Genomic DNA, 119,245 nt, shown 5'->3' on the forward strand with positions numbered 1-119,245 from the left:
TAGGCTTGGAGTCAAAAGGTACCACAGTATAGTTTAAGACTAATGACAAAAAAGTATAATTACTAAACATCTTTTCCCATGAACAAGAGGATTGCTGCTGGCTTACATGGCCCCCTTTGCTTGGAAGCTGGAATAAGGTGTGTCCTGAGATGCAACCCTACCAAGGCGCATACCTTGACCAGCTGAGCAGAGGCTAGATTCCAGCCTCCACTACCCGCCTCCTAAACAGCTGCCTTTGTGCAGTGCACAAACTGTAACTAACCATGGTAACCCTGCCTTTATATAAATGTATCGATGTATTAAATATAAACCAGGGATGCAACACTGCCAGAAGTCTTATTTGAAATAGTATCATTTAATACTGTCACCCAGAGAAGGGTAATTTAATGCTGATATATAGACTAGATTATAGCAGATTAGATAAATATACATAATTCTACTATCTTCTAGAAAAATGATTGTGGCACTGGCAAATCAAATGGAAAAAGTTAATAAGCAGATCTGAGGATCACCTAAAAATGGCTAGTTCCTTATTTAGATTCAGTACAACCTATGTTTATTAAATAATTGCTAGCAGAACAAACATCTACCCCAAAATGAAACTAGGAAACCATATATTAACTTGAATAGTTTATCAGTTGGTCACATTGATATATGACTCAGAAACATTAAAAGTATGGTAAGGCTTGACAGTAAACAATGCCCGGTCAGTACATTAAACAGAAATTGATGACAGATTCATGTATTAATGGGTATTAAACAATTTAGCGCTACAAAGAAGAGCCAAAAAGAAACAAGGGCTAATTGTAGAAAGGACTTTGAATTTTTCCTTTTGGGGAAAAACAAGCATGCATGACAACGACATAGCTTATTAGTTCCTTTGCAACTACTATGACACATTTTATATGGCATGAGAAAAACTGGTCTAAAGAGCTCAACTTTCTGGAAGTCAACTCAAAAGATGAATGCAACTAGCATTTTTTGACTTTACAGTATGGAACAGAATTTCTTTTATAACAAACAAAATCATGTAATTTTCCCAAAGGTTTAGGCACTTTGCAGCAGACTGTTCCCAGTCTAGTAAAACTATGAGGAAATAATTTTATAGTGTATTCAGACACAAATCTTATGATTACATCCAACACAAAGAAGTGAGAGATGTCTCAAATGTATAAAATATTTCATTCTGACAAATACACACCAAATCACCATGCAGAGAAGGGCAGTAAGAAGTACTTTGGGATTTCCACTATGGAGCTCATTTGCTAAAGATCTCCCAGAACCAGAGAGGGAACCTTTGAGGCTTTGCAGGTCGTCTTCTTTTTGTATGTTTAAACAATACTGTTAGAATGTATAGAAAAATCATTCTTACTTTGCAGCCCATACAACTGAAGACTGGATTTGGCCTCTGGGCTATAGTTTTACCTACACCTGGTTACATGGGTAACTAAAATATTGTTTCACAGTGACCTGTGACCTTATTTAATCAAGTGTTCAAACCTTTTGACAACTTCCCAAATCAAATTCTAAATGAAGTCTTTTTTTACTTCTGACTTGAGATTTCCTGGAGGGTCCCTGAAAAATCTCAAAAGATTTGTTCTTTTACCTTGTACAAACAACAATGTTGAACTAATTCAATTTGATATGTGAACTTGCATAGCAAGCATTGTCAAATAAGAAGTGATGCTTAACCCTCCCTAGTTTATATTTGTATGGGTGTAAATTAATATAAATAGTTCAGAAACGGAATGAAATTTTAGAACCTTTTAGTTTCATAGCTGTCCATATTATTATACCCTGGCATAATGTGATCAGTCATAACTCCAGTTATCTTAAAATGCTGAATGTCACAGAAACAACTAAATTTCCTTGTCAATTGTGTTATAATGAACTCTCATCAGATCTTTAACCATGGTCATTTAAAGCCTTTTGTCATTCACAGATATTTTACTCTGATACTTTTCTGAAAACTCTTGTAAGCAGCTATAGGCTTCATCTTCAACAAAAAGGGACTGAGAGAATAGCAGGTACTCAGGGGTACAGGCTTCTGACATCATTGCTTACATAACTTTAAGATCACACCGCTAGACTAAGTAATGATTTCCAGAACTAATGGAGAAGCTCATGGGTTCATAAAACTACTAACCCAAAATTAAGACCTGGATTTATCACATGGAACTGAGTAGACCAATAAAGAATAATTGTTATTTCTTCTATGACTTTTGCTTGGAGTATTGCTGGCTGTTTAATGTCCTATTTTCCAGATTGAAGGAACACCTTTACTCTTAAGCTATCTATGACTTGCAGAATTTAGTAGATTATATCTTTGTAAACAAAAATGAAACATTTACCTTTTCTCCTTGCCCAATTCCTCCAAAATTTGGAAACTCTTATTGAATATTCTTATTTTTATGGCAATAGTTACTTGAATATGTTCAATAAGAATTTGTTCTCCTTGTAACAGGACAGAATTGGAAACACTGATTATATTACCAAGGCTTTGACTAGAATGTAATATTTGAGAAGATGTGCAGAGAGTTCTAAGGAACTAAGGTTGACTTAAAGGAGCCAGTGCTTACAAAGCTCTCCTGGAAAACTGGCCTGGCACCCTTACAGGGTTCCCAGCCTTACAGGTAAGGAAGGCCACTCCATGGCAGGCCCAGGAAGCTCAGAACATTGTGGGAACCCTGAGGAGGGATTCGTCTAAATCTGCAGGTGCTGCATGTGAAGTCTGATGGTGAGTTCTTGGCTTGGCTCCCCAGCCTCAAGGCTTTAAAAAGTACAGTCTGAGATTCCTAAATAAAAGTTCCAGCAAAACAAACTTTAAGAGGCCTACGTCATCAATTATTATTCTTGTATGTAAACAATCAGGCCAAGTATGATGAGACTAGACTTGTTTTGCAAACAAAAATAGTCTTACCCTGATTATCTTTGATAAAAATGAGGGTGATTATAAAGGGAAATTTTGTTTCAATAGAAAACTAGATTCTAGTCCTGTTCATACTCTTTGAGTTATTTACCTGTTTGTAAGTTGGATCTTGCCATCTTGTGCATTTTGTCAGTGATTAACATTTCCAGTTTTCTTCCACTCCTGACTTGGCATCACTAACAACTAAAACTGCCTTTTTCCTGAAGCCCTGCAAGCTGAAGCTGGACTACTTGTTATAACTGTAAAGGTTTTGTCACTGCCACAGTTCACACCACTCAAGAAGTTCACCAGAACATAGTTCTCTGAGCTCCAGGAAATAACCATGACTGTGAGGTGGTCACTACCGTCCTCATTCCACCATCTAAAGACACTTCAAGACCAACATCTAGAAATCCTTTTGACTGCCCCCTGGACTCAAAAATTGAGTTTATGATCTGCTCTAACTATTTATTTTTGTTTTCCCTTTTGTTTCTCTGTAAATCTATGTCTTTTCCTTTGCAGATCTCCAACTTCCCATCTTTTAACACAGATTGCTCCACAGCCACCAACTGTTAAACTTCTGATCTGTTAAACTTCTTGGGAGGTTTTAGACAGGGAAAGAAAAGGTGTGCAGAATACACCACTGTGGTACGAGAATTAGTTTGAGCTGAAGGCATGTGGGAATCAGCAATGCAGAAACAAGTCTTTTTTTCTGAAGTTCCTTTATCTGACTAAAAGTAGAATCTCCCAAAAGAACTCAACGGTCATAAATACTCTCCCCTGGGAGTTTCATACTACACCTGAACAGACATTGTCACAAAACTATCATGTCTCCTATCTATTCCCCTAAGGGCCCCTAATCTTTCCTAAATGTCATTTGTTTTCCTGTAAGTGCTCTTTCTCTCCCACCCCTTTCCTTATTAAGTCCCAAATTCTGTCTAGAGTCACATTTTCCCCTTAACTCCCGTGCAGGTATGTGAACAAGAATCTGCCTTTTCCCTTGCTAATCTGTCATTTGTCAGGCCCCCAACTACTGAATCTGAGGATAGGGGAGAGATTTTTCCTCTCCAATAGGAGAAACTAAGTCCAGTGGCATGCTCACATAAACCTCGGCAATAGTGGCAACTTATTCCCATCCAGCAACTACAGCTACACATTAAAATAAAAAAGTTTCCTTATTCTTGAAGGAAGTGCAACAATTTAAAAAACAGCACTGAATTTTTCCAGTCAGATAGGTATGGCCATTCTTTTTCTTTTTTTCCATTTTACAGTTCCCCCTGCCCCAGGTGTTTACTTTTAGCCAAATTTTGGTCATTATTTCCAAATGTTTACTACATAGTGAACAAGCTGTAATTTTAGACACTAAAAAACACGACAAAGTAATCAAATTAATTATATTATAGCACTGATATAAGATGTAAGACAGAGGTAGATCTGCAAATTGCCACATAGTTGCAAATTCCAATATAACTGGTTCTCCTTGAAACCTCAGTTTTACACAAATGTTTATCTAGTAGCACATCATAAATCATAGGGTTAAAAGAATTTCTTCTGTCATGAAAATGCAGAAAGAGCTAAAACTGTACACTTTTTTTTCAAGAGCAAAGTAATATGAAACACATAAAACTCATAAGAAAACCTTAAAGTAAATTATTAGACTTTTAGGGGCATTGGCTAAATTTGGAAGGTGTTTGTATTAAAATAGAACTTCGTTTTTGCAGGCATTTAAAGACTTTCATGTATTGTGTACCTGAAATTTTTGGTCTTTTAATTTTCTCTGACTCACACCTCCTCTTCTTAGTATAAGAAAAATCCTTTTAGAGTAGGGAAAGCCCAGATTAACAGTCCTGGAAATTTTGCACTAAGGTCAAACCATAATATTTCACTGAATTCTACTAAACCAAATACCACTGTTTTGGGTCCTCATTTGTAGATTATTCAAATGAATGTTTCTCCTGTTAATGATCAATTTATATAATATCACAAGGATGAAAGAGATCACTTCAGGTGGTGGCAATGTTTCATGAAAGTACCAAGGTGGGGAGGAGTGATCAATCTGATTAACACAACCACTTTTCACCTAATTTTTCCTTAAAAAAAAAATTAATTGCTTTCTATTTTCTGAAGTGAAAATGACAGCATAGGAAAAATATTAAAATGTGCAAGCAAACTGTCTCTTTCATATCTTCATAAAGTATTGTTTTCTAAAATATAATTTGCTATAGGGCTCACAGATGAGCATCTTTCACATCAGGTGATATGCAAAACCATTATTTGCTCAGCAAGAAACAGGTTTGTGTGTGAGTGTGTTTTGTACACTCTAGTTAACAGGAAGTCTTCCAAGAAAATAAAGGGAAGGGACAGGGGTAGTAATACAACCCTGTAATGCCCACCCAGAATCCTAGAAAGAAAAAACAAAGCCATTGACATAAAGATGATTTAGCATTACCCTGAAGGTCAGCAGTATTTCCAAAATACCACCTGTGGCACAGATACAAGGCCTTGAGTGTGCTAATACTTAGGTTGCTAAAAAGAGAGCCAGTGGGGCAAAAACTAATTTGGAAAATGAAAGAGACTGGATTTAGTCTCTGCCCTTTGCTCAACACTTGTAAAATGTTTCGTGTTGTCTGTTTTCACAATAGAAACAAGTCTTTGAAAAATTGGCCACAATGTTACAAGTCACCCACTGGTGTCCATGCTTCCCCAGGAAGGTGCTGGACAACTTTATTCAACAAGTGATGGCTGAACTGCTATTCAACAAACTGCTCTAAAGGGCTTTGCTCAGGGTGTGCTCTCTATGCCCTTACTGTGACTTTAGACTTTAACTGCAACACCTCTGTCTCCCAATGTTTAGCAGCATTACCATTAAGGAGTTGCCTCTGTTTCTATATATAGATTCTTTAAGCAGAAGTATATCTTGAAGGAAAAGTACAAAAGACAATGGTGTGAAACAAATGGAACTCATTAAAAAATGTAAGATTGCTGACAGCCTAGGTAGCTGCACATGAAATGTACCCAGAAGTCAGACTTTTGTGGTAAAAGAAATAACAGCCTTATGGGCTGTGTGTTGTAACTGTTCAGTCTCATGTTTTCCTAAGGCACGACCAAAGTTGTTTTTTACATTTATGTTTTAGCAAGTACTTTTCTAGCTGGAGGGTCATAAAAGTAGGTGGAAGTATCTGCCTAATGGCATGACAAGGAAGATAGCATTTGGACTAAAACTAAGGCCAGTAGGTGAAGAAAAAGAATAAAATTTGTACTGGTTTTAAATTTGTACTAAGGCTACTTACTGAGTATTGGAAAAATGACAGAAGTGTTTAATGCCTTTGCAAAATAAAAAGTGTCCTTTTGAAGCTGTAGCTCAGGATTTCATCTGGGATAATGTCACCTACCATGTGGTAAAAACAATCTGGATTTTATAATAATATATAAGCAAGAAAACGTCATAAAAATGCTAACTAGTGTAGAGCTACAAATGTGGTTGATATATGAATAAAGGGGTCAAATCCAGGTGTTATATTTGTGAAAAGTGATAAAATTTGTTAGAATTCAAATCTAAATTAGAACTAGCTGCCTTACAATGATATTTCACTGCCATTTTTCAGCACTTTGACTTTTGGGAGTTCTGTTACAAGTTCAAGTAAGTTAGAGCTGTTCTCAACCCTGAAATCTATTTCCTTCAAAAAAGGAAGGAGCAGGTATTCTAATAAGCTTTATGTAAATAGGATCCTGATCATTTCTCTGGGCATAACCATGGCCCCTCTGAAAACCAGAAAATGTTGCCTAATTTAAAAAGCCAGAGTATAATGACATTCATTGATAGCGTTACATAAGTTATGCTAGGAGGATGGAATATGGTAGCCAGACCACCAATGTTTGCCTCGCCATAAAAACAGTAGCAAACGTAAAGATCTGCAAAGATAAAAGGAAACAGAACAACCATCTTTAACTGTCTGGAGCTACAACATTCTACAGGTGTCCTCATAGCCTTCATGAAGGTTGCAAGATGACCGTCCCACACTGACTGGCTGTGGCCACACACAGACAAGCCAGAGCTGGGATGCGATTACCCGGTGGCAGGTCTGAGCTTGCTCATGACACTCTGACTAGCACAGAGGCAGACAGTGAACAACTACCAGAATCCCACTGATAGCTCTTTTCTTGTTGTTTTTTTGAAACCTTGGAAAACCATCCATGAGGTTACAAATATAAATCAAGGCTGACACAACTAAGTGCTGGCTCATAGCTGGCCATCTGGATATGGGGTTTTGCCAGCCTAGTTGTTTTCATTATTTAACCAAATACTAAAAAAACTATAATTCACATGCAACCCTTGCCAAAAAAAGAGGAAATGGTAAATCTCCTATGATAAGCACAAACTGCTAACCTGTTAAGAAAAGCAATTTTTCTAGAATTCAAGTATATATAGACATACCATGTCTGTTTCCTTTTAAACATCTTAGGGTGAGGAGAACAAATGAGATAACGACATAAGCTAAACATCCAACAAGCCCCACTCCTCATTCTCTGTGTGACTGGCAGCATTAGTAAGAAAGCCACTCCTTTGCTGCGATGGTCATGATATATTTGAACATGTAAATCTTTAAGGATTTCCCTATTCATTTGGCCGGGCCTATGGTAGGTGTTTTTTTTTGTTTTCTTGGTGGAATAATTCATCAGTGCTTCCTGAGAGGCTCAAACAGGATCACTGGCCAGATTCCGAAGAGAAACTGTTTGGAAACAAGTTGGAACAAAATGAAAGAAGATAAAAGTTTCCATATATATTGTCCCTGAAAAAAATGAGAAAGAACCCATGGGCTATGACTATAGTGCTTGGTAGGTTTGCTCGTGGTTGTCCTGGAGGTAGTACCAGAGCACAATATATTTTTTCCAGGCTTGCAACAGATCTCAGAAACTATGCTTACTTAATTTATTTAAATGTATTAAGCATCTACTTTGTCAAGCATGGAGCTGGGCATTAAAATCATCTCATATCCTTAAAACAACTCTGCAATGTAGCTATTAACAAGTCCATTTTATTGTTGAAGAAACTAAGGCTTAAAGAGAAGAGTCTTGCCTAAGGTCACAGAGCAGTAAGTGGAAGAATTAAGATTCAAGAGCATCTGGTTCCAAAACTTGTACTCATTCCATTACCTCTCCACCCCACCCCTTCCTCCATCCCATCTTTCCAATATCCCATCTCCCAACACACACACACACACACACACACACAGACACACACACACACACACACAGACACACACACACCCCCTTCTCCCTATGAAGTGGACTTACCTTTACTTTTGGCCTCCATCTCAGGTACAGTGTTCTTGTATATATACTGAAAGAAAAGGGGAGGGGAGAAAGCTCTTTAGACTGATTTTTAATCCATGCAAACTGGAGTAGTGACAAATTTAACATTAATGCCTATGTATATGTAAAGAATAAGCAACACTGGTATATCTTTTGTTCTTTTAGCAATGTTGGTTTTTTTTTGAGTGCCTACTCTGTGCAGAGCACTTGGCAAGATGCTAAGGGAGAGAGAAATGATCAACTCTCATACTGTGACCTCAGGATGTTTGCAGTTTAGTAGGGAGCATTTCATTCATGTTTTATAGGATTCATATCACAATTGCCAGTTTCATCTTTGAAGATATATGGTAGTAAGGGTTAAAGCAGAGTATTAGAATATTTTGAAAATGGTTATATGAGCTCTACAGATTATAATACAGGTATAAAACAAACAGGAAGGTAACAGAGCTTTTTTCATAGTATACTTTAAAATATACTATGAGTTCTAAAGTATACTTTAGACCTCTGAAGATATCAGAGTCTAAAATCAGTACATATAGCAAAGGTAAAGTTAACATAAAACTTTCCACAATATACAGCATACGAATTTTTGTATAGCACACTACTTAAATGTATTTGAATAGTAATATAGTATATCATGTGTGCATATGCAAAACATAACTTTATAGCGTGAAAATTTTTCTCTTTTAAACAAGAGAAAGAAAAGGTGATAGAGCATGTATAGTTGAATTTGTGTAATTTAATGTGGCTATAATGTCACTGTACCCCAAAAGAGAACTGTAAAGGGGAGTATCAAGTATTATGAAGAATACTCTACTGTCTTAAAATATAACCCCTCTGACAGTTTTTCAGATGTTAATCTCTAAAAGAAAGCTGCCACCTTTTCCCTTTTCTTTAGGCAAGAACTTGGACTGGGGTGGAGAAGCTCTGGATTCCAACCCTTGCTGTTACCTCCACCACTGCCAACTACTTAAGTACCTATACTAGTGGGGCAAGCACTGGACCCAGGGCTTTGCACACATTTCATTCTTTAAAAATATATATATATATATATATATTTTTTTTTTTAATCCTTGCCTGAGGATATTTTTTCATTGCTTTTCAGAGGCAGTGGAAGGGGGAGGGAGGGAAGGGGAGGGGAGGGGAGGGGAGGGGAGGGGAGGGGAGGGGAGGGGAGGGGAGGGGAGGGGGGAGGGGAGGGGGGAAAGAGAGAAAGAGAGAGAGAGAGAGAGAAAGAGAGATAGAAGCATCAATGTGAGAGAGGCACATTGACTGGTTGCCTCCCGAATACACCCTGACCTGTAACCGAGGTATGTGCCTTTAGCTGGAATCGAACCCTTCAGTTTGAGGGCCAATTCTCTAACCACTAAGCCAATCTGGCTAGGGCCACACATTTCATTCTTAAACAACCCTACTACATGGGCATTATTATTCCTGTTTTGCATATGAGAAACGGTCTCAGAAAGGTCAAATATTCCATTCAAGGTGACACAGCTAGTAAATGCTAGAAACAGGACTTGAATTCAAGTTCTGTATAACCATTAGCCAACATATTATACTCTAACTGCCAAGTGACCTTGAGCAAATCACTTCTCTCTGGGCTGCAGTTTGCTTCACCATCAAATGAAGAAGTTATATTAGATGATTTCCAAGGTTTCCTAGATTGGTTTGGGAAACAGAAAAACTCTGGGCTCAAATCCAGGCAATCACACTAAAGATCATGTATGAGGTACTTGACTTTTCTGAGCTTCTCTTTCCTCAAGGATAAAACAATACCTGCCTTATAGGACTATCATATAGGAGGTAATACATATCAAGTGCCTAGCCCAGATGAGGTTATGAGCTTAAAATTAAAACTTTTTATTGTAGAAAATTTCAAACATAAACAAAAGTACCTATCACATAAAGTTGTTAAAAAATCTTCTTCTCATATTTGTAGCATCTGTAATAATGTTTCCTTTTACACTCCTGATACTGATTATTTATGGTTTTCCTCTTTTCTTCTTGTTGAATTTTACCAGATATATCAGTTATTAAGTTATAGTATCTCAGCTCCAAATCCACCCCTCTATATTCTGTTTGTGATGCAGGAGCTGACACTACAAACCACACTTCTGTATTGACAAATGCTCCCAGATACTCTGCTAATAGAGGACATTTAAGAGTCACTGCAAAGCTGGAGGAGAAAGAAGGGAGTTCTTCCTGTTTTATTTTCATGAGGGGCTGTTGGCTTGTGGTTCCTGTTAACAGCATCCCAACAACACTTTCTCCCTGTGGCAGCAGCACTGTGTTCCTGGAGCAGTAGTACCCTTCTTCAGAGGCCTGGGTTTCAGCCCAATGGGGGTCTCTCCTCTGAGCTCAGACACCAACACCAGCTGAGCAGTGCCTCCTCTTCAGACTTGAATTTGGAGACTCTAAATTCTTCAGTACTCCTCCCCTCAAGAGATAGAATCTACATCCCTTCTATTTAGATCTGTGACTCTGACCAATAGAGTATGGTGGAAGTGACGCCATGTGAACTGAGACTGGGTTAGGAAAGGCCCTGTTACTTTTGCCTGGTTCTCTTGAGATGTTCCCTCTGGGAAAAGCCATCTGCCAGCTATGAAGGCTGATTACATTGAGGATGAAGTGACCATGCGTAGGCAGCTCTAGTTTACAGCCACAGCTCCTAGATGACAGCCAGTATCAAATGACAACCCATGTAAGTGAGCCATCTTGTACATCTATTCCAGCTGGAGCCTTCAGATGACTGCACCCAGAACTGACATCTGACACCAGCCCTATGAGACTCCATGTGGGGACTGCCTAGTTGAGCCCTTCCAAATTCAAGACCTACACAAATGTGAGCAAAATAAACTGGTTTATTTTAAACTAGTAAATCTGTAGTTGTTGTGTAACATTAGTAAGTGAAATATGCTGCCTCCCCCTCCCTACTTCTTTTTCTAGAACTCCAATTAAACATGTCAGACACTCACTTTATCTTCCATTTCTCTTCACCTCAATTCCATATTTTTTGTCTCTGCTGCATTTAAGTAACTTTTTCCTGATCTATTTTCTACTTCATTGATTCTCTCTTCAATTGAGTTTAATCTGTTATTAGTCCTGTACACTGAGTTTAGCATTTTGGTTACTACAGTTTTCATTTCTAGAGATTCTATTTGGTTCTTTAAAAAATTTGTTTGAAGAGTTTCTTTTTCTTTGAACTTGTTAAATTTATTTCTTCAAGCATAGAAACTGACATTATTTTAATAATCCCTGATAATTCTAATATGTGATATTTTTACAGGTCTCTTTTTGAAAAAAAATTTTTAATCCTTACCCAAGGATATGTTTATTGATTTTATTGATTTTAGAGAGGGAAAAGAAGAGAGACAGAGAGATAGACAGACAGACAGACATTGATATGAAAGAGAACTGGAAACCTAGGTATGTGCCCTGACCCAGAATCAAACTTGCAACCTTTCGGTGCATGGGACAACACACCCAACCAACGGAGCCACATTGGCCAGGGATCCTTGGGATTTCTGGGCAGTGTTAAGGTGCTAGGTTTTTCATTCTTGGGTTCACTTTATAGTTATTCTTGTTTTCCCTTTTCTATCATGTCAATTTCCCCAAGCATTTTCTCCCATATCCCTTCCCTTTTAAATTAGATATTTCTCATAAGATATGGGCTGAGAATTCAAATAACCAATGTAGTAAGAAGTCACAAAAAGTAAATTAAATATACTTAGAGCCAGAGTTTAAAGAGCTCTTCCATGATTAAGCTCTTCGCAGCATGAATTGAGGATTCCTGTTTAGTTGTACAGAATTTTTTTTAAATATACATATAATTCTCAGGTAGTTATATTTTAGATAATTCAGGTTGCCTAAACAAGTTGGTTTCCAGATAAGTGAGATGCAAATGTTACTTTGAAAAGGTATTCTAAAAATTTCACTTAAGTAAATTTTCACATTGGTGAAAGAAAAAAAATTTTCCCTTTCTACAAATATTTCAGCTCTCTTAATTCTTGAGAAGAATTTAAAATTAAACATAGCCTGATCCCCTAATACAGAGCTCGATATGTACACATTCATTCATTAAATCATTTAACAATATATAATGAGTGCTTACTATGTAACAGGCATCATTCTACCCTTTTGGGAGAGTTGCAGTGAATAAGATAAAGTCCCAGCTGCTCTAAAAAAACCTTACAGTCTAGTTGGGGGAGGTAAACAAATAAATGTATAACTAGTTATAAATGCTTTGAAGAAAAATATGACCTGATGCAGGGAGAGAATGATTTGGAAGTATTATTTGGGTAGGGTGATTCGAGAGAATTCTGATTCCACTGTTCTGTTAATGGCTGACCTCCAATAGACTCTTTATTAGGCGAGCAGGGAAAGAAAAGTGGCAACCAATTTATTTTAGGGAAGGGGGCAAATTAAGCCAGGGACTTCAGATACTCACATTTTCCAGTCCCCTACTCAGGGGATCTGGGCACTTTTCTTCCTAAATTTATTCTTTGATGCTGATCAACAAAAAATGGAAATATTTACATTCTACTTGTACTAAAAAAAGTTTATATCCTACTTGCATCAAAATGTAGATCATGTGTCAGAGGTTAGTTAGTACAACTGTCTCACTTTAAGGCTGAGAAAACTGAGCTTCTGAGGGGAAGGGAATTGCTTAAGGTCACCCAGTAGCAGAGGCAAAGATGGAACATAAATTCCTGATTCTGTATCTGACATTTTATACTTAAACAACATCCTATTTGAAGAATACAGAAAAAAACAACATTGTAATACTAGATTTAAAAAGTCTATTTCCTACCTGAAAAGAATGTGAAGATAAGAACCAAGGCCAGTTAAAATATGCCACCATGCATGAAATTGTGTAGTAACACCTATAATAGGTGGTACCCTCTTTCGAAAGTTCCTGTGAGGAGAGGGGGTAAAAATCACCATGTTAATTTAAATAGATATATATTTAGCAACTAATGCTGACAGTCTTAGAGCACTTTGAAATGCCATTCTCAAATATAGCAGTTACTTAATTTCCTCAAGTCTGCTGTATTATTTTCCAAATTGTATTTTCAGGAATAGTATTCCTAGCAAAAGCTCCACGAAAAATGGCTCCGGTCAAAATAAATGTGGGAAACAGTACATAGTTTATTGCCCTCTTGGAGATCTGTGATGCATATTAACAGATTAAAAACTCTGAAGTCTTACCGTAATTAAAAGAGTTTACCTTCATTTATTTTTTTTTTCAGGTAACCTACCTACCCTTTATTTAGGTATTATCCTATTAATACCTTATGGAACAAATGTTTCCTGGAGAACACTTTGGGAAACACAGGTCTACTTAGCTATTCATGCACTTATGGAACTACATACATGCTTTTCCTATGCCCTGCATACAACCATTACCTTAAAAGTGCATCACACAGTCTATAAAGTTCTTTTGTATCTATTATTTCATTTCATAGGGAGTCTCTGAGGTGGGTATTATTAGCTTTGTTTTACAGATTAGGAAGCTAAAAATTCAGAGAGATTCCTCCGCTTTTTATTGAATTTATTGGGGTGACATTGGTCAATAAAATTATATAGGTTTCAGGTATACAATTTTATAATACATCATTTGTATACTGTATTCTGTGTTCACATCCCCAGTCAAGTCTCTTTCCATCAGAGAGATTAATTGAATTGTCCAAGTCACTCTGCTAGTGGAGCAGCCAAGTCTAAAATTCTAGATCTTTTGATTAAGTGTATACTATATTACTATTCTCATTTATTAGAGGGGGGAAAATCAACACAAAACATCAAATTATTTTTATAGATATCCCCATGAATTTTTGAGACAATTACCATCTAATTTTGAGACAATTGCCAGCTCCAGTGGGGTTTCTGATAGGTATTACCGATTCAGAGCCACTTGATTAGATTTTAGGTTTCTAAGTAAGGTGTGTTACTTGTTTGCTTATGCACATTAAAGTCTACACTTACTTAACTTTTTATTATGGAGAATTTCAAACATGCAAAAGTAGGCAAAATTATAATGTATCCATTACCCAGCTTCAATAATTATAATTTATGGTCAATCTTATATCATCTAAACTCTCATCCACTTCTCCCCACTATCCCTATTTAAATCCCAGATGTTATATCATTTTATCTCTAAATATTTCAGTATGTATCTCTTAAAGATTAAAACCTCTTTAAAACATAACCATAATATCATTTTTCACACCTAAAATATTGACAATAATCCTTTAATATAATCAAATATTCAATTACCAAAGTTCCAATCATCTCATAAACTTTTTTTTTTAAGGTTGGTTTGTTTGAATCAAAATCCAAAAAAGATCAACACATTGCACTTGGTAGATATGTCTCTTAAGTCTCTCTTAATCTATAGGGTGTCCCCCCAAAATGTATACACATACTTTGAATAATTATAAAGGCAGTGTTTATTAAAATACATTTCATTTTCAAAATTAAGCTATCAGCTGCTAAAGTGTTGTATACATTTTTTGGGATACCCTGTAGTTTCTTCTCCTTTTTTTCCTCCCCTCTGCAGAGACCAAGTCATTCATCCTGTAAATTTCCCACTGTCTAAATTTTGCTGATTGCCTCTCCGTGTTGCTGTTCAATATATTCCTCTGTCCTCCGTGTTTATGCAAAACTGTTAATTCACAGAATTTTGAATTGGAAGGACCCACTATTTTAATTTATTTAACACGTTCATTTTAATGAAAACTGAGGTCCAGAAAGATAGTGTTTTAGTAACAGACTAGGGTCCTGAGACCCAAGATTCAAACTCCAGTTAATACATAATTGCTTGCAAGATGAAACAAAAGGAACACTTGCCTTTCTTATAAAATAGCATTAATTATATGAGAGTACAAAATTATATACATGTATTTCATATCCTTATTTCAAAGCATTATTAAGTCTTCAGTAAAGCAAATTAGGCAGATTTCAAAGACCTAGTCAACATTTGATTAAAAATCCCTACAGATGTTACAAAATATTCTTAGGTCTAATTTTTTAGGTAATTTAAACAAGTCTACCCAGAATTTAACTTTATTGTATTGTACATATCTTTTTAATTTCAACAATGGCAAAAATTCCCTTCAGGGTACTAATAATTCTATATGCCTATGAAACTCTGAGTAATAGATTGCTTCCAAAAACATTTCTCAAAGACTGAAAATGTATCTTACCTCAGTGAATCACAGAAGATATTATCTATGTTCCATAATAAAAATCCTAGTAAAAATATACCCAAAGATGTATAACCCAGTCCTCTAAGCCATGGATAAACCCTGTGGAAAAATAAAAAAACACAATTAAATTTTGTCAAGTCATGTCATGATCAGAGCTTGAAGTCAACACTTTCCTGAGAAAGAAAGGTTTTTGTTAGTATTAAAAGCAAAACCTAATAAATGCTCTAATACATCTGCCTATTACAATTAGCCATTAAAAGGTACTGGGAGAGAACGTGCTTCTAAGGCTTGGCTAGGTATATCAAGAAGGCAACTCAAAAGCCCCCAGGCACTTCATCAGTCCCACAGAAGTGCAAGGGGAGTGGTAGAACAGAATTAACATTGAGTCACCTGCTCTGTATCAGACACTATAGTAAATTAGACACACACTACACACATACACACACACAAATAAAATCTTCAAATAAACCCATAAGCCCATGAAGCAGTTATTATCCTTTTTACTTCACTGATAAAAAAACTGAAGCTTGGTGAGTTACTCAAAATAATAGCAGCTTATATGTATATTTTAAAGCTGCAATGAGATTTCATTGACTTACATTAAAATGCATATATTTAAAGTGTACATTTGTCTCAATCTGGAAAGACCACCTTTCACACTTCAGTTCCTATCTGACTAAGTCACCTGATTTTGTAAAAAATCAGTTTTTTACTGGGAACAGGTGACAGATGGGTTTTTCATTTTCGGTGAAAGATTCAAGAATTTTACTTTGGTGGTGCTGAATAATGTGGCAGAATTTATGTGCAAATACAAACTATTATAAAACCCATTTTAACTGCATAGTTCTCTGTTTTTTGTTAGACGTTTGTTAGAGAACAGAGTGGTAGTTCAGATCTGGTCAAAGATTCCAGTCAGATATTTTCCTCCAGAAGTATTCCTTTCAAAAATGTCTTGCATGTGTTGTTCAAATTAGGTAGCATAAAGATAAAACTGAAATTTAATCGTACAGTATTGGACCCTCCTTCCTTTTTAAAGAGTACTTTTGAAGTATGCATCTTACTCCCCAGTATTGATTGCGTTCGTGCTATGTAAAAAGGGGAGGTGAGAGAGCACATGATCTAATGTTATATTGATGAGGTAATGTAATAGTGATTGTTCACTTAAGCATGTAATAAACACTACTCTATACTTCAACACTATCAATACTTCAGTAAAGCAAAAAAATAAAGTGTACATTTGATGAGTACATACATATATATCCATGAAACCAACACCACACTCAAGATAATAATGTCCATCACCTCCAAAAGTTTGCATTTTTTACAATGTTATATAAATGGAATACAGTATATCAGCTTTATTGTGATTTTTTTTCCATTTGGCATAATTATTTTGAAATTCATCCATGTAGTTATATGTATCAATACTTCAGTTCCTTTTATTACCAAGTAGTACCCCACTATACAGATATACCACAATTTATCTGTCCAAATACTGGTGGATATTTGCGTTGTTTCCAGTATTTGTTTGTTTTTTGCTATAACAAATAAAGCATCTACGACCAGTCATAAATAAGTCTTTTTATGGGCATATGCTTTCATTTCTCTTGGGTAAAAAGCTAGGAGAGGAATGGCTGGACTGCATGGCTGGTGACTGTTAAACTTTCTAAGACACTGCAGAGTATGAATGTTTTTTTTCTACATCCTCACCAACACTTGGTGTAACATCATCAGCCTTTTTAGTTGTTCTAGTGGGTATGTAGTGCTATCTCTGGAGGTTTTAATTTGCATTTCCTTAATGACTAATGTCATTGAGCATTCTTTCATGTGTTTATTTGCCATCCATATATCTTCTTTGATAGCTTGTTGAATCTTTGCCCATTTAAAAAATTGTTGTTTGCCTTATTATTGCACTGTAAGAGTTCTTTATATATTCTAAATGTAAATCTTGTTGGATATATATTTTGCATATATTTTCTCCAACTCTGTGACTTGCCTGTTATTTTGATGTTCAATTTATCAATTTTCATTAGTTTGCATTTTTGTGTGTCCTATTTAATAACTTTGCTTAACCAAGCCTGAAAAGATTTCTGCTGTTATAACTTCAACTTTTACATTTAAGAATATGATTCAGTTCTAGTAAATTTTTGTAATGGTGTGAGTTTAAGTTCATTTTTAAAATAAGAGAATCAAGCTGTTCTGCACAATTTGAAAAGATTATCTTTTCCCCATAGAATTACTTTAAATGCTTATTTAAAAAGCAGGTCATAATGGATGCATGGGTCTATTTTAGGATGGGTTTTTTGGATGTTCCATTGATCTATATTGCATTCTTAACAGCAATACCACATTGTCTTAATTAGTGTAGCACAGAGCAAAACAAGTAGGGTAAGTCCTCTAACTTGACTGTTCTTTTTTAAAAAAAGTGTTTTGGCTATTCTAGATCCTTTGCCTTCCCATGTAAATTTCAGAATCAGTTTCTCAATTTTTACTAAAAAGCTTGCAGACATTTTTTGATTGCACTGAACTTATAGATCAATTTGGGAAGAACTCACATCTTAATAATATTGAGTTTTCTATCCAAAAAATGATATATCTCTCCATTTCTTTAGGTCTTATTTCTCTCTCTCAAAAAACCAACCAAACAAAAAACCAACCAAACAAAATAAACCCCCATCATCATAATTTCCAATATACAGGTTTGCATATATTTGCTAAATTTAACCCCAAAACATTTTATATTTTTTTGATGCCATTGTAAATTGCACTTGAAAATTTCACTTTCCAACTGTTTGGTACTAGTAGATAAAAATATGATTTTTGAATATTGACTTGAATCTTGCGACCCTGCTGGATTTCACTTATTAATTCTAGTTTTTTGGTACATGTCTTGTGATATTTTCTGTACATGATCATGTCATTTGCAAATACTATGTTTGTATAGATCTTCCATCAGTATAATGTTGAATAGAAGTGGTGATAACATATATAGCCTTGTTTTAGTCTTTAAAAAAAAATTTAAAAAACGTTATCTTTATTGATTTCAGAGAGAGGAAGGGAGAGGGAGACACAGAGAAACATCAATGATGAGAGAGGGTGATTGATCGGATGCCATGCATATGTCCCCCGACTGGGGATCGAGCCTGCAACCCGGGCATGAGCCCTGACCGGGAACTCAACCTCGATTTCCTAGATCCTAGGTCGATGCTCAACCACTGAGCCACGCCTGAACAGGCTAAAAAAAATTTTTTTTAATCCTCATGCAAGGATATATTTTGAGAGAGAGAAGAAGGTAGAGAGAAATATTGATTGGTTGCCTCTTGTACGTGCCCTGACCAGGAATCGAACCTGCAACCCAGGTATGTGCCCCGATCAGGAATTGAACCCACAATCTTTTGGTGCACAACACTCCAACCAACTGAGCCACCTGGCCAGGGCTCCTTTTTTTAAAAGTTTATTGATTTTTAGAGACAGAGGGAGGGAAAGGGGAGAGAGAGAGAATTGAGCCTGCAACCCTGGCATGTGTCCTTGACTGGGAATCAAACCAGCAACCTCCTGGTACACGGGACAACACCCAACTAACTGAGCCACACCAGCCGGGGAAGGGCTCTTTTATTCTTGGTTTTAAAGAGAAAATTTTAAAACATTTCATGACTAAATGTGTTAGATGCTGTAGAGTTTACAGCTTAGGAAAGTTCTATTACTAGTTTGTAGTTTTATTTTGTTTAGTTTTAGATCATAAATAGCTGTTGAATTATATTAAATGGTTTCTCTAAGTCTATTGTTATGTAATTTTGCTTTTTTATTATTATGAATGACATGAATAGATTTTCTCAAATATTTTATTTTAATGATAAGTATTTGTATATAAATGAATGAAAAAGGTGATTAAAAATCATTAGGAAAGCACAAGCCTGATGATAAAGGTTCTCAGAGAAGGTGAGGGTAAGAGAATCATAATCTGTCTTGAATTTGTTTCAGGGAGTTTATCATAGCCCCATTTGGGGGAGGCAAGAATGAGTTCCAGGTAACATAAGGCCTAACACTGGGAAGGCACCTGGCAGGGTTACAGTGTAGACGAGTGCTGAGATGTGACAGGAGTATGATCAATAAGAGCTGGATACTATTTCTGCTTCTAAGCTTACTTACCAGGGCCAATCTTCAGCTCTCAGCAGTTCAAAGCAAAATTCTTCTGTGGGGTGAAATGCATGTCTGGTTATCCAGGTAGCAGGGTACACAGGAAAGAGTTAAGAACTTCATCAGCACACGGGCCATGCAAGCTAAGAATAGTCTTTCAGGCTGTTCAAATGACCTGTTCCAATTTTCTTCCTATAGATCTTTGCACTGAACATTCAGAATGCATAAGGTCACCCAACTTCCCTGATTTCAGTATAGTATTCACATGCTCAATTGTGCCTGGTAAAATCCAACCTAGAGACATTGTTCATCCTTTCCAGAGAATAAACCTCTAGACTTTTGCAGTTGCTCAGTGGTATTGAGTGGGCAAGGGGATCTAATAATTTAACAGTCTCTTAAAGCTTTTCTTTTAGATCCCTCCTGCATCTTCTTTTCCAAAATGCCTGTTGCTGTTAATGCCCAATACTTGAGAAAATTCTCTGATGAAACTGGAGGTTCTTGGCTTAGGAGTTGGCTTTCTTAGGTTAGTTAAGGCAGTTAGCAGTAATCCACCTATTTTCTAGTTTATGCCTTTATTGGTCCCATTCTTTATTTCTCTTTGGGTTTATTCTGTTGACCTACTTTCTAATTATTGAAGTTGGATGCTTGTATCATTATTCTTCAGTTTCTCTATTTCTAATGTAAACAACTAAGGCTATAAATTTCCCCCTAAGATCCACTTTAGCTACATCCTACTTTGATTTTGTAGTATTTTCATTATGGTTCCATTCTAAGCATTTCAATATTTCTATTATGATTTCTTTTTTAACTTGTATTTAAAGTGTGGTTTTAAATATATATGGGCCAAATATATGGGCTATTTTGACTAATCCTGTTTTAACTAACTGTACTATAGTTGAAGAACAAGTTATGAACGAGTTTGTTTAACCCTGTTTTAAAGCTAGTATTGGATACATTTAACAATCACTCCAGGTATGCTTGTGAAGACTGTGCATTCTTTACTTTTTGAGTGTATTAGATCATTATGTTATTGTGTTACTCAAATTTTACCTAAACTCTTGTTTATATTTTTTAGTCAATTACTGTGTTAAAATATCTCAGCATGATGTTTTTATCCATTTCTTTTTAAAATTCTGACAATTTTTGCTTTAAAATTTCCATACAAATTTAAGATTGCCATTTTTTCTAGTAAACAGAATCTTTTAATAATAATGTAATGAATACATTTGTTTTAAATAATGCCTTAAATATTGTTTGCCTTTTATTAAAATGGCTAGTCCTTTTAGTCAATATTTGCGTAGTATATATTTTTATATCCTTTTCTTTCAAAATTACTGCATATTTGTTTTAACTGTGTGTCTTATGAGCAGTATATATTGCTGAATATATTTTCCTGTTTGACAATCTTTATCTTTTAATTGCTTAGCTTTGTCCATTTACATTTACTGTGATTACTATTTTGAATTCTTTCTACTCCTTTATTTTCTCTTTATATTTGTCTTGACTTTTCTTTGCTTCTATTTTCCTCCTTCTTCTGATTTCTTTTGGATTAGTTTTCATAATCCCATTTAACTTCTTCATGTTTTTGAACGTTACTATAAAATCAATTACTGTTTTTAGTGGTTACCAAAAATGCACACATAAAATCTAAAATTAATCACTGTAGCACCCGCTCCCCAAATTAAAAAACACTCCTTAGAAACTATATAACTAAGATTATCCTCTTTGTATCTCATATGTCCACCATTTTCGTTCCATTTTTTAAAATCTTTCAAATTAGATATTACTTTAAACAGTCACAATATTTTGTTAAGATAGTCCAATAAGTTACTATTTTTTTCTTTCACTGTTCTTTCTTGTATCTCTGAGCTTTCTCAATTTTTGTCTTAAAATGTCTTTATTTTACATTTGTCCTTAAAAGATATTTGAGTATACAATTCTAAGTTGATGTTAATTTCTCTCAGCACTTTGAAGATAACAGTCTACTGTGTTTTGGTTTCCATTGTTGCTGTCGATAAGTTTGCAGTAGACTATTATTCCTTTGTTGGTAATATGTCTTTTATCTCTGCAGATTTTTAAGATCTTTGACTTTGGACTTCAGCAATTTTAGTATGTTTTTTCAGAATTCAACCGTAGATAATCTCTATTTAAAGCAGAAAAGAGTTTAGTGCTTTCAATTCCACAGAAATACTGAATGAGCAAGATTTAGGCTCTCCATGAATGATTTATGAACATGACCACAGAATTATTTTGCCAAGGAACTTTTTTCTTTTTCACGTTTAGGAAGCTGGAGAATTGAGAAGCCTCTGGACCAACCATTGCATTCAACATCATACCATTTTAGCTATAATTCACAACCAGGAAGCTGCTATCACACCTGTTTGTTCCACAGCAATAATATGTATACCCTATAACAGTAAGTGGATGCCTTACACACTACCACTTCTCTCCCTCAGCTTGAGTTGGTTCTGAATTCCAGTCTCATGTGAATACATGTAATTGGCAGAACTTGAATGTACCTGGAACCTTACCTGCAAAGGAAATATGGGAAATAAAGCTTTTAGCTTTTTAGCATCTACATTATAGGAAGGCGCACTTGAAGAGGTCTGGAATGATGCTGAGAGAGCTAATCTATCACATCCGCCATACCTGAGAAATGTTTCCTTTCATTTATCCTGCTTGGGAATTGTTTTTAAAGCTGAAAGTCATGCCTTTTATCAATTCTAGAAATTTCTCACCTATTATCTCTTTGAGTATCTTTTTCACCCCATTTTTGCTACTGTCTCCCTTTGGAACTGCAATTAGAGTTGTTTCTCTGTGAAGCTTTATGGTTTATTTCTTTATCTTTAGACTTGCCTTCCAATTTAAATAACTGTCTTTTCAACTCTGTCTAATCTACTTTTTTTTTGTCTAATCTACTTTTAATTTATCCATTAAGTTTTTTATTTCAATGATTTTTTTAAATGCAAGAAGTTCTTTAATTCTTTTTCAACTTCATTTTTGATAATCTACTGTTCCTTGGTCAACTTTTCATTTTATCTTTTATTTCATAAATATTTTTAAAATACTTATTTCTGTTTCAGCATCCAATTTGGGAGGTTTATTTCTGCTGTTTTCTGTTTTCTTCTGACTTTTGCTTATGGTAGCTTGTTTCCTCCTCTAGATTTGGAATTATTAATTGTGTGCACATGTTTGATCACCAATTTGTTAAAATCTTGAGAGGCATACATTAAGGGTACATTTCTTAGAAGATAATTTGCTCTTGCTTCTCTAAGATATGCTGGGACTCTATAAAAGCTGGATTAGTTTGAGGTTAATTTTACACTTTGAGGTTTCCTAGACAATGAGGGTTATATACATTTGAATCCCAAATCTGTGTGAATGCAGAATAGTGATTACAAATTTTCAGGATAGTCATTTTCCCTACCTAAAACTGAAGATGAAAAACAAGTTATTGAAGGGCAAATTTTTTTCTACCCAGCCTTTCACTAACAGTTTATCTCTTTGATGGTTCTGGCCTTATGTCTACATGTGTGTGGTGGTGGGGAAACAGTTCCAAGTGCCCATCTGAAACATGCCAAAAGCTTTGTCTTTCATCTCTCTTGAAGCTATACAAACCTAAGACTCTGATTTCCCGGTACCTGCAAATACCTTCAAGTTGATCATGATCTCAGAACTCATTTGTCAGTCTACTTTGAAGCCCCTTCTTTGGATCTGATGCTCTGGAATTTTCTTTACATTCTTTTGAGCTCAGCTATGAATTTAAAAGGACGTTTGGCCCTGCCGGGTGTGGCTCAGCAGTTGAGCACTGACCAAAGAACCAGGAGGTAGAGGTATTATTCCCCATGAGGGCACATGCCTGGGTTGCAGGCTCAATCCCCAGTAGGGGGTGTGCAGGAGGCAGATCAATGATGCCTCTCTCATCACTGATGTTTCTATCTCTCTCTCTCCCTCTCCCTTCCCCTCTCTGAAATCAAGAAAGATATATTAAAAAAAAAAAAAAAATGACGTTTGTTGTAATTTACCCAGAATTTCTAGATGTTTTGTTACAAGAGAGATTTTCAGATATTTTGTCAAACATTAAAAGAAACAAAAGTTTTAGAGATTCGATTTGACTTAAAAATCTTTACTAACAAACATTATTCTGAGTTCCAGGGGTTACCAAGATAATAAGACTTCAAGAAACTTATAATGTAGTTGGGCAGACAGATAAGTAAACAATGAACAGTACTAAATAAGATAATCACCAAATGTTGATATAAGAAATAAGCTGTGGCAAGGTAGGTAGAAAAAAGATGTTTTTATTTCATAGGACTTACACTGTTACATACTTTTTATAGGTCTGTCATTTGTGTTTCTAAAAGTATTGGTATCCTATCTACCAGACCTGATTTTAGGTAAGGACTGTTTTGTGGGGGTTTTTTGTTTTTGTTTTTGCTTCTTTACATTTCCCTAAAGTGCCTGGATTAAAAACAGAACAAACTGGGGATTTTTGCTTCTGGGAAGATGAAACAGGCATACTTTTCCCTATTCTTCCCACTAAGTACAATTTAAAAGCTCTGAACATTATATATAAACAAACATAAGGAGACCTTGAAAGATTAAGAGAAGAAAGCAGACTGGTTAGGGACTCTGGACCTTAGTAATGCTACAGTAATAAGTTCCATGTGTTTTCTTTTTGCCTCATTTTTCCAGACTTAGATCTGCAAAACCTAGGAACCCAGAACTGCCTCTAAGCACAGACAAAGAAAAATAGCCCAACTAAAAAGCCTGTTCTCTCTAGCCAAAGGACCAGGAAAGAGGCAGCCTAGCAAGAAATAAAAATTACATATTCGATAGCCAAACACCACAGAAAAAATGATGGTCGCACCCCCCCATCCATGCTGCACAGTCTGATTGGGAGCCTAGACTTCCCTCCTCATCAGACTGTAAGAAAGTACCCCAAGCTCCTTCCAGGCTAAGGGCAAGTAGGGAGGGGCTGGGACTTTCACCCCCATCCAACAGTAATGAGCTCCCTACTCCCTGCAGTGTTAGTGGAGACCACATGGGAAGCCTGGACTTCCATCCTCATGTGACAACAAAGTGTTCTTCTCTCTCCCTACCATGGTGTGTCAGAGTAGTATGTCAGAGGAGACGTATTGGAGAGTCAGAACTTTCACCACTGGCCAGAGAGATAAGGTCATATCACTGAGGTGTCAGTGGAGGTCACATGGTGAGAAATAATTAGGCACTTCTGCCCCTCTCAACCAGGGTGGAATCAGGAAGGCCTAGTAAAAAAAATGAGAATTCTACCCCAGCCCGGCAGTAATGAGGAGCTCTTTTCTCCACTGTGTGCCAAAAGAGGCCTAGGAGGAACCTAAACACCAACTACTATTTGCCAGTAATAAGGTGGCACTCAGGGACCTGTGGGACTAAAAATCTAACATTCATGTTATTGGTGTCCTGGAAGAAGAGGAGAAAGAGGATGGGGCTGAAAAAGTACTTGATGATATAACGGCAGAAAACTTTCAAATCTGTACCCCCACCTCCAAAAAAAAAAAAAAACTATTAAAGAACTATAAACCCACTGATTCAAGAAGCTGAGCCAACCTCAAACAAGTTAAACTCAAAGAAATCCACATCAAGACACATCACAGTCAAACTTCTGAAAACTAAAGACAAGGGAAAAATCTTGAAAGCAGTGAAAGAGAAAAAACACCTTACCTATACTATAGGGGAAAAACAATCTGAATGACAGGATTTCTTGTCAGAGAACTTGGGAGGCCAGAATGAAGTGGCACACCATTTTTCAAGCTCTGAAAAAAAGGAACTGTTAACCTAGAATACTGTATCCAGTGAAAATATCCTTTAGGAATAAAACAGAAACCAAGACAGTGTCAGATGAAGGAAAGCTAAGAGATTATGTCACCAACATATATACCCTAAAAGGATGGCTAAGGAAGTTTTCTAAACAGAAAGTAAATGAGAGAAAGAATTTTAGAATATTAAGAAAGAAGACAAATGAGAAGAGTAAAAATGTGGGTAAATATAATGCATTTTCCTTCTCCTTTGGAGTTTTAATATTGTTTTATGGTTGGGGCAAAAATCATAATACTGTCTGAAGTTATAAATGCATGTAGAGAAAATATTTAATATATTTTAAATGGGACAGGGAAAAGGCACTGTTATGGGTTGAATTGTTTCCCCTCAAAAAAGATATGTTGAAGTCCTAACACCAGTACCTCAGAATGTGACCTTACTTGGAAATAGAATCAATACAGATATAATTAGGATGAAGTTGTGCTGGAGTACAGTAGGCTCTTTATCCAATATGACTGATGTCCTTATAAAGACATGTGAAGACACAGAGACACAAAGAGAATACATGTCATGACAAAGGCAGAGACTGGAATTATGCAAGTAAAAAGCAAGGAATGCCAAAGATTGCCAGCAAACCATCAAAAGCTAGGAAGAGGTAAAGATGGATTCCCATACAGGTTTCAGAGGAAGCATAGCCCTACTGACAGCTTGATTTTTGACTACTAGCCTCCATGACTATATGATTTGTAGAGGAATTATACAGCTACAGCAAATAAGAGAGTGTGGCATTGGTGAAGAGATACACATAGATTAATGCAACAGGATTAAAAAACCCATAAATAGATCCACACAAATATACCCAAATAAATTGTAAGAAAGGTGTAAAAGCAATTCAGTAGATAAAGATAGCCTTTTCAACCAATGATCCTGGAGCAGTTGGGCATCCATAGGCAAAAAACAGACCTCAACCTAAGCCTCATATCTTAAACAAAAACTAACCCAAAATAAATAATGAACTTAAATGTGAAATGCAAAACTATACAAAACTTTTAGAAAAAAACATAGGAGAAAATCTAGGATTTGGCAAAAGCATGACCCATAAAAAAAATTGTTAAGCTGAACTTCATCAACATTTAAAACTTTTGCCTGACCGGGCGTGGCTCAGCGGTTGAGCGTCGACCTAGGATCCAGGCGATTGGGGTTCGATTCCCGGTCAGGGCACATGCCCGGGTTGCAGGCTTGGGCCGATCAATGACTCTCTCATCACTGATGTTTCTATCTCTTTCTCTCCCTCTCCTTTCCTCTCTCTGAAATCAATAAAGATATATTTAAAAAAAAAAAATTAAAAACTTTTGTTCTGTGAATGACCCTGTGAAGTGGATGAAAACACAAGGTACAGACTGGAAGAAAATATTTGTGAGCCACAGTTGGTTTTTTTTAAATCCTCACCTGAGAATATGTTTGTATTGATTTTTTTTTTTTAAGAGAGAGGAAGGCGGAGAGAGAGAGGGAGAGGAAGAGAGGGAGAGAGAAACTTTGGTCGGTTGCCTCCTGTACGTTCCCTGACTGGGAATCAAGCCCAAAATCTGGGTATGTGCTCTGACCAGGGACTCAACTCACAACCTTTTTTGGTACACAGGAAGACATTCCAAACGAGTGACCCGGCCAGGGCGTGAGCCACATATTTGACGAAGAATTAGTACCTAGAATATATAAAGAAAGCTCAAAACTGAACTGGAAAAAAAGGAGAAACAATCCCATTAAAAAATGGGTAAAGACTCGAACAGACATTTCACCAAAGAGGATATACAGATAGCAAATAAGCACATGGAAATGTATTCGATATAATTAGATATTAAGGAAATGAGAATTAAAACCACAATGAGATATCAGTACATACACCTATGAATAGCTGAAATAAAAAACAGTGACAATGCCAAATGTTTGCAAGGATGCAGAGAAACTGGGTCACTCATACACAACTAGTGGGAATGTAAAATGGTAGAGCCACTCTGGAAAACAGTTTGGCAGTTTTAGGAAAAACTAAACATAAAACTACAATATAACCTAACAACTCCAGTCTGGGCATTTATTCCAGAGAAATAAAAACTTATATTCACATAAAATCATGTAAACAAATATTCATAGCAGCTTTATTCATTATAGTAAAAAACTGGAAACAATCCAGGTGTCATTAAACAGGTGAATGGTTAAACTGTGGGATATCCCTATCGTGGAATACTGCTCAACAACAGAAAGGAATAAACTACTGACACACTCAACAACTTATATTAATCTCCAGTGAATTATGCTAAGTGCAAAAGGCCAATCCCAAAGGTTTCATACATTATATGATTCAATTTATATAACAAATATTCTTTGAATAAAAAAATTATAGAAATGAAGGACAGATTAGTGGTTGCCAGGGGTTAAGAATAGGGGGTAAAGGCACCAGTGGGAAGGAAGTAGATATGACTATAAAAGGTCAACATAGGGAGTGGTAACAGAACTGTTCAGTATCTTGACTCTATCAATGTCAAATCCTGGTTGTAATATTGTACTATAGTTTTGAAAAACATTACCATTGCAGGAAATTGATAAAGGGTACCAATTTCTTACAAATGCATGTACTTCTACAATTACCTCAAAATAAAATTTTAATTAAAAGAATAAAACTAAATCATACCATTTACTTATTGAGTCCCTACTGTATGGCCAGGCCCTATGTAAGGTACTCATATGAATATTTCTTATTTAATCTTCATAAACTCTATAAAGATTATAACTTTTCCTAAATATTTCTGGAACACTTGATTTTTGTGTGACATTAATAGCTTTCCTTAAAAGGTGTTTGAGAAACAAAAATTTTTTTTACTCTAGAATTTTTAAAAGCCTTTAATATACTTGTACATTATAAACAAAAAGAGGCCATAAGACATAGTTTTGCTCAAATTTCTTTAATTCTGGACCTCTTGTTTTCACATGATGCTAATGACTTGCTTAAAGGACTAGTATTCCTTGTGATTATACCATAATAAATGTTGGGTTATAGTTTTCAATGAACATCCCTGCTGGAATTGGGTTTTATGTGTTATTTCAATTTAGGCTATAGATTTACCATCTGAATGTACTCTAATCATAGTGTTCATGATCCAAACTACTTACCATGTAACAATATAAATAGATCGAAGTACTAATGTGAAGACCAACATTCCATACATGACCTAAATAAGAAAAGAAAAAATGATGTTAGTAAAATCATTATTTTTTGGCAAAGGAAGGACATTTTGCCTACAAAAATAGCCCTCTCAATTCAATGTAAACATTTATTATCCTTCATCACATTTTAAAAAATTTTTCAAAATATGTAATTATATAACTAAGAGTCACGCTAACCCTTGAGGAAAAATTCAGAGCCTTCTTGTAAATAACCAGTTATCAGAAATCCTATGTCAATTTTAGTTCTGTGGTTATGTGAAATTTTAAGTATCTGCTGAAACCTGAACAAATGCTGAAATTTTGCCTCACACTCCCTAGGTCCTTCCCTTCTCTTTAACTTTACTTTCAGCAACTTATTCTACTTTCCATTTTATAACAGTATAACTATGAACTCCTCTTTTAAACTCTCCTAAATGTTTCCGTATTCATATATGGGTCCTCTCACTGCATTCTTTCTCTCATTCCTAGTCTCCAAAGAAAGTGGTGCCCATTTCTTCTTGACTGAATTTAATCTAATTTGGGTTCTTTATTTTACAAATGTGCTTCCACATCTTCCTAGACTTGGCTCCATCAACTAACCTCTTTTTTTCCTATATGGGGCCCTGTGTAAGTACTACTAGCTAGAAAATTGAACCTAGTGGAAAAATTGAACTTTTAAAAGTGTGAATTATTAAATACAAAAAATTGCATAGGACATAAATGAATACTTAACTAATACTTACAAAGTCAACAGCTGGGAGAGTACCATTCATGGCAAGAAATGGATCCGGGTTAATACCTAGAAGTGCTGCATGTATCTCTTCCCAGTGCAACCCTCTTCCCTCCTCCTTAGAGGAAACCATTTTCCTGACTTTTATAATAAACATTTTCTTGCTTTTCTCTACATATTTACTAACTTAAACTTGTCTCCTAAATATGCAATCCTAAATATTTGGTTTTTGAATTTTAATAGAATTTGAATTTACAATAGAATAATATTGCATACATTTGTTTTTGTGTTGTCTTTTCAAATTCAGTTATGTTGTGTATGTAGCCTTAGTTCGTTCATTTTTTTATGTTATATACTATTTAATTGGATAAAAATGCCACAATTTACCCATTCTTGTGCTGATGAACATCTTCAGGTTATTTCCAATTTCACTGCTATGAACATTCTTCTTCACATATCCTAGTGCACATTTACACAAATTTACCTAGGGTATGTACTTAGGAATGCAATTGCTGGGTCAGAGGATATACATATTATCGAAATTACTAAAAAATGCTAAAATGTTTTCAAAAGTGGTTATACCAATTTTGACTCCAACCAATGTGTATGAGTGTTTCTTTTGTGCCACATAATCACCAACACATAGCAGTCAGGCTTCTAAGTTTCTGTTAATCTATGTGGTTTTTAATATGTATTTCCCTGATTATGGTTGAACATTGTATGTTATGTTTACTGGTTATTTGATGTCTATTTTTCAAACCTATTTTTACATTTGCTTGTCTGTCACTTTCTTATTTGTTCCTTTTTTAAGTTTAAAAACTTTTAAAATTGCCCTGGCCAGTGTGCCTCAGTTGGTTTCGCTATATGAGTCATCTCATATATGGAAAGGGATTTAGGCATTTGGAGTTTGTAATGGATTCACTCATTGTATTAACGACAATCAACTGTTCAAGAATAGTAAAGAAACTCTAACAGAAAAAGCAAAGGGATCTAGATTTTCTATTATCTGATTACTGCCTCACTATATAACCTTGAACAACTTCATTTATCTTGGCTTTGGATTCCCATTTGTAAAATGAAGGGACTTAACGAGGTGACAGTGGTTTCATCTTCCTATAATCATAGTCAAACGAGGATGTAAGAGGCACTTTATTTGGGGACTTAATATAAGTTATTCTTACATGATAAGGTTGGTGCTTCCTACATAATTAAATGCTAGCTTAAATACTAACAAGCTAAATGTAGATATTACATTTAGCAATATAACTATAAAACAATGACACAAGTCTCATAAAGCAATGAGGTCTATTGGTGGTAAAAATATAGTTTTTACAGATATTCAGAGCTGGTTTAAAATCCTAATTCATCCTACATAAAACTGCCAAAATTATCTGAAATAAATCTTACGTCATGCCTCTGTCAATGGCAAAAGCATAAGATCTAAGCCTTAGCCTGACATCCAGTGCTTCACAATTTGGTTCCAGTTTTCCTTTCTCTTCTCATGTTATGCAGGAGCTTGTATTTTAGCACAGGATTTTCCAAATAATATTACCCAGAATACTACTGTGCTGGGAGATGCTAAGAGATACTCTATGAGAAAGAATTCTACAGTCAAATAAATTGTGCTCAGATGTCATTTCCTGTGTGAAGCCTTCCTGAAATCCTTCTATAGATATTACTTAATCTCTTTTTATTCCCAAAGTACTTCACTTATTTTTGACTTTGGGTAGTTTTTAAAGTGGATAACTGAATTCTAGTTTACCTCAAGTAAAGCATAGCTATACTTAAATTTTACATATTTAATCTTAACTTTCTTTCTAGTAAGTTCATCATTGCACTAAAATCTAAACAGCATTTTTTCATTCTTTTAAAAAAATGTATTTTTCCAATAATAAATTAGATTCCAAAGTAATCTGCTACAGGGGCATCATCACATGGAAGACATATCAACTTTGAAATTAAAAAGACCTGGGTACAACATCTAGCTCTGCCGCTAACTAGATGAAAAGCATTGGGTAGCCCTGGCCAGTGTGGCTCAGTTGATTGAGCAAAGTCCACACACCAAAAGGTCGGTTTAAGCCCTAGCCGGTTTGGCTTGGTGGTTAGAGCACTGGCCTGCAGACTGAAGGGTCCCTGGTTTGATTCCAGCCAAGGGCACGTACTTCAGTTGCAGGCTTGATCCCTGCCTCACTGGGGCATGTGCAGGAGGCAACCAATCGATGTGTCTCTCTAACATCTGTTTCTCTCTCTCTCTCTCTCTCTCCCCCCCTCTTTGAAAAGCAATGGAAAAAATATCCTTGGGGAAAGGTTGGTTCGATTCCCAGCCAGGGCTATGGGGTATGCAGGTGGCAGCTGATCGATGTTTCTCTCTCGCATCAATGTTTCTCTCTCTTTCTCTCTCCCTCTCTCTCTAAAATCAATAAGAATATATTTTTTTAAAAAATTGGACAGATTACTTAACCTTTCTGACTCTTAGTTATCTCACCTACAAAATGAAGATGATAATTTCTATACAGGTTTGATTTTTTAAGATAATAGGTAAGTAAATCCATATAAACTATATGAAAGAATATACAATATTTAGCATGTAACAGATATTTAAAAATGTCAGCTTCTTTTCCAAGTGTGCTTACACAGTAGTTTCCTTACATCTCTAATTTGTAATGAAATGGCACAAATGGAACATAATAAAATTTAAACAAATCTGTTTAAGTTCCTGTCTAGAAACAATCTTGAGGAGACATCACTTTGGCAGGAAGATTTTAAGCAATAGTACTCTTTGAGACATTAGATGAAATGACATCTGAGATATTCAAGTATTGATTTGTTAATTAGCTGCTTAAAGAGGGTTCACTAACTTTTTATTTTCTGAAAATATATTTTTTTGTTGATATCAGAGAGGAAAGGAGAGGGAGAGAGAGATAGAAACATCAATGATGAGTCATCAATCAGCTGCTTCCTGCATGCCCCCTGCTGGGGATCAAGCCAGAAACCCAGGCGTGTGCCCTGACCAGGAACTGAACCTCAATCTCTTGAATCATAGGCTGATGCTCAACTGCTGAGCCACGCCAGCCAGGCATAACTTTTTAAATATTTTACTTCATATATGCTTTTTTTTGTTTCCTTATTTAAGATACATGAGTGTTTCTATTGAGTGTGGTGGCTATTCAAAGTGTATACTTTACACTTTGCAAGACTATCAAATTATATAGATAGTATTTGGCTCTCTTTTGAAGATGTTTGGATCACCTTATATTTAATATGGTAAAGCAGAACTGTTATCAGTAATTCCTCCCTCTGGGAAGCTAATCTAATTAGTAAGACAATCATCCTGGTTGTGGCAGATATTTTTAAAGTATTTATTGACTCCTTCCTTCTAACAGTATATCACTACTTACCTCTCTAGGCCCAACTCAAATATCTCCTTTCAGAAGCTTTCTGTTATTATCACAGGCAAAAATGTGTGTATCACCTTACATTTTAATATATACTTTTAGTATCAAACTGTACTGTGTTCACTGCCTTGTGTTTTTATTATATTAATTATTTTTATATTATTCTTGTGAACTAATAGTTATTTTTTTGAACATTTTACAGGTGAGGAAGTTGAAGAATAGTCATGGCAAGAAATTTGCCCATGGCAAACAAAGTGGCAAGAAGTCAAAGTGGTATAGAAATCAAGATTCCAAACTCTCAAGCCAGAGCTTCTTTAGATTGGACAACGTTGCTTTTCCCTCCTTTTCCATTATTTTTAAGATCTTAAATGTTGTTCTAAATCGTCACAAATTCCAAAACAATTTTCCACTTAAGAATTCCAAAATAACTTTTCTAAGTTTCTATACATAAGAACATCAGCAGTTAGAAGCCTGTGGGCTTAGCCACCAAGCAGCCTCTCCTCCTCCTGCCATCCCAGCCAAGCCAGGCACCACCATGAGGGTTTTGTACGTTCTGTTGCTACCTGTCTGCCTACTCTTCTCCCAGATGGCCCCAGGCATTGGCCTTCTTACGGGACTATGCCACAGGTATTCAGAATACCAATGTTCCAAAAAGGGAAGGACCTGCCACTTTTCCCTGTGCCCATTCCACACCAGGATTGAAGGCATCAGTTACAAAGGAAAGGCCAAGTGCTGCCTCTGAGCTGGGAGATGTAGGAGAAAGACACAGAAGCCATGTGAACTATTTGTAAGCATTGTTTTAATAAAAGACCTTAAAAAAAAAAAAGAACATCAACAGTTATACGAAAGAATGCAAGCAATACTCCGAACTTTGACAAATAGAAGAATCTCAGAAAAAGCAGTTTTCTTTTAAGAATGATATCCAGAAAATAAATATGGATAGATTTTTTTTAAAGCCATATATATAGATAGTTTCTCTTCTAATTACTTAGCAGATCAGCATAGGATATTCTAGATTAGATATTTGAGGCAAAGGCCTCTTTAAATAAAGCTTTACAACAGCAAGAAATACTATTGCATCACAATAGTGGGCCATTTTACCTACCTTGCTTTTTAAGACTAGAGTAAGTAATAATTTAGCTACATGGAATAGATGTACTTTGTAATCCTCTCGAGTCATCTAAGACAGACTGTGCCCTTCTCTACATAAGCACCACTTTTACATATTTATTACAAGACATATATACTACAAATATTTTTGTTACATGCCTATTTTCCTGACCAGTGAGCATCTTGAGATCAGCAGCCATACCTTATTTGCCTTGCTATATTAATATTAGTTAATGTTTACTGAGTGTTTACTATGTGCTAAAGGTTTTTTATATTCATATCTCATTTAATCCTCAGACAACTTTAGGAGATTATTATACCAATTTTAGGTAGTATAATAAGCTCTTCAAGAGCAGGGACCTCTTTATTTCATTTGCTAATATATCTCTTGTGCCTAGTACAAGGCCTGGCACTTAAAAAGCTCAAAGAAGTTAAGTAACTTGTCCAGGGTATACAGCTAGTAAGTGGAGAGACTTGATTAGAATCCAGGTCTGTCTGACTTTAGATCTTAAAGTCTTATTACTCTAATGTCTTTTTAATTACAACTTCCAGCTCAGAATTTGGTACTGAGAAGGTACACAGTGGACACCTGTTGAATTAATGAATATGTTCTACCTTCAGGTTGCTTATCCACTTCACCCTAGCATTCTCCTACTTCTTCACTTCTCTATTCTGATTTTTAATCTCTAAGCCTAGGATATAAGGCATAGCTATAAGCTTTAATTCTACCTCCCATCCTATCAGCAAACATTACCCTTCTACACAGAGAAGAAAATATTTATTACTGGAAAAACACATAGAAATTACAGCATGAGATATTATATGAATAGTTTGTTACTTTTCTTATATAAACAATGTCAAATAGGTCTAAAATGGAAAATTGATGGTCATAAACTTACAAAAATAAACCTCATTTTCCAAATTTTGTTTTTTTGTGGATTTTTCTCTTCTAAAGGCAAACAAAAACTATTTTTCATATAAACTTCATTTTTTACACTGTCAATAAATCTTTCTAAATAATGACATTGCTTCAAGCTATAATAAACAGGGAGGTGAGCTGAAGGTTGTCCTCTCCTGTAACATCCACTTTAGTATGTCTACTTTCAGCTGGTCTGTAGAAAAGCAAGGCACAATAATGTGGTTTTGGAATTTATTTTAAAAAACAGATTTCAGCCCTGGACAGGTAGCATAGTTGGTTCAAGTGTCGTTGTGATACGCCCAGGTTGCAGGTTTGATCTCTGGTCAGGCTACATATAAGAATCAACCAAGGAATGCATAAATAAGTGAAAAACAAACAATGTTTCTTTCTCTCTCTCCCCTTTCCTCTCTCTTAAAAATAAATAAATAATAAATAATAAATAATAAATAAATATATAAAGTCTGACATCTCTGTTTAAAATAAATAAAAAGTAAAATAACAGATTTCAGGTAGATGATTATTGTCTGGCTTCAGTTAAAAAAAGTTATAGGAATATTTACTTATTATTTAGGCACAAAATAATCTAAAACTACAAGGTCCCTGGCACTCCTGAAATGTGTACTTATTTATTTCTTTATTTTCATTTACTAGTTTGTTAAAACAGTGGTGACAGGAGACAAACAAATCTAGGTTATAATCCTGGCTTTGCCTCTTAATAACTGTGTAACCCTGGGGCAAATTACTTAATATTTCTGAGCTCATTTTCCTTATAACTCAGACAATAATCCCTAATTTGTGGGGCTGCTGGGAAGACTAGTCTGTGTAACAATGAGCATAGTGCCAGGCACATGGTAGCACTCAATAAACAATAGCTCTCTTTTGTTAGGGTCTGCTACTTTATTTCATTCTGGTTTCATTATGGGATGCACTTAAATCATTATTTCCTACAGCAAAGTTTCCTGTGTTTGCTTCCCTCAATTTAAGTAACACTCTACTTCAAAAATTTTATTAAAATATATATTAGGGGGAAAATATTCAAGGACTTTTCTATCTTTTCTAGAAAATGTTATAAAAAGACTTTATATATGTATGTGCATAAGGCTTCCTGTTTTTTTTCTACTTATAAGAGCAATGCTGCACTTGCATTACTGACTACCAACAGCCAGGTGTCCTGGGCATTGAATGTTCCAGGTAGAGTCCTGTTACCTACAGCTGGCTCCTGTAGGCACTTGAGTTCGCAACCTCTGTTTTCAACACTGAATTTTCTTAAGACATCTACCATTTCATTTTCAAAAGTTGTATCTACATATTATTTACCAGAAAAGGAAAACACAAGGCAGGCAAGTATTGTTAACCATTCAAATGTGTAATAATTTTTAAGAATTACCTGATGGAATACAGGCTCCTTTACCTTAAGGTAAACCTGCAAAATATTAAAACACATGTGAATGAAGTGCAGTAAGGAGGGAAAAAGAAAACCTATTCCAACAATTCTGCAAATCCCAACCTCTCCTGCTTCCCTAATTCTGCTACATAGATCTGACTCCAGTCATATAAAACCAATCAGATTCGGTGGCAACACCACAGGAGAGCTAGTACCTACAGCTGGGCCTTCCCCAGTGCTAGCTTTACCATGGTAAACTACATGTTTCAAAGTTGTTGTGGATGGCTCTGGCCTCTTGGCTTCGCATCAGCATCAAAGAGAGGCAAAGATACAGGGACACTCATGATGGCTAAAGAGGTTATTCCTGACAACCCTGTAGCAGATCTGTTCTATAGTAGAAAGAACACTGGCCTTAGAGTTAGAAACACAAGATAAATTTCAGACTCTGCCATTTACTTGCTACATGGTTTAAGCAAGTATTAGTGGCATCGCAACCAAAAGACCAATTTTTCCTTATCAGGATAAAGGGAATAATAGTGGTTAGAAATAAGAAACTAAAATATGTAAAAGTAGCCCAGCCAGTGTGGCTCAGTTGGTTGGGCCTCAGACCATGCACCGAAGGGTTGCCTGCAGGTTTGATCCCTGGTCAGAGTACATGCCTGGGTTGCGGGCTTGATCCCTCCTAGAGGGTATGAGGGAGGCAGCGGGTCAATGTCTCACTCTCACATCGATATTTCTCTCTCTTCCTCTTTCTCTAAATATCAATAAAAAATCTTTAAAAAAACACATAATAGTGTCTAGCATAACAGGTGCTCAGTAAGTGAAAATATTTAAAACAAATCTCTTGTGCCTCTGCTTCCCCAAACCTCTAACTCACTCACCTAGATGTGTTCCCAGTTAACACAAACCCTAGTTTTAGGCTCTAATGTCATGTGGGTGGTTAAGTTCAATGGCTACTCAAGATATAGCATGCATTTATTGCATTATAGGAGTACATCTTTAAAATGACATGGTAGAGAGAATCAAAATTCAAGTCAGAATCTTGAAATGACTCCCATCACTTACATGATAAAGTCCAAATTTCAAAGCCTTCCATGATCTCATTCCTGCTTTTCTGTTTGGCTTCACTACTCTCCTCTTGTCTTTTTCATTCTAGGCTCTAGAAAGTATGGTGCTTCCCCAAATGTGCTAATTTCATGCCTCTCTATCTTTAAACATGCTGCTCTTCACTTTGTTCAGAAATCCTCTCCTGCTGGCAAACACTCATCTTTCATGATTCAGTTCAAACTATACCTCTTTCTTGAAGCCTTTTCTGATCCTTTCTCTGTTCAGCAAAAGCAACCACTCACCTTCCTCTGTACCCTCACTGTCCATGTACACATAGTTCTATGCCTAAGGACAATGTAGTTGTCTATTTAGAAATGCTTCACCACACTCTTGTCCAAGGGCCTGGTGAACTCCTAATCATCAGTTAAGACCCAGCTTAAAATGCCTTCTCTGAGGAGCTTTCCTTGACCCACATCTAGCAATCCTCATTGATACTCCTTCATTTCATCATTGTATAACTAGTTTTTACCTCCATTATTGCAATTATCATCTTTTGAAGAATTCTGTTTACATGTTTGACTTCCCTATTAGAATGTACTCCTCAAGCAAAACAACTGCTTCTCAATCATCTTTATATTTTCTACTGCCTGATATGGAAGGTTTGCAATAAAAGTTTGTGAAATGGGTATCTCTTTATACAAAATGCAGTTCACTTGAGGTAAAAAAGCACTTGGGTAGGCTAAGAAGTAACCAGCTATCTCAACTTAGTAGGAAAAGGTTAAAAAATAGTCATATGAGACTCAATAGAGCAGAGTGAATCTCTCTTTTTTAACAAACAGAAGGCAATATATCCATCCATGAGAAAAAGTTCATTTTTCCCCCATTTCTACTAAATATGAGCATTTTGGTTTTTCCCTAGTTTTTTTTTTAAACCAGAGTTTTAAAAAGTTGTTTCAACGTTTTGTTGAGAAATAACACTTAAAAGAGAAACAAAGAAGCAGTATCTGTGAGTTTTCAGGCTGGCTCAGCCGTTGAGCATCAACCTAGGATCCAGGAGATCGAGGTTCAATTCTTGGTCCGGGCACATGCCCAGGTTGCGGGCTCGATACCCAGCCAGTTAGGGTTGTTCAGGAGGCAGTGAGGGTGATCAGTGACTCTCTCTCATCATTGATATTTCTATCTCTCTCTCTCCCTCTCCCTTTCTCTCTCTGAAATCAATAAAGATATATTTAAAAAAACAAAAAACATTTCAGTTTCAACAGCATGAAGCAAACACTGGAAGCAAAATGTGCCAAACTCCATAAATAGCTAGTTCACATGCTTAATCTGTTAGAAACAAAATGTGACTTACTGTGGTTACTATTAAACTGAATAGAACTAAGGTAAAAAGCAGATGGTAATTTACTGAGTTCTTGATCTTGAAACATTCAAACCTTAAAAAGAGAGAGAAAAAGAAAATTCCTTTAGAATATATAACTAGAAAAACAAATAGAATGCTGTTTGACCACTTACACACAATCCTCTGGATTTAGTGATGCCCATCATTTTTCTTCCCATCCATACTCTCAGCTTAGAGAACTTGTACTGTCTACAGCCTCCAACAGGTTGAGCGGAACAAGAGTAGGCACCTTACTTAAAATGGGCCAATGAGAGGCTCTCCCCTGGAAATTTGGTGTTTGGAAACTGGAGACTGAATCAATTAAGTGTGGAGAATCAAAGTATAAAGCCATATGGATTCCAGGTGTGATTCTGATAACAGGGTAGCCAAATTGAATGAACAAGTAGATGAATGAGCAGAGAAGTGGTCTGCAGGGAGGGGAAAATAAAGCAGACACACAGTCTTGAAACCATGTTGAGAGGAAGGAATGGAGAAAAGAGGGAGAGAGAGAGAGAGAAGCTGTCCTTTCAGTCGAATGAGGCTCTACCTCCTGATGTTGGGTTCCACATAATTTCAAGTCCTTACAATAAATAAATCTCTTAAATCAAGCTAGCTTGAGTAGGTTCCTACAGCTTTCAACTAATGATCCTGGACTAAGACACACTTATAGAAAATATCACTCTAGACGCGGAGCTGGGTGGGGTAGCGAGTGGGGGGCGGTAGTCGGGGTGGTGGGAAAAAGAGGAGGCGGCAGCGAATCCCTATAAATGGTGCCGAAGCAGGACCCGAAGCCTAAATTCCAAGAGGGTAAGCGAGTGCTGTGCTTCCATGGGCCTCTTCTTTATGAAGCAAAGTGTGTAAAGGTTGCCATAAAGGACAAACAAGTGAAATACTTTATACATTACAGTGGTTGGAATAAAAATTGGGATGAATGGGTTCCAGAGAGCAGAGTGCTCAAATACGTGGACACCAATCTGCAGAAACAGCGAGAACTTCAAAAAGCCAACCAAGAGCAGTATGCAGAGGGCAAGATGAGAGGGGCTGCCCCAGGAAAGAAGACATCTGGTCTGCAGCAGAAAAATGCTGAAGTGAAAACGAAAAGAACAAACAGAAAACGCCTGGAAATGGAGATGGTGGCAGCACCAGTGAGACACCTCAGCCTCCTCGCAAGAAAAGAGCTCGAGTAGATCCTACTGTTGAAAACGAGGAAACATTCATGAACAGAGTTGAAGTTAAAGTAAAGATTCCTGAAGAACTAAAACCATGGCCGGTTGATGACTGGGACTTAATTACCCACCAGAAACAGCTCTTTTATCTTCCTGCCAAGAAGAATTTGGATTCCATTGTGGAGGATTATGCAAATTATAAGAAATCACGAGGAAACACGGATAATAAGGAGCATGCTGTTAATGAAGTCGTGGCGGGGATAAAGGAATACTTCAATGTAATGTTGGGCACTCAGCTGCTCTACAAATTTGAGAGACCGCAGTATGCTGAAATACTCGCAGACCACCCTGATGCACCCATGTCCCATGTGTATGGAGCGCCACATCTACTGAGATTATTCGTTCGAATTGGAGTGATGCTGGCCTATACACCTCTGGATGAGAAGAGCCTTGCTTTGTTACTGAATTACCTTCATGATTTCCTGAAATACCTGGCAAAGAATTCTGGGATCTTGTTTAGCACCAGCGACTATGAAGTGGCTCCCCCCGCCCCAAGTACCACTGGAAAGCTGTGTGAGGCGCTTACTCAGCTTACGTTTGGATCTGTGACACGTTTCTGTTCTTAGTCCTTCTCTTGTACAAATGATGTACTTTGAAAATGTTAGTGTATAACAGAATCGATGTTTGTTTCTGTTTGATTTTAAACAGAAAAGAAAAGGGGTTACAGCTCCTTTTTCTTTCCCTTTTTTTCATTTCAAAGTTGCTACCAATGTATTGATGGACAACGGAGGGACATACTGTAGAGTGTTCTATTGCCTAGTTGACAAAGCTGCTTTTGAATGCTGGTGGTTCTACTCCTTTGACACTACGCACTTTTATAATATGTGTTAATGCTATATTACAAAATGCTCTGATTCCTAGTGCCAAAGGCTCAATTCAGTGTATATAACTGATCACACTCATCCATTTGTACTTTTTTTTTTTATTGGTGCTTACAGTAAAGAGCTTATCTTTTCCAAGTCATCCACATTGTTCCTTAGGCATTTTATCTTTGCTCAGATTGTTGAAGAGTGGTGGCTTGTTTATGGTTTTTGTATTTTTGTCTAATGCACGTTTTAACATGATAGACGCAAGGAATTGTTTTTCAGATCTTCAATAAATTTTTTTCTTTAAATTTAAAAAAAGAAAAAAAAAAGAAAGTATCACTCTATTTTAATCATCTCTTTACTTATCTGTCTCCCAACCAGACTGTGAATTCCTTGTGTGCAGGGATAAAATCTTTTTTCCCTATATCTAGTCACTAGGATAGTGTCTGACACAGAGGAAATATTTAGTAAGTAAGAAAATATAAACATATATCTGACCATCAGTTAAGTATCCAACCTCTGAACCTATGTTTTAATACAAGCAGCAGGAGAATTCTCTCAGTTTACTAATTAACTGGCTGTGGGAATTGGACCCAACTCCTATTTCCTTACTTGTAAAAAAAGGTGGTGGCACCGGTGATTTCTAAGATCTCTTTTATCTTTAAATTCTGGAACTTAATTACTTAGTAAAAAGAGCTCACCTGAAAGTATTTGTCTAGATCTGGGCAGCAAACTACAGCCCAAGGGCAATTTCTCAGACTAAGCCTGTTTTTTCGTAAATAAATTTTATGAAACACAGTCACACCTATTTGTTTACATATCTTACACGCTACAACAGCAAAGTTGAAGAGTTGCAACAGAGAATATAGGCACACAAAGCCAAAAACAATTACTATCTGGCCCTTTACAGAAAAAAATTTCAGAACTTTTTAAATATATATTTTTGAACTCTTCTGAATTTTATATATCTTTAGAAGACATTCTTGAGTTAGCAATAATCATACTGAAAAGAATCAGATAACCATCACATAAGGGGCTCAGAGACATCTTAAGTATTAGTACATTTAGAAGGTAAGGCTGAGACAGGCTAGTAAGTCAGGACAAGTGTAATTAGGGAAACTGAGACAGATAATTAAAGAGCAGTTTGCAGCGACCTTGAAAATCTAGATGCCAAGCAGTTCGCAGCCACCTACTAAATCCTATCTTCCCTAAACCAAGGACACTTAAGAGCAAATGGTTTGCACTTCTCCCCAACCAGAGGGAAAATAGCTTAAATTACCCTACTCGGGGAAACAGATAGCAGAAATCCAATTAGTGCCATTTGCCAACCACATCCAAGGACAGATAAAGAGAATAAATCTCATCTTGGTACAGCAGTATAAAGCTGATGAATATTCTATTGAGATCCTCCCCTAAACTCTCAAAAGAAGGTTCTCTGCCCCTTCTCTCCCCACAGGCATGCATATCCTAAACACTAAGGACCCCCAGGAGGCTTGCAACCATGGCAGCAATGGGCAGTAGCAGTTCATCTGGGGCAAATCCCTTGAACCTGCCCCCAATGCCCCTTTTTCTCTGACTTCTTAGTGAGCCAAACCAGACGAGCTTAGGCTCATTTCCCCAGCCCTTTCTTGTTTCACTGTCCTCAGCTTTAATAAACATCCTCTAAAATTCACAGGAACTTAAGTTGTGAAATTTTTCCTGCACAAAGTCAAAAACCCATGCACTACCCCTGGCCCTAGGCAGACCCTTTCTGGTAACAAGATTATTAAACTTGTAGTTCAATTTCCAACTCTGATACTAACTACATGACCTTAGGTAAGTCACCTAATCATAAGTTCTGCTTATATCTGTAGATGGAAAAGGGGTTCTACATTAAGTAACTTCCCAAGTGATTTGATGATAAATTCCTAAATGGTCAGGTCACGGTGGGAAGCAATGCCCCAGGCATATAACTTTTTAGTAAAAGGTTTATCTTTGCCTTAAGCAAGCCCTGTCTACTGTTTCTGTGCATCTAGTTAACACACCTTTGGAATAAGCCTAACCACCCTTAAGAGAGCACAAAATCTTAACTATCCTGTAATCCAATCCCTGCCTTGCTTTCTCCCACCTTCATGTAATCTTCCTTAGTTCCCTCCTTAATTCCAAATGCATAAAAGAAACTGCAAAAACTGTCATTCTCTAAAGCATTTGAGCTCTTGCTTCGAAGCAACTGTTGTCAGTTTTGGCTCAAACAAACTCTCATAAAAACTCTCTACAGGCTTGGATGTTTCTTATGTCAACATATCCTTAGACAAGTTACTAAGCCTCTCTGTACTTCACTCATCTATAATATGGGGACAATACGCATTTATCTTAGAGATGGCTTGGTATCTCTAGAACAATTATAAGTACAGAGTAGATAATTATTATTTTTATGGCATAATATATAAAATCTTTATCTAAACATGTATAACTCAAGGAAAGGCAAATTATGCAAGTTATATCAAATTTAAGTAAGAGTCTACCTAAGTTGGCTATAGGGTATTGATATCACAAAAGTTAATAAACATTATTATAACTTCCCAGAGATTGTACTCTACATTAAGGTCACAAATATTATAATCTTCTACATTATTACAATCTCTCAGTAATATTAACAGAATTGGTTATATAACTTCATTTGCTATGAGGCCAATATGAATTTTAAAATATATCAAATAACTAAATTTTAAAGTTAAATACTTACATGCAGTACACAAACATACAACAGCTGTAAATCATTGGGAGTTCATCCAATAGCTATAAGAAACAAAGACAGATAAGAGGATAGAGTTACAATTATTATGCAAATAAAACTTCATAATTAAAATGGTCACCTCATTATCTAATATTTTATTCTTTTATATATTTATTATCTAATTTACCCCGAGTGTGTTTATTTTAATTGTTTCTGAACAAACAAGCTCATCTATCCATCAACCTGTCCTAATGTACATATCTAAGTAGAATGCAGGACTCACTGGGCAGCTTGAATCATCTTGTATCACAAACTATAACATCATACTTCCAGAAAAGAATGATGTCCACCATCTAGAGGTCTGTGGGTTCTATCAGTATTTGCATTTCTGCTCTTTTCTATAGCACTTAAGATGGATAAAATGTCCACTAATATATATAAGAAGAGGTATTAATTGTCAGAGAAGTCATTTAGTTAAACTAAGCAACCTATGTCTCTGAAAAATATTATTATTAGCAATAATAATTATAGCTTAGTATTAAATTACAAGCAAGACACTAAGCTAAGTGTTATAGATAGGTTATTGCTAATCCTTAAATCAATCCTATGTGTGGAGAGTGCTATGAAGGGACAAAGCATAGATGTGGGAGGACTAGCCAAGAGGTTACAGCAGTCCAGGCTAAGGAAAGTTGCAACTTGGATTAGGGTAGCAGAATTGGGAACAGACTTGAGAAATGTTTAGGAAGTGAAATAAACAGGGATTTGTTATTGATTTGATAAAAAAGTGAGGGAGAAGAAACTGCTAAGAATGATTCCCCAGTGTTTGGCCTAAACACTTCAGATGATGGTAGTACAGTTTACTGAGATTGTGAAAACAGAAAATTAAAAGAACAATTTTCAACATATTGAGTTTGAGGTACCTGTGAGACAGCCAGGTGAAAATATCAATCAGGCAATGAGAAATACAAATCTGTAGCTGAAAAGAAAGGTCTAGACTCCAGATGTTGGCTACTTTTTATTTGTCTAAAGAACTAAATAAAACTGAGCATATGTTAAAAGAGCACAGATGTTAAAATCTGGGTGATACAAATAGAAGTCTTATTTCAAAACCATAACTAGCAAAATTATTACTGGTAAAAGGGCACAGAGTTCCAGAGTGGAGTGAGGTGTGGATCTGAAGATGAGTCTTGAGAGGTAGGAAGGGGCTAGATCACAAAGCCCATGGTTCAAATTTATGAGTTTGAACTATAAAAAGTGGTATGCTGGGAGAGCAGGGACAGCATTTTATGCATCTCATGCACTTGTACAAAGCTTAGCAAATATTGTTCAAAGAATGAAAACAATTAGTTTTGTTGTAGGAAGAGTACTTCTGTTCCAGTATGACAAATGGACAGGTGAGGCAGAAACACCCAAGGCAGCTTTGCCATCTATTGGCTCAGACAATTCTTCCCTATGCTGAGCAAAATGTCTCTTTATCTTTAATGTCCCTAGGACCACACAGAATAAACTAAGAGTCAACATGTCAACCCTTAAACACTGATTCATAAAACATTTATGGTGTCCTATGTGACAGCCCCATGATATAAATAGAGATGCACCAAGGTCAACCAGTGAGAGTCCCCCTTTTTTTTTTTTTTGAGAGTTCCTGCTCTTAGGTAACTCACATTCTGATAGAGAAATCAGACACATAAATATATTTATGAAACAACATTGATAAGAGCAGTAATAAGAGATTCGTAGAATGTCATGGAAGAACATATGAAGGGTACGTATCCTGCCCCAGGGCCATGGACTGCTTCCTGGAGGGGCTGCCAGCTTGCCTGAGACCTTAAAGAACAAACAGGAATTGTCCATGGGAGAGAGGGAAATATAACAGGGCCAGACATGAACAAATGCATAGACCAGAGAATCTGGTGTTTAGAACTGACTGTGGGTAACTGAGCATACCTTCTCTTCTTCTGGCTAAATATAGTCATGCACTACATAATGACATTTCATTCAATCATGGAAAAATATAGGACAGTGGACCCATAAGATTATAATAAAATATTAAAAATTCTTATCACTTAGTGATGTTGTGGCCAAAGTAATGTCTTAGCACACGCATTACTCACATGCTTGTGGTGATGCTGGTGTAAACAAACCTATTGCACTGCCAGCCATATAAAAGTATAACACATACAATTGCAGTAGTAGGCTATACCATCTAGGTTTATAGAAGTACACTCTATGATGTCTGCACAACAATGAAATTGTCTAACAACACATTTCTCAGAACATAGTCTGATGTTAAGCAGCGCATGACTGTATTCCCAGTTCCTTCCCCTTAGGCATCATAACTAGGTTTTTAGGTCACCATTCTGGTATCTTTCATTTGAACACATGCTAGGTTAGTCCTCAGAACTGAATGCAATATCCTTGTCGTGATCAGATCAACACATAGTAGGAAAGGGTCTCCCTTCTCTCACTCAGATGCCCAGTCTTGCGTAACATCTTGTCTCTGCACATTCATCCAGTTGTTTCTTCATATATATATGGGACAGATAAATAAATAAATAAAATGGGCTTCAGCAAAACTGAAAACTTTTTGCTTCATAGAATGCTATTAAGAAAATGAGCCCAGCCGGCATGGTTCAGAGGTTGAGCATTGACCTATGATCCAGGAGATCAAGGTCTGAATCCCGGTCAGGGCTCATGCCCAGGTTGCGAGCTCAATCCCCAGTCGGGAGCGTGCAGGAGGAAGCCAGTCAATGACTCTCTCTCATCATTCATGTTTCTATCTCTCCCTCTCCCTCTGCCTTCCTCTCTCTGAATCAATAAAAAATATTAAATAAAAAAAAAAGAAAAGAAAAAAACCCTGACAGAATGGAAGAAAGTATTCACAAACCATATATTTGATAAGAGTTTAGTATCCAGAACAGATAAAGACTCTTACAACTCAATGATAAAAAGGAAAATAACCCAATTTAAAAATGAGCAAAGGATCTGAACAGATATTTCTCTTAAGAAAATATACAGATGATCAATAAGTAAATGAAAAGATGCTTAATATCATTAGTCGTTAGGAAATGCAAACCAAAACCACAGTGAGATACCACTTCACACCCATGAGGATGGATATAATCAAAAGGACAGACAGTAAAAGTATTGGCAAGGATGTGAATAAATGGTTGGTGGGAATGTAAATGGTGCACCCACTTTGAAAAGCCATCTGGCAGCTCCTCAAAAGATTAAGCATAGTGTTACCATGTGACCGATCTAGCAATTCCACTGCTAAGTATACACACAGGAAAACTGAAAACATATATCCACAAAAACTTGTACATGAATGTTTATAGCAACATTATGCATGAAAGCTAAAAAATGAAAATAACCCAAGTGTCCATTAGTTGATAAATGGATATGGAAAATGTGGTATATCCAGACAATGGAATATTATTTGGCCTATCTAAAAGAAGATACACACAAAAGGCCACATATTGTATGATTCATTGTGATGAAATGTTCAAAATAGACAAATCCATGGTTGTCAGGGGACAGGTAGGTGGAGGGAGTAGTAAGGAGTGATTGCTAGTGGGATTTCTCTTTGGGGTGATAAAAATACCCTGAAATTAGATTCTGTTTGAATGTCTTTAACTTTTATAGATTCTTTCCAAGCTCTCTGTTGCCATAAATTATTTGCACTTCTTTAAAAACAGTTTTAGCTTAGCCTGTTTGACACAGCGGTTAGAGTTTTGGCCCATGGACTGAAAGGTCCCAGGTTCGATTCTGGCCAAGGACACGTACCTCAGTTGCAGGCTCAATTCCCAGCCCTGGTCAGGGCGCATGCAGGAGGCAACCAATGAATGTGTCTCTCTCACATCGATGTTTCTCTCTCCCCCATCCCTCCTCCACTCTCTCTGAAAAGCAATGGAAAAAATATCCTCGGGTGAGGAGTAAAAATAAATGAATGAATGAATGAATGAATGAATGAATGAATGAATGAATGAATGGTTTTAATATTATATCATATTTTCCCAGCCAGAAAGTGTAAGAAGTGTTTTCTAGGCTTGATTAGGTCAGACCAGTGTCTCATCTTTTGCATATTCTCCAAGTCAAGCATGGCATGCACAGCACACATGACACTTTCTTATAAATATGTGTTAAATATTAGAATGAATTCTAAGAACTAACTCTTATACATTTAATATAGCTATAATTAATAATTTATAGACTGTTGTAGATAAAGATCCTTCCAGAATTAACACTATCCAATACAGTAGCCACTAGCCTTGTGTGGCTACTGAGCACTCAAAATAAACCTAATTTAAGTGAAGAACTACTGCAAGTATGAAATATATGTATGATTTCAGGATATGAAGCATTTCATTAATACTATTTATACTATTAAATACTATTAAATACTGTAATTAATAATATTAATTACAGGTTGAAGTAATACTTTGGAAATATTGGGTTAAATAAAATATATTATTAAAATTTATTTCACCTATTTTTTAATGTGGTTTTTATTAATGTGGCTACTCAAAAATTTTAAATTACCTATGTAGTTCACATTATATTTCTACTGGACAGTGCTGTTCTAGAAGTTTCTAGGTTAGTGATAGAGAAAAGAGAGGTCAAAAGATTGAGGACTAGATATATGGCGTCCTTAGAGCAAGGGCAGTAAATAAAAAACCTTGCATAGCTCTAAAACCTTGTTAGCCAGAGGGACCAGACGATTCAAATGGACTCTGTTGAGAGGGAGACATGAGGGAATGCAGGCATATAAGAATAAAAATATATTATTTTGATGAACTGATTATGCCTTTTTAAGATGTCTCCATGGGACTCTACTTTTTTTTTCTTTCCCTTAATTCTCACCCGAGGACATTTTCCCCCCCATTTCCTTTCAGAGAGAGTGGAAGGGGGAGAGAGAGAGAAACATCGATATGAGAGACACAAATTGACTGGTTGCCTCCCGCACGCACTTCTACCGGGGCCAGGGATTGAGCCTGCAACCGAGGTACATGCCCTTGGCTGGAATCAAACACAGGACCCTTCGGTCCACAGGCAATGCTTTAACCACTGAACCAAACTGGCTAGAGCAGGACTCTACTCTTTAATCTTGCTCTAAAATTGTACATACCCACACAGAGGTGGTCCAAAAGTTATACTCTTCACTTGTCATGGACAACTTAGTTGCTTGCCTCTTTACTTCACTTAGTCTATCTGGATCCTTTGGCCTGAAGTAAAAATTTGAGAGATCACTTAATCTCAGTTTTCCCCCCCAGTCTCTTATCTCAGCAATCCTCTAGTAACACGCTCTTTTCTCAAATCTGAAGTGTCTCTGGATTAGAAGAAATAAACATTTAGTCAATTTTGTCATTACTGACCTGCATTTCATATTTCAGAGTCATGTGGAAGCACCAGGATCCCATTCCTACCACTGAAATTAAAACAAACAAAACAATTAGCATTAAATTCTTTGGAGATGGCCAGAGTGACTTAAGAAGACAATAAGACATTTCAAAGCACTGAGTTTTAAGAAGAACAAAGTTTGTGAAATCTTGTGGCAGAATATAACAGACTGAATAACTCTATAATTAATGAAATTTTGGTATAGAAAAAAACAAATACAGTGTAAGTTCTCTTAAATTCCCTCCAGAACATGACTTATTAATCAATATTATCTATTCTTTCTATAAAATATATTACCTGATGCTCAGGGTAAGCTTTAATGCCATAGCTGGTTAGCTACTCTTCAATACTTCCTTGCATTTCTGATTCAAATAGCTGAAATGTATGCTTACTATGAGCTGGTCGGTTATGTTTATTCCCAAACCTGTTAATGCCACTGTATTTCGTTATCAGAACTATGACTGCCATGAGAGAGCTTCTTTTTCTACAAACACTATTTTAAATGCTTAAAATACACTCAATAAAAGTGAGTTGCTAATAAAAATTGCTATTGAATTAGGTGTGGATAAGATATGTTTCTGATGAGGAAAAATAATAAAAATCTAAAGATTCTGTAATCATGTCTCAAAGTTCTTCCCTGCTTTCATTTTAGGGTTTTAAAAATTTGTTGTTTGGCCCAGCCGGCATGACTCAGGTTGAGCATCGACCTATGATCTAGGAGATTGAGGTTCACTTCCTGGTCAGGGCACATGTCTGAGTTGTGGGCTTAATCCCCAGTAAGGGGCGTGCAGGAGGCAGCTGATCAATGGCTCTCCTCATTGATGTTTCTATCTTTCTCTCTCCCTCTCCCTTCCTCTTTCTGAAATCAATAAAGACATATTTTTTAAAAATCTTAAAAATTTGTTGTTTTTTAATCTAAGAAAGACTAAATAGAACTATAATTAGAATCCCATATTCAAAGGCCATGCCCTATAACAAATAATTGTCAAAGATCATACTACTATGTGCTAATTAAAATAAATCTTTTAGTTAATTTAAATTATATGCTTTGACTTTTTAAAAATCAACTGACCAAATATCAGTCCCTATCACATCTGATAATTGGGCTTCTAGTATGATTTGTTAAGTTCAGTTCAACAAGCATTTACTGAGCACTTTCTATTTGCCAAAGTCAGTTACAGATGCTGAGGTTCAAAGATAAGGTCTACTCCTTGTCCTTAATGAAGCAGATAGTCTAATGGAAGACACAGGCTGATAAATAGAAGACACCAGTACATGGAGATATGATAAGGAGATATTCATAGAATACCATGGGAGCACAGAAGAGGGGCACTTACGAAGGAAGTCAGAGAATGCAAGAATGATGCCATAGGAGTTAGCCCAACAAGCACGGTAAACGGGGGTGTCACCAAGTACTTTGCACAAAACCACTTGAGAAAAATCTCAAACTCTTTGTTACTCTTGCTTTTTTAATTTTTAAACAAAACCAACTAGATACATGATTACATTATTTTTTACTGCTCAAAATAAGATGAGAAAAGTAAAACATTATTGCACTTGTTTTACTAAAGAAATGAAGAAGCAGGATGATTGTGTCTTTTTTCAAAAGGAGAATTTAGAAGGTGCAAAGGTAGATAAATTAATGGAAGGGGAAAAAAATAAACCCTGTTAGTTATTTCAAGTCACACAATATAGTCATGAAGTAAAAAAAGGAAAATGAAGTGGCATGGCTATTCATCCTGAAAGGGAGACAAGCTACTTCAATCATGCCTCACTCAAGGAACAATTTTATCCAAACCCTTTCAAATGTTCTCTTGGTACTGTTTATATAGAGAGCATTAAAAGTCTGATATTTTTTAGAGCTCTTTACAATTTATTTATTTTCAACATATCTATTTAGAATGCAAAGAAATATAATAGAACAGCATCACCTTTGTCCACACAATATTTTATATTTTGCCACTTTAAAGCAAATCACCTGTCACATCTTTTTTTTTTTAATTGATTTTTAGAGAGAGAAAGGAGGGAGGAGGCAGAGAGAGAGGGAGAGAGAGAGAGACATCGATTTGTTGTTCCACTTAATTATGCATTCATTGTTGATTCTTGTATGTGCCTGACTGGAGATCAAACCCACCACCTTGGCATATTGGGATGACGTGCCAACCAACGGAGCTACTCAGCCAGAGTAAAACAAACCACCAATATTTACTAAACTTTATCAGCTTGATGGAGAGACAATTCAAAATTAATTTATTTAAAGTACACAATTTGGTTGTTGTATGTTCATAAAGTTGTGCAACCATCATCACCTAATTTTAGAACATTTTCATCACCCCAAAGAGAAACCTAATACCTATTAGTAGTCACCCTATTTCTCTTGAAATCTCCCATCTCCTCGTTCCTAGATAACCTTTAATTTATTTTCTGTCTCTACAGATTTGCCTGATCTGGACTTTTTATATAAATTGAATCATACAATATGTAGTCTTTTCTGTCTACTTTCTTTCGCTTAGCATAATATTTCCAAGGTTCACTCCTACTATATATAGCACATATCAAGGACTCATTCCTTTTATGGATGAATAGGATTCCACTGCATGGACATACTACATTTTATTTATCCATTCACTAATTTATGGACATTGTTATAAATTGTGTGTTTGTGTCCCTACAATTTCATATGTTGAAGCTCTAACATCCAACATGATAGAGTTTGGACGTGGGGCCTTTGGGAGGTAATTAGGTTTAGGTGAGGTCATGAGGGTGGGGCTCCATAATGGGATTAGTGTCCTTACAAGAAGAGGAAGAGACAGGACCCCCACTCTCTCTCTCTGCCTACATGCAACAAAAAACAGGCAATGAAGACACAGGGAGAAGGTGGTTAACTGCAAAGTAAGAAGAGGGCTCTGAACAGAAACTGACCAGCACCTTAATCTTGGACTTCCCAGCCTCCAGAACCATGAGAAATAAGACTGAGGTATCAAAGTTAAAATAAAATTCACATTTGTAGAAATTATCCAAAGCATTCCAAAAAACAAGTAACAGGGACAAGTTTCCCTACATGGCCATGGCTAAAGTGAAAACTGAGGCAGTCAAAATAGTAATGGAATTGGAATAAAGAGGTCAATGTTCCATCTGCATCTTCTAATTAAATGTTCATATTCACAGCACTTTACTACAGTTTTAAGAGTTTCTCAAGTGTATAACAGAATTTCACTAAGTTGGAACCTCTTGATTCAAATACTTTGGCATGCTACCAGTTCAAGGTTTTCAAGGTTACAATAGAATAAAGATATGTTCTGATATACATTTATTTTGATCCATTTGACTAACCATACTGTGGAGAGTGTACAAGGGCTTTGGAATCAGACCTTAAGTAGAATCTCAGATCTATCATTTATTACTTATCAACTTGAGCAAGTTGCTTAAATCTCTTTGAGACTCAGCTGCCTCAGCTATAAAGATAACAATGTTTATCATGAAAGTTTGCTTGAGGATTACCTAGCATGCACCTGGCATACAATATGTATCAACAAATTTTATTTTCTAGTCCCTAACTCAAGCTATGAAACAATTCATGTACATAGACAATGGAATCATTAGATTTGGGAAGTAGGTAGCTTATTTGCCATGACACAAAATTAAAGGCCCAAGCAATACTGAGTTCCATTTATTTATTTATTTATTTATTTATTTATTTATTTATTTATTTATTTTTAAATATATTTTTATTGATTTCAGAGACAGGAAGGGAGAGGGGGAGATAGAAATATCAATGATGAGAGAGAGTCATTGATCGGCTGCCTCCTGCATGGCACCTGCTGGGGATGGAGCCTGCGACCTGGGCATGTGCTCTAACCAGGAATCGAACTACGATCTCCTGGATCATAGGTAAATGCTCAACAGCTGCGCCATCCCAGCCAGGCATGAGTTCCTTTTGAATCACATCGTGATTTACCATAATGCATAAGAAGGGACCCAGAATAGAGGAAAAAGGAAAAGGGCAAATTAACTATAAAGTATCAAAGGAATTAACAGTATAATGTGTGACTGTTATAAAATCTATGAAAGCAGGTAGAATTTTTAGTGTTATTGGTGGTGTCAAAACAATGCCAGCTACAATTATAGGGCATGCAGAATTGTACTTTCCAGTTGAAGTTAGCATTCACATTAGAAACAAAATACACTATAACATCAGAGACGCAGTAGAGTGCAATGATTAAAAAGCATGAGCTTCGGAGAGTTGTCCTAAGAAGTTTGGGCTTTATGCCTAAACTGACAATGTGGAATAAATGGAACTCTCAGATATTGCTGATGGGAGTGTAAAATGGTCCAACCATTTCAGAAAATTGTTTGGCAGTTTCTAATAAATTTAAACACATACTACCCTACAACATAGCAAATCTATTCCTAGACATATACCCAAAAAATGAGTGCATATGTCCATCAAAAGACATATACAAAAATATCCATATAGAATCTTCATTCATAATTGGATCCCCTGAAAAAAATAGCAAAACAATGAAACAGAACTCATATTTAAAACTATAATTCAAGAAGACTTTTTGAAAATAAAAAAAAGACCAGGTCTATTTTTGCCTCATAAAACTGAGTTGGAATGGACACCTCTGAAACACAGCCTAATAAAACCACTAGATATTAAAAGTAAAAAAAGTCCTCAAAGCTCTGGGGAACTGACCAGATTATTTAAAAAGACAAGACAATTAGACTGGCTTTAGACCTTATCAGCAACATACAAAGAAAGGTATATGCATGGAACAGCATTGTAAATGCAAGTCAAGGATTTTCTATGCCAACCAAGTTTAATCAATTCTAATTTTATTTCTTCTGGGGGAGGCAGTGATATTTTTGTTTCTAAATTTTTTATTCATTTCTTTGTTTGAGGCTATTTAATTCAGAAGTATTTTGCTAGTTTCTTTTTGCTTTATAATTAGTTGTGGGGGAAGAATGTCCATGAGCCAATAGGTTTAGATTCTCATGTTCTGTTTTCTTTTTATAGTAATTTTATATGGGTATAGACTGCATTTTTTGGTCCATTTCTGTCCAAAGAGTAAAAGTTTTGGGTGGCTTAAAAAAAATTCTGTAGTTCAAGACAGTGCTCACTTCTGTCAGAATAGTGAAGTTCAGTGTCCTTTTTCACATATATTTATTTATTGGGGGGGGGGGGAGTGTAGGGGAAAAATCTGATGTTTTATAGCTCTTTTGTTTCAGTAGGATATTCCTTAATTCCCCCTCTAACTTCCTTTTTTCCCTTCATTAACATATCTCCAAAGGGTACCTCCCTCTTTCTATTTGTCTCTTTCCCAGAAGTGATACATTTCCCAAACTGCCACCATAGGTCTCACATACTTTCAAGTCCTTTACCATTAGCTAGTACTGTGATCTATGGTATATCATTTGATAAATACAAAATTGCTTTCAGAAATGTTTGTATTTATGGTGAAGTTTTCTCTCTCTATTGGGGTTTTTGTCAGATTTAGGCCCTCAACTCCTCTATCCACTTTTCCACAAAGTTTTTCAAACCTCCCCAAGTCTAAAACATTAGATATAGTTCTGTTGGAATGTGATGTTTACTTCTTATTCAAAAACAATTTGAAGTTCTTATAGTATTCTTTTTCTCCTATTAAGGCTAGAAGTGTGGGTTAAGTATGGTTTTATTTACATTATTTCTTTTTTTAAAAACTTACATTATTTCTTAACCTGTATGGTTTTCTGGGGAAATGAGTGGACAAATTCTAACGTAGGAGGACACTATTATCCTAAGAAAACCTGGAAATCCCTAAGATCTTCTTATTCCTATTGTTATTACTGATTGTGATTGTTGGTATTTTATGAACATTCTTAACACACTCCAGGAAATAAAGCAAAGGGATAAGTTTGTGGACAAGTCTTCCTTCTGAAGAAAAATCAAGTAATTTTCTTAAATCATCCAGGCATAGACAAACAGATTCAGAAATCAAAATCTCTCATATCCAATTACTAATCTAGTTATGGTAGAATTTGGTATGATACACTATAGCTTACAGTTTTGTGGTAATTAGAAGTCCTTTATGCTCATATATAAATAACATCTACCTTGAGCTAAAACAAAAGATAATGTGTTTAGCTTAGAAAGTTATATAAAAGAGACAAACTAGAATAGAATCCATGTTCTTTGCTATTTTTGTCTTTATGATAATGCAATAACATGACAGTGATTTTCCCATCTTGGGCTCTAGTAAAGTTCATTCATGCATCTATCCAACATTTATTGAGGACCACTAAATTGCCAAATAATAGGGATAATAACTAAGACACAGTCCCTTCCTCACAGAAAGTAGAGGAATATAAGAAAGTTGCAGATAGTTAAATACAGTACAGTGTCCTTTACAAAAAGTGCAAAAATATGCAAACCATACTATATATAATTTTAACAATACATATATATGTAGTATAATACAAAAAATGTGGAAAAATGATAATCAAATTTAGTATAGAGGTTAACTCTGAGAGGTTGAGCTGGGAGAATGAGGGAAATAAAATCAGGTAGGAAAACAAATTTATCTACAGTTTATAGTTTATCTACAGTTTATAGCTTATTTCTTTAAAAAATAAACTATTTCTTTATAGTTTATTCTTTAAAAAAGAAAAAGTAAGATCTGAAACAAATATTGCAAAGTGCTAAGATCTGACAAAGCTTGATAAGAAACATGGGTGCATTTGTTATATTATTTCTATTATTTTCTGTATGCTTGAAATATTTCATGATTTAAAAATATATATATATCTTTACTGATTTCAGAGAGAGGAAGGAAGCATGAGAGAGAGAGATAGAAACATCAATGATGAGAGAGTCATTGATTGGCTGCCTCCTGCACCCCCCCCCCCCCCACTGGGGATCGGGCCTACAACTGGGGCATGTGTGTCCTGACCAGGAATCGAACTTCGATCTCCTGGACAATAGGTTGATGTTCAACCTCCAAGTCATGCCAGCCGGGCAAAATATTTCATGATTTAAAAAAAAAATGCATCCAATTCACTGGCAAGATTCATGGAGTTTTAATTCAGAAGTTTCTGAATATGTTCAAGTTATGTAATAAACAACACAAAATTGAGAACCAATATTAGGAATGAATGAGAAAAACAGCCTGAATACTGTATATCATTTTTAGATGAAGTATTATACATACCTGTGAGTGCTAAATAAGAAGCAATGTACCGCTTTTCCAGTCCATCTCTAATACTCTGAATTGCACCAAAAATTGGAGGTATAATCATAATCAGGTTACTCACTGTATTCCCTATAGGAGAAAAATACAAGAAGATAATTAGGTTAATCAATACTACTTTAAATAAAGATATATGCACTTGGCCCTTAACAAAAATTAAACAGATAACTTCTCAGAAAGATTTTAGAATGATATTTACAAGGTGTTAAAAGAAAATTCTCTACTCAACAAAAATTTCTTACAAGAACCCAAGTAAAATAAAGATACCTTCAGACAAATGAAACTAAGAACTGTTAACCTGAACATCCACTAAATAAAATTGTAAATTCTAAAGGTAAAAAGAAAAAGTATCTCAGAAAAACCCCCTCAAAGATACAGCAAAAAATGAGTTGGAGAAAGCAGCCTACACCAATACCACACAAAGGGTGGCCCATGGATACCATATGACAAGATAAAATACAGAATTAAATTAATTTTGTCTACTGATCAAATAGCAACAAATCAGGATTTGCATTCCTTTTTAAAATTTCATTTTTGTGGCAATGTTTTTAGTTTCTAGTTTCTATGTTTCTAGTAAAACATGAAAGGCAACGAATCTTAATCTGATCTTTGTTCTTGTCTTTTTAAAATATTTTTTTTAATTAACTTTAGAGAGAGAGGAAAGGAGGCGGGGGGGAGAGAGAAACATTGATGATCGGCTTCCTCTAGTACGCACCCTGACCAGGTACCAAACCTGAAACTTGGGCATATGCTGTGACTGGGAATTGAACCTGCCATAATGCTCAACCAACTGAGCCACACAGGCCAAGGGCTGTTTTGGTCTTTACAAAAAGAGAGCTCAAACATGAATAGCAAAGAAACAAACAACAAAAAAAACCTAACAGCAGAAATAAATAGTAAAATGGCGAAATAAACTATTTTATAAATTGGTTGTGGTAGAATAAAGTGGCACAATACATTCAAAATTTCAAACAAATGACTTTCAACATTGGAGCTGATGTTAGGACATAATATATCAGCTAATGGACATATATAGAACACTTTACCCTTCAACTACAGCATATACATTCTTCTTAAGTGCACATGGAACATTTTCCAGGATAGACCATATATTAGGCCATAAATTAAGTCTCAACAGACTTAAAAAGACAGATATTATATAAAGTATCTCCTCCAACCACAACAAAATAAAGTTAGAAATAAATAACAGAAGGAAAACTGGAAACTTTCACAAACTTATGGAAATTAAATACCACATTTTTAAAACAACCAATGGATCAAAGAAGAAATCTCAAAGGAAATTAGAAAATACTTAGATTAAAATGAATACGCAACATAACAACATTAATAGAACACAACAAAAGCAGTGCTAAAGGGAAATTTTATAGCTGTAAACATGTAAAAAACAGGGATCTTCAAGTTGATTTGAAAGAATGCTACTTGTGACGTGAAAATTTACAACACACTGGTACAGATAAATACATAACCAAATTCAGAACACTCTAATACTATAATATGACGTTGTATTAATCACTCTAAAACAAAGGTAAAAGGAAAAAAGTATTAAAAATAACTAGAGCTACAATAATTTGTTAATGAATACACACACACAAAAACAGGAAAATTGTAATATCAAAAACCTAAAGGGGAGAGTAAAGGTTAGAGTTTTAGTACGGGAAGTTATCAGCATAGAAGAAACTGCTCTATGTAAGCCTCATGGCAACCACAAAGCAAAAAACTACAGGAGATACACAAAAATTAAGAGAAGGGAAGCAAAGCCTATCACTACAGAAAATCATCAATTCACAAAGGAATACAGCAGGAGAGGAAGAAAGGAATAAGAGAACTACAGAACAGCAAGAAAGGCATTAGTAGTCCATGGTAGGCTATTAATAATTACTCTAAATGTAAATGGATTAAGTTCTCTAAGACATTCACTTCAGCTTCAAGGATACACATAGGCTTAAAGTGAAGTGATGAAAAAAGATATTCCATGCAAGTGAAAACCAAGAGAGCAAGGGGAGCTACTCTTTATCAGACGAAATAGACTTTAAGCCAAAAACTGTAACAAGAGACAAAGATCATTATGTAATAATGAAAGGTTAATTCATCAAGAGAACATAGCAATTATAAATATATATGCACCCAACATCAGAGCACCTAAACACAGTAAGCAAATACAGTTCTGAAGAAGGAAATAAACAATACAATAATAGTAGGGGACTTTAATACTCCACTTTCAACAATGGATAGATCATCCAGACAGAAAATCAATACAGTAGACACCCTAATGTTCCAAGATCCCCTGAAATCTCACATAGTACTGAACCATATACTATATTTTTTCCTATACATACATACCTATGATAAAGTTTACAGCTTCTCTTTAGCATATCCAAATTGCTAGCATCACTACTTTTGTGCTTTGGAACCACTATTAAGTAAAATAAAGGTTACTTGAACACAAACACTGTAATATCCTAACAGTCAATCTAATAACTAAAACCATTACTAAGTGACTAATCAGTGAGTAGAGTACACAGTGTGGATATGCTGAGCAAAGGGATGATTCACAGAACAGAGCAGAACAGCACTGAATTTAGAACTTATGAACTATTTCTGGAATTTTCCATTAATATTTTCAGGCCAAAGTTGACTGCAATTCTAAAACTGTGGAAAGCAAAACCACAAATAAGGGGAAACTACTGTACAGAAAAGCTGGATTTCAACTACACTTGAGACCAAATGAATCTAACAGGTCCTCCCCAGCAGGGATTCATCATCTTGCACTCATGGTAACCCTCCATTACTGTATTCTTGACAGTTTCATTGCATCTGTACGTGCATGGACAGAGTGACTTCATCCACTTTCCTCTTGATAGCCATTTCCAGAATTATGCTTTTTATACTTCTTAACAACAATTTTATATATATGTAAAACTCTCGAGTATCTGCCTACAAATAGAAATTCAAGGGTATTCAATTTGATAAATTTCAGGGCAAATATTACAATAGAGTTAAACCTATATTCCTTCTACCATATCACACTCTTTTTTTAATCTCTTCCATTTCCCCCCATACCCATATTATATTTCCCTCAGAATGGATCACCATTGTGTCACATTCTAATCAGTTTATCTTTTTTCTAAGATAAGGACTTTTCCTGTCCTAACACATTTATATTTTTATAAATGTGGAAGCACAAGCTTTGTTCTTCTGCCTTTCCTCAGATTATTTATCAATCAGGATGGCGCACACTGTTACTTTTTTAGCATATTAATTTTCAGCTCCTGGACATCCAAGTTTTCTCAGAGCCCCCTACGCTCACCCCTTCCCTCACACTGTATAAAGACCTCTACCCTTCCAGAGGACAGCTTGCTCAAGACAGCACCATGGTCTAGCCACTGTGTAAATCAGCACACTCAAGAAATGACGATTCAGATGCCATTATACAGAGAGGGGTACCTCAGTACCACTGTTGGTAACACAGCACCACTCCTGGAATTTTCTGGAAGCATTTCTCTGTATGTGCTGGGTTTTGCTGTTATCTTTGTACTCAATTCTTAAGTGGGCAGTGGTGTTTAGTGCTTAAGAACATGTGATCACACTGTAGGCCCAGGTTCAAATCTTGGCTCTCAAATTTACTTTCTGTTTGAACTTGTATATACAACCCCTCTGGGCCTATTGTTTTAGCTGAAAAATTGTGATAATTTACCTCAAGAATATTTCAGTATGTTAATGATGTTAGATAGCTTAGAACATTGCATGGCATATAGTAAGGACAGAAAGGTTACCTTTGTTTACTAAGATTTTTAAACTTTCTCTTATGTTTAATATGTGATTGAACTTTGCCTGCATTATATTTTGCCTGTATTCATTTTGTAATTTGTTTCATATCAATATTGTCTCAGACCTCAGTTAATAAATGTTCAAAGCACACATTCTGTAGTACATGTACTTTGTGACTGCAGAATTGCATAATTAAAGGCTGCTCCATAGTTAGAAAATTGGCTCTTTATGATTTTTACTTAACTGCAGGCATGAAATCATAATTCTGGTTTCTGATTGCCTTCCCCAATTCTTAAGTCTTTAATATATTATGTGTTTATCTGAAGTGGATATATCAAAAGTCAATGATTCTTAACATATTTTCTAATTCTCATATTATGTACTCCAGGAATAAAAGTCCTTTCATTTGTTCTGAAGGAAATCTTTAAAATTTCACAGCTTATAATTATTTAGAATTGTGTTTACTTATTTACCTTCTGGATTTTTATGAGTTCCTAAAATGTTTGATTTATTGTTATTGTGATTTACAGATAATGATTTTTGAATATGTTACAACTCTCATGCATCAATGGTTAACGTTGCAAATGCTTATTCTACATGAGTATAGTTTTTATTATAGGAATTCAAAACAATATTTTGTTATTCTTACAATGGTGTTTTGTCAAGTTCTTATCTTCTCAGTATAGTTTTTATTTTGTAATTGTGTGTTAACATTTATTTATCATATTAGGTAAGTTTGTAGAGATTATTTTCGACTATCTTATTTAGTGCTGTGCTTTAGTCTTATGTGGGCATAATAATTATACAGTAAATATGCATTAATACGGCTTTTCCTTTAAAAAGAAGTATAGGAAAGAAAGGGGAAAAAGATACAGTGGCAAGATGTTTGTACTTCAGCCTGACAGTAGGTGGAGCCAGTGTGTTCAAGAGTCTTAGGTCTCCTAAGTACGGCAGAATATACAAAACCCTGGGGCAACTGGGCAGACAATTTAGAGCTCAGTTGTATTTACAATTGTATAACCACGGCCCAGAACTAAGGATAAAAAATAGAAGCATTAAAACCTGATGAAGCTAAAAACAAAAGTGATTTATATAGTGTTTCATGAGGAGTCCTCCTGCACACAGCAAGCAAATGAGCTAGCTGAAAATAATACAGTAACTGGCTTAGTCTTAAAGAAACTCAGCACTTTCCCCACAGCATTTTTCAAATAATGCTAAAGACCCCAGAACTTCAGAAGAAGACAGGGAGATCATCTAACTTAATCTCTTCAGTTTATAGTAGGCAACATTTTGTTCATACCTACTACCACTTTCTAGATTTGTGAACTTGGGCAACTTTATGCTTAAACCTTAGTTTCCTGACCTGTAAAATAGGAAAAGAAACCCAATAATATTTAAAATATTTAAATAATGAAATATGATGAAAACAATAAATATGACCAAATAATATAAAGATCATTCTAATATGAGAAAGATCCATTGAACATTATACAGGAACTTCCATAATCTTGCTATGTTAAAAATTAAATGCTGCCTGTAAAGTGTTGCGCCTGGCAAAAGTTCTTGTACCTGTACTAGCTCGAGAACAGTTGTCACAAGGGAGAAAGTTTGCCTTCCAATCCAGACAATAGTAATGAAAATTGTAGGGTACTCTGGTTTATCCAAAGTTTTTAAAAAATCATATAAATGTGTGTTACAGTATCAGGTACTCTACTCCTTAGTAGCTTTTATGTAAGACTGATATCAGAATAAAAACAGGAAACCAATACAGGTTACAGTAAGTAAGTTCTCACTTAACGTCATTGATAGGTTCTTGGAAACTGCAACTTTAAGTGAAACAACGTATAATGGAACCAATTTTAGCATAGGCTTTTTGATATAAATAAGAGTTAAGTTCCTACAGCGTATTTCTGGTCACAAAACTATCAACAAACTTCTAGGTAAAGACCCAAAACACTTCTAATATTAAAACTGAAATAAATGTGAATTATACATACATTTAAGAAAGATGAATAAAACCAAGTAAGAATTCTTTTCCAACCCACTTATTCCAGTTCAGAGTCATGGGAGTCCAGAGCCTCTTCAGGCAGGTGGGAAGGTGTAAGGTGGGAATCAACCCTGGACAGGACACTCTTCATCACTGGGCAACTCACTCCCACACCCACACTCACTCAGACCAGGACAACGTAGACAGACACACACTAGGTAACCTAACATGCACATCTTTGGGATGTAAGAAGAGACCAGAATACCCAGAGAAAACACACATAAACAGGGGGAGAACGTGCAAACTCCACACACATAGTGGCCCTGGCCTGGAATTGATTATTTTTCTTCATCAACACTATAATGAAACAATGTTGAATGAAGCAACATTATTCCAGGATCTGCTGTCCTACTTTAAAAAGTGATAAACACAAATTCAGTTCAATTTGACAAATATCAGTATTTTCTTTTTTAATGTGTTTTGATTCTTTAGATAGAGAGGAAGGGAAGAGAGAAAGAGAGAAATATCGATGAGAGAGACACATCGATCTGCTGCCTCCTACACACCCCCTACTGGGGATTGAGCCCACAACCCGGGCATGTGCCCTGACCAGGAATCAAACTGGGGACCTCGTGGTTCATGGGATGATGCTCAGTCCACTGGGCCACACCAGCCAGGCCAAGCATTAGTATTTTCTATGGGCAATGCACTGAGGTGAGAAATGGGAAGGTTAGTAAGTAAATAACCCTGATTCCTGTCCTAAGAAAGTACACATACAATTTCATAGGAAGATAAATAGGTAAACAACTAACAAGGGAGAATGGCAAGACCAAACAGCATAAACAACATTCTTAGGGGGAGGTAGGGAACCCAAGAGGGGCTTTAGTAAGGAGGTAGCACTTGAGCTATGCCTTAAGATAAGAAGGGTTTTTATCACTACTAATACAGGCTTCATTCTATTTTCTTTGGCACATATGTATTGGCTTCAAAAAAATTAATTTATTAAAACTTTTTAAAATATCATTTTTAAAAACATACATTACACTTTCACTTTACTGCATGCAAGATGTAACAAAAATATTTTAAAAGCACATACTGTAAAAATGGAAGTGTTCATATGAAATTCAAGATGATGGACAATTTTAGGTTTGAGAAGAACGGTAAAGTAAACAGTGGTAAAGGGATAAGACAAGAACCTGGGAGCTCCATTATCAGTTATGGTCCTGGTAAACTCTAGCCTAGCAGGATGGAGATTATAAAGGGGAAAGACTCAGCAAAAAGCATTATGTGAATATAATGCTGCTTTGAAGGAAGTTCAAGGATGAAAGCTGAACAGTGAGAATAAACAGTTAACAAATAAAATAAGTGTGATGGAGGAGTCAGGAAAGCAAGATGGACTTGATCCCTGGAGAAATATCTGGTGAAATGAAGACTTTAGATTTATCCAAAGGTCAAAAGGGGGAAGTTTCCAAACCATGCACAGGATGAAGATGCATTACAGAAGTAACAAAACTGAAAATGATTATTTATATAATCCCTACTTGCTTTCCTTTTTTTTTTTTAATCCTCACCCAAGGATATTTTTTTTCAAGGAAGGGAAAGGGAGGGAGGGAAAAAGGGGGGGGGGAGAGAGAGAAACACCGATGTCAGAGAGACATACTGATTGGTTGCTTCCCACAAGGGGCCAGGGATCAATCGAGCCAGCAACCCAGGTATGTGACCTTGACCAGAACCGACCTGAGACCCTTCAGTCAGTGCGCCAATGCTCTAACCCCTGAGCCAAACTGGCTAGGGCCCTTTCCATTTTTATTGGAACTTTTTCAGGGCCCATCTCAATTAGGCAAGTTTTGCCTAATCACCCTACTGAAAACGATCACTCCCTTTTCTGACAGCACTTAATGTTCTAACCTCTCATCTGGTACTCAGCACAGACTGCCTTGCACAGATAGCACTTTTTTCACTAAGTCAAAATATAGATAAATGTCTTATCTACTTAAGCTAAACAATATGAAAGAGACAACCACAGAAATAGACACCAACAGCATGTCTAACTAGGAACAAATTAGCTAAATAACACAGGTCTCAGGATAAATTCATTTGAAACAGTGTCTAGAGAGTTACAACCTATAGACTTTCAAGTATAGAAGCAAAAACCAGATAGCAACACAAAAGTTGCTTGACAGGATCATTGGTATTGCTCGTAAGAACTGGTTTCTGGCCCAATCTATCATAAAGAATGCTTGTTTCCTGAATATGTACCTCAGAATATATCATCATGGGGGGAGGGATCTTTCAAGTTGCTGGAGAAGCTTTAAATAACTAGGATATTAAACTGGCTGTATAATATAAGTTACTGATCCACTCTTCCTGTAGGAACTGGTAAAGAAAATGGGGAGAGAACTGAAATCCATTAAATATCTATTTTGTACCAGATGCTCTACAACATGACTGTTTTCATTTCAGAAATTATAAGAGTAATGTAACAAACATCCACTCCTTGCTATTGATCAGTTTATGTGACCAATTTTATGCCTGTGTAAAGCCTTTTATTTTAATAAAGGAAATAAATTATTACAGATAAAGTCAAGGTCACCCATCTCTCCAGTCCAATTCCCCTTCACACATTTCCAGAGGTAATGGCTAGTGTAATTCGGTGTCAATCATTGTAATTCATTTTAAAATTATTTTACATATATGTGTCCATAAACATAAAGTTTTGCTTTGCTGTGTTTTTTTTATTTTAATAGTATAACTCTGTATATCATTTTTCAAGTAATGTTTGTTTTTTTACCCAAGGATATGATTACTGATTTTAGAGAGAGAGGAAGGGAGAGAGAGAAACATCAATGTGAGAGAGAAATATCAGTTGGTTGCCTTTCATACACACCCCGACCAGGGATCAAACCCACAGTCTAGGTATGTGCCCTGACTGGTAATCGAACTAGAGACCTTTTTGGTGTACAGGACGACGCCCCAATCAACTGAGTCACCTGACTGGGGTATCTTCAAATAGTTTTTATTAATAAAAATTTTAATTGAGAGATCTATCACATAGATAGTCTAGTTCATTCCTTTCAACTGCTCTCATAGGAATATATCAAATTATATTTATTTATTACCATACCAATGGGCATTCTAGGTTGTTTCCTATATTTTTCTATTAAACAGTATTTCAGTGAACATCCTTCTTTATGTATATTTATATAAGTGTCTTGCTTTGTGCCTTATATGCACACAGAAGAGTCTTCCTAGCTGGGGAGAAGAAAAGGAAAAGAGGGAAGTGATGGAAAAGGATACTGAGCTATCACAGGAAGAAGGTCAATGGACAAGGGATGGGAATGCTCACTGGAGCAGAATTCTCTAACATTCATCCTCACTATCACTGCCGTGTTGCAGGCTCTTACCTTGACTTGTATGATAAAAAGTAAAGTGAAAAGTAAAAGAATAATGCATGCTAAATGTATCATTTTACATGAGGGACCGTCAATAGATATTGTTTTACTCTTGAAAGATAAATGTAAGATATATAATATATATATAGGTAAGCTCTTACATAGAATTTTTTTAAGTTTATCTTCTAAATCACTTTTTAAAGACATGGAAGTGTTCATTATATTAAGTAAGAAAATAAGGTCACAAAATATCACATAATGCATATTAAGAAAATCAGGTCACAAAATATTACATTATGCATAATATTTTATTTAAAATATATATGTATAAATATATATGTACTTATATGTATATATGTGTGTGTGTATATACACACATATATATATAAATATAGAAAGAGAACAGTCCAGAGGATATATAGCAAATAATTAACTGATCATAAGAAACTTCCCATAAGGCTGCAGGGGTGGGTTAAAGATGAAGTGGTGATACAGTAAGAGCTGGTACCATGGAATCTAAGCCACCTATTTGTGCCGTTTAATTGTGCCTCATGGACCTCCTTGGGCTGGGTCCCATTTTTACCAATTTCATTTTATAATGTAATGCTGAAGAGAGTGATTATTGGTATTTTTCATTTCTGCTTCTTTGTATTTTCTATATTTTTTCTTCACAAACTTTTGAAGAGTTGAATTATTTGTTTAAGTACTTCCGCAAATCTAAACTATGAGCTCCAAGAAGATTTTACCTTTGTTTATCCCAAGCTTAGTATTTTGCCTGGCATACTGAAAGTAATCAGTCAATATCTGCTGAATGATTCAAAATGTTCTACAATAGGAAAGTAATTACTTTCTAATAAGAAAAATGAGAAAAGTTGTTTTCACAAGGGAAACCTATATAAATATAACATTAATTTTTAAAAAATACAACTTACCATAATGGAGGTTTACAGAAAATGGTATCAACTAATTAACCGTAGGCTTAGTATAACTGATAAAAATTTCACAGAAGAGAAAATATTTGAGTATGCCTTAAGTGTGACTAGGACTTACACAAGTACAGAGAACAGTATTCAGGGCAGAGATAATACTGACATATGGAAAAGCAAGAAAGAACATAGCATGCCTAGAAAACCATGAAGTAACATGACTAGAGAGCAAGTTGTCTCAGGAGATAAAGCTACTAAGATAAACTGAAAGTAAGATAAACATAGATAACATGTCTGTGATCTCCCTACCAAACTAAAAAGTATGAATTCCACCCCAGGAAGCAAATGGAGAGCAAATGAGGCAGGGGAATAATAAAACACAAGTAACTTTGCCCTTGCCTGTGTGGCTCAGTTGGTTGGAGCATTCTGTGCACCACAGAGTCCCAGGTTAGATTCCTGTCAGGGCACATGCCAGGTTGTAGGTTCGATCCCCATTGGGAATCTGTACAGGAAGCAGCCAGTCGATGTTTCTCCCTCACACCTCTCCCTCCCTCTCTCTCTCTCTCTCCCCAATCAATGGGAGCATATCCTTGGGTGAGGATTAATTTAAAACAAAACAAAAAAGAAAAATAACTTTAAGATAAGCCTAGTAGACTGGATATGGTAGAAGGGGAAAATCAGGACACTACTAAGATAGCTGTGAGATAAGAGAGAGGGAAGTGAAAGCAAGAAGTTGACTAATTTAAGAGAGTTTTCTATGATGAATTCCCAATTGGTTATGCAAAAGGCAACCAAAAATATGCAAATAAGCAACTATTATTGAGTTGAAAACTAATAAAATGTCAGAAATGTCAAGAGAGTTACCCTGCTTTCTTTACATAGAAGGAGGGAATAACTTTAAATGTGCAGGGCCATCATCATAAATATTCCCTACACAGATTTTTCATTATCATTAAATAATAATGATGGCTGGCACATAGTAAGTACCAACAAATATTAGCTGCTATATTAATACTATTGTTTTGAATATTACCTAAAAGGCCACAAAATGAACTAATTTCCCCTGGAAATCTGTATATTCTTTAACTAACAAAGTCAGTGGTTCTTCCTTGAAATCTTGGCATGAGCTCTCAGAATTTAAATCTTCGTGGCTGCCTAGAGCATAAGGAATTTCATCAGATCTAATTGTTGAATGTTAAATACTGTGCGCAAGTAAACAAATCTTTTTTAGTAGGTTAGAGCAACAGTTCTCAAACTGTGGTATGTGGACCCTTTCAGGCGTCCTTGAGTTCAAAACTATTTTTGTAATACTAAGAGTTATTTACCTTAGTCACTGCATTGACATTTGCACTGGTGGCACAAAACCAATGGTGGGTACAATTGCTGGCACCTTTGCACAAATCAGGGCAGTAGCACCAAACTACACGATAGTCATTGTGTTCTTCCCCACCACCAAACATTCACAGTTTTTTTAAAAAGCCAACTAACACTGTCTTTGATAAAGTATTTTATTTTAAAGTCTTTTAACAGTGCCTTTTATTTTGATGAAAATAAAAATTATAAATTGTATTAAATCTCGACTCAAGTGCACATCATTTTAATATTCTCTGTAATGAAACAAATTTTCACAAATAACTTCTTTATATTGAAGTATGACGGTTGTTTCAAAGAAAAGCATCTGTGTGACTCTTTTGAGTTGTGACCTCAATTAGCTGTTTTTTCCATGAAATGCCATTTTTACTTAAAAGAACTGATTATTCATTTTGGGCATCTGGAAGACATTTTCCTGAAAATGAGTAAAGTGAGACTTCCGCTTTAAGAATAAGAACTGACAATATTTTTACCAATAATAAAATTCAAGATTCTGAGCAAAAATTAAAATTCTTAAAAACCTGCATCTACCACTGTGAGTTTGACAGCTTCCCAATTCTTAAAAATTGATGAAATCAGAGGTGCTATATTAATAAATGTGATCTTTTGATATTATATAAAGAAAATATGTCAACATCTAGAGGTCTGCTTCAACAGTGAACCAATATTTTCCACAAGGTTGATGCATGATACTATAAAATCATGTATGGATAAAAATCCATTCAAAGTGCAAGACAGACCAATAGATTTTAATGTAATGTAGTACAAAAAGTTCAATGATAATGGTCTCAGATTCCACATTTCAATTAATCCTAAGACTGTGACTTGTAAATTTTTGGTATACTATCAAAGAAGAACATCAACAATTTTCTGAAAAGGTGATTACTAAAATAATTCTCTCTTTTCCAACTACATGACTGTGTAAAGCCTGATTTTCTTTATACATTTCAATCAAACCAATATATTACAACAGATTACATGCAGAAGCAGATGTGCGCATCCAGATGATTTCTATTAAGCCAGACATTAAAGGGACCTCCAAAATGTAAACAATGCCACTCTTATCATTAAATTGTTTGTTTTGGTTATTTTCCATAAAATTATATTGTTTATGTTAACATGTAATAGATTATTTTAAATGAGTTAAAACAAATATTTAACTCTTTTTCTCAGCTTTAATTTCTAATATGGTAAATACCAATAGATAAAACACATAAATAAAAGCCTTTGGGGGTTCTCAATTTTTAAGAGTAGAAAGGGGTCATGAAGGCAGAATGTTTGCTAACAGGAGAGCAGAGTAGTCTACAACAGAGTCCCTTTTTTCTATTCAGAAAAAGCCAGAATTAGGGGGATGGAGGTAGAGGAGTCTCCTTTAGCTAAGTTACCATAACACACCTCTGTCTCAAAGATTTACACATAGGGGGACAGCGGTGAGAAAGCCTGAAGGGGAGATTCCATTAGTCTTTTTATGACCTTTAACCATGGTATGGAGGGATAAAAAGAAAGGCTAACACTTCCTGAAAACCCCAGATGTAGCTCCAGAATCTTGGGCTTTAGTACGATAGTAAGGATCCAATGGATAGTATATGTGTAAAAGATGTTTCAAGAATTCAAGTATTTAAAAGCAAAATCCCTTTGCAAAAAAGGGACTGATAAGGAGTGAATTTTCCAGTTTTGCGAGGCCTAAAGGCAAGCCTCAGTTATAATGGTGCAGCTAACCTCCAGAGATAAAATCTTTTTGGCTTGAGGAACCAGGGAGTGGAGGAGCCCAACCACTGTCATCTAAAAGTGAGAGGACAAACAGATGGGAAGGGGAGTCCCTAAATTCTCTTTATGAACTCTGCCCAAGTCTCTGGCAGACCCCTGAACCATGATGCATGCACAGAGCCAACTCAAAGCAGCATGGTTGAAGAAGTGAGTGGATATGTTTATTTCTAATATGGCAAATACCGATAGATACAACCTACATAAACAAAAACTCTTTGAAGTCCTCAATTAAGTTTTGAGTATAAGGGGTTCCAAACCCAAATTGTCTAAAACAGGTTTACAGGATATCCTATTATCTATAGGATAAAATTGAGACTCACTAAGATATCACATAAGAGCTTTAATAATCTGTCCCTAAATCACCTTTCCATTACCACCATGCATACTATGCACAACCACATTACATTATCCATTCCCCAGAAAAACTTCGTATTTTATTATCTATAAATTTGAACATACCGTTCCCTATTTTAGGTGTCTGATAATTAAATTTATCAAATATTAATTGAATGCCTACTTGGTCACTGACAAAATTCTATTATTTAACACCATCTAAACTGTTACTTCCTCAGTGAAGCTTTAAATAAATAGGGAAGAAGTCACCCAGTTATCTTTACAGAGTAGTTGCTTACTCCTCTAAATACCAATACTACCACTTTGTTGATTTTCTATTTTTTTCCTCACTTATCTCCGATCTCTCTAGTAGTCTAGGATGATGTTTTACTCCTCTTGGTATTCCAAAAGCATAGCATATACCTTGTGCACAATAGATGCTTCAAACATAATTGTGTAGGAGAGAGTCAATTTACAGCTGATCTGAGAAAGCTCTATCCTTATTTCTAGGGACATCTGGATATCTGGCTCTCGGGCAAGACAAGGTCAGTTGGATTTATGATATGCTGTTTAAAATTCTCATGGTTTTCACCAGATAAAACTGGTTAGTCAGCTTGGCCTGACTACATGTCCAGAGCAACATAAGAATACCTCACTGGGAAATTCTGCCTTAGGCTCTCCTAAACCCAAGATTTATCACACAGATCTTGGTGGTTCAATCCAGAGATGAAGTGGACCTGGTGTGAATTAGAATCCTAGGGAGTTTTCCCTTGATGTCCCCCACATTCTCAATGCTTGCCGTCTCTTTCTTTTGTGGTACCATACCCTTTTCCTTTAAATAAAAGCCTCAGATGAATAATGCTCTTATGGAGACTTGTGAGTCTTTTCAAATATCCAAACTTCTTACACCATACACAAGAATAAACTCAAAATGAAAATGTAAGACTCGAAACCATAAAAATCCTAGAAGAAAACATAGGTAGTATAATCTCAAACATTTCTCATAGCAATATTTTTTCTGATATGCCTTTTTGGGCAAGAGAAACAAAAGAAAAACTAATCAAATGGGACTACATCAAACTAAAAAGCTCTTGCATAGCAAAGGAAACCATCAACAAAATGAAGACAATCCACTGAATGGGAGAACATATTTGTTAATGGTACATCTAAGACAGGACTAAAATTTATAAAGAACTTATACAACTCAACACCAAAAAAAATCCAATTAAAAAATGGGCAAAGGACCTGAATAGACACTTCTCCAAACAGGACATACAGATGGCCAATAGATATATGAAAAGATGCTCAACGTCACTAATTGTCAGAGAAATGCAAATTAAAAGCACAATGAGGTATGACCTCGATGCCTGTAAGAATGGCTATCATCAATATCTCAACCAACAAAAAGTGTTGGTGAAGATGAGGGAAAAGGAAACCTTATGCGCTGTTGGTGGGAATGCAGATTGGTGCAGCCACTGTGGAAAACAGCATGGAGTTTACTCAAAAAATTAAAAATGGAACTGCCTTATGACCTAGTGATTCCACTTCTGGGAATATATTTGAAGAAACCCAAAACACTGATTCGAAAGAACATATGCACCCCTATGTTCACTGCAGCATTATTTACAATAGTCAAGACAGAGAAGCAGCCCAAGTAGCCATCAGTAGATGAATGGATAAAAAAGCTGTGGTACATTTACACAATGGAATACTACTCGGCTGCAAAAAAAAGGTAATCTTACCTTTTGCAACAGCATGAATGGACCTGGAGAATATTATGCTAAGTGAAATAAGCCAGTCAGAGAAAGACAAATACCATATGATTTCACTTATATGTGGAATCTAATGGACAAAATAAACTAACAAACAAAACAGAAACAGACTCATAGATACACAGAACAGACTGACAGCTGTCAGAGGGGAGGGAAGTGGGGGGCTGGGTGAAAAAGGTTAAGGGATTAAGCAAAAACTCCCCAAAAACCTCAAAGACAAACAACAGTATAGTGATGACCAGAGGGACAGGGAGAGGGAGGAGAGGGCAAAGGGTAGAAAAATGGCGATAGAAGGAGACTTGACTTGGGGTGTTGAACACATAATACAATATACAGATGATGTATTATAGAATTGTACCCTTAAAGAATAAGGTTTCCTTTTCTCCTCATCTTCACCAACACTTTTTGTTTGTTGACATATTGATGATAGCCATTCTTATAGGCATCGAGATCATATCTCATTGTGCTTTTAATTTGCATTTCTCTGATAATTAGTGACCAAGTGTTTGGTCTATACTAATAATTCTTTTTTTTTAAATTTAAATATATCTTTATTGATTTCAGAGAGAGGATAGGAGGGGAGAGAGAGATAGAAACATCAATGATGAGAGAGTCATTGATCAAGTCCGCAACCCGGGCGTGTGCCCTGACAGGGAATCGAACCCCGATCGCCTGGATCCTAGGTCGACGCTCAACCGCTGAGCCACACCCGGCCGGGCGTATACTAATAATTCTTAAAGAGGCAAGCAAACCACATAATTCTGGCAACTATACTATAAGTTATTAAACAATGTCACCCCAATATATTCAATAAAAATTTAAAATAATAAAAAGAATGGAGGTGAAAAAAATTACACGAATTAAATAATAAAAAAGAAACCAGAAGAATACTAACATCTATTGAGGTTTATATGCCTTAAACCATGCTAGTGACTTTATTTACATAATCTCTTTTAATATAAAAAATCACTTTGTGAGGTGGGTTTATCATTCTTATTTTACATCTCAGGAAACTGAGGCACAGCAAGATTAAGAAACTTGCCCAATGTCATATAGCTCCTAAGTGGGAATATCTAGACTTAATCTCATGTCAATTCTCTTTACCAACAAACTGTGTGCCTCCTACCACATCATGCAAAAAGAAAAAGAAAAAGAGAAGAAAGGGACAAAAGAGACTTAATCATGAGTGTTTGGTCTATACTAATAATTCTTAAAAGGCAAGCAAACCATATAATTCTGGCAACTATACTAACTCATCTAAACCTCTATAGAATTTATTCATTTGTCATCCATATGATTAAAGAAATGATACTGTCTAAAGACAATTCCTTCACTGCTGTAATGAACCACTTATCTTTTGTTATTTACCTTTTCACATATTTAAGTGTATACCCTAGGTGGAACATAATCTATCGGGGGAAAAATCCAACATATGACTTTGCAAAGTAGTATACACACAATAGGTATTTAGTAAATATCTGTTAGTTGAATACTTTGTAGTCAGTGAATACTTGAATAGTTGATGATATGATTACCTTCAGTAACAATAGAACTAAAGTTCTGGTTTTGGAGTTCAGTCTGGAAAAGTGTTCTGCTTTAATGGATCATGACCAAGACACACTACTGGTTATCTGAATTGATTCATCATTTATTTAGTATTCTCCATTTTATAAAAATGGCTTCAGAATGACAACCAAGCAAAAAGAAATCTTTTTTATTCTATAGATTACAATAGGTAGAATATGCAAAGTAATTCCTCACTGGTTTAACAAACATTTACTGAGAACTTTATTTATATTATACACTGTGCTAAGTGTTGTGGATACAGAGGAAAAGCTAAAAAGCTTTTTAACTTGAGGCAGTATCAATATACTGAAGAATATAGACATGCATATAAGTAATTACAATACAGTATGAAGTATATATACATAATTCATTCAGGAAGTATTTATCGAAAGCCTCATGTACTTACCAAGCACTGTAACAAACATTGGGATACAGCAATAAACAAGACTCTACAGTTCCTGCCCTCACAGACTTTGCAATCAAACATGGTCTCAAAGATTTCCCAAGGCTCCAGAAAAATAAACTCATGGTCAAAAATCACAAGAACACATGGGAAAACATGCAGCCATAAAGGAAGAATCAGTAAAACAACAAGCAACAAAGACAGACAAGCAATGATGAAAGATACTGAAATTAATGGATACAGAATATTAAATAAGTATGTTTGATATGTTTAAAGTAATAAAAGAAAGGAATAAAAAATAACCAAGGAAGAAAAAATTATTGAAAATTATCAGGCAGATTTAAAAAAAAACAACGGAAACTTTAGAAACGAAAAATATATTAATTAAAAGTACTAAAAAGTAAATTTAGAAGGAAAAAAAAAAAAGGCTGAATTAACCACATAGAAAGAGATAAGATGGATAAAGCAGGACATTCCAGCCAGAAAGGATAATGTATGCAAACACATAGGACTATGAAGCTGCATTCTGTGTTGAAGGAATAAAAGCTGAGTTATACTGCTGAAGTATAAAGTGCAAATGTTTAGAAAGGCAAGAGATTACCTCAGAAAAGTCATCAAGGGCTAGACTGTGAAAGTCTTCATACACTAAATCCCATGTGTGCTGACACTGATTATTTCCAGTTCTTATTTTATATATCTGTAAGTACACATATTTACATATGTATATAGCAAACAGTATTTCCAGTTTTGAAATATGTAAGTCCTTAGCTAAAAGAAAGTAAAGAATAGTTATTGAGCATATTTGAATATGCTCCTAATTTATATGCTATTGTTGTGAAGTATTTAGTTCTATCCAAAAATCCTCTGATCAGAAATACCCAGATAAGCTGGATAAAATTTAATGAATATGTTTTTAAATGCACAGCTGAGTTCCCAAAAGACTAAAGGTAATTCCCAAAGGGGAGAAAATTTAAAATCAATATGGTAGCTGGGTTAACTGTCCTAAAGCAGGAAAGAGATAGGGCAGTGAATTGCCTGTGAGGATGCGACAGGAGGTTGAGTTTCAATGCTAACGCAAGAATAGATGAGGCCTTCCATGCTAGAATGGGAATTGGATCTGAGATTATCTACATAAAGCTGAGATGCTTGAGGGACTACCTACTCAGTAGCTAAGTGAAATAGGAAAGTAACCATCCACTAGCAGAGAGAAACAACAAAAAGCTGTTCCATATTGACACAGTAAAAATTTATAAAATGAATAAAGACAATTAATTACTTCACTTGGAAGTCTAAACTCAATATGCATGGCAAGCATATTCTAAAATGGTCCCCCTGAGACTCGCTTCCTAGTAGCCACACATTTGCGTAACTCCCTCCCCTTGTGTGTAGGCAGAACCTGTGACTTGCTTCTAACCAACAGAATACAGAAAGGTGACAAGATATATATATATGTATATGTGCAGTATTTAGTTCTCACTCCTTGCTGGCTTTGAAGAAGCAAGCTACCACACTATGGGTTGCCTATTTTGGAAGTCCCATGTGGAAAGGAACTGAAAGTAGACTCTTGGAGTTAAGGGTAGCTCCATCCAAAAGCCAGCAAGAAACTGAAGCTTTAGTCCTACAACCACAGGGAATTGAATTCAGCTAGAGGCTGCCCTATTCAAACTTCATGTGACACCACAGCTCCAGCTAACACCTTGATTGTCACCTTGTAAGACCCTAAGCAAAGAACTCAGCTAAGCCAGGCCCACATCCTAATCTATAGGACGTGTGAGATTATAAATGTGTGTTAACTGAAGCCACTAAATTTGTGGTAATTTGTTATGCAGCAAAGAAGACTAATACAAGGTAGAACTAAATACTGCACAACAATTGCATGTAAGTTAGGAGGAGCATGTTCAATGTTAAAGTAGGTTCTTTGATTGTCTAAAAGGAGAGAAGAGATAAATTTGGACTTTAAGTCAAATATGTCTTTTGAAAAATTCTAAGTAACCACTAAAAGAATAGAACTAGAATAAACTTAGTGGCTTTCAAACCAGTAGAGAGGAGAAAAGAAGAAAAGAAAACATCAATGTCAACAGAAGGCAAGAAATATAGGGAAGAAAATTTCTTATAAATGTAGGATAAATAAAAAGCATTAAAAAGGGTGGAAATAAATAAAAATGTATCAATAATCACAGTTAATGTAGTAGGAAGACAGAATAAGACTGAATTTTAAAAGTAACAGAAACAACTCTCTGCTATTTACAAGATAAACACCTAAAACATAAGGGCCCATTATAGGTGAAGCTAAAAGCCTGGGAAAAAATATTCCAGGCAAAGAAAACAGCAGCTCTTAATCCTCAACTGAGGATATGTTTTTATTGATTTGAGCGAGGAAGGGGGGGAAGAGAGAGAGAGAGTGACAGGGGAGGGGGAGAGAGGGGGGCAGAGAGAGAGGGAGTGATGGGGGGGAGAGAGAGAGAGGGAGGGGGAGAGACAGAGAGAGAGAGAGAGAGAAACATCAATGTGAGAAACATCAATCAGTTGCCTCCCAAAAGTGACCTGACTGGAAATCGAACCCACAACCTTTTTGGTATATAGGCCAGCACTCCAACCAACTGAGCCACTGGCCAGGGCCAAAAGAAACAATAGATTTTAAAGCAAAAATTCAATATATAACTTAAACTTCAGGTCATTTTTTGAATTAGTAAAGTTTAGTCCAAGCTCTTAAAGAAGCAAACCATTTACTGACTATACATAATAGCTTTGTACCAATCTCACAGCTGGTAGAGCAATTTAATAAAGATACCTACACAGCATGCTTACCATATAATTAAGGAAAACCATTCTAACAAAGGGCATTAACAAGCAAGGTGGGCTGTATAAATGACAGGATTTTAAGTAATACACATCACACTTCCACTCAAGGTAAAGTAACGAAGACCAGATTTACTCTCCTACTGGAAACAACCAAAATGGACAAAATATATGAAACAAAGGTGCAGAAGAAAACTTTTAGGGGTAATGAATATGGTCAATATCTTAATTGTGGTGATGGTTTCACAGGAGTATATCTGTCAAAATTTATCAAATTGTACGCTTTAAATATGTGCAGTTATATGTCAAAAAAATTTTAAATAAGTTGAAAAAGTAATGTACAAATATTCATCCAATCATTCAATAAATACAAGGGTGGTAAAAGTAGTTTTACAGTTGTGAGTACATAAAAGTTTATTCTTGTATTATTATTTATTATTGTATTATTTATTTGTACTACAACAATAAACTCACTTTTGTCCACCCTGCATTTATTGAATTCCTACTGTGTGTCAAGCACTGCTGGTACAAGATGATTCAAAGGTCGAGAGAGCTCTGAAAAACTCTAAATCTAGGGGAAAAGCAATGACATAAACAAATAAGAGTATAAAACATTACATAGGAAGAGTTGAGGGAGCCCTGAGGAAGGAGCAAGTCTATCTTGCTCCTGAAGAATCAGGAGCAAATAATATTTAAGCTGGGCCTCTAAAAGATTGAGGTTGAATAGGGGTAACTGAAATTATAGATAAGAGCCCTTGTGTGAGGGATGCGGCGGGGAGGGGGGGTTAGGAAGTGGGTGAGTGGCAGTGGGAGGGTTAAATCCTGATTCCATAAAACCACTTGTAGGTTTTTTTCACGAAAAAAAAAGTAGCTTCTCCAGAGTTACTTTATAACCCCAAAAGAACCACAATGATGATGATATTCAAAGCTATTCAAAGCCATTAGGATGATTAATCAACAAAAAAGAGAGAATACACAAACTACCAATATCAGGAATCAAAGCAGATTCTATAGACACCAAAAGAGCAATAAGAAAAGATCAGAAATAATTTTGTGAATAAATTCAACAACTAAGTGAAATGAACAAAGTCCTTGAAAATACAACTTATAAACACAAAGCAAGAAACCTAATGAAAAATAAAATTATAGACCAGAATCTCTCAATCTCTCATGAACAAAGATGCAAAAATCCTTAACAAAATATTGGCAAATCAAACATATATATATAGGGAAGTAAAGTTGGTTCAACATTTTAAAAAATCAGTCATTTCATCATATAAGTAGAATGGACAAAATAACATGATCACTTCAATGATACACAATAACATTTGACAAAATTCAATACCCAGTCATGATAAAAATCAGCAAGTTAGGAAAAGAATTTTGTCAATCAAAGGCTATCTACAAAAAACCTACAGCTAACATCATACTTAACAATGAAATGTTGAATGTTTTTCCCCTCTGATCAAGAAAAGGCAAGGATTTCCACTCATACCACTTCTACTCAACATTGTACTGAAAGGAACTAGCCAGTGCAATAAGTCAAGAAAAAAATAAAATACATAAAGATCAGAAAGGAAAATGGGAAACTTTCTATACACAGATTACATGATTGTTTACTTAGTAACAATAAAAAAACCTAATAGGTGAATTCAGTAAGCTAGAAGATAGAAGAACAATAAAGGAAAAAAAAATTTAATACAATTTATAAGAGCATCAAAAATCATAAAATACTTAGAAATAAATTTAACAAGATGTTTAAGACCTCTACAGTGAAAACTATAAAACTGAGAGAAATTAAAGGAAACCTAAATAAATAGAGAAATTTACTATGGTGGATTGTAAGACTCATATTTTTAAGATGTTTGTTCTCCCCAAACTGATAGATATAATACAATTCCAATCATAGTTCCAATAGGCTCTTTAAAAATAAAAATTGATGTATTTATTAGGTATCTATTTTATCTAAGAAATTACCCCAAAACTTAGCAGTTTAAAAAAAAAATCAAGCATTTATTATCTCACATAGTTTCTGAGAGTCAGAAATATGAAAGCGGTTCAGACTCAGGATCTTTTATGAATCCAGGTCTAAAGTTATCTGAAGGCCTGAATGGGGTTGGAGAATACACTTCCAAGATGGCTAACTCACCTGGTTGTTTGCTGGAGACCTCAGTTTCTCACCCCATAAATCTCTCTTCATGACAATAGAGCTGGCTTACCCCAGAATGAGCGATGCAAGAAATAAGCCGAGAGAGAAACAGCCATGCCTTTATAACCTAGTATCTGAAGTCTCACCCCATTACTTTTATTTTATTAGAAGCAAGTTACTAAATTAGTCCCATAATCAAGGGGCAGATAAAAGTTAAGTTCCAAGTCTGGAACAGAGGAGTAGCAAAGGATCTGTGCACATCTTTTAGAACCACAATTGACAAGGTGATTCTAAAATATGGAAATGCATAAAACCTAGAATATCCAAAACAATCTTTAAAAAGAACCAAGTTGGAGGACTTATAGTAGTTGACTTTGAGACCTACTATAAAGCTATTTTATTGGCTTAAAGGTGGTGGCAGACTGAGTGGAAGCTACACTGACACTCCCCCAAGACCAAACTGGAATTACAACTAAAATATAGAAAAACCATCCTGAATAATCAACTACAACTGAAGATGAGCTGGAGAGCACCCTCATAACCAAGGAGGAAAAGTGGAGACTGCACGGAGACTGGTAGGAAGTACAGAGTAGTGAGAAGGCTGGCTGGGCTCCCACAGGCAGCAGCTGAAGGTTCAGAGGGATATCTCAGCTGTGGCGATTCCCTCTGAGGACTCTGGGGCGCAAACCCTAGGCTGGGCTCCCCAGCCAAGAGCACCAGAACTGAAAAAGGTACCCACACAACATCTGGCTGTGAAAAGCAGTTTAGTTTCTGTCTGCCTGGGAGAAATGGCTGGAAATGCAGCACCCTCTTAAAGAGCCAGCACACAAAGTTTTGTGTGCAGCCACCCCTCCTTGGGCTCCAGCAGAGGGAGGGCAGAGTGGAATGGAGCTGTGTGAGGAGAATCTATGGTTGTGGGCTCTGGAGACAGAGCTCAGTAAAGTTCCCCAAATTACCATGAGGTATTTGTTTCCTTATTTACCCACACACCAGTTACTATTTTATTTTTTAAAATCGCCCTGGCTGGTGTGGCTCAGTGGTTAGAGTGCTGGCCTGCACAGTGAAGGGTCTTGGGTTCGATTCCTGGTCAAGGGCATGTACCTGGGTTGCAGGTTCTATCCCCGGCCCCAGTTGGGGAGTGTGCAGGAGGCAACCAATCAATGTGTCTCTCACCTGGATGTTTCTCTCTCCCCCCATCCCTCTAAAAATCAATGGAAAAATATCCTCGGGTAAGGATTAACAAAAAAAAAATAGTAATAATAATAAAAGAAATAAAAAATTTTAAATCAATAATTTCTTACAACATGTGCTACCAAATGACAATTCTTCCTAGTTAATATCTTGGATGACCTAGGTAAATGCTAAGTCAAGATTAGACTTCAAAATGTACTTAGCCTTCAAGTATTACTAAATTCTAGTTAATAAACTATAGACTTAAGTCTAAAAGGTGAACCCTGGCCAGTTTTGCTCAGTAGTTAGAGCATCAGCTGGAGCACTGAAGGGTCTCGGGTTTGATTCCCAGTCAAGGGCACATGCCGGTTTGCAGGTTTGATTCCCTGCCCCAGTGGGGGCGCATGCAGGAGGCAACTGTCGTCTCTCTCACGGCGATGTTTCTCTCTCAAAATCAATGGAAAAACTATCCTTGGATGAGGATTAACAACAACAATAAGTGAATGAAAACTTTCTGAAATGAAAAAGTAGTTAGTTCACCCTGGCAGTGTAGCTCAGTTGGGTATAGCATCGTCCCAGTACACCAAGGTTGTGGGTTTGATCCCCAGGCACATATAAGAATCAACCAATAAATGCATAAATAAGTGGGACAACAAATCAATCTCTCTTTCTCTCCCCCCCAAAATTAATAAACAAAAATTTTTAAAAAGTAGTTAGTTCCATTTTAAGTTCTAATTTTGCTCATTATAAAGGACAAGCATTTTCAAATTTTCACATGCAGTGTTTTCAGCCTGTTGCTGGGGTAGGGGATGGGGGGGGGGGGAGAAGGAACATTTAACTTGGTTTTCAAAGTTAGAAACCTAGGTTCCAGTACCATCCCTGTGATTCTGAACAAGTCATTATCCTTTTGAATTTGGTTTCCTTACATACAAACAGGGATAACATCTACTACACCTTACAAGAAAAAAAGAATTACAAGTGCTTTTTGAACTGGAAAGCCTTGCTTCTCCAAGTATAGTCTCCAAATCAGCAGCACTGGAATCATCTGAGAGCTGATAAGAAATGCAGAATCTAAAGCCACAGTCCAGACCTACTGAATCAGAATATGTATTTTAACAAGATCTCTAGGTAAATCACAAGCACATTAAAGTCTGAGAGCCACTGCTGCAAAGCATTCTATAAATGTTAGGGATTTTCACCATTAAAAAAAGTTCATTAGGAGCTCTTTTTGTTCTGAGTCAGTCCTATGATCTCATAACTCATTAACAATATAATATCAACAACATTTGACATCCTCCTCAGCTCAACCATTTCCCAAACTGAAAAACTACTGAATGTGGATTCTGGTCTAGGTTTCACCACTAATTTGCAACATAATCTTGGGCAAATCACTTCAATTCTCAAACAAGGATTTGAATTCACACAATCTGACTCCAGGGCACATTCTCTTTCGTCCCTCTTTTTTACTTTTCAAATTAGCTTTGAATGAAATTAGACCACTATTCCCAACTTGAGGTCTCTGCACCCATTGGGGTCTGAAAAAGAGGTAATAGAGGGAGAGAAGATAGTATGGTAGGTTAAGAGTATAGCTTTGGAATCAAATGGCCCTTGGGTCACGTAGGCTCTGCAACTTAATAGTGTGTGACCTAGAGGAAGTTACTTAACCTTCCTAAACGTCAATGTCTTCAATGGCAAAATTAGAATTAGTACCTACCTCGGAGATCAAGCAGTATACCATATAGTTACAAATGAGTGCTCTGCTAGGTAACTTTTTCAGGGTGATGGAAACAGTCTACATCTTGACTGGGATGGTTGCACAGATGTAGACACCTGTCAAAACTTTGCCAACTATACGCTTAAAATGGATGCATTTTATTATAAGTAAATTATACCTAACAAAGCTAATTTGAATAGTAAAAAAGAGAGAAGAAAGAGAATGAGCTCTGGAGTCAGACTGTGTGAATTTAAATCCTTGCTTTGCCTCTTGCAAAGTGGAAAACTTTGCACAAATTATTTAACATCTCTGTGTCCTAAATTTCCACATCTATAAAACAGGACTACTAACAGAATCTAACTTAAAAGGGTTGTTATAAGAATCATAATAAAGGTTCTTTTGAAATAATACCTACATAGAACTTTGCACATTAAGTGCCCCACAGTGTTGGCTATTGTTATTTCTATTGGTTTTTTTCAATATTTCAAAAATCACATTTATCCACAATAAGGATGCAATGAAGATATATGTAGTTCTGCTTTGCTTATATCAGTTATATCAATACATTAAAGTAATCAGTGAATGCATCTTATATAGATCAATATAGTGTGATAACAGTAACTAGATCTCCTCTGACAGTTACATGTCCTTTGATTAATTAAAATGGGGGTAAATACATTAATAATTATAATTTATGTAGAAATAATAATAAATTACAATTTATGTAAGAATAATAAATTCATGGGTTCCAAGATAGAAAATAGTAAAGGGCTTCTTTCTAATGAAAAGGTTAAAACAGCTGCTATGTTACCATATGATCCAGTAACTACACTTTTGGGCCTCAAAGAGATATCTGTACACCCCTGTCATGGCAGCTCTATTCACAATAGCAAAGAAGTGGAAGCAACCCATGTGTCCATCAACAGAGATGGATAAGCAAAAATGTGAGCTGTGTGTGTGTATACATACACATATATATATAATACAATGGAAAATTATGCAGTCTTTAAAAAGAAGGAAAATGTAACATATGCTACAACATGGATGAACCACAAAAACATTATGCTAAGTGAAATAAGCCAGTCACAAAAAGACAAATACTGTATAATTCACTTACATGAGATACCTAGAGTAGTCAGAGATAGAAAGTAGAAGAGTGATTGCCAGGGTCTGAGGGTGAGAAGGGAATGGGGAGTTGTTTAATGGGTGTAGAGTTTCAGTTTTGCAAGATGAAAAGAGTTCTAGAGACTGGTTGCATGACAATGTGAATGTACTTAACACTACTGAACTGTACACTTAAAAATGGTTAAGATAGTAAATTCTGTGTGTATTTTTCCATAAAAAAATAAATAAATAAACAGCTGGTATGGTAATTCTTCCAGCACTAATACTGTAAAGCTTTTATGCTTTAAGTTTTTAATAAGCACCCTTTCCTTGAATTTCAATGTACCACATACATATGTCCATCACAGCACCTGAAACTGGCAGTCTTTGACTTGTATACATTAAATCTAAACCCTTTTGTGCACTGAATTTGGCCCTTCATTTGGCCTTCTTCCTTCAGTTGACTTATGCTGCTTTTGAGCTATAAGTCAGAGGCAGTGCTGCTTGCTTATCAATAACCCTCGGGAAAAAGAGTGTCTTCCTGAAGGTGAAAAGATGTCTCTCCTGTGCCAGCCCATTGGACCCCAGGGCCAAAAGAAGCCTGGCATATGCTCACTCACTTAAGGCTACAGGGAAGATAATGGAAAAGTGCCTGAAAAAAAGGAAGAAAAAGAAAGGCAGCAATGAACTACAAGTAGCTAGGTGCCTTGAATGGCTTATGTGTATAGCAGAGGCAGCCAGTTAAAGCCTCTCTGGTCTTGTGCTGCAGTGGCAAGGAAAGAAAAGATACCTTTGCCATCTAAATGAATCCCATAATTAAGATCTAACAAGTGAGCGTTACCCTACTTTTCTTCTGCCCAATTCCTGTGAATAGGATGGGAAGAGGGGCAACAAACCTGCAAGAAGGGGCAGCACCTACCTAGCTTTTATAGTCCCTATAAAACCCATAATTAGAAACTTTAAAATATGTTTTAGCTTTCTGATAAATAACCCCTCCTTCATAATATGTCAATTCTTGGACATTCTTCTTTCAAATATATTTTTAGTAATGCATTTCCCTTGAAAGTAGGAAATGCCTATTTGAACTTATTTGTTCATATCCCTACTGGCCTGTTAGCTACCTTGAATAGAGATACAGCCTTCGCATAGTTTTGTATTCTGAGTCAGTGACAAAAGTGTTCAACAAGTACTTGCTGAATAAACAAAACATTCTGAAAATTTTTTCACTAGACAATTCTCCTCAAAGGCTATAAATAAAGCATAGAATTCATGTCCACTTCCCCTTAGGTAATATTTCTTCCATGAAACCAACAGCACCTGAAAGTCCACTTCCTGTACACAGTATGTATTGGTAGAAAGAGCTGTCAGACCTATATTTGAATATTATTTCTGCCACTTAATAGCTGTATGATGCTGAGAGGGTTACTTAACTTCTCTAACTCTATGTCCTCATCTAAAAAATGGGAATAACATCACCTACTAGGAATGTTCTGAGGATTAGAAATACATAAGCAGTCTTCACTTTGCAAGGTTCTAAAATGCACAAATTTCAGTTACCACAGTTTGGTCAATACCAATCCCCCCAACAACACAATTCAAATTTCAGTTACTACAGCATATTAACTGAGAGTAATTAAATATAGTACTACAAATTTTGCTTCTAGCTCTTCAGTTCACAAATCACTATGTAAATAATAAAAGCACATCACCATCAGTGATTAACCAACTCACTTCTTTCAAATTCTGTTGGTGGATTTAACAAAATAAGCTACAAAGGAACAACAATGAGGCTGTTGGGGGCTTCTCATCAGCAACAATAAAAGCCAGGACACATTCGAATACTATTTTCAAAGTGCTGAGAGAAGAATATATCTCTGTCTACATTGCTAACTATGGATAAAACATCAGGGCAAAATCTGTTAGTGATCAGTCACTGCACATCTGTTATTCAGTTCTTATACATATAGCAAAGCGTGTAGCTGAGTTGCCTCCTTGTCTACTGGTGATGAATGTATGTGACATTTTACAAAAATGAATAACCAAAAGAGGGAATAGGCCAACAAAGAAACAAAAAGTGAATGTTAGAAGTGAAATTCCAATCATTCATAAATGGAGTGATAGAAGAAATATCTGACCACAATAATGTTGACCCTCCTGCCATTTGAGAGACTCCGGATACATAGCCAGAAGAACTTAATGAAGGGAAGCTTATTGACACAAATGAAGAAAGTGCTTGTGACAAAAGCATGAAGATGGACTAGAAGAAGTGATGCCAGCAAAAAAACTTTGTATTAAAGGAATTCTCAGAGAAATTTCATAATATGGAAAGTGCAAAGAATAAAATGTTGGAAGGTGATCCAAATTTAGAGGCATATGACAATTCACCAAGGCATAGAAAAAACGCTCATTCCATATCACAAGTTATTAGACAAGAGGGCAGGCACTGTCCAAACTCCTTCATAAATTCTTTTACAAAAAATAAATAAAACATTTTAATTCTGAATGTTTTTAATGTTTTTAACTACAGTGTACTAAATAAATATTAGTTTTACTATCTTTTTCATTTCTCTATATATTTACAATCAACAACAACAACAAAAGAATTTACAATGTTTGACAACATTTTTAAAGGTCACAGAGCAATCGTAAATTTCCTATTAAGATCACATTGCCAGTTTTAACAGGCACGGTCATTTATGTTGCCCCACACTACGTTGCAAAGTGAAGACTACCTGTACCTATAACTTTTGGCACATCAAGGTGCTTATTATTTCACAACTAAAGGGAAACCTTATACCCTTTTCCCCTGGTCCTTATAATCTGCTCAAACAAAAAAGAAATTTGAATTGAACTTGGCTGATGTTAAGAAGATAGCTTTTGACTGAGAACTGTTGCCATATCTGAACATGCAATTCCCCAAACTTATCTTTAAGTTATCCAAAATATACACACCCCAATGCTGAAAGATAGGCTTCTTAAACAGTTGCTCAGTTTGTCCTTTGTGACAGTACACTATTTCATGCCTGTCTTCATCCCTTGCATGTAGGGGCAAAACAATGAATGTGATAGAAGCAAAATGGTATAGTAGCTCTTGAGTCAGACCTCAACTTGAATACTACCTCTACACCACTTCTGCAACCTTAGATAAGTTACTTCTTAGAGCTCAAATTCCTATTCTGTGAAATGAGGATAATAGTACCTTCTTTTGAGAATTATAGCAAAGATCAAAAGAGATAAGATATATGAAGTGCTCAGGAAAGTGTGGTACATAGGAGGCACTTAGATATAACTATTATCACCATTATTATCCTTAATATTTCTATCATTAATGTAAATATTGGAATGATAAAGTTGCATTTGTTTTAAAAACACCATTATTAGTCAGCATATTTTTCAAAGATCAAATTCTCTTACTCCAAGATACGATAGATACCCACCACTCGCTGGGTAAAGACACTTTACCTCAACTTCCTCCAGATCATTTTTTCTCCCAAGGTCCATGTGCAAAGGACAGCCAACATTCACTCATTCTCTTCTTGCAACCCCTAATTCCTATGTCAAAACCCTCTCTACAGTCTGCTCACAGTTTCCTCTTCTGAAGACATTAAGAACTAAAGCCATTTCCCATTTCTCAGAGCTATCTGCCAGAACAGTAGTATCTTGCTCTCTGACAGCTCACATGACTTAACTGTCACTTTTCTCTTTTGATTCTAATTCTTGGTTCTAAACTAAGAGTCAGTATTACCTCTAAAGACGGAAAGCATCTAAAGGCCAACAAAAGCCAACTCTTTTTCTCCGCTAACAATTAATTCCACCTAAAATATTCATGTGAGTTAGTTTAGCAATGTCTGTTTTAATACTTTCAGTGACAGAAATCCCTCTACCTTACAAGTCAACCCATTCCAAGATCCTATCTTTGTAAAGCTGCCTATGTTGAAGCAAAATCTCCCCTTACAGTTAGTTTCCACTCATAGACGCTAATTCCACATTATAGGGAAATACAGAAAGTTTAATGCTCTATGACAGCTCATCCAACATTTGAAAACCCTTGAGTTTCTCTTCCATTTCGAGTTCAGAAAGCATGGTTTTAAGTCCCTTCCCTCACAGACCTCCTCTGGACCACATATGGACTTGCCAACATGATCTAACAAATCGGCACTTCCTTTGCCAACATTTAGACTGCCAAGTAATTACACTGCAAACGAACCCTTTGCCCATATTCTTTCACTCTTATGTAAAAAATATTAATTTAAACCAGTAGTTCAGGAAAAATCTCAGCTTAAATCATAATATAAAGGGAATGGTACTAAAGTCCTGAAAACTGAAGCAGGAGTTTTGTTTTCCTTCTTTCTCTTAACTTAGCCAATTACTGGGAACAGAATTAAGTAAAATCAGCTGGCATGAAACTTTGCCTCTTTTCCACAAGCCAAACACACACGCCTGGGAGAAGGACCCAACAATGGGAAGGTTAGCTAAAAAGAGTTTGTTTCATGTCCTGGGAAAGAGAATCAAATGGAAAGAAGGAATAGCCAAAAAATACTCTCTGTACCTCGCCAGAAGCAGGTGCCTGAAGAAGTATCAAACAGTGTGCTCTCAAAACATGACCAAAGCAAACAACAGAAATATTAGTGGCAGATTTTTCGGGTACTCTCCTAGCCTGGCAGGAATAATCATCTGGGGAAACACACACACACACACACACACACAGACAAGAAAAAAGCCAGAAGGGGCCAGTGGTGCATGTCAGGGGTAGCAGCTGAAGGAGGATCCTTCCCCCAAGTCCTCAGAAAGTGCAATCAGTGGAAGTAGTGTCCTCAGATGACCCCTAATCCTTAGGCAGTCGGAGGGGAGGCAGAGTAGAAAGGACTGGGTCCCTTGTGCTCTTGGCGCCTGGCACCAGCAGGAAGGTACAGACTAACTAGGTGCTCTGCCTTATACTTCTGGTGCAAGGAGATAGTTGAACAGTTGTACTCAGAGTAGACGATCTCTGTACTCACAGATATCCCAGAGGTGGGAAGGAATGGAAGGTAGGGGGTGGAGATCTGAGACTAGAAAACTGTTTCCTGGAGGTGACCGACGAGGTCTAATATTAACAGAGAAAGAGGAAAGCAAAGACCTTAGCGTTTTCACGTGTGGGGGAGGGGAGATTAAACGAAGATCTGTTCCCTTCACCTGTGCCCTCACCGTGGTGGCAGCAACCGTAGGAGCAGGTGTCGCCCCCCTCCCCCAACCCGTCCAGCCCCCAGCACTCCTCGGCGACACCCTGGATCCCTATCTGGTCCCTTTAGCTGTAGCCTTCCCATTCCTACCCCCCGGCCAGGAACCCCACTCCACCCGCCGCGGCCCGGCCTGCTGCCTCCCGGGCCGCCAGGTCCGCCCTCACCCTTCCTCACACGGAATCCCCCCCTCAGCCCGGCGCCCTCTCTCCCTCCGGCCACCCTCAGGCCGGAGCCCGGGGCCGGCACTCGCACTCACAGAACTCGGCGATGTACCAGGTCACCGCGTAGTTCTCCTCGCACCAGTCCAGGGTGGAAGTCGTGCGGCCCCAGTAGCCCTCACGGTCCCCGGCTGGAGCCATCACGCGCGCCGCCGCCGCCCAGGCGCTCCTCTCGCTGAGTTCGGCTTCGCGGACTCCCAGGCCCGCTCCGGCCCTGCTCGCGCGCTCTCCGCACCCCGCCCTCCTTTCTCTAGGGGCGGGGCCCAGCGCCGTCGCCGACACAATCCTGCGGGGAGGCCCCGCCCACCGGCGCCGCGAAGCCGCCCCGCCCCGCCCCGCCCGCGCCCGCGCCGGCGCAGGAATCCCTACCCCGGGGCGCCGAGGTCATCCTGCCCCCTCCTTCCCCGGGAAAGGGTGTGATTTGCATGGCTGCCCCGCCTCGACACGCTTTTGGCCGCAGGTTCGGGGTTCCTGATGTCCCGGGGGAGGCTTTCTGTCAGGATGTGTCTGAACCTCCATCTGTGTGTGTGGTTTGATTTAATTGGGACGGGGGTGGGATGAAGCCTTCAGCCAAGCTCTGGCTTGATAAAACCTGTGCAGAAATGCACCTCAGTATCTTCCTGTGGCCGCAGGCCTCAAAGGAGCCCGGAAATAGCGCATTCCTAGCCCCGGGATTCCCCGGGAGTGCACTGATTTTCCGTTGAAGGTATAAGTAAGGGTCTCCTGGAAGACACAGGGAAAGGCCCCAGCCGGTTTGGCTCAGTGCTTAGAAAGTGGGCCCCGCGGACTGAAAGGTCCCGGGTTCAAATGCGGCCAAGGGCACTACCACTGGCCCTTCAAAAGCCAGCTTCTTGAAGCCCACTCTGACTCCCACCCCCAAGAACTCCCTTGCCCTTTGTCGCCATCCTCCCATGATACATCCAGATTAGAGAGCGTGCTTTCTATTCGTTAGGGTCCTAGCACCTAGGACCCTGCCTGACCATGCAGTTTGAAATGAAGAGTGTAGTTAAGGGTTATAGAAATGCTGTTTTCCGAGGAAGTAAGTCAGATAGGTGTGATCAAAGGTAAAAGAGAAAACAAGGAGAGATGAGCCCACGGCCTCTTCATAAAGTGACCCTAGCAGATGATAGATGCAGAACCTTTATGACAAGGGTGCAAAATTTAGGAATAGAGGTGATGTGCTTCAATAAAAATAGCAGAATATCTGAAATTTTTCTTTTGAGCAGCAGACATTGAGCTGCTAGGTACCCAGCCCTTGGCTGGTGTTGGGAACACAAGGAGGTAAATAAGAAAGATCCAAGAGGCCAGTCTCCAGACAGATAAAAGCCACTGAGGTGTGGGAAAACTATTTCTAATCATTTTTAGGTCATTCTCTAAAATTTTCATTTTATTTATGTATTCATATATATTATAATAAGTGTATATATTTTACAAATGAATAAATACATATATTTGTATACTCAAAATGAATATGCAGAAATACATACTCAATAGTGATTTGCTGATGAGATTACAATGAAAACGGTATAGAGTCGACAACAATAGTGTGGTAATACTTTGCTAGGAGTAAACCCAAAATTAGGGTGTTGTGGGAGCCCCTTTATGGAAAGAACCCCTAACCCAGCCAAGTGATTCAAAGCAGGAAATGAGGCCTTGACTAAATCAATACCCCGCACATTGTTCATCAACAGTGGGGAGAAAAAAAAAATCTATGACCAGGACAAAATTTAGGAGAGAAAAATTCCCCTGCCCAAGAGAAAGGTGCACTGCATAGTACCACACAGAAAACACAAAGTGGATTTCATCGTTCCTTCAGCAACATCTGTCTTCCTTTTTCTCCTTTCTAAAAGAACTTTTCCCCTCTGAGTATAAAAGCAATGTGTGGAAATGTAAGGGACCCAGAATAACCAAAACTATCTTGGAAAAGAAGAACAAAGTTGAAGAACTCACATTTTCCTATTTCAACACTTACTACAAAGCTACACTAATCAAGACAATGTAGTACTGGCATGAGGATAAACATGTAGATCAATGGAGTAGAATTGACAGTCCAGAAATAAACCCTTATATTTACAGCTGATTGATTCTCTTTCTTTCTTTCTTTCTTTCTTTCTTTCTTTCTTTCTTTCTTTCTTTCTTTCTTTCTTTCTTTCTTTCTTTCTTTCTTTCTTTCTTTCTTTCTTTCTTTCTTTCTTTCTTTCTCTCTTTTTCCAACAAGGATGCCAAAACAATTCAATAGAGAAAAAATTGCCTTTTCAACAAATGGTGTTGTGACAACTGGATATTCACATGCGAAAGAATGAAATTAGACTCCTTCCTGCCACAATAAACAAAATTTAACTCAAAATGGATCACAGATTTACATGTAAGAGCTAAAACTATAAAACTCACAGAAGTTTACATAAAAGTAAATCTTTGCTTATACAGAATGCCAAAAGCACAGGTAACAAAAAAAACAAAAAAAATAGATAAATTGAACTTCATCGAAATTAAAAACTTTTTTGTTATAATTGGTATGATCAAGAAAGTGAAAGGACAACCCAAAAATGGGAGAAATACTTGCAAATCCTATTTCTGATAAGGAGACTTGTATTCAGAATATATAAAGAATTCTCGCAACTGAATAAAAACATAACACAATTAAAAAGTGGGCAAAGCATCTGAATAGACATTTTTCCAAGGAAGATATGCAAATGGCCAATAACCACATGAAAAGATGTTCATGTTTTCCATTAGAGAAATGCAAATCAAAACCACAATGAGATGCTACTTCTCACACGCTAGGATGGCGATAATCAAAAAGAGAAATAATAGCAAGTGTTGACAAAGATGTGGAGACCATGAACCTTCATACATTGCTGGTATGTAAAATGCTGCAGCCACTTTGGGAAACAGTTTGGCAGTTCCTCAAAATGCCAAGCAAAGTTACTGTATGACCTAACAATTCTATTCCTAGATATTTACCAAGAGAATTAAAAACATACGTCCACAAAAAATTGTACAAGCATCTTCATAGCAGCATTATTCATAATAACCAAAAAGTGGAAACAAACCAAATTCTATGAACTAATGAATTCATAAAATGTGGAATATTCATACAGTGAAATATTATTTGGCAATGAAAAGAAATGAAATACTGATACATAATACAACATGGATGAACTTGAAGTGCACCAAAGAAGCCAAACACAAAAAGGTACATATTGTATGACTCCCTTTATATAAAATATCCAGAATAAGCAAATCTATAGAGACACAAAGTAAATTAGTGATTGGTGAGAGAGGAAGTGGGAAGGACTACTAATGGGTGCATGGTTTCTTTTGGGATGATGCAAGTGTCCTGAAATTAGATTGTGGTTAATGGTTGCACTACTCTGTGAATATGCAAAAAACCCCATGAATTGTGTACTTTAAATTGAACAAAAAATGTTCTAAATGGTATGTGAATTATATCTTAATAAAGCTGTTATTTTAAATAAAACAATAATACATTCTTATGTTGGAAAATTTAGACAACACCCAAAAAAGTGTAAAAAATAAAGGAAATTACTTATAATCCCATGAACTAGCAATAACCGTTGTTACCATTTAAGTGTATTTTCTTCCAGCATTTTATCTATGGATTTTTTTTACATGACAATGCTCATATTACTTTTATATTTCACATTCTTTCATTAGCATTTCACATGCCATTAAAAAAATCCTTGTAAATATATAAATAGTTATATAATATTCATTTTTATAGATATACCACAATTTAATTATTATATTTTCATGTTACCGTTTCCTTAATACTGGGTATTTAGTTTATTTCCAATGCCTATATTTATTTTTTAACTAGCAAATGAGAACCGAAATTTTGAAAGCTTTCAACCAGATTCCTATTGAAAACCCTTTTTACTAGTTCCCATAACAAAAGAAATCCAAGTTTAATCCATTTTTCCCACATGAACTTTGTTGTACTATTTCATATCTGCAAAAGAAAATTTGAAAACCATGAAAACCAAATGTGTAGGCTCACTGCCAATTAAGTGATCTTATGATCTACGTGTTACCTCTTGGCCTCTCTTACAGTCAGGCACATTTATGGCAGCCTATCAACACTTCCCAGCCCCTGTCTATGGGGGATATTAGAGTGTTCCCCACGTGCAACAGATCACAACCTGGGTGACACAACACCAAGCCTCTCTGGGAAGAGTCCCCTGACCCCCAGGCTGCATTGGGCCCCCTCCACGCTCCTGTAGCCCCTGGATTTCCCTCCACCATATCTCCTCTCACATTTCATAACAATCTGTTTAGGAATTGGTCTTCCAGACCCTGCCTCATTCTATCTCCATATCTCCAGTCCCTCACTTGGGCCTGACAGAGAATTTGTGCTCAGGGAGTATTTATAGAACAACAACAATAATAATAGGTAACATTTATTGAACATTTACCATGGCCAGGCCCTGTTCTGAGTTCTTTATATATATTAACTCAGTTAAATTTTACAACAAACCTAAGAGGTAGATACTATTCTTTTTCCCATTTCATGGTTAAGAACATTAAAGTACAAAGAGGGAAAGTTACTTGCCTGAATATATATATAACTAGTTAGTAGGAGAGCCAGGATTTGAATTTAGGCAGTCTAGCTTCAGAGCATAGGTGTTTAACAGCTACATCAAGAAAAATTGCTAATGAATTTATAAGATACTGATAATGAAGGCTAACTCTAAGATTTTACAGGAATAGAGAGAGCAAGCATGAGGGTAAGCTGCATGAGGATAGGAACCATGCAAGAGTACTGTCCCCCCAACATACAGCTTGGCTGGTACAGATACAGTCCTCAATGAATATGTGAATGAATGGCATAAAAAGGGAGGTGAGAAAAGGTACAAAGAGTAACAATTTTTAAAATGTTAATACATCTGTTATTTACTTTCTCAGTTTAATATAACAGACAATATATACTCATACGGAAATTTTAAAAATACAGATGAGAAAAGTTTTATTATAAAATGATAATATGTAAAAATAACATATAACATATCAAAAGTATCAAGAAGAATAATGAAATGAATCTTGATATAGCTACCACCCAGCTATGGAAGAGGAAGAGGAGGAGGTGAATGGGGGATCTGGAGGCAGGAGCAGTGAGGAGGAAGACAGGGCTGCAGAGCAGAGCGGAGGCGCGGGGTCAGAGGATGCAAGGAAAAGAAGGGTGAACTGTGGGGGAGCTTCCCCAACAACGTGGGACCAAAATCAAAAGTGCCCCCGAGTCCACAAGTTAAAAAAAAAGAGAGGAGACTGAAGAGACGAGTTCAGATAAATTGCTGGTCAAAGCAGAAGAGCTAGAGAAGCCTAAAGAAACAGAAAAAGTTAAAATCACCAAGGTGTTTGATTTTGCTAGTGAGGAAGTCAGAGTGACTGAGGCAGCGGGTGCTACATCTAAAGAAGCCAAATCCTTCTTCAAGCAAAATGAGAAAGAAAAACCACAGGCTAACGTTCCTTCAGCTCTGCCACACTCCCTGCTGTGTCAGGGTGGCAGAAGTTATGTAGTAGCTGCGCAGAGACCTAAGAAGGAAAAGGCTGAGTGCTTGTCACCGCAGGGAAATGATATAAACACTGACAAAGGCAGCTGTGGAAGGGCCAGAATAATGTGAACAGAGTTTTCCAGGCCTGGCCCTGAACTCTGTAAGCTGTGACTTGCAATCATCATCTAAAAGAAATGAAATAGAATAAAAAATATTATAGCACATTAAGAAGTAATTTAAAAGAAAAAATAAAATAATACGAAAAAACAGGACAGACAGGTTAACTTGCAACTCAGGTCCCGCATAGTCCTTGCACTAACCTTCCTGGGAGGGACTCCAGGGGCACTTGCCTCATGGAAAACAGGAGAGCTGAGATTTACCAAGTCAGCTCCTGAGCCCCAAACATGCCATGCCCTGGGCAGTAAGTCACCACACATATGACGAGTCATCAGCCCTAGGTTAAGCACCTGGAAAGTTGTAACAAAATAAATTTCATGGGTTTGAGTATTAATTGAATAGCCCTAAATTGTTTGTTTTGTGCTGAATGCAGCTATGGAAACATCAACAATAAAAAAGTAACCTAAAGACACTTGCCCTATAAACAGGAATTCCTTCTTTCAATGTCACCTACAAACTGAGCTCTCTCTGTCCTTTAACTCACAAGAATTGTTTACATTTGCACATATTTGGGTACCTGGTTTTCTTGTATCCACTCAAATGCTTTCAGTTACCATCTAGATGGTGACCCAAATCTCTATCTCTAACCCAGATCTGTCTCCAGAGCTTTAGCTCTTGAATCAATTAGGATCATGTTTTGCTGCAGGTGACAGAAAACCAATCCCAGTGGCTTCACTAAATTAGGACTTATTTTTCTCAGATGGTAGACAACCCAGGGACACACAGCAGCTCCATAATGCCAGAATCCTTCTGTCTTTCTGCTCTGCACCCCTTAGCATAGGGCCTGTATCCTCATGGTCACAAAATGGCTGCATCTTTTTAAAAAATATATGTTTTTATTGATTTTAGAGCGAGAGGAAAGGAGAGGAGGAGAGAGAAACAACATCCATCAGCTGCCTCCTGCACGCCCCCTACAGGGGATCGAGCCCACAACCTGGGCGTGCTCCTTAACCGGGAATCCAACTGGCGACCTTTTGTCACATGGGATGCGGCCCAGCCAACTAAGCCACATCAGCCAAGGCTAAAATGGCCACATCTTATTGAAGCATCACAACTCTGTTTAGGCAGGAAAAAGAAAAAAGAATAAGGGCAAAAGTCAGAAGCCAGCTGGGCCTATTCATTTTATCAGGAAAACAATCACTTCTCTGGAAACGCTACTCAGTGATTTCCGCTGAGAGCTCGTGGGTCAGAACTAGATCTCACGACCAGCTGTAGAGAGCCTGGGAAGACTGGCAAGAGAGCCTAGGATGGTGGATATTTTAACTGGGCACATCACTGTCCCACAGCTGGCTTCTGTTAGGAAAGACAGGAGAGAGGGTATTGAGTAAGCAACCAGCAGAATATCCCATGTACCTGCATTTCCCACTATCTTCTGGACAGTTCTACTTGGATATTTCATAAAGATCCCAAATTCAGTATGTCCTAAAGCGATCTCACCCTTTTCCCTCCACACTGGTTTCTCTTCCAGTTGTTTTTTTACTACAGTGAAATTCACAACCATTGACCCAGTTTGCTAAAGAAAGAAGCCTGGAGTCTTCCTATCCCCACCCGGCCCGGCCCTATAAGTGTCAGTCTTTGCAGATTCTTCTCTGTCCATTTCCTTCCTTCTCTCACTGCCATTGCCTCGGCTCAGGTCAGCGTTGCCTGTTCCCTACCTCACAGTCCTAAGGAAATGTTTGCCCTGTGCCAATCCCACAGCCTATCCTTTGCACTGTGGCTGCCAGAGGGCTCTTTCTTAAATTCGAAACTATCAATGCCCTCCTCTAAGTATAAATAAATTTTAGTGATTTTCCACTGCTTGTAGGATAAAGTTCAAATTCCCTGACATGACCGACAAGGCTCTTTGTGACCTGGCCCCTGCCCACCTCCCAGGTCTCTTGGCTGCATTCCACACACTAGTCGCTATACTCTCCCCTAAAAGAGCCACATCTCTCACTTACGGGCTTTTGTGAATATTTTCCCTTCAACTGGAATCTTCTCTTCCCTTTCTGCTTCCTTGGCCAACTTTTTTCTATCTTTCAGGTCTCAGATCAGTCTAGGCTTCCTCCAGAAACTCTTTCAGGATCTGCCATTGTACCCTATCATTCTGCACTGTAGCCATCTGTTTCCTTGGCTTCCTCACCAAGATCAGTGGTTCTCAGACTTATGAGAATGTCAGAAACTCTGCTTGTGATGCTCTTCCAGACAACTACAGAATCAGATTCACTGGGAGGTCCAGGAATCTGCATGCTGAACAAGCAGCCTGGATCACCATGAGGCAGATGGCCTAGGAACTAGATCCTGAGAAACACTGAACCAGACTGGCACGGTGGGGCCAGGTAAGGGACTAACATTTACTGAGCCCTGACTGCATGTAAGGCAGTTTATATACACTTTTTTCCCCACTGAGTCCTCATAATTTTGTGAGGTGTTACTGCCCCACTTGCAGATGAAACCCTCAGCATTAATCAAGTTAGCGACTTGATTAAGGTCACACAGTTACTAAGTGATGGAGCTCAAACTCAGACTCAGACTCAAAGGCTGACTTACCCCAAGCTGATATTCTGCCCCATTACTCCATGCTACCTCGTCAACTTCCATTGCCTTAACGAAGGCTTTTGGGGGGAGATGGCTTAATGTAGTAGAAAGGTAAGAGCTCTCAAGTTAGAAAAGTTGGATTCAGTTCTGGAGACCTTCTGTGTGAATGAGGGCCAATCACTTGATATCTCTGGACCTTGGTTTTTCACTTGCAAACTGGTGATTATGACCCCTGTAGCACTGTGGGTGGGCAGATCAAATGGGTCTGACTGTGCTTAAACTTGAAAGAACTATATGAATGTTAGTGCTTGTTAAGGGCTAGAATTTTAGGATGTCTCTGAAGAAGACTGTCCAGCGAGGTACCAGATGCAGAGCAGGCCCTTTGCTTGAGCCTGGAGAGATGACATAGGAGGGGGTGGGGGGAGAGGGCTTGGCTTGCCCAGAGCACGAGTATTTGGTACTTTAAATCAGATCAGTAACATTAACCTAAAATTAATCCAAGCACAGCATGGGAGGTAGTTTGGGTGAAAACCAATCTTTTCATTAAATATTTGTTTTTCACTCAGTGCAAGGCCCTGAGCTGGATCCTGGGGAGATAAAAGAGAATAAAACAGGTCCTTTATAACATGGGACGGAAATTGCTAAATATTGCTAGAGAAGTTCTCTGGAACTGCTATGGAAATAGACAGGATTGACCCAGACCCTTGCTCAAAGAGCTGCCATCTGGGAGAGTGATATGCTGTAGCCTGGGCAGAGTAATCAGGGTATCAGAGCAGGTCAGAGCTGTGGGTGCTCAGAGGTGGAGGGAAGATGCCCGCCTGAATGCAAGAGGCTGAGACACGGGGAAGGTGGGAAGCAGCGGTGGGTGGGAGATTAATGTCTTTGACTCTTGGTTCTAACTAAGTGGGTGGTTAGCATCAACTTGAAACATGAACAATGGTGGGTTTTAGGGATAGAGAGGGATGAATGAGGTTGGGAGAGGGAAACTGGTGGGATGCTGTGAGGAACAGGATAGTGGGGGGTGTGGGCACTGGCCAGGGGGAGGGGTCACCGCAAGAGGAACTCTTTGATTAGGGGGTGGGTTAGAGGGTGAGTTTCTCTTCTGAGAGGCTACTTCATGACAGGGGGAGATTAAATGTAGTGGAACCTTGGTTTTCGAACTTAATTCATCCAGGAGGTTGTTCGAGAAGCTATCTGTTAGAAAAGCAAATGATTTTTTTCCCATTGGAAATAATGTAAATTGAATTAATCCATTCTAGACCACCAAATGATTCCTTGTTTTAACCTTTCTTATATACAGTACATGTCTAAGGTACTGTTTAATCTATAAATAAACACTTTAAAAACAAAAAGGATATGAAATGTAAATGAAAATTGAACAAAAAGGAAATGAAATGTATCTTTGGTGGCTTTGCTCCACTAGAACTTGCTTCAGGCTCACTGGGCCTTTGTCTCACTAAAATTTTTCCTTTTTATGTCCTTTTTGTTTTTAAAGTGTTTATTTACAGATTAAACAGTACATTAGACAGGTACTGTATGTAAGAAAGGTTAAAACAGGGGAAACCTGTCCAACAGTGTTTGCTTTTGCCTATGTTTTAACACTTGCCTGAACTGAAATACTATATTGTCATTAAACAAGTTTATCACAAGGTTTGCTACTTCTTTGTCAGGGTGATATTTTTCAATAAAACTTTGCATTTCTCCCCATTTCCCAAGCCTTTCTTTGGTTAGCGAAGGAGAAATATCTTCCCTTCCCTCCTCCTCTGAAGAGAGCTCCTTTTCTGCAGTCTCTAGCTGTTCCCTGGGAAGGTCTCGGCGTTCCTTAGAGGTCAGCTCAGTGTTGTGGTCCTTCACCAACTCCACCACCAATTAAAAAAACCTGTCTCACCCTGACTGGATGGCTTAGTTGGTTGGAGCTTCGTCCCGCACTCCAAAAGGTTGCTGGTTCAATTCCCAGGCAGGGCGCATACCTCGATTTCGGATTTCTTAGATCCCTGATCCTCTGATCGGGGTATGCACGCGAGGCATCTGGTCAGTGGTTCTCCCTCACCTCTCTCTCCTCTCTCTCTCCCTTCTTCTCTCTCTAAAATCAATAAACGTATCCTCGGGTGAAGATAAAATAAAAAACTATCTCATTTAATACCAACTGCTGTAAATTGTGTGATAGTTTTAAAAAGAAACGAGCAAATGTAGGGAATTAACTTTGAATGAATGATTCAGCTTTTGAGGAATTATTTTCTGGCTTACTAGCCGCTTGGCAAAGTAATGGTTTGAAGAATTATTTATTTGGGCAGCTGGCTTTCTGTGATTTGTTTGTTGAAAAATTGTCCTAGAGTCTGGTGTTGGGTAAGATCAGGGCTGTTAGAAGGCAGGCAGGCGTGGGCAAGCCTGGAGGAGGGGAGGTTTGTTGGAGCCCGAGGCTGAATCCTGAAGAATGAATAGTGCTAAGCAGTTCTGTCTGCTCTCCCTCCGAATAGCTCTCCCATATGCTCACTTCTCTCCACCCCTCAGCCACCCATCCAGTCCAAGCTCCTGGCATCTAGCCTGCTGGGACTCCCAGCACCCACTCTGACCCCCTTCAGTGCTCCACAGCAGAGCTAGAGGGAAAATTCTCGTACATAAGTCTGATCTCTTTTCCCTGCTTGACACCATTCAATGACTTCCCATGGCTCGTAGGGTAATAATCACAATTATTAACCTCATAGGTGACTGGGACAATTAAAGAAGTGCACCCATAAAACGTCTAAAAGAGTGAGTGCCTGGACATTGTGAGTCCCACACAAATGTTAGCTGTTATTGTGGTCCTAAGGCTGTGCCCCACCCCCTACCTCCAGCTTGCAAGACCTCTCCAGGCTCACCTTGGGATCTTTTCCCTAATGTCCAGATATTCCCCACCTGTCTTCTTTTCATTCTGAGAATGTGCCATACTCCTTCGTCCTTTAGGGACTTGCTCGTTGGGACTTAGCCACTTTGGGACTTATTCATTGAGGGAATTGTTTTGAAGCATTCGGCCTGCTTCCCAGGACAAGGTGCCTCTCTAGAGCAAGAACAGTCCAGTTTCTCTGTGTCCTCAGTGCCAAGCATCTTTGTTAAAGAGAAGAACTGACACATTTGAGAGTCTGAAGAGTTGCTGCTAAGACCACAATTTACTTATTTTCTGCTACCCCGAAGGTAACAAAGCTGCACTTCGCACTGTGCTGGGCTATCAGCAGCCTGTATAACCTGTTCACTGGCCCAGCATTTGGGGGGCTAAAGGGAATTTTCTGAGGACGTTGCCACTGAACATCACTCACCAGAAGCCTGAGCAGGAGCCCCTGGACAGTCAAAGCTGAAGCATCATTTTGCTATTGAGAAGCAGGATCTGGACTCTAAAATAAGATGCAAGAGACCCTCACAGTCGTCCTGCTGTATTCCCCACTTGACCTCCTCCCCAACATTCCCCTGCACGCAGTGCAACTCATTTACAGGTTGCCTGCCTGTGCTGGCACTGTGTGAGTGCTCAGGGACCATAGGCACTCAGTGACAAGAGCCAGGAGCAGCCAGGACCTCAGGGCTCCAGGGAAATGAGGCAGGTATGAGTGCATTTCACCTCAGCACAGGGCTATGACTGCAACCACAGGAATCTGACCAGCAGAGCAGCTACCTAGAGGGCGTGTCTGGTGCACAGTGAATGCCCAGTATTTGTGGGGTGAATGGTTAGTGGGGGGCGTGCATGCAGTCTGCCATCTCCTTTACAGAGGAAGCTTTTGTCAGAACTGGGTATTGAGTTATGGGCAGCTGTTTGTCAGGTGATGGGAGAAGGGGAGTGGAAGTGAGGTGTCATTTGAAGAAGAGGGAACAGTATATGCTAGGTCGCAGAGGCCTAACATAACACACGGTTGCCATGGTATTGCAAGGAGCTCAGGAGGAGTGCAAGGAAGCCTGTGTGGGGAAGGGAGACATGGGGAAGCGGAAGGTGAGGCCGAAGAGGAAAGCGGCTGAGGCTTTATCCTGTGGCACTGGGGAGCTAAGGAAAGATTTTCAGTAGAGGAAAGGCATGATGAGATTTTTGTTGTAGAGAGGTCACTCTGGTAGCCTGTGTGGGTCAGAAGGAAAAAAGAGAGGCTGCTAGGAGGCTGCTAACCTTCCAAATGAGACGGTGTGGTCTGACTTAGAGGAACTGGGGAATAAGGGACTGATTTAAGTCACCTCTGCACACTGGAGCGGACAAGGCTAGGTGACTCATCTAGTAAACATGCGTCGTGCTCCTGCTGTGTTCAAGAAAACATGTGCCTGTGTGAGAAGAGAGGTACAGAGATGAATGAGAGACAGCCCTACCCTGACAGTGGGAGGCCAACACACATTGGTTCATCACACTGACTGTCTTCTTGGCTTATGGACACAGATACAATACAAGTCCACAGTGGCAAGTGTGCAAGGAGCAGTACCGTGAAGCACTGTGGGAACTTAGGTGCAGGAGGGACACTTCTACCTTGTGGAATTGGCTAAGGCCAGGTAGAGAGGTGGCATTAGAGTGGGACCTTGGGGTATAGGGTGTGTGATGCTTTGGGAGGCTACTCCAGGCAGGAGGAACAGTGTGAGCAAGGGCACAGCAATGTCAAGGTCCAAGGAACTGTGATTCAGTCTGGTGCTCCTGTGTGTGTGTGTTTAAGGTTAGAGGGAGAGGGAGATAGGACAAGGGCAGCCAGGGGCAGGCTGTGGTGAGCCTCAAACACCAGCTTAAGGAGCAGGGGTGGGTTGAGTCATGCCTAGAGGGTCACAAAGGCTTCTGGGCAAAGGGCATGGTCTAGCTGTGCATTAGAAAGATAAATCTGGTGCCATGTTCAGTGCAGCTGGAGGGACATTGGCGTAGCCACCATGAGAGGAGATGACGCTCTGTACAAGATTTTTGGCAGAAAAAATGAAACCGAAGGGACGGGTGTGAAATTTTACAATGGCAGCCTACTTAAGGTCCACAAGTGTTTATTGTTTGTTCACTGTTTATTGTCTGTTCACAGGGCCAGATTCTGAGCTACACACTGAGGGTGTGGGCAGTTCAGGCACAGTTAACAGGGATCTCATGCTTGGCAAGCTCACAGGCTAGCTGGGAGAAGAGAGAAAGGAAACATTTGTTGCCTTTGGATTAGGTGCTAGGTACTGTGTGCCAGAAACTTGATATACATGATCTCACTTAAGCTCAAAGCTACAGTCAAATGGTGTAGGTTATCTCCATTTTTCAGATATGAAAACAGATTCTGAAGGAAGTGAACTTGCCCAAGGTTGTAACACCAGCAAATTAGGGAAACCCGCCAAAGACAGTGCTTTGTCTCCTGAACCAAGGGTCTCCATTGAAGCCATCCAGACTGGTTTTGCCCTCATTTTCCTCATTGCACATGTAGATATCAGTGATGATATCAATAACTAATAGGTGAGCCCGGCAGGGCGTGGCTCAGCGGTTGAGCATCGACCTAGGATCCAGGAGATTGAGGTTCGATTCTCAGTCAGGGCACATGCCTGGGTTGTGGGCTCGATCCCCAATGACTCTCTCATCATTAATGTTTCTGTTTCTCTCTCTCTCCCTCTCCTTTCCTCTCTCTGAAATCAATAAAGATTTATTGTTAAAAAAAAGGAACATTTATAAAAAAAAAAATCTAATAGGTGAGAGGTACCAAGAATTGTTCTGGGCTCTTTATATATATGAACTAATTTAATACTTGCAGCAACCCCTGAGTTAGATACTATTATTATCCCCATTATATAGACAAGGAAACTGAGACACAAAGGGGCTAATAGTTTATCCAAAGTCAAACCACTGGGAAGTGGAAGAGATAGGATTTGAACCTAGGCAGTCTGGTCCAAAGCCCATGCTCTTAACCAATGTGTTGTTATACATAAATAATAACCAGAAAGACTTTCATACATAGACATAAATTAAATCACCTAATCTGCTTATTTTGCAGATATCTATTTATTCATTCAGCAGTCATTGAGCTCCTTTTACGTGTCAAATCCTATATTTGGCAGAGCAAAGACCCGAGAACATCCAAGACAAGGGCCTGCCCTCAAGTCTGGTGGGGAGCAACAACGAACAGGTGCAGTGTGGTACAGGGAAGCCGTCGGAGGGTTCGAGCGGAGGCACGACGTGATCTCAACTAAGTTTTACATGTTCATTCTGCCTGCTGTATAGACAATAAACCTCAGGAGGGTAAAGGTGAGGATCAGAAGACAGGGAAGACTGGTGTAACTGAGCAGGAGAGAGACACAACGGTGGCCTGGGTGGTTGCATTACTGCCTGGGTGTCACTGGTTTGGCTAAGAGCGCTGTTCTAACTCCCTGGGGAGTAAGGACACCAGTGTTCCACTCACTCTTGACTTCACCACTAACTGACCTTGTTGGGTCTCTGGACAGGTCATTTCAGAGGGGCCAATGTGAGGTGCTTGGGTCAGAGTGTCTCTATGGTTCCTGTCAACTCTACGGTTGAATGCCATTACTGTGCTTACCTTCCGCCAATGACTTTCTCTAACTATTTAAACTCTTAACCACGGCTTCATAAGGCCATGCCCCACATAATTTTCCACCATGTTTCCTATCTTTAATTACTCCAGCCACACTAGCTCCTTTTCTGTTCCTCAGATAGTCAAGCTGAACCCTACCTCTGTGTCTTTTCACCTGCTGTTCCCTCAGCTTAGGAAGCACTTTCCCTAGATCATCGCATGGCTAGGCCCTTCTCAACCTGATCTCAGCTCAAATTCCAGCTCCTCAGAAAGGCCATTTCTGACTACCTTAACTTAGATGCCCCCCATCTGCCTTATCAATTCTCCTAGTTTACGTTACTCCTAGAACTTATGATAAATTATCTTATTTAGTTGTTTACATCTTTACCAGCTGTCTTCCCAGTACAATATCAGTTCCGTGTGCTAGACCTTGTGATTATGAACATCCAGTGCTTAGAACAGTGCATGGTCAGTACATAGTAGACACTCAATAAGTATTTTGAATGAATGAGGGAGTGAATGAACAAATGAATGAGCCATCTTTTAGTTTTCTGTAACACACAGCCTAGAACAGGACATTTTCCATTTCTTGAATCAGAAAAAATTAATTATCATGATTAAAAGAATAAATCTAAGGGGGAAAAATAAACATGCATTCTCCTGAATTAATCTTTTTTTCTTTAAATCACAGACTCATAGACTATCCAAGATGGGTAGGAACCATCTTAGTTTTCTCAGAGTCAGGCAGACCTGGGTTCAAATGCCAGCTCTGTTGCTTGCTAGCTCCACAAACATGTATAGGTCACCTTCCCTCTTGAGCCTCAGTTCCCACAGCTATGAAATGGGAGTAATAATGTCTACCTTGGAGGAGGCATTAAATTAGATATTAGATATGAAGTGCTGGGGATACAGTTGGTACTCAATAAATGTTCATTTCTCCTCCCTCTACTGAAGGACTGTGTGGGTGTGAGCCTGTTTTAGTCTCCAGGTTGTGACCTCCTCAGAGAAGCCTTGTTCTGAAGACCTCTATATGATAAATAAACGGCGGAACTCACCCCAAAGCCCTCATTGGGCACATGAGGAAACTGTAGCTCAGAGAGGCAAAGTGACTGTCCAGATCACACAGCATGTGAATGGCAGAGTGTGGCTTAGCATATTGCTTAATTTAGAGCTCAGCACTTTTTTATTCCCCTTAATCTGCTCTGGTTTTATTCATTGTTCAGCATTCTGGGTCCTGTCTTAGGTTTTGTATGCATCCACACAGCTCCTCAAGCCTCAGGGGGATTTTTAGGCTGTGAGGAAGCCTGTGCCAGAGCTAATAAACAAAGCTGAAAAACTTTATAAGTTTTATCAAAAATGTTTATACCCAGGCTTACTACTGGCTTACCATGGTAAATTCTCTGAAATAAGCTCTCACTGGAAGTATAGGCAGAAACACACTGCTGTGTTCACCAACCCCTGACTGTGCTTCTGTATCATTCACTTCAGTTCACAATATTTCCTGATTCCACCCCAGTGGTTGGCCTTGCGCTGGCCCCGGGACCCCTGAAGACCAGTGAGGCCAGTCTGGAGGATGGGAGCAGACATGGACATAGGCAATGACCACATGATATAATCTGAGCAGAGACAGAGAGAAATTCAGGAAGCTAGGAAAGCCCAGAGGAGGGGTCCCTAGCTCAACAGCAGGTGGAAGGCTGCAGGGAGGGCCTCATGGAGGAGATGACATCTGAATTTCTTTTTCTTTTTTTTTCTGTGTGAGGAATATTCTCTTGTTCTGATAGCATGGCTTTCATCAAACCTGGAAAACATGTGGTTGAGGGGAAATGAACTACCTCCAAACATTTTAATTTTTGTTTCTTGGATGTTTGTATGATCCTGATTTGCCATGGGATCCTGATGTGGACATTTTTGCCCTAATATAATGTATATAAACCTCAAAATAAAACAAAGTAAAAATATCCTTTTGCAAAATCTTGTGGTGTGAAAATTATAGGGTTAAACAAAAAATAAGTTTTGGGTGGATCACTTAAAACCTATGCACCTTTGTATGCAGAACTCTAATGAAAACAGGACCAGGACTAATCACCATCAGCATTTGTACCCAACCTCATGATCACTTCCCCTAAACCTGAGGTTTTTGCTTCCTTTCAGAAGCATGACCTTTATGGCAACGGCTTCTACCAGTGACTGGATTTATCAAAGTGAAAAATCTGATCTAAGGTTTAGACTTCTTCAAAAACTAAATTTTTTTTTTTTATAAATACTAGAGGAAGTAGCTCCACAACTTCTTCATCTGCAGTCCCCGCTTCCCCAGAGAGCCTAACAGAGCGGAAAGCCTAGTGGTTCTCGAAGCCACTAAATCAGTGACAACTTGCAGCAGAGAAAATCGCTTCTGCAGATTTTCAGCGTGCTCAGGAGGTCTTCGTAAGCGGCTACAGCTTCCTCTTTAGTTGTGAGAAAGTTTGTTCCTAAGCGCTTCAAAACACGAGCATGCAGGAATATATTGCACATGAATCCATACGACTTGACTTCCTTATGATATGGATCCTGTGCCCTCTTCACCTCGTGTGCCAGCTTTTCCTGTGAAAGAAACACATTTTGGCAGCAGAGTGGTTGGAGCCTTCCTGTGGGAGGTGCATTTAAAGTGGCTTTTTCTTCAGGAAATTTTCACAGCACATCTGGCCTCTCCTTTCTTCCTGCTAATGGTCAGAGCCGACTCACCCTTCGCAGTGCATGCGACCCTTTACAAGGGACACTCTTGGACACTCTTTTCTTCAACTATCACCACAGTTTTGTGGATTGAGGCAATCCACACCACCCCTTTGCTCCCTCTCACAGGAGGAGGCGGGGGGGGGGATTAACCACTGCTGAGGACTCCCAGGCCACAAGCCTTGTGGTGCCAGACACCTGCCATATGCCACCTAATTTTACCCTCACAACAGAGAGATGAGGCCGAAGAAGGTTTATTTCCCAGTTTGACGTTGTTTTCACTTTTCAGGGGAGGAGCTGGGAGCTCAGAGATATTTAAGGTCACCTAGCTGAGAAGTGACAAGGAGCCTGGCCCTTGGTGAAGATAAACGCCTGTGGTCTTCCCTACCACGCCTGCCTGGGAGCCAGGCAGCTCAGGCAGCGTAACGGATGGACTATCCCGCTGCGGAACAGCCCTGAGATCCAAAGCGCCTTCCAGGCCAGGGCAGAAGCCTGCATCTCAGCAGGACCGTGTGAATAACGATTCCCACTTAGTGAGCGTTTATTATAAGCCAGGCACTGTGCCAAATGCCCTGCAATGTTCTCTCTCTACACTTCTCCCATGCCCTGTGAAATAAGGATTTTTAAACCTAGTTTGCAAGAGGAAGTTCAGCAGCTTGCCCCAAGGGGTTGTTAAGCAAAGGGCAGGGGTCTAAGTGTACACCCCACCGACTCCTGTGACTCTAGGCTGTGCTGGGATCAGTGGAGACTGACGGGGCTGAGGCAACTTCCTGTTTGTCAGAGTCCAGGAGGCACCAGAGACCAAGGGCAGACAAGCTACAGGGAACTTACTAAGAGATTAAAACCCTCACAGTGAAGATACACGGAGGCTGAGGCTTTAGCAGATGAAGGCGGGGGTGATGAGGGGTTCACTGGAGAGTGGACAGTACGGTCCATCTCTGTCCCTGTCTGCGCCCCATCCCAACCCCCACAAGGGAACTTCTTCTTTACTTAACCCAAACCAGCAAACCATCCAGACAATGGGGCCTGTGTGCCTTGCCACTTATTGGGTGTAAGGACTGGTCTCTGACCCACACCTAAAAATGTCTATGGGCAAGAGGCTTGGCTAGAGCTCCTACTGGTGGTTGAGTCATGAGATGTAGGTGCTTTGGAACAGCCCAGATTCTGGCAGGACAAGGATGCCTTGGGTTTCCCATGGGCCAGATGTGTCCCCATGGAGAGGATCTGGATTAAGAGGACCACCTAGAAGGGCAGGTGACCCCTCAGGGGGACCAACAGGAGCTGAGCTGAGAGAAAAGACAGCTTTCAACCACAGGAAAAAAAAAAAGCCAAGTCAAGGGACTTCCCTATGCATGAGGAAGGGCTTTGAGGGACCCATGGACGCCCCTTCCCTCCACACACAGGACAAATGCCAACAATTTCACATAGCTATGGTGAAGAGGTCCCTGATGTCAAACTTTATCTGTACCAGTCATTAGACCTTGTCTGTCCCTATCTCTCCTCCTGTCCACTTGCACCTAGCAGGGGGTTAGAGTGGGGCAGGGGAGGAAAACATCAGCCAAAGAAAAGGGATAGAGATGCCCAGCTCACCAAGGGGCCCCACTTAGAGACCTCAGAGTTAGAGGCCACACCCCTTTGGACACTGATCTGTCACTTCCCTTCTAAGGCCAAGAGGAAAGTCATTCAAAATCGTCCTTTGTTTGTTTGTTTGTTTGTTTTTGTAGTGATGAAACACTCCATACCTGGAATAAATCACTTTTTTTACATTGGTAAGGTTCAGCCCAATATACCTTTAAATACTGTTATTCCTTCGCTCTGGAACAGGAGCGAGAGGGGCCTATTGTTTTCAATTAACATCTGGTTAGACTGTGGGCACTCACTTCTATCCCTTAACTTCTGTGAGCACAGATGTTCCTGAAGGAAAAGCCTGGCTCTGAACAGGACCGGGCACATACCATAGATGGGAGGAGGCGTGGTGACATGGTGGAACCAGCACTGAACGTCGGCTTTGTGTGGTGAGCACGAGCTCTCTCATGCTCCTGGGAGGGAGATGGTTGGGGAGCTCTGTGTGTATAAAGACATGAGGAAAAATGAGTGTCCCCTTAGGCAGGCTCACAGATCACTGTGTCTCTGTGAGGTTCCCAGGGGGACTGTGCCAAGCAAACCAAGCCCAAGCGAGACTGCCAAGCAAACATCATTTACTTTGGGATGAGTGGGAGGCATGTTGCTTTTACAAAAAGATAGGTATCATTTTTCCTTTTTCAGATATGCATTCATTTATTAACAGACATTTATTGGCATCTGCTATAAGCCAGGCATCTACTATAAGCTCCATTCTGTGTATAATTTGCCAATTTAATAAGAGCCTTTCAGGAAAACAAGAAACATCACCTCACTAAATGTACATGCCAATTTCCAGCTATATCTCGATTTCAAAAAACAATACTAGGAAGATGATGCACGGCTTAGAAGTGAGGAGCGATGGCAGCTCTCCTGGATAGGACCGCTGCGGTGCCATCCTGGCTCCCACCAGGCCCCTCTCCGGTGCCGGGCTCTGCACCCACTTTCCCCACCTTGGCCAGCACTAGCTCCACAGCTGTCTGGAACCCTGGCCATCAAATGCTCAGGACCCTGCCAAGGCCCTGCCTGGCAGTCTAGGGGAGCCCTGGATGGCAGAACAGGGTGGGGTCTGTGTCTCCAGGTGGCTCCTGTGAACACTCCATCCCTGGAAACAGCCCGGGAGTGCTCTCCCACCAACACACGGGGCTTTGCTGGGATGAAGAGAGATTCAAGATGAATGACAGATACGGTGAATCCTTTACATTTTCTTTCTTTTCATTACATAAGTCATATGTTCCTTGTTGAAAAGTTGAAAAATATAGTGAAGGTGAAAGAAAAATAGTTATTAACCCCACTACCTGAGATAAGCACTTTTATCATTTTGGTGTATGGTGTGAAAACTAATTTACCTTCCCTCTGCCTGCCTGCTGCCCCACCAACACACACACACACACACACACACACACACACACACACACCCCACCCGTACATACTCACAAAGACATAACACTCACATGCACACACAATATATACACACAATACACACACTCACAGCATACACAGCCTATCCATGTATACACATCACATGCACATACCACATACACACACATACACCACACACATGCAAACACACAAATACAACCATACACATACATATGCCATAAGGAAAATGAAAGAATTTAATAAAATCCTTACTAGAATGGTCCATCCTAGCACTTCCTTTATCTGAGAGAGAGAGAACCAAGGGTAGAAGTTTCTAAGCCTTAATGGGTCTAAAAACACAGATTCAAAAGCACAGATCTCTGATCTCACCCCCAAGGATCTTGATTTAGCAGGTCTGGGGTCAGGGGTCAGGGGTCAGGGGTCAGGGGTCAGGGTGGGTCCAGAAAGCGAGCCCTCCCTCCCTGGGGTGGGGACTGGATTTCTGTGGGACTGGAGTAGAGGCGGCTGGAGAGGCTCAAGGAGGCTCCTGGGGTTAGACAGGTGTGACTCTCAGAGCAAGGGAGGTGAGATCAGAAACTGGGGTGTGCCTGGAGGGAACCTCTCTCTTTATGAAAGATCCCGAAGGTTTCCCTGGACAGTGGCCCCAGGAGCCAGAAGTGCTTCTGGGTGGACGTCTCAAGAAAGGCGAGAAGACTGAGGCTCCTCTAACCCGTCTGTTAGAAAGTTTCACTTTTGAAAGGAGAAAGAAGACACCATGGGTACCAAGCCACCTGGAGCCCACTTGGCGCCTTTGTGCAGGTTGGCAAAAGGCACCCTTCCTCAGCACACTTTACTTTCATCTGTCACAAACTGTCCTAGTATTTTGAGAAAACAAGCACTTGGCTATCATGCACTGGAAAACTGTCACCACAAACAGACGGCTCTTAGTGGTGAAGGGCACATCCTTAGAAGGAGTGTTGTGACATTCTGCATGACTGCCTGTGACAGATGGCTTCTAAGTGTGTGTCGACTTCACAGATGAGGAAGCTGAGCTGAGAGAGGGTGAATAACTTGAGTAGGGTCACACAGCCGGTTAGAGGTGGATTCAAAGCCAGCCCGTCCGACTCTAGAGCTCAAGCTGCTCTGTTTTTACTGAAAATCTTTGTTACTCCCTCATCTGTCTGACACACCCTTGACTATTATCCTTGCAATGTCACATTTTAAATTTTGAATGTCGCCCGGGCGGGCGTGGCTCAGCAGTTGAGCGTTGATCTAGGATCCAGGCGATCAGGGTTCGATTCCCGGTCAGGGCCCATGCCTGGGTTGCCGGCTGCAGCGAATCAATGACTCTCTCATCATTGATGTTTCTATCTCTCTCTCCCTCTCCTTTCCTCTCTCTGAAATCAATAAAGATATATTTTTAAAAAATAAAATAATTAAATAAATAAATTTCGAATGTCACTTCCACTTATGATTCCTTCTTTGGTCTCACCAAGTCCAGCTGGCCATTCCCTCCTCTGTTCCATGCTCTCCATTCCTGGACTGAAGTCTTATCTTTCTGAATAAACTTGGTAAACTTACAGCCTGTCTCTACTCTCAGACTGTGAGCAAATTCTTCAAGGGCTGCTGGGGAAATTAAGGAGTGCCAGCTCTGTGCCCCTAGAACCTGGCACTGAGCCTGGCACAGAGGAGCTGCTCGGTAATGATGGATGAAAAGAACAGAAATGAATTCGCACATGAGAGGATTGGACACAGTGTTCTCCCAGGACCCCTCCAGCTCTGACCTTCATGAGTGCACAGCTCGGTGTTTGATTCTAAACCCCTGCCAGCCCCAAGGGGCAGAAACTACAGGGGTTCAGAACAGAGGGAGGCAGGGTGAAGAGAAATTGCCAGCAAATGGCAACCACGTCTGCTCAGAAGATGTCAGAGTAATTAGATGGGGATTTGTCTAGATACTGTGGTGCTTTTTGGAAGGCTCACATGACTCAATGAAATACCACTGAATGCCCGAGGGCTTCCCAGACAGCGGCTGGAGAAGCCATCAAGGTCATGGCCAACTTTGAAATCCCCTCGATGTTCCTACATTAATAGGCTTTCAGGAAAAGAAGAAAAAACAATGAACTTCCATTCTGGGATCAGAGAACATTAATAACACTCACTCAGGAAAGGACAGGGGCTTTCTGCCAACTTCGGTCAAGTGTACAAGGACATCCTGTATGTGCAGAACTTCTGGAGGCAAGTGTGAGAAAACATTAACAAGCTCAGAGGGGTGACAAGACACAGCTAGTGAGGCCCTCACTTCCATCCCCTCCTCTTCACTAAGTGGATTATAACTGAGCTGCGACCGTGGACTGGGCCCTGCCACAGGGAAGAGCAAAACTCAGCTGTAGCTCAAGGGGTCAGTGGTGTCTCTTGCCCATTGAATCTTATTGGACTGAGCTCTACTTATCTGGGGCAGTTAATAAACAGTGAGTAGCACTGGTGTTGGAATTAATTTCTTTATAATTCTGTTCAAGTGACTTGTCATTTGAAAAAAGAATTCCCAATGTACTCAAAAGGTTCATGAAGTTAATCTTGCCCCTTCATTAATTGATTCATTTTTATTGCACACCAGTCATGTGCTCCTGGACCAGCTCAGCAGCACCTTACCTTTGTTCTTTCCCTCTTCCACACTCCTGGCCCTGGCAGGTAGGCCTTAACCCACTTGGAGTGAACTCCCAAAGCCCTCATAGGCCAGAGATCTTGATGTAATTCCTGGTGGCCTCTGTTCCAACTGGGCCAGGACCCAAGAATCAAGAGGGATTGTGTCACTCAGAACCCAGAGAAGCAGGCACTCTGCCACTGCCTGGGCTCCAGGGAGCTGTTTCCCATGTGACTGAACACCCAGGGTGGGGGCACAGTCGCAGGGGCCTCTGGCATTGCTCTAAGGGACTCTCAGTCCAGACTCCATACTGCTTCATAGCACAGAACATAGATAAGCAACATTTGTTTTTCCTTACGAAAGAATGGGGAAAATACACAATGACAGTAAGAATTCATCATCAAGAGATAACCACTTTTAACATTTTGATGTTTATTATTTCAGTTTTTAAGAATTCACATGCAGACACATACATCTGTTTTCTTTACAAAAATAGGATTATTCTGCAATACTTTTGTATGCCTCCCTTTCAAAGCATAAATTATTGTGACTATTTCCACACTATAATTTCACAATATTGCCTAATATGATGTAACAGTTTAACTTATCTCTCTATTGACATTGAGTTATTCATTTTCCCTATTATACAAAAGTTGAATTTTGAAAAGAGATAATGGCCATTTCCTGCTAACTCACTGTGTAACCCTCTCCCCTTCTTTTTCCTTCTGCGTTTTCACCACCAACTTGACTTCAGAACTGAGAAGTCAACCCTGACCGCCCCCCGTCTCTCATTTCCACATCCAGTCACCAGCCTCCGGACCCTCAACCCTAGCTTGGACTTCATTGTTCTCTCTGGACCAACACAAAGGCTAGGCCTACTAGAGACACCCCCCCTACACCCCCATTTTTCCTCCTCTCCATTCTGAATTAATCTTAAAATCAGGATAATACTCAGTTTACTTGCCTATCATTCTTGGGGGCAAAAAAGAAAGCAAAAGCTCCTAGTCTTGGCAGAGGAGGAAAACCGTGTTTAATGGGGATCACTGTACTTGTGTTTTAGGGAGGCAGGTCTCCAAGGGACAGGGGAGAAATTAGCGACTGGGCACCAGAGTGAGAAAGGACTTCTGAGTCACCTGGGCGCCGGTCGGGAGTCCTGGGTGTCAGGACTGGCTGTGCTGGCTCTGCTGCTGGGAGCTCAGCCGCTGGCCCTTCTTCTGCCCACACCCTGTTTCACAAGGTCCTCACCCTGGAGGGAAGAGTGGGGCCCATGCCCTCCCAAGAGAAGCTCAGAAAAGGATACTAAAAGCTTGATTCTGGGAAGATGAGGCCCTCAGGTCAGGAAAGGCTGTGCATGGCTGAGGTGCCTGCAGTGGCATTCAGATCCCACTTGTAGTTCTGTAATCCTGTCACTTTGGCTCAAGACCCTTCTTTAGTCCTGAGATGTGACACTGCCTCTTGGGCGCAGAGGGAAAATAAGCTTATGTTTTCCTTCTAATCAGGGTCAACTCAGACCTTAGAAACACCTGAAAGGCTTTTTATTCCAGCCTCTCTGTTCTCTGCTTATGTTCTCTCCCCAGAGAATTCCAAACAAAGCCAGCTTTTTCCCAGGTCCTGACTTCACAGGAAGTCTTTTGGTCTTTGCACGGGTCTTTAGAAAGTTCTTCTTGGATCACAAGAGGGAGGCGCTTTCTCACATCCATGCCTTGGCTATGCCCTTCCCCATCTTGCCCACCAAGGCAAACTCTCATTCCTTCTCCAAACCCCAGTCCATGGTTACTTTCTCCTTCCCTGTTTCATGAAGACGGAGCAGATTCCATTTCTCTGGATACTCCCTCAATACCCTGAGCTTCTCTTTATCATTTGCAATTGTTGGTTTGCTTGTCTGCATTCTGAACCCCTTTCCCACCCACTATGGACACTTCTGAAGGTAGTACCCTGTCCAATTCACATCTCTATCTCTTGTGCCTGGCCTGGGCTTGGCCAAGAGAAAAGGAATGAATGAGTGAATGAATGAATGAATGAATGAATGCATGAAGAAGGAAAGAAAGAAGGGTCTCGGATCACTTTAAACATCAATAGTTCCTGTACCACCACTGTTATCCAAGGTCTCTGATTTTTCTAAGCCCTTTCCTATCTCTGATCTTACTGGATCTTTACAGTAGCCGTTGAAGTGGTTTAGGGTAGGAACCTGTACCCTGGTAGGAAAATGAGGAAGCTGAGGTCCTATGGGGAGAAGTGACTTGCTCAAGGTCACCTCAGAACCCGTTGTGGAGACCAGGAACTGTTTCCTTCCTTGCTCGCATTCTCTCCTCAGCTCCTCCCACCTAACCCGTTTCCCTCAGGGCTGCAAGAGCAGAGTGGGATTCCTGGTGGAACCTGAGGGATTTTGGAGGCCTAGAAGTAGTTCTGGGCAGTGAGGTATGTGGGTAGAGTACATGCAGACTCTCCTGCGGGGGTGTGGGTGGAGCAGTGCTAATGGCTCCCAAAGGACCCCAGAGCAGGTCTGACACTGAGGTCTCTCCATGTCTCCTTTCTACTCCTTACTCCTGAAAGGGGGATCCCAGGTGGTCCCCCAGTATCCAGGTAGCTCCAGCCATACCAGCAGGGTCAATAGCGTGCTGTACCATGGCAGATATTCAGTAATCATTTATTGAAATTACTGTGTGACCTTAGGTATGTCACTCAACTTCTCTGGGTTTCAAGGTCTGTAACTAGAAAATTAGAAACTTGGGGTTCTACCTATAGGATCTAGGGACAGGGGCATATCAAGTCAAAAATCTCTTTGCCTAGCCTTTGATCTTGAAGATTTTATCCTGTTTTCTTCCCCCCTGAAAGCTGTATAATTTTATGTGGTACGTTTGAGCCTGTGATCCATTTTGAGTTAATTTGTATAACATATGAAGCTTGGATTAAGGGTTGGTTTTTTGCTTGTTTTGCCTATGTGCCACTTAATTTTTAATGGTTGGCCAACATTCTCTCCTTAGACATATCATAAGTTACTTAAAGAACTTCCCAATTGATGCACCTTTAGATTATTTTCAATATTTTTGCTCATGAGCAATAAATGAGTAATAAATATCCTTATAGCTAAAATTTTTACTTCTTCATGAGTGTTTCCTAAGAAATGCATTTCAAAAATGGAATTACTGCGGCAGTTTTTAGGGCATTGGGTATTGACAAACTGCTCTTCAGCAAAGTTCAGACCAATGTTCTCTTTCTCAAGCCTGGCATGAGACAGACTAGTTTCCTACCCTTTTCTCCAAGGAGGGATCACCTTCTAGAAGCAAAACAAAAACAGTGCAAATGGGATCTCCACAGTGTTTTAACTGTGTTTTTAAATTTATTACTACAGGCAATTTGTGGGTGCAGAAATAGGGGATTCCGTGCTCCCATGTCCATTCCTCCTTCCCCATTTGTGCCTTCCCTCTTACCTGTTCTCACCAGGCCAGGGGACCAAGATCAGAGCTGACTCTCTTCTCTGTCACTGGACATGTGGCCCTGAACAAACCATACACCTCCTCTCTGACACTCAGTTTCCTCTTTTGAAAAGAGAGCTAACAGTGCCATCCTAGCTCCTCACAAGATTTTTGTGAAGATCCAAACGTATCATGGATCTGCAATTGCTTTGAAACATCACATGCTGTTTAGATGCTAGATAGGCATTACTCTTTTTATTGTTACTTTTAGTTCCTTTTCTTCCATAATTTCTGGCTACACTTTGCATTCTCGTAATTTGTTTCATCAGTGCCCCTGGCGAACTGTCAATGAAATAGTGCCTCCGTCCTCTCTTGGGTCCAGATTAGACATAATGACATAGGGGCAGCAGGAAGAGGGTCACAGGGCACTGGTGTTGCCCAGGCAAAACTGGCAAGGGACCTTGTCCTGGGGCTTGTGCCCTGAACCTCAACCATGGGGAGCGGAGTAAGGAGCTTGCGATATACTACCTGAGCGCTTCAGCATGTCAGGCCATGTGATGTGGGTCTGAGTGTGGGGTAAATGTCCCCACTGTCTGCTGAGGGAACTGAATCTCAGGGGGTAAATGCCTTGTCTGGGGTGATGCAGGGAGAAGGTGGCTGGAGCAGTTGGGATGCCCTCAACTTTTCTTGCCACCCTGATTTGAGAGGCAAACTATTTCCCTGTTGACCTATTTCCATGCCTGGGTATCCCCATATAACCAAATATTTTTAGTTAAATCTCTGAGGTGCCTGTTAAAAAGCCACAGGCTTAGGTGGGGACTACACTGTGCTTTCAGCTGCCTTGAACAGTGACTCATGAGACATTCTTGGGTTTACCTTGTGCTGAGCAGGGCCCCAGTAGGGGTAAGGAGAGACCTGGACAAGTAGGTCACAGAACTGGGGTTCAAACTCAGGCTCACTTGGCAGGGTGACCTTGAGCAGGTTACCCAAGAAGGGGGAAAATGAAGACTTGGGCCTACAGGGCCTTTCTCTGAGGAGCTTCCCGACCCAGAGTAACCTTGGCCCAGAGAACAACCAAGCAGTGATGACTAGAAGCTGCTCTGACTGACCCTGCTCAGAGGACGGTGGGTTGGGCTGGGGCCCTGATCAAAGCAGTTGGACCACTGGCCTGTAGGACATCAAGCCCCTTCCAAGGTCCCTGCCAAACCCCAGCCTTGGCTTCCGTGAGGGAAGAGCCAAGGGGGCTAACATCTAGGATTCTCAGTTTCGGATTCTGTAAGGTTAGCATTCTCCTCTCCATTCTGTGAACTTGGCAGTTTATTTGTGGGCTCCAGAATCAGACAGTCTTGCTTTTAAAACCTGGACTCTCTCGCTTACCTGCTGTGAGACCTTGGGCAAATTATTTAATGTCTCTGAGCCTGACTTTTCTCATTTGTCAATCATCTTTTTGTATAGTGAGTAGGAAATAAGTCACTATATAATCATTGATTGTTGAATTTTTAAAAGCCACCTGAATAAATATTCGTTTTAAAATTCTGTAAAATACAAAGATTGGTAGTTATTTTATCAGCGGGGAAGATGTGAACGCAGTCCTTGGTGACTGCCCCAAACCAGTGCTCATTCGGACTTCTGCTACTCTGAGTTTGCCCTCTGCTCTCAATCCGTGGAGACCACTCCCCCCCCCCCCCAAACCCCCAGGTCTGGGCTAGAGCGCCAACTCCAGGGCCGGGCGGGGGCAAACAGTCTGAGGAAGGAAAGGGAGTGCGCAGGCAGCGCGCCCTCTAGTGGGCACAGCGCTGTAACAGGCCAGAGACGTGACCCCAAGCCAGGCCCGCAACTCAGTTCTCGTAAGTTTTCCCAGTTTGGAACTCAAGGTCCGGCCCCGCCACAGTAGCCTCTTGCAACCTTGTATTTTAGTCCAGAGGGAGACACTGGGGCGTGGGCTGTGCTTGGTCACCTTCTGGGTGCCCTGTGGCCAGGACTATGGTGTCTTTCCGACAAACACAGGGCTTCAAAGTGTGTGGGCGCACCCTGAGCTCGGAGGCCCAAGGGCTCACCCCCCGGGGCTGCCCCAATCTTTTGAGTCACCCTCTCAGAATCCTGTTGCCTTTGTCCTAGAATTTTATTATTCCTGTCATTGCTCTCACCCCCATTTCCTAGAGAATGGGCTCTCCACCAAAGGATTTCACTCCCTGCCAGGGCTAAGCAAGCTCTTTGGGCAGGACTACCAGCCAAGTAATTATATTGCCCCCCCCACACACACTTTTTTTGGAAACGGAATCACCCTGCAGAGGAATGGGAAGAGGACAGAGTTTGGAGGAGGGCTTCTGAGTACAACAAGTCCCAGATTCTGCCACCTACTCTCTGGGCATCATGTTCCCCATCTGTGAAATGGGTTAGTGATAAGCCCTGCCCTGCTTTCCTCCTGAGAGTTGTGAAAAGCAAACGAGGTGTGGGTGTGAATGTAAGATCTATGTGAACCTTAAAGTCTTGCCCACACCTGATTATGCAGTAGAATTCTGTGGATTTGTTTGGTTTTAAAACCTGAAAACTACCACCACCACCATCCATGGGCATGCACGCGTCCACACACACACACAAACAAGTTAAAAACTTATGTATCATTGAAATAAAATTCTGGTACATTTGAAGAAGAAATGAGATTTCTGGACCTTTCTGGTGGTTGGTGAAGGTTTGTGCTTTGTGCCAGGCTGCAGGCAGCACAGAGCTGACATGCTGGTCTTTTTCACAGGGGTTCACAGGCTCTCAGAAAGAGCCTCGCCATCTCCCGGGCTGACTCATCTTACAGCTGGGGCAGCAGGCTCAGAGGTAGGACCACCCCTCCACAGCCAGTGAGGCTGCTGTTGGGGTGGGAGAGGCAGGGCACAGACTTAGTCACTGGGAGGAAGTCAGAGCAGAGGCAAGTCGCCGCCAAGGAGCCGGAGAGGAGGAGGTGGAATCTCACTGGGGACTCCTGCCCCATTCCAGCTTCAGACCTGTCAGTGCACACACCTGTCGCCTGAGGGAGAAAGGAGGGGCAGGAAAGGAAGGTTCCAATCACAGAGGAACTGGAAGTCTCAAGACCTGGTTTCTGGCCTGAGCTTGCTGTGCAACCTCGGTATAGTCACTTAACCTCTCTGGGCTTTCATTTAACAATTGGTAAAATGGATGTAATAGACCTATTTATTCATTTATTGGGTGTGTATTGACAACCAGGTATGTGCCAGGCACTAGCCTGAAAACTAGGGACCCTCTGGGGAGCAAGGTAGGCACAGTTTTTGCCCTCCAGTGTAAAGTGGAAGCTGGAAAAACAAACAGAAAATAAATGTGATGAGTGTGCCTGTGGAGGGAAGACAAGGGCATCTAACCTTGCCTGGGGTATGATTGGGGGAGGTGGTCAGGGACGCTTCCCAGAGGAGGTGGCACAGAGGCTCATACAGGAAGGAGGTAATCAGGCTGGTGGGTGTAAGAACAGGGAAGCATTCATTGCCCCCACCCTTACTCTGCTGAGGGTCACCTTCCTTTAGAACATGCTAGCAAGGGGAAGTCCTGTGTCCTCACTGCTGAGAGGTCTGCTAGGCATGGGAGCCGCACTCCCTCCCAGCACTCATCCTGAGTCCCCACCCCCTCTCACGTGTCTGCACACGATGTCAGATTTTACTGGAGGGTGGAGCAAGTCAAGGGAATTACAGTGTTTGTGTCTGTGAGGGAAGAATATTTTTAAAGCTTGAGCTAAGTATGACTTTATCCACAGTCTGCGGGAAGCATCCAAAAGCCAAGCCTTTCCCAGGGTCAGCTGGGAGTGCCCTGTGTTCCAGACCAGCTTCCTTCTGGTCTCCTCTGAGCAGCTCTCTCCAGCTCTCCAGTGACTGACCTCACCCCAGTCTCAGCTCCCCTCATACAAGTCCCTGGGTTGGAGGAAAGCTCCTGAGGGAAGGAGAAGGCACCTTAGCAGGACGGTGAGGTTTAGGTCTTTGTTCCTGCAGTTCTCAGCTGGGGCAGCAGGGAGAGATCAGGGGAAGTCCCAGAGTAAGAGGTGGGTCTGTATGGGGACCTGCAAGTCATTTGTTTGGGCTGGGGGAGGACCTGGGGGAGAGTGAGGCTGAAGGGAGACAGGCCAAGCCTGCTGGGTGGCTGTGAGACAAAAATATAATAAGAGGCAAACTCATGGGCAGGTGGCACCTCATAAACTTTAAAACACTGAGAACGTGTGTTTCCTTTCAACTGTGCCTCTCTGCTTGGTCCCTTCGGACTGACCATCTTCAAGGAGGCTCTGGGTGTCTGGCTTTGTCATTTGGCATCTTCTTTAAATTTTGAATTTTCAGCTGATCACGTCCCAAGGTAAAGATAGCAGTTCTTTTACCAGGGAAGCCAGAGTGGGTGGAGCAGGGGCAAGGGGGCTGGGAAGACATAGAGCTTGTGGCCTGGTTGTCTATTGCCATGTCAGAGCACAGTGGCTTAGCACAATGATTATTTTATTTGCTCATGATTCTGAAGCCAGGGCTGGGATCAGCTGGTTGTATCTTCTACTGGTTTTGTTGTGGTCGCTCATGTGCATTAAGCTAGTGGGTCGACCTGAGGTCTGAGATCTCTTGGATGGTTGAGCTTTTCTGCCTCCCTATAGCCTTAGGTGAGCAGCTCTCACCAGCCCCTCTCATGACTGGCCTCACCCCAGGTTCTCCATGTGGTTTTACCAGGCTCCTACATGGCAGCTCCCAAGATTGCAAAAGTGAAAGTTGCCAGGCCCTTTTAAGACTTAGGTCTGGAACTGGCTCAGTGCCACTTCTATTACGTTGGATTGATTAAAGCCAATCACAGGCCTAGCCCAGACTCAAGAGGAAGGTTCTACACAGGGGGATAATCCTAGGAGGTGTGGGTCACTGGGAGCCACCCATATAACAGGATATCACACTGGGTGGTAGAGAAGGCAGCTTATGTAAGAGATCTTATCTTTCAACCACCTTTTTTGTGGGTCTCACCGTCTCGCTCCTAGCATCACACTCTTAACAACTGTCCTATCAACATAGCACTTTAAAATCACTTTTAGGGTATATCATGTTTGAAGGAAGTAGCCAGGTCCCCCTTGTTCCCCATGAGTGAATGAATGCCCTACTGCCACACAGACACTTGTCTCTGCCCCCCAATCACACTCTGCTTTTCTGGGCTCCTGGCTATCTAGCAAGGATATCAGACGACAATCACAGCCCGAGCCAAAGAGTAGCGCCGGAATTTCAGACA

The 119,245-nt window shown here is 38.7% G+C and overlaps 2 protein-coding genes and 1 pseudogene across 2 annotated transcripts; 2 read left to right on the plus strand and 1 right to left on the minus strand.

Annotated features, from left to right (window-relative positions):
- Positions 1–617: 617 nt before the first annotated feature.
- ACER3 (alkaline ceramidase 3) lies at positions 618–87,731 on the minus strand. The gene is made up of 11 exons (XM_016196361.2): positions 87,618–87,731; positions 55,862–55,972; positions 48,647–48,699; positions 43,281–43,333; positions 38,497–38,578; positions 36,102–36,137; positions 28,528–28,586; positions 15,424–15,525; positions 13,032–13,136; positions 8,204–8,249; positions 618–7,638 (listed from the first exon to the last, which is right to left on the minus strand). The coding sequence occupies exons 1-11, from the start codon at positions 87,718–87,720 to the stop codon at positions 7,585–7,587; spliced, it is 804 nt and encodes a 267-aa protein (XP_016051847.1). The 5' UTR covers positions 87,721–87,731; the 3' UTR covers positions 618–7,584.
- On the plus strand, positions 33,221–33,427 carry LOC148091970 (beta-defensin 1-like). The gene has a single exon (XM_087821645.1). It carries the CDS (start codon positions 33,221–33,223, stop codon positions 33,425–33,427), a length of 207 nt encoding a protein of 68 aa, XP_087677771.1.
- On the plus strand, positions 39,289–40,670 carry LOC107524466 (mortality factor 4-like protein 1 pseudogene; annotated as a pseudogene).
- Positions 87,732–119,245: the final 31,514 nt, after the last annotated feature.

Source organism: Miniopterus natalensis, chromosome 11, assembly GCF_054644295.1.
Source record: "Miniopterus natalensis isolate mMinNat1 chromosome 11, mMinNat1.hap1, whole genome shotgun sequence".
Taxonomy (NCBI): Eukaryota; Metazoa; Chordata; class Mammalia; order Chiroptera; family Miniopteridae; genus Miniopterus; species Miniopterus natalensis.

Coding starts and splice junctions, on each gene's coding strand:
- LOC148091970 (XM_087821645.1), top strand. CDS start 33,221: ATGAGGGTTTTGTACGTTCTGTTGCTACCTGTCTGCCTACTCTTCTCC.
- ACER3 (XM_016196361.2), bottom strand. CDS start 87,720: ATGGCTCCAGCCGGGGACCGTGAGGGCTACTGGGGCCGCACGACTTCC. Junction 36,138..38,496: donor TCAGTTTAATAGTAACCACA/GTAAGTCACATT, acceptor AATATTTTGCAG/GTTTACCTTAAGGTAAAGGA. Junction 8,250..13,031: donor TATCTTCACATTCTTTTCAG/GTAGGAAATAGA, acceptor CTTTTCTTTCAG/TATATATACAAGAACACTGT.